The 144,179-nt window shown below is 41.2% G+C and overlaps 1 protein-coding gene across 2 annotated transcripts; it reads left to right on the top strand.

The window, feature by feature from the left end:
• Positions 1 to 78,860: 78,860 nt before the first annotated feature.
• LOC124722911 lies at positions 78,861 to 129,164 on the top strand. 2 transcript variants are annotated; one of them, XR_007006461.1, is made up of 4 exons: positions 78,861 to 79,152; positions 101,135 to 101,187; positions 112,400 to 112,541; positions 128,817 to 129,164. XR_007006461.1 is itself a non-coding variant. In XM_047248058.1 (3 exons), exons 1-3 carry the CDS (start codon positions 78,875 to 78,877, stop codon positions 128,840 to 128,842), a joined length of 357 nt encoding a protein of 118 aa, XP_047104014.1. In that variant the 5' UTR covers positions 78,861 to 78,874; the 3' UTR covers positions 128,843 to 129,164. The 2 variants fall into 2 exon arrangements, 1 of the variants encoding a protein (XP_047104014.1); XM_047248058.1 differs by lacking the exon at positions 112,400 to 112,541.
• Positions 129,165 to 144,179: the final 15,015 nt, after the last annotated feature.

Here is a 144,179-nt window from a genome sequence, read left to right as displayed (position 1 = left end):
TTTCTCTCATAGAGATTGTGAAAATAAGATTATATTAATTACATTGCACATAGTGACATTTAAGCAACAACTGATGACCTTCACACTGGTTTATGGAGTATGGATGTAGGTGTAGAAGATGTCATGTGAAGATTGAAACACATTTGCTTGGCAGAACAAGAAGTGATGGACGGACAACATTATGAAAGGCCTACAGCAGTTGGGCGTCGAATGAAACTTAATACAGACAGCACAAAAACAGTGTCTCTGAAGACAAACAGCGAGGAAAATAAATGTGGAATCAATAAGTGTTAGACATTAACTTCACTTTCTTGTGAATGGTAGTTAAAATAATTGATGTGGAAAATAATCGCGGAATCACTAAGTGCTATATATTAAGATCACTTACTTGTGAATGGTAAGTAAAATAACTGAATTGTACATCGGGAAATTGTTCAAGAACCAACTTAAATATCTGTTGGTGTGCATCAAACCCATGTCTCTGCTGTTTCACACGTCAAATGTTGTCATTCAACTCCCATTCCAGAAAGATACTCTGCACGACTGTTCTTCCAGTTGGAAACTCTGTTAGAAGATACACTTTACGGTGCTGCTATGTTTTCCCCTGCATATACTTAGTTTTCGAGCGTAGTTTTGGTAACAAACTATTCTGTATCATGTGGGAACTATAACTTGGTAAGCAGTCCTGATGGGCACTAATCAGCAGCAGTCGGGAGACTTCATGACGTAGTCATTTGCAGATGTTCATTGGCTGCTGCGCAGCTACCATTAGCTGGTCTTTAGTGCATTGTCATATGCTCATCTGCTTTGTTGCAGAGCTGTGCTGTCGCTGTTTATCTTGTAGCGCTATTTACAGTGTAATTTTTCGAAAGTGAGTGATGATGTGGTGCTGTATCAAACCGTTTTTTGCAGCCTACCATATCTGCTGTCCCCATTCGCCGTATGTCAAGTTATAGCTCGTGAGCAGTAGTTTGATTTGTTGTTACATTGCCATTCTCAAAATTTTTTATCTCTCTGAAAAAGTATTTTCGTGCTGGGAAACGAGAGTTTTACGGCAATTGTTTTATTTGCCATTTAGTTGAGTATATGTAAATACATCAGCAGACTGACAGGATGTTCATCAACTCCATCAGAGTCCTCAAGGCCGAAACTCAAATGTTTGAAGAACCTGAGTCACACTTCTAAGAGAACTGGTCAAGGTAATATAACAGAATGTGATTCCATAACTGCTGAAGTGAGAGCTTTCTGTAGGCCTCTAAAGGATGTTGCTCTGAGTGTGGTCTGTGGAAAAGGTGGTATTAAAATTGTAGAAGATATTGAAGGCAGGGAAGATGTAGCCAGTAATCTTCAATTGTTTTGTGACTTCTATGGAGTAACTAAAACTTGGCATACTTCTGGACTATAAAACGGAAGAATTTATAATTCAAATTTTAATAGCTGTTAGCAGGTCTGAAGTTATTAAGTCGCCAGGAATATATTCTGGGATCGGTATGAGACAATCATTGGTGGGAATTGATTCTGTGAGAATGTCTGAGACTGAAAAGTGGTTCCTTGAGACAATTAAAGGCGCCAGAATAACAAGGATAAACAAGGAAAGGAAGAGAGAAGGTGAGGTATATGTAAACCAAGAAGATTAGGCAGATGGAATGTTTTAGGAACAACAGATATGAAACATAGATCAAATATAACATTGAATTGAATTTTCTGACTGTTAAATTTTATGGTGTGTTTTTTATATTCCCAAAACAATCTATTTAAGGTAGTGGTCTGCAATTTTGTGGCTACTTCAGGATTCATTTGGAGGAAAGCAGGCTATAGACACTAACATACTACCAACAGCAAGGAAAATACATTGTGCTTAAATATGAAAAAGTTCCCTCAGTTTGATTGTCAGAGGTAAATATTCCTAGTATAGAAACTTGCGCCTGAAGAGATATTATGTAGTCTACTTTGTAGATGGACATGTTATTGACGTATACTTCAAGTTTCAAGTGTCTAAGTAAGATAGTTAATCACTGCATAGATATCAAATATGAACAGGCAAATAAAAATGTAATTTACCTATATCAACCAAAAATGGTAATAAAATCAATATCAGAACATATATTATATATCCAAATGTTCAGCCAGAAACACACTTACTGTCCTACAGTTTTCGTTTTTCTGAAGTTTCACGTTTCTGAGTTGAATCAAGTAAACTTTCTAAAAATTCTTAGTATTTTTCCATGAGTTGCATAGGAAAATTACCTTAAGCGCCAATATTTTTTCATATACATAACACCATAAAAACTTTATAAAAATTCTTAGTATTTTTCCATGAGTAGCACAGGAAAATTACCTTAAGCGCCAATCTTTTTTTATATACATAATACCATAAAATGTCTGTTCCATCAAAAACGTCTCGCTATGTGAAAGAATTCTTCCCAAATGCTTGCCAGCGAAGCTTGATGCGTCGATAGATTTCTGGCCTTATGTCTCCCTTCATATTTATAATCTGGCCACTGACCTCTTCTAGTAGTCTGTCCTCGACTTTCACATCTCCAGCTGGGACCCATTTGTTGGACATTACTTTTGTTTTGGAAAGGTTCATGTTCAAGCCAACCAGCTGACATTCTGATGCAAGATCTGTAACTAAGTTTTGGAGCTCTGTGAAGTCTTTGGCCAGTAAGGCAATATCATCAACAAATCTCAAGTTGGTAAGCCTTCTTCCATTAATTATAATTCCCTTATCTTCCCAGCTCAGCTTTGACATAGCCATTTCCAAAACAGCAGAGAACAGTTTCGGGGAGATGGGATCACCTTGCTTGACACCCCTCATGATTCGGAATTCTTGAGTTGATTCGCCGATGTTAACATAAGCTGAAGAATTCTCGTAGATTTTCCTGAGCACTTCAATGTATGCTGCTCCCACTCCTTGCTCACTCAAAGCTTGGAGGACAGCCACATGACTAACCGAGTCAATTGCCTTTTCAAAGTCAACAAAGGCAATGCAGAGAGGCAGTTGGTATTCATTCGCTCTGCTTATCACTTCACTAACGGTCAGAATGTGGTCAATAGTGCTAAAATTGCTTCGGAATCCTGCTTGTTCTATTGGTTGGGCTGAGTCTAGGATGGAACTAATTCGGTTTAACAAGATCTTTGTGAAAATTTTGTACAAAATTGAGAGCAAGCGGATAGGACGGTAGTTTTTAATATTGTGAATACTTCCTTTCTTGTGTATCAAAATAATCTTAGCCTTGTTCCGCGATAGTGGGATTTAAACATAGTGTAGGCAGGAAGTAAATACTTTTGCCAAGTGATTTATTGTTACCTCTCCTGCCAGTTTGAGGATGTCAACGCTGAGCTCATCATCACCCGGCACTGCTGAAGGAGCCTACTACCACTGACATATGTTTCGCATAGGGACTAAGAAGATAAAATACGAAAAATTACTGCTCATATATAGACAGTCTTTTTCTCTCGCTCTACTTGAGAGTGGAACAGGAAAGGAAACGACTGGTTGTGGTAATAGACATCCTCTGCCACGCACTGTATGTTGGCTTGCGGACTATGTATGTAGATGTAGAAATATGCGACCACATCAAGCGTTTTGTGTAGTGCTTTATTTTCGTAGACACTGTCCCTTTTTATTTATTCACCATCATCATCATCATCAGCCAATTCAATCATTAAATGATGTGGCCTCTTCGAGTCGTGGATTCAGGTAGGCTTTCAGCAGTCTTCTCCAAGACATCAAGAAGATCGCTGGTAACACCTGGCAGAGAGCTGCCGAAGACCGTCCCACTTGGAGAAGACTGCTGAAAGCTTACCTGAATCCACGACTCGAAGAGGCCACACCTTTTAATGATTGAATTGGCTGATGATGATGATGATGATGATGATGATGATGATGTAAAGAATAAATAAAAAGGGACAGTGTCTACGAAAATACAGCACTACACAAAACGCCTGATGTGGTCGCATATTTCTAAATCTACATACATAGTCCGCAAGCCAACATACAGTGCGTGGCAGAGGGTGTCTAGTACCACAACCAGTCGTTTCCTTTCCTGTTCCACACTTACAGATAGACGACGCGCTAAACGGAAGGGGCTGCGCTCTAAATTCCGAAAACCCAATCTTCACCGAGAATGTAGAGCATATATTATTACCACCAACTTTCAAATCGCGTAATGATCATCATTCAAAGATAAGGGAAATAAGAGCTCGTACTGAGGCGTTCAGACAGTCGTTTTTCCCTCGCGTGATCCGCAAGTGGAACAGAGGGTGGGAAATATGACTTTGACGCGAATTGTGCCCTCCGCCACACACCGCTTGGTGGCAAGCGGAGTATGTATGTAGATATGTAGAAGTTTGAATTTTGGCGGGGGAAGAGTGGGCACTTTCACTAACCTAGGAACTGGACATGAGTCTTTATTTAAACAACCTGAAACTGTACCACCATCAAGTGTGTTCCCCATCCTCTTGGAAAATGGGCGTTAATTTTGTTCTAAGAGCTTACTCAAGCAGCTGAGGCGAGTTAGTATGGTGTCGCCCCGACTAGAGGCTGCTCATTCAGTTCGAATATAACTTTTATAAATTTGTTTAAATTTCCTTAAATTACTTTAAATTTCTATAAATTTGTTTAAATTTGTCTAAATTTGATTAAATTTGCTTAAATTTATTGTCTACCTACATCATTAGTTTCGTCTTGCTGCCACGAGAGGCAGAGATATAGGTGGTCCGCATTTTAATAGCTGTATTACATGCACTCATCCAGTTCTAGATATAAGTCTTTATTTAAACAATTAAAGGCACTACCACCATCAAGTGCGTTCGCCATCCTCTTGGAAAATGGACGTTAATTTTGTTGAGGTGGGGTTAGTATCGTGTCGCCCCCACTACACGCTGCACATTCAATTCGAATATAATTTGTTTAAATTTGTTATCTACCATACAGCATTAATGTCGTATTACCGCCACAAGAGGCTGAGATATCGATAGCTGTATTACATGCACTCGACATAAGACTTCATTTAAACAATTAGAGCCACTACAACCATCAAGTGTGCCCGCCATCCTCTTTGAGAATATTCACGAATTTTGCTCTAACAGCTTACTTCTGCAGCTGAGGGGCGTTAGTATCGTGTTGCCTCCCCTAGAGCCTGCTCATGATGTCATTCTATTCGAATATATTTTGTTTAAATTTTATAAATTTCTTCAAATTTAATTATCTACCTACAGCAATAGCAGCTTAGTTCGTTGTTACCACCACCGCAATAGGCTTAGATATCAGTTGTCAGTGTGCAATTAGCGAGACAGACAGGGTGGATTTTAATAGCTGGTATTACATGCGCCCATTCAAGTGAGGAATGGAAGCGAGCATTAGTGCTTGAACATATGATCAGGAAGAATACGGTCCTGCAAATAAATGCTTTGCAGTAAAGATGAATTACACAATCGATTGAAACATTTTTCTTTGAATGAATTGTCTGTCATTTCTAAAAGCTATGTATAAGCTCCCACCATACAAGAGACAACTGCCTTCGATCCACCAGACCAAAGGACTGACCTAGTTCACTGCAAGTCTCCCCCAGCGGTCTGGAGGGAAAATACTGGCTGGGAATGGAATCAGCCTGTTCTGGGCTGCTGGGGAGGGGGATGATGTACTTTATTTATTTCTTTTACAATTTATTTAAGTACGGATCTCACCTAGTTTATTTATCACGCTAATACAAAACACTCACACTGCCTGCGGTCTGAAGTTGGAAAAATGATGTTAAAAAAGGAATCAGCCTGTTCTGGGATGCTGGAGAGACGAACGAGTTTACTTTATTTATTTGTTCCACAGTTTATTTAGCCATGGATTTCACCTAATTTATTTATTACACTAATGAAAAACACTCACACTTAGGTGCTTTGAGTCATAATATACGGTCTACAGACCTGGAAAGAAACGCAGACAACTCCTAAATTACCCAAATAATCCACTGCACCATACATACGTTCAAACTACTTCTAGATCGCTGGAATAATGCATACAAACACCAAAAGTAATTCAGTGCACAAACTCTCAGTGCACGTAAAGAAACGCAACTTATCAGCTAACTGAACCCTGAATCTACTGGATGGAAAGCCTAACTGCAGTCCCCTTAACACATGGAAACTATCCACATGCGGGAGAGGAAGGTTAGGTTAGGGTATTTTATTTATTTTGCTCGGCACACTGACTGAATTATCCATCCTAATTGCTTAATTAATCACAAAGATCGGTCCTAATTTCACAACTATATGCATAGCACTGCACAAGAACCGCTTAAAATCGCAAAAAATTACAACTACTCTGATCCTGATGGGGAAAAAAATTATACCACGCGAAACCAGCGACGGAAACACTCAAATTCTACCCTACACCTACAAGCTAGGGGGCAAAACAACCACCTGACTAGATCCTGTTGTTGGACAGAGATGAGTTTAAGTAAAATGTATTACCTGCAATCATATAGTGTCTACCCCTGTTTGACGTCAGAGTTCACTGCACGTGTCTACTAAAAATCACCCTAACTGACACAAATACATTCTATCACAGTTGACAGGAAAAAATACATCACAGTACTGGGGCAAATCCCCATCCTAAATGACTCTGTTCTCACTCCTGTACAATTACAAACTAGGTCATCAATCTACTACACTGACTGCCTCATGGTCCCGTGTGGCTCCATGCTAGCCAGCAAGTGAAAGCTGCACAGACCACCTCGGCCAACCACAATCTGAATAAATATGCCAATACAATAACAGTACGGCTTTTCCCCCAAGTGCATTTGCTTGTCTAAAAGCAAACCGGCCCTAATATCCACGACGCGCCCAACGCCTATCGTTCTGAGACTTTCTTTGACGTCACATAGGACACTCCGGCAGGGGACTCGTCCGCCGTTCTGCACTCGATTATTTATTTAACATCATCTCGACCCCTATAATAAAGCAACTATTACAAACATTTTACACATTAATAAATGTCCTCTCTCCACAAAAATAGACAGATACCAGTTTAATGAGCAAAATCAGTATAATTTCTTTATGTCCATTCTAGGATTTGGAATCAAGTCCTCCCATTCAAGCACATACCTGCGTAGGAGAAGTCCTTTATATATTACAACCACTAATGGATCATATTTGTAGCACTCTCATATGTCGAAATGTGTCACCTTTCTTGAGCTGATCTGTTGTTGTTGTTGATGTAGTCTTCAGTCCTGAGACTGGTTTGATGCAGCTCTCCATGCTACTCTATCCTGTGCAGTACCTACTGCGGCCTACATCCTTCTGAATCTGCTTAGTGTTTTCATCTCTTGGTCTCCCTCTACGATTTTTACCCTCCACCCTGCCCTCCAGTACTAAATTGGTGATCCCTTGATGCCCCAGAACGTGTCCTACCAACCGATCCCTTCTTCTAGTCAAGTTGTGCCGCAAACTCCTCTTCTCCCCAATTCTATTCAATACCTCCTCATTAGTTATGTGATCTACCCATCTAATCTTCAGCATTCTTCTGTAGCACCACATTTCGAAAGCTTCTATTCTCTTCTTGTCCAAACCATTAATCGTCCATGTTTCACTTCCATACATGGCTACACTACATACAAATACTTTCAGAAACGGCTTCCTGACACTTAAATCAACACTAGATGTTAACAAATTTGTCTTCTTCAGAAACGCTTTCCTTGCCATTGCCAGTCTACATTTTATATCCTCTTTACTTCGACCATCATCAGTTATTTTGTTCCCCAAATAGCAAAACTCATATACTACTTTAAGCGTCTCATTTCCTTATCTAATACCCTGAGCATCACCCAGTTTAATTTGACTACATTCCATTATCCTCGTTTTGCTTTTGTTGATGTTCATCTTATATCCTCCTTTCAAGACACTGTGCATTCCGTTCAGCTGCTCTTCCAGGTCCTTTGCTGTCTCTGACAGAATTACAATGTCATCGGCAAACCTCAAAATTTTTATTTCTTCTCCATGGATTTTAATTCCTACTCCAAATTTTTCTTTTGTTTCCTCTACTGCTTACTCAATATACGGATTGAATAACATCAGGGATAGGCTACAAACCTGTCTCACTCCCTTCCTAACCATTGCTTCCCTTTCATGTCCCTTGACTCTTATAACTGCCATCTGCTTTCTGTGCAAATTGTAAATAGCCTTTCGCTCCCTGTATTTTAGCACTGACATCTTCAGAATTTGAAAGAGAGGATTCCAGTCAACATTGTCAAAACCTTTTTCTAAGTCTACAAATGATAGAAACGTAGGTTTGCCTTTTCTTAATCCATTTTCTAAGGTAAGTCATAGGGTCAGTATTGCCTCACATGTTCCAACATTTCTACGGAATCCAAACTGATCTTCCCTGAGGTCGGCTTCTGCCAGTTTTTCCATTTGTCTGTAAAGAGTTCGTGCTAGTATTTTGCAGCCATGACTTATTAAACTGATAGTTCGATAATTTTCACATCTGTCAACACCTGCTTTCTTTGAGATTGGAATTATTATATTCTTCTTGAAGTCTGAGGGTATTTATCCTGTCTCATACATCTTGTTCACAAGATGGTAGAGTTTTGTCAGGACTGGCTCTCCCAAGGCTATCAGTAGCTCTAATGGAATGTTGTCTACTCCCGGGGCCTTATTTCGAATTAGGTCCTTAGTGCTCTGTCGAACTCTTCACGCAGTGTCGTATCTCCCATTTCATCTACATCCTCTTCCATTTCCATAATATTGTCCTCAAGAACATCGCCCCTGTATAGACCCTCTATATACTCCTTCCACCTTTCTGTTTTCCCTTCTTCGCCTAGAACTGGGTTTCCATCTGAGCTCTTGATATTCATGCAAGTGGTTCTCTATTCTCCAAAGGTCTCTTTGATTTTCCTGTAGGCAGTATCTATCTTACCCCTTGTGAGATAAGCCTCTACATCCTTACATTTGACCTCTAGCCATCCCTGCGTAGCCATTTTGCACTTCCTGTCGATCTCATTTTTGAGACGTTTGTATTCCTTCTTGCCTGCTTCATTTACTGCATTTTTGTATTTTCTCCTTTTATCAATTAAATTCAGTATCTCTTCTGTTACCCATGGAGTTCTACCAGCCCTCGTCTTTTTACCCACTTGACCGTCTGCTGCCTTCACTGTTTCATCCCTCAAAGGTCCCCATTCTTCTTCTACTGTATTTCTTTCCCCAATTCCTGTCAATTGTTCCCTTAGGCTTTCCGTGAAACTCTGTACAACTTCTGGTTCCTTCAGTTTATCCAGGTCCCATCTCCTTAAATTTCCACCTTTTTGCAGTCTCTTCAGAGATAATGGTCAGAGTCCACATCTGCCCCTGGAAATGTCTTACAATTTAAAACCTGGTTAATAAATCTCTGTCTTACCATTATATAATCTATCTCAAACCTTCTAGTATCTCCAGGCTTCTTCCATGTATACAACCTTCTTTCATGATTGTTGAACCAAGTGTTAGCTATGATTAAGTTATGCTCTGTGCAAAATTCTACCAGGTGGCTTCCTCTTTCATTTCTTAGCCTCAATCCATATTCACCTACTACGTTTCCTTCTTTTCCTTTTCCTACTGTCGCTTCCAGTCACCCATGACTATTTAATTTTCGTCTCCCTTCACTACCAGAATAATTTCTTTTATCTCATCATACATTTCATGAATTTCTTCATCATCTGCAGAGCTAGTTGGCATATAAACTTGTACTACTGTAGTAGGTATGGGCTTCGTATCTATCTTGGGCACAATAATACGCTCACTATGCTGTTTGTAGTAGCTTACCCGCACTCCTATTTTCCTATTCATTATTAAAGCCACTCCTGCATTCCGCCTATTTGATTTTGTACTTATAACCCCGTATTCACCTGACCAAAAGTCTTGTTCCTCCTACCACCGAACTTCACTAATTCCCACTATATCTAACTTTAACCTCTCCATTTCCCTTTTTAAATTTTCTAACCTATCTGCCCGATTAAGGGATCTGACATTCCATGCTCCGATCCGTAGAACGCCAGTTTTCTTTCTCCTGATAACGACGTCCTCTTGAGTAGTCCCCTCCCGGAGATCCGAATGGGTGACTATTTCACCTCCGGAATATTTTACCAAAGAGGACGTCATCATCACTTAATCATACAGTAAAGCTGCATGCCCTCAGGAAAAATTATGGCTGTAGTTTCCCCTTGCTTTCAGCCATTCGCAGTACCAGCACAGCATGGCCGTTTTGGTTAGTGTTACGAGGCCTGATCAGTCAATCATCCTGACTGTTGCCCTTGCAACTACTGAAAAGGCTGCTGCCCCTCTTCAGGAACCACACGTTTGTCTGGCCTTTCAACAGATACCCCTCCGTTGTGGTTGCACCTAAGGTACGGCTATCTGTATCGTTAAGGCACGCAAGCCTCCCCACCAATGGCATGGTCCATGGTTCATGAGCTGATCTCCTACACTAAAATTCCATCTTTGTTTTACTTAGCCCCCATCCATCTTACAACTGCTTCCATTTCTCCAGGTTTATGCATGTGATCGTTTCAATTTACGTCAGAACTGAGTAGGTGTCGGGGGAAAATATATCTACCGCCTTCTGCAACAGACCAAGCTGCAACAGGACGGTGTTTTGACCATTCGATGGAAATGGGAACTGCTAGAAGGACAATGATTTTTTCTACCGTTCTGTGGTGCACCCCCAAACTACACACAAGTACTACAAATTCACGTCCATTCACATCCATCTCCGTAATTCTCTACCATCCAACACAGAAAAATTACCAAATATACAATCTCCACTAACTTCATCCGATAGAGAAATTGATAAAATTTTCCCTGCATCTCTCTCCTACCATATATCGACAACAAAATACCGCATGCATTGCAGGCATCGAGCACATGTCGCCATCCTATTAGATATACTCGTTTTGATCAACTGCATACCCGAGTTTCATCGCCAGTACTGTAGGAGGATGACTGCATCCCGAGGACTATACTGTAAGTAGCAAGAGACGCTCCCTGTGACACTGTCTCGTTGTTTGAAACATTGTTTATTTTTCTGCTCTAACACGCTTTGTACACTGCCAAAAATTTTTTTTCCGCCACGACTTCAAGGTCTGTGTCAGGCTCTAAACTGACATTAACACACTCTTATCGACGTCCTCTCGCAGAAAACTACAGTGTGTTAACCGTAAGACGGCAGAGTTGTGAGGGAAGTGCGGGGAGAAGAGGAAGCAAGCATTGGCTGGCGAGTGGTGAGGAGCCGTTGGGGGAGGGGGGGGGGGACAAGGCACGCCTACCAGTTGCAGTGCTGGCACTACAAATTGCTCGTCATGCTTACACGAAAGCAGACGAAAGGCTTGGAAGTAAAACTCGCTTTAAATGTTGTTCATAAACGAAACTGAAATCGTCATGTACATTAAAATCTGTATATATAAAAATGAATGTATGTATGTTTGTCTACTATGCGTTCACAAACCATTTCGAAATGTACTGTAATGTGAATGTGTTTCGAAATAATACAGTAACCAGTGGTGTTTCCATACAAAGCAATACGGTTGCAAGGAAAAATGAAATATAAGGTAATTCGGACGAAATAGGGGGCTCCTTCAAAGTGATCGCGAACAAAATATCTGAAATGTAAACTCACCTTTTCTTGCCAGGCGTTTGTGGAGATACGCCAGGATGATTCTTGGAAAACTGTTTGAATCTTCCCAATGCTACGCATGCTTTGTCCTGTGTATGTAGCAGCTCTCACTGAAGATGTGTAAATGGGATGAAGCAATTTTTTCTGCTCCCTTTCCCTTTCGCAGCATTCAATCACACGCAATATAATTTTGCGAGCATCGCTACGTAATACTGGTTTCCTTCTAAGCGTAGGCCTACCGGTAGGGGTTGTTGGCGACTCCCGAGATGGGCCAGCAACTGCCTCTTCACTCATTTCAATAATGTTTAACACAACAGCACAATGAAAACACGCAGAACAGTACAGCGCAAAACAGTAACGAAGCAGACGACAATGGCTACCTTGTACAACACAGTCAGCTACGTAATGTTGGCAGCAGTCGAAACTGCGTGCCTTCCGAAGCCTCCCGAGGTTTACCGACTTCTACCGATTCAGAACTAGGGGGGAGAGGTCTGCCATCTAAAAGTTTACACACTGTAGACGTAGCACGGTGACTCGATTGACGTCAGCTGATGACGCAGGTACTGCTACCAAAGATCAAGCGTGTAGTGCCACGCCTCCCTGCCAAGCATCCCTTTGCGGGGTCAGTTGGGCTACCTCTAGACGTCGCACAGTGTAAATCAATTTGTTACTGTTGTCACCATAACACACCACACACACACTGGATGATTTTGCATAAAAATTCAGTTACAAGGTAAGGAAACTGGAAGAGTTTTCCCGCGTTGGTGTGGGTTTCCTAACTACAGTTCGAATGTGATTCACGAGATCTACGTTTAAATTCAACTCTCACGGAATAGCTGATGGCTCTGCGTTCCGTTTAGACTGATTCCTCATATTGTAGTCATGTATGCAATCATTGTTTCGGTGCTAGCATCCCCTGAAGGTGTTACCCCTCCACAAAACTCTTTCTCCAACTCAAACAAGTGTTGTCAGTCACTCATTATGTGGCAACCAACAGCGTGCCAGTGGACGGAAAAGAGACTGCCGATGTACTGAAATAATAAGCATTATGGTTGATAGTTTGAACAATTTTAGCCGGCCGCGGTGGTCAAGCGGTTCTAGGCGCGTCAGTCCGGAACCGCGCGACTGCTACGGTCGCAGGTTCGAATCCTTCCTCGGGCATGGATGTGTGTGATGTCCCTAGGTTAGTTAGGTTTAAGTAGTTCTAAGTTCTAGGGGACTGATGACCTCCGATGTTAAGTCCCATAGTGCTCAGAGCCATTTGAACCATTTGAACAATTTTACCAATTTTACAGTAATTTCAACACCAACCAATGATGTGACAGCATGTTCGCGAATTTCAGTATCATAGCTAAACCACACCTTCTCCACTTTATGAATGTGGATAGATGACTGTGCAGTACATCCATTCATTGTTAATTCTCAAACACATACATCATCAAAGAATATCAGACAGTGCTCAACTTATTTCTAACACCTAGAACATAGTGCATAATTTACGATCTATCTCTGTGTTGATGGGAGTCACAGAGCATTCTGAAGTCTTAGAGTAAAAGTAGAGACTGAAAGACAAGCCCTCACACTGTTATTGACCAACCCGCCCTGCAGCACTGTTACTGGTTTAATCTGCAACCTACCAGAAGTAGACCACGTGTCACATCTGAGATAGGGCTCACAGGTGGACCAGTCACGCGTTACATCCGAACACGTACTCTTATGTTCGAAGTGTGGTCCACCTGCAGGGGGGACTGGGTCCTGGGAGCCATCTGCCACACATGCATATACACACATACAAAAAACAGAGCAAACACTCTCCAAATGTCGAGGTGACTGGATACAATCGAGTACAGTGCTATACTAAGCACCCCAATCACTCCATTTGGGCTAGGTGTTATCAGCTGTGCTACATTTAAAAGCAATTTTAGAAAAAGATAGAGAGGTTATGTCATGATCGCATGGATACAGCTGACATAAAATAGATAGAATTGCGAAAAATGATGGCGGGATAGGTATAAATTGAGCGAATATACACCGAAATGTGGGGAAATTGAGCAAGTACTTGCGTATCTTCTGGTTGGTGAAGAACATTTTGTACATGGGAACAAGTATGTGGTAGCAAGAGGAATCTGAGAAAACGTCGATATGGAAGCGAAGTGAATCAGGGAAGCAGTCAATATTTTGTCCGTTGAGGCAGCATTATACTATATGTCTGTTGAGGTATCAATGATACACGTGAGTTGACTACTGTATTTGACACTTTTCAGGAAGACAGAGAACCATCCGCCTCTAAACTTACATGCTTTTGCAGTCGCGTGGCATAGCCCTCGTTCGACTCATATACAGCCACTTGTTCTGTATATGATTTAAAGCGCTGTATACTTGACATAGTTAACGGTAAACCTGTGGTTCATCAGAGGATTTCCATCTCGTGTGTGATGACACGTGACACATTCCTCTAAATGAACTATGATTTATGCCATGTACTCCATCCCCCTGTTGCATTTGGGTGTAAAATGGAGACTTCAGCTCCATAACTAAGTTAGCGATAGGTGCTTGTGAGGCACTGCAATCCCCGTGTATACATTTGCCTGACAGATGTGCTGTTTACAGAGATAGTAGTGGAATGACTTGTAATTTTCACATGTTGGGTGCTACTGCTATGCGTTTATCTGTTTCCCTGGAAAGCTATATTGTGTTCGTATCACGCAGAGATAATGTTTTAAGAAAATAGGTTTTTCGTTTTTCAGTTTGATAACATAGTTTATCGTAGAGAAACCAGGAAGAAGGATGTATGTCATGCGCTTGAATTATGTTTCTTGCATTGGAATACTAACAGCGCTACATTCCATATGACTGACAGGTCGGAAACTTAACCGATCTAACACTATAGCCCGTTTTAAGTGCGGAACGCTTTAGCATTAGGAGTGGATGTGTTATGTTCACTCTTACCAATACCTTCCAGGTACTGACAGTAGAATTTGGAATAATAGCTTAAAATTGATAGCTTGGTTGATTTACGTGAAAATGCTTAGAACTCCATCGCGCATAAAAATCATGCATTTCTTGTTTTTCTTAACCGTCTGCTATTACATAAAAACACTTCAAATCTGTTACTATACATCGATAAGGAGTGCTAACCTCCTCGACATGGGCGCATCTTGAGAAATCTTGTGCACTTGGATGGGTGAGTGCTCCATCCATTCACGAGACGTGAAGTGTAACGGTCTATTTCTGGTCGGTTGCAGATTACATCGTTGTAACTGAATTTTTATGCAAAATCATCCAGTGTATGTGTAGTGTGATATGGCAACAACAGTGACAAATTGCTTTACACCGTGTGACGTCTAGAGGTAGCCCAATTGACCTATCCTGCCTCCAAAATTTAAATTCCGGGTGGTTTAATTGTTTTCCCACCAAGAAGATAAGATTAGTTGTCATTTTTTTGCGATTTTAAGCAGTTCTTGTGCAGCGCTGTGCATATAGTTGTGAATTTAAGACCGATCTTTGTGATTAATTAAGTAATTGGGATAGATAATTGAGTCAGTGTGCCGAGCAAAATAAATAAAGTACACTAACCTAACCTTCCTCTCCCGCATGTGGACAGTTTACATGTTTTTTTTTTTTTTTTTTGGGGGGGGGGGGGGTGTATTTGGGCTTTCCATCCAGTAGAATCAGGATTCGGATCGCTGATTAGTTACATTTCTTTACATGCACTGAGAGTTTGTGCACTGAATTATTTTTGGGTGTTTGTATGCATTATTCCGGGAATCTAGGAGTAGTTTGAACGTATATATGGTGTGTAGTGGATTATTTGGGTAATTTAGGAGTTGTTTGCGTCTCTTTTCACGTCTGTAAACTGTATATTATGACTCAAAGCACCTAAGGGTGAGTGTTTTTCATTACTGTAATAAATAAATTAGGTGAAATCCGTGGCTAAATAACTGTGGAACAAATAAATAAAGTAAACTCGTTCGTCTCTCCAGCATCCCAGAACAGGCTGACTCCTTCTTTGACATCATTTTTCCAACTTCAGACCGCAGGCAGTGTGAGTGTTTTGTATTAGCATGATAAATAAACTAGGTGAGATCCGTACTTAAATAAATTGTAAAAGAAATAAATAAAGTACATCATCCCCCTCCCCAGCAGCCCAGAACAGGCTGATTCCATTTCCGACCAGTATTTTCCCTCCAGACTGCTGGGGGAGACTTTCAGTGAACTAGGTCAGTTCTTTGGTCTGGTGGATCGAAGGCAGTTGTCTCTTGTATGGTGGGAGCTTATACATAGCTTTTAGAAATGACAGACAACTCATGCAAAGAAAATGTTTCAATAGATTGTGTAATGCATCATTAGTGCAAAGCATTTATTTGCAGGACCGTATTCTTCCTGATCATATCTTCAGGCATTAATGCTCGTTTCCATTCCTCAGCTGAGTGGGCGCATGTAATACAGATACTAAAACCCACCCTGTCTGGTACCAACATCTCGCTAATTGCACACTGACAGCTGATATCTAAGCCTATTGTGGTGGTGGTAACGTCCAACTAAGCCGCTATTGCTGTAGGTAGATAACAAATTTAAAGAAATTTATAAAATTTAGAAATTTACACAAATTATATTCGATTTGAATGACATCATGAGCAGGCTATTGTGGGGGCAACACGATACTAACGCCCCTTAGCTGCAGGAGTAAGCTGTTAGAGCAAAATTCGTGAATATTCTCAAAGAGGATGGTGAGCACTCTTGGTGGTTGTAGTGGATCTCAAAATGTTCAAATGTGTGTGAAATATTAAGGGACTTAACTGCTAAGGTCATCAGTCCATAAGCTTACACACTACTTAACCTAAATTATCCTAAGGACAAACACACACACCCATGCCCGAGGGAGGAGTCGCACATCCGCCGGGATCAACTGCACAGTCCATGACTGCAGCACTTTAGAGTGTATGTAATGCTGCTATCGATATCTCAACCTCTTGTGGCGGTAATACGACACTAATGCTGTAGGTAGATAACAAATTTAAACAAATTGTACTCGAATTGAATGAGCAGCCTGTAGTGGGGGTGACACAATACTAATCCCCCACAGCAAAATTAACGTTCATTTTCCAAGAGGATGGCGAACGCACTTGATGGCGGTAGTGCCTTTAATTGTTTAAATAAAGACTTATATCTAGAACTGAATGAGTGCATGTAATACAGCTATTAAAATACGGACCACCTATATCTCTGCCTCTCGTGGCGGCAAGACGAAACTAATGATGTAGATAGACAATAAATTTAAGCAAATTTAATCAAATTTAGACGAATTTAAACAAATTTAGAGAAATTTAAGGTAATTTAAACAAATTTATAAAAATTATATTCGAACTGAATGAGCAGCCTCTAGTGGGGGGCGCTCAGCTGCTGGAGTAAGCTCTTAGAGCAAAATTAATGCCCATTTTCCAAGAGGATGGTGAACACATTTGATGGTGGTACTGGTTCCAATTGTTTAAATAAGGACCCATGTCCAGTTCCTAGGAAAGTGGAGGTGCCCTCTCTTCCCCTGCCAAAATTCAAACTTCCCACCAGTTCCTAGGAAGAGGTGGCTGTTGGGTGACTTAGGTTAGTGGAGATATCTCAAGTACCCTTTCTTTCCCGCCATTTTCTTAGGTTAGTAGTGGTAGCCGAATTGGCTCAAATGGCTCTGAGCACTATGGGACTCAACTGCTAACCTAAGGACATCACAAACATCCATGCCCGAGGCAGGATTCGAACCTGCGACCGTAGCGGTCTTGCGGTTCCAGACTGCAGCGCCTTTAATCGCACGGCCACTTCGGCCGGCCAGGTAGCCGAATTGAGCTATCTTCTCTCCAAAATCCAAACTTGCTGCCAGGGGGCACGTGGCACTTCTTTAGGTTAATAGATGTAGCCAAATAGTCCTATCTTCCCGCCAAAAGCCGCCATTTTGGATAATGGTACTTGCATCATCAGCTGTCCTCACAGTAGCCATTTTGGATAATGGTACTTCCATCATCAGCTGACGTCATAGTCGTCATCTAGGATAATGGTACTTTGGGGCCGTGTCCTCCCTGGTTTTGATGGCCACCATCTTGTATAATGGTACTTTGGGGCTCTGTCCTGTTGCCCCACTACTCACCATCAGCAAACAACTGCAGATTGCTGGCCACCCTGTTTGCCAAATCATTTATGTGTATAGAAAATAGCAATGGCCCTATCAGACTTCCCTGGGGCATTCCTGATGTTACCCCTGTCTCTGATGAACACTCACCTTCGAGGACAACATACTGGGTTCCATTACATAAGAATTCTTCCAGCCAGTCACCAATCTGGGAGCCTATTCTGTATGCACATAGCTCCATCAACAGTCTGCAGTGTGTTACCGTGTTGAGTGCTTCTTGGAAATCTAGAAATATTGGACCTGTCTGCTGCCCTTCATCCATAGTTCTCAGTATATCATGGTAGAAAAAAGCAATCTGGGTTTCACTCAGGAGCAGGGCAAGGGCTGCACGTCAGTAATTTTGATATAAAATTGATATTGAATTAATATGTAAATTAATTAAATTGGTCAATGAATTACCCTCACACCTCACTCACAATCACCCACACCCTCATCTCTGGCTGACATCATGTGTTTTCCTCAGCCTACACGTGGGTCCCTGTCCTCTCACTTTCCCAATCCTACCTGTCCCCATCCCCCACCTACCTGGGAATTGGCGAGGAGATAAAAATGGCGTTGAACTTTCCAGGGCATGAACCCTGGTCCTTCTGGACAGAAAGCAAATGTCCATCACCCAACTCATTTAAAATGTCCAGCTGCAGGAGAAAAGATTAGGTTAGTCTACTTCATTTATTTTGGTTGGGAAACTGAAGTAAAGATCTGTCCTAATTACGTAATTAATCACAAATACCGCTCCCAATTACACGACTATATGCATATCGCTACGCAAGGAGTGCCTAAAATCGAAATACAACTCAGAAACTGACGATACCATACAGCTCGTGTTATCCTGCTGCGAAAAAATTTCGTGATATCTCTCGAAACTAGTGACAGACGTATTCAAACTTTGCCCTTCACCTACAAGCTGAGAGGAAGAAGAATGGAGTGGAAGGCACTATTTTTATTTCTTTGGTGGGAAAGACGTTCATCTGAAGAGACGCTGGTGTTGGACAGAGACGAGTTTAATAATTGTATTACCTGTAAGCGTACGGTTCAGGACTTTCTCTATCGCTGTTTGACATCAGAGTTCACTACAGATGTCTGCTCGACAATCACACTGCAGCCAGGTAATTGAAGTCAATACATGTTACCACAACTGATGGAAAATGCTTCGCTGTTCTAATTGCACATCGAAATTGTCGTGAAAATAAATACAGCTCTCGTAAACAAGAGGTCATAACGCAACACATGTACTGGGGAAAATTGTCAAACCAAAAGATTACATCAGGAGTAAGCCGCGGCAACTGCAGCTGTGTCTTCTTTGATGGGTGTTCATGAAGTAACCATCTTAGGCGGGCCGCAAGATGAGACGCAGGTCCGTGAGGTGACGCAGGGTGACTCACAGTGAGTTTTTGTGAATCACACAACTGAATGGTCCCGCGCACGTTAGAGCACAGCGTGACGTGACGCAGTTCCTGCTCTTGGTGACCCTGCGGACCGCAGTCTCCTGTACGTAGTTTACTGCGAGGCTCACGGTGGTTCTGGCTGTTGGTAGTTAGGCTGGCCGCAGGATGAGACGCAGGTCCGTGAGGTGACGCAGGGTGACTCATGGTGAGTTTTTGCGAACCACACAACTGAATGGTCCTGCACACGTTAGAGCGCAGCGTGACTTGACGCAGTTCCTGCGCTTGGTGACCCTGCGGACCGCAGTCACCTGTACGTACTTTACTGCGAGGCTCACGGTGATTCTGGCTGTTGGTAGTTAGGCTGGCCGCAAGGCTCACGGTGGTTCTGGCTGTTGGTAGCTCTTGTCTTTTGTCTATGTGCGACTGATTTCCGGAGACTGGAGACAGTACACCAGTGCCAACAGAAGGATCTCTTTGTGGACCATCAGCGACAAGATAGAACTGGCCTCTATCCTTACCTACAGTGAGGAGAGGGAGGGATGATGGGTGGTAGGAGGGGCGGTAAGACCGCCTCTAAGGCGGGCCGCAAGATGAGACGCAGGTCCGTGAGGTGACGCAGGGTGACTCACGGTAAGTTTTTGCGAACCACACAACTGAATGGTCCTGTGCACGTTAGAGCGCAGCGTGACGTGACGCAGTTCCTGCGCTTGGTGACCCTGCGGACTGCAGTCTCCTGTACGCAGTTTACTGCGAGGCTCACGGTGGTTCTGGCTGTTGGTAGTTCGAAATGGAGGAAAAGCTAATTGAAGCCATACGTGTTCGCGAAGTTCTGTATGATACAAGCCATGAAGATTACTTAAAAACGAAGCTGAAAGCTGAGAAGTGGGAGGAAGTGGCCAAGGAAACGGACATACGAAATGGTAAGTTGAATTGTAATTCGTTTTTAACATTCTACATTGACATTGTTAAAAATCTCTAGCAAATTCCTTAGTTAAAGCGATTTCCCCATGACTTAGTCTTCTTTTCATGTACGCACTCTTTCTGCTTTTTGTTTCATCAAAGCGATGTAACACACCGTTTCGAACTCAAACTCAGAATCGGAATCCGATTCTGAACTTATATCTATTAACATAGCAGAAGTAGTCGCCATCTCTGCCAGAGCCAAAGTTCCTCAGCAAACAGTGTATTGAAACTGCTATCCAACTTGCGATGATTGTCGCCGTGACTCACGCTGCCGCGAGGAATTTGGCATGAGCACCCTGCGTCACCTCATGGGCCTGCGTCTCATCTTGCGGCCCGCCTTAGAGGCGGTCTTACCGCCCCTCCTACCACCCATCATCCCTCCCTCTCCTCACCGTAGGTAAGGATAGAGGCCAGTTCTATCTTGTCGCTGATGGTCCACAAAGAGATCCTTCTGTTGGCACTGGTGTACTGTCTCCAGTCTCCGGAAATCAGTCGCACATAGACAAAAGACAAGAACAGGATGCTTAATGCAGTTTGTTAAACGTATTTCTCGAAATGACTGGACAGCCTTGGAACAACAACGAAATTCTGGAGAACTCTGCATATCGCATTTTCAAATGTCTGCTGTTTGGGGAACAGGCAACTGCTACTGCACACCACGTAGCTGCTCTGCAGCATAGCACTTTTCCGCCATCAGACGAGCAGCACCCAGCCTGCCTTCAGGCGATAGTCCAAGCACTGGCCCTTCGCAAACACAAAAGCAAGTAAAGCCAACTAAAAAATAGGAGATAATTTAGCACCGCCAGAAGTGCACCTTGTTTGTTCGTCTAAAACAGGGCTTAACAACTGGCCGGTTTTGAGCGCGAGTACTCGCGTCTGCTCAGGCATGTGCTCGCGAGCAGGTGCAAGGTCGCTGAGTAGGGAGGGGGGGAGGGAGGGGAAATGCGCGCGCACGTTTAAATGTGATCTCGCGTTCTTAGTAGATTTAACTAGCCATCTGAACGCTTTGAACATTTCACTACAAGGTAAAGATCTGCTAATTACTCATTCCATAGATCGAATACGACCTTTTAAAATGAAATTGACACTTTGGGTGAGTCAGCTGGAAACAGGAAACCTAGCTCATTTTCCTAAATTATCATCCATGCAAGATGTTCACAAAGACTGTGAACGTTATTCACATAGTTTAGTTGCCCTTAAGGAACAATTTGATCAACGCTTTCAAGATCTGACAGCACTAGACAGTGATTCTGATCTGTTCTCCTCTCCATATTCAGCGAATATTGAAGAGATTCGTCCTGAGCTGCAGCAAGAAATTATTGGCCTGCAGTGTGACAGAGAATACAGAGACAAATTTCAGAAGAAGAAAAACATTTTGGAATTCTACAGACACTTCCCTCAGGATAGATTTCCTCGTTTGCACAAACTGGCGGCTACAATAATATCAATGTTCGGTTCCACGTATGTTTGTGAACAACTGTTCTCTGCAATGAAATGTAACAAGACGCACCTGAGAAACGCATTGTCTGATCGAAATTTAAACTGCACGCTGCGCCTAAAATGCACAAGAACAATTACTCCGACCATAGACGCAATTGTAAAGGGCAAAAAGTACAAGATAACCGAGAATCCCACACTTCAGTGACACCTTTTTTTGTGTAACAGTTCACAAATTAATGCGAATGTAGAGGCATACACTAAGCTAATAAAATTATGTGGCACGTGTACATTCTCCTTTATTTGTTTCATTTGTCGCAGTAATAATTCGTGAGTGATATCCTCGCGGGTGGCTGCGGATTTACATTGACTGGCGGCAGCTGTTGTGTGCCCCACGTGACTTTCCCCACTCTCCGCTCTGGTCCGGTAGTGGGGGTAGCGTGCTCGCTCTGCTCCGTGCTCGCGCCTTGCTGCTCACAGCTTGCTCTGCGAGCACGTATGTTGTGAAGCCCTGGTCTAAAACGTAGCGCCACCAACCTGCCCCACACGCTGCCCCATGTTCAACACACAGCTGCCTCCAGCGACCACACACACATACACACAGTAGAATGTCCCACACACTACTACTACAAGCGCCAACTGCTCTGAATGTGAAAGATATTCACTGTGACAATTGTATTTAACATCAACGCACCTCCTATGAGCGAGCATTTATTAAAATGCAAAACACAATCTCTACGATAATGAATGTTCTCTTGCGAAAACGGTATAGTTTTTACGTTTGGCTGCAGACTACACTGTGGATTTCATTAATTTGCAATATCCAATGAGGAGGAAGAAAAAATACAGCACCGCCACCTATTACAGATGACCACACTGCAGAGGCCTATACATGTACACGCTACGGTCACAGGTTCGAATCCAGCCTCGGGCATGAATGTGTGTGATGTCCTTAGGGTAGTTAGGTTTAAGTAGTTCTATGTTCTAGGGAACCGATGACCTAAGATATTAAGTCCCATAGTGCTCAGAGCCATTTGAACCTATACATGTACAACCTGTATAAAACTGGGAAAAAATCTTCCACTAATTTGCTGTGAAAACTATGGATCACCGCAAAACGTCCTCGTTATTTCGAAACCATCACCGGAGTAAAACAAGCCAAGAATTTAAACTCTGAAGAAAAAACAACTACGTTAAGCAATTTCTTTCAACTTGATAGATAAATTACACTACCTGAGAGCGCCTCTCGCTTTCAAATCAGTGCCTGTAAATAAACTGTCATGCATGTGTGTATTACAAGCTATAAAACAAGAGGACATTGCTGCTTTGTACACTATGGCAGGTCCCGTTTTACCAATTCAATGCTATATCACACTGGCGTTTAGGAAACAAATCGTGAGAGTCTGTTCTGTGATAGAAAAAATGGTTCAAATGGCACTGAGCACTATGCGACTTTACTTCTGAAGTCATCAGTCGCCTAGAACTTAGAACTAATTAAACCTAACTAACCTAAGGACATCACACACATCCATGCCCGAGGCAGGATTCGAACTTGCGACCGTAACGGTCGCTCCGCTCCAGACTGTAGCGCCTAGAACCGCACGGCCACTCCGGCCGGCTCTGTGATAGAACCCCCTATAAGATTTTACTGTGAGCTCTTCTGATACATCGCAAACCAATACTGTCAGCATGTTCACACTTGATACTTTTTTTCCAGAACTCCCCTTTAACGACCTGACTGTAAAGTTCCTATCACACGGAAGACAATCATTCACAGTAGCAGCACATTCTTGAGTTATAGTTTTGTAGGCAATTAGATCATCACAGCCTGTTTCACGCAGTCTACTCTCATGTTGAGAAAAACACTATCACTTCTAGGTTCACCAATGACTTATAATTCATGTGGTGTCTACTTTATAATTATAGGTTATGAAGTTTGGCATAACATAGGACTTGCTGTAACACTTGTTTTTAAACACGCAATCTTGATGATAATAGTAAAAATAGTGAAACTTCCTGGCAGACTAAAACTCTGAGCCGGATCGAGACTCGAACTTGGGACCTCTGCCTTTCGCAGGCAAGTGCTCTACAATTTCTTTTTTATTCATTTTGTTCGGTATTGTTTGTTGCGTTTGGTCTGGGCGGACGTCACATGGCACCCGTTACAGTTGATCGTTGATTCCTCTACTCACTTTTTTTATTACAGTTGGCAGCGCCTCTGTGACCAGACACGCTGAGCTACCGTGCCGGCGTCCATCTGCGCTACCCAAAAATGACTCACGACGGCTCCTCACAGCTTTACTTCCACCAGTATTTCGTCTCCTACCTTCCAAACTTCACATAGGCTCTCCTGCGAACCTGACGCACCTGAGAGCTTCTGTGAAGTTTGGAAGGTAGGAGACGAGGTACTGGCGGAAGTACAGCTGTGTGGAGGGGTTGTGCGTCGTGCATGGGTAGCTCAGATGGTAAGAGCACTTGCCTGCGAAAGGGAAAGGTCTCGAGTTTGAGTCTCGGTCTGGCACACAGTTTTAACCTGTCAAGAAGTTTCATAACAGCGCACGCTCCACTGCTGCGTGAAAATTTTATTTAATACAAACAGTCATTATTCCACAAGAACAGACACAGCCTATTTCTGTTAGTTTTGTGAGCAAAATCGGTATAGTTTTGAGACAATCGTCTGCATCTCAACTTTATCACTTATACCTTTCTTTGTAATAGAAACCTCTATAAAATTTTACTGTTTCTCGCTCTTCCGATATATGTAAAAACAAATACTGTCTGCATGTTGACATCAAGCGTATTAAATATATATGAATCACTCCACTTGAGCAGGTGGCCAGTGGTCGAAATCGCTTGCACAGACGTGCATAAAGTTTTGTTGACTGTACTTGAGGAAAACCATATCCAAACAATCACATGACAGGGTTCCTGCATGGTTCCTTCATCAGCAGTTAATACATTGCTTTTTTTGTTGTTGCCTGTAATGCATTTAAGCAGTGTACGAATACAGCTTTGTACACCATGACACGCTTCGTTTTTCTACCATGACTTTGAGGTCTATTTCAGGTACTAAACTGACATTAACACGTTTCAATCCACTGGCTCCCATCGAACGCTAAACATCACATGGTGGAAACTCTGCAGCTCCCGCAAGACACATGTTGGTAGAAATAAAACAAAGAGGCGGAGTTTCCATTGACAACAATGTAGAAAGCATCGCAACATGTGGAAACTGGAAAAGTTGGCATCATTGTAGAGCGCTTCCAAGGACTATCCGAAGGGATGACCTACATAGTTAATCTCATCTTCCACAGTGGCAGGGTAGCAGATATCTCGTTGTGCCATTTCGAAGAGCATTATTTCCTCATTTTGCAGTCATATAAGTGATTACTGTTCCAGTGATGACCATCGCCAGATGATGCTGTTCACAACACGTGCGATGTGGTACAAATAAAAAAGGTACCGCTATCTTATCGGTGAAATAAAAATATACGGAGGACATCGCAGCATGTGGAAGTAGGATGAGTCTGCAGCATTGAGGAACGCTTCCAAATATTTGTCTGACCTCTACATTTAACCCCATCGTTCACAGTGACAAGTAGCAGATATCCTGTGTTCCACCAAGTCTCTGTCAGTCTCAACCAAGTGTTGTCAGTGAATCATTGTGTGGTAATCAAGAGCATACCGGTGGATGGATGGAATGGGAAAGACACCGTGGATATAGGACGATGTACTGTAATATGCACTGCAGTTGATATCGTGATCAGTTTTAGCATTTTCACCAGTTGCTCTGTAATTTCAACGGCAGCCAATGACACAGCAGATTGCTTCCCAGTTTCTGTATCATCGCTCAGTCACCTCTCCAGTACTTTGTTAAGTACCATATACAAGATTTCTAAGGCAGATAGATGAGTGTGCAGTACGTCCATTTGGTCATATACACCACATGCTAGATAGCAAATGCAAATAGATGACTGTGAAGTGCGTCCATTTGATCACATACATCGATGTATAGCAATTGTTCCGTAATATCTACGCCAGCCAAAGACACTGTAGAATGCCTCCCAATTCCTATATCGTCGCTAAATCACACCTCCATTACTTTGCAGGTATTGTATACTATATTGCAAATTCACATGGATAACTGTGCAGTATATCCATTTGGCCATATGTACCAATGTATACCAGATAGCGTCGTATACCGATGCAATTTTGTTATCTACGTAATGCAACATATTGATCATACTGCAGAATTTACAATTACGACTGTCCATCTTTTCCCATGTCGCTACGGTCGCAGGTTAGAATCCTGCCTCGGGCGTGGGTGTGTGTGATGTCCTTAGGTTAGTTAGGTTTAAGTAGTTCTAAGTTCTAGGGGACTGATGACCTCAGATGTTAAGTCCCATAGTGCTCAGAGCCATTTGAACCATTTTTTTCTGCACTTACAAATGCTATATTGTTAAAGCCATATGGTTTCTGAAGTACTAGTCATGTGGAATGCAACGCACTTAACACTCTAATGTAGGATAATTAGTCCAACATCAGACGATTAACCACCCCGTAAGTTTCCTACTCCAATCACTACCGTGAAAAAAATTTAAAATGATGAAACTACTTCCTTCTGCACTATCCTGGTGTCCTAGGAAGGCATCGTCAGTGTATATCCTCTGCTTATGAACCAACTAGAACGAAGTCAGAAGACGGCTGTCTCTTAGAATATAGATGAGTTTTATACGTTTTTTTACGTCAGAAGAGTAGGTACCCTCAATCAAACTTCCTGTGTCAATCGTGCTTATTATTAGCAGAAGTATCAGTTTTGGCGGATGCGCCTATGTCTCACTACGAAATGGGGCTAGGAAAAACCGACATGAATATTTTCGATAGCTGATACACTGAGGTACCTCTCATGCCCTGATGCACGAAATGCTCATGGAGAAGCAGGAATTTCGTACGTGGGAGTAAGCAACCAATCATTAGCCGATGGTGAATTAACAGTCTTATTACTGTATACAGCGACTTCTCTATGGCTCTGATGGCATTCCTCTTACACTATGAAATCTGGTCTGATGTTAGGAAGTTTTGCTCATGCGTAGGGTGATATAGCAATTTCGTCCTAACACCACATCCCTTGAGTACACCACCTCCCCCCTCACATTATTAAGGGTGATATATGGGGCTTCAGTCCACTCTCCTACAGAACACTCTAGGGTATGGTTTAAGTCTGATAAACACACTGATTATTCTCCTCAATACTTGAGGAATAACATTGCTTATGAGAACCAACTTTAATTCGGTAATATATATATATATATATATATATATATATATATATATATATATATATACAGGATGAGTCGCTAACTATTGCACTAAGAGTAACTCCGAAAATATGACAGGAGCTGAAACGTTTGTGGGACAAAAGTTGCATGGGACAACGGGGGGCATAACATGACTTTGGTTTTTTGTTGCTAGGTGGGGTCTCTCGAGAGATATGAGGGTCCTCTTTGTTTTTTTTTTAAAATGGGATGCTATATTTTGGTGCTTATCTTCTGATAAATACAATGACGTGTAAAAGTAAGGTCTTTGAAGTTCAATGAAGGTCACAAAGGTGGCATGAACGTACATTCACAGAAGCTGTTCGAAGAGATGACTATTGGTATCAATGCAGTGCTACAATCTTCTTATCGTGGATCAAGTGGTATTCCTTATCATTTCAGCACTTATCGAAACACATGCTCTGACAATTCTCTCTCGTATATCGCGCAAATAGTAAATATTCGCCGAATACGGCGTATCCATCTAACCTGCCATTGATACGTAAACACTATTCGACGGTTTCGCAATACAACACTAATAGGAACGTCGAGTCAGGCGAATGTGAATCATGTATTCCTTCGATGAACAAATCGATATTCTTCTCATTTACAGCGAATGCCAACGAAATTCAGTGCGAGTTAGAGTCTTATATGCTGAAAGATATCCTCGACATACTCACCCTACACGTCGTACATTTAAATATGTGTACGATAAATGGAGAACAACTGGATCTTTAATGCATTGGAAACATATCCGGCAAAGGAAAGTTACTAACGAGGAAACGGAAATTGGTACTCTTGCCACCGTGGTTTGAGATCCTTGCGTTAGCTCGCATCAAATCACAAAGGACCTGGCATGAGCCAGAGTAGTGTTGTTCGTGTTCTGCATCTTACCATATCAGTCTATACCAAGAATTAACTGGTACGGACTGTATGCATCGCATTGAATTCTGCAGATGGACTCAACTTGTGATGTGCAGTACTTCAGATTCAGAGGGATGACACATTTATTAATTTGATTTTTTTACCAAAGAGGCTACATTCATGAGCCACAGAAATGTTAATTGGCGTAAATTGCATAACTAGGCAACAGAAAATCCATGGTGGCTGCGGCAAGTTGCACACCAAAAACTGTGGTTGGAGAATGTATGGTGTGGGATTCTGGAGCACAGAATTATAGGCCCCTATTTCATTGAAGTAAATCTTAATGGTAGGAAGTACACCAAATTCCTGTAAGAAACATTAGGTCTGTTATTGGAAGAAATACCTTTTGCAACAAGGAACAGAATGTGGTATTAACACGATGGGTGTCCAGCACATTTTTCGCTAATGGTTAGAAATGAGTTGCAGAGACACTTCCCCAATCGTTGCATTGGACGCGGAGGAGATGTGTCGTGGCCGGCTCGTTTGCCAAACTTGATGCCTCTGGATTTTTTCTTGTGGGAATTCGTAAAAGACATTGTTTATGAAGATGTTCCAACTACACCTGAAGATATGCGAGAGAGAATTGTCACAACATATGCTTCAGTAAGTGCCGATGTGATAAGGAATACCACTCAATCCATTGTAAGAAGATTGCAGCACTGCATTGATACCAATGGTCATCACTCCACACACCTTCTGTAAATGGACGTTCATGCAACCTTTGTGAACTTCATTGATCTTCAAATACCTTACTGTTACACATCATTGGACTCATCTCAATAGCAGCTATCAGAAGATAAGTACCAAACCATGGCATCCTACTTAAAAAAACGAAGTTGACCTTCATATCTCTGAAGCGTCCCCACCTAGCAACAAAAAACCAACATCATATTATGGCCCCCGTTGTCCAGCATACTTTCGGAGTTATTCTAGGTGGCAATAGTTAGTGACTCGCCTTGTATGCGATTGCATGTGTGAGAACTCAGTTATGGATTGTGATACATATATTTCGACTTTTGTTCATATAACGCCCTGTGTAATACTTATGTCGCCTCTGTTGAAATATGTGTTACGAAAACCCACGTAGTTTACAGGATAGGGCGGAGGGTTAAAAATGAATGCAGCCATAGCATAATTTTTAAGTTTTCCTCGGTCTTGAGTGTCTGGGTACCTCAAAAGCACCTCATTTCATGGTACTCTTTCTCTAATGTTATGTATTCTCAGTCAATATACAAGATTTTGTAATTTTTTAGTGATTTTTACATATTTCGGAGTATTTCCCTCAATTTTACGCATTCGTCAACAATATGTTGTAGTTGTACCAGGCTTTCCTCGATCTTTACCATTTTTTTATATGTTTTCGACGTGATACTTTTCTCTAATTTTATGTATTGTCATCAATTTACGTAATTATGCAAGTCTTCTACGTGATTTTACATATTTTTTCGTTTTTTCCTCAATTTTATATCTCTCGCAACAATTTGTCGAAATTATACCTGGTTTTTCTCAACTTTTACCGGTTTTACGTCATTTTATGTATTCGAGAGACATAGTGTTAGGACGAAATTGCTATATGATCCTACACATGAGCAAAACTACCTATCATCAGACCAGGAATTCTTTGTGTTACAGGAATGCTACCAGAGTCGTGATGATGCTACTGCAAAACAACAATAAGGCTGTTACATCACTTTTTTCTGCTGGTCGTGATGCTTACTCCTTCATAAGAAGTTGCTGGTTCTGCGTCTGCATTTTCGTGCAGCAGGGCGACGGTGTTACCTCAATGTATCCGCTATCGAAAATATTCATGTCGGTTTTTCCATGTTAGACAAAGACACATCAATCTAAACCGCTAATAATAACCATGACTGATGCGGTGAGGATAATTGAGGGTACACACGTTTCCGACTTAAAAAGACAGATTAAGTTCCAAAGAGGCAGAATAGCGGTCTCCTGACCTCGTTCTAGTTGGTTTATAAGCAGTCGAGGGGCGGATATACACTCCTGGAAATTGAAATAAGAACACCGTGAATTCATTGTCCCAGGAAGGGGAAACTTTATTGACACATTCCTGGGGTCAGATACATCACATGATCACACTGACAGAACCACAGGCACATAGACACAGGCAACAGAGCATGCACAATGTCGGCACTAGTACAGTGTATATCCACCTTTCGCAGCAATGCAGGCTGCTATTCTCCCATGGAGACGATCGTAGAGATGCTGGATGTAGTCCTGTGGAACGGCTTGCCATGCCATTTCCACCTGGCGCCTCAGTTGGACCAGCGTTCGTGCTGGACGTGCAGACCGCGTGAGACGACGCTTCATCCAGTCCCAAACATGCTCAATGGGGGACAGATCCGGAGATCTTGCTGGCCAGGGTAGTTGACTTACACCTTCTAGAGCACGTTGGGTGGCACGGGATACATGCGGACGTGCATTGTCCTGTTGGAACAGCAAGTTCCCTTGCCGGTCTAGGAATGGTAGAACGATGGGTTCGATGACGGTTTGGATGTACCGTGCACTATTCAGTGTCCCCTCGACGATCACCAGTGGTGTACGGCCAGTGTAGGAGATCGCTCCCCACACCATGATGCCGGGTGTTGGCCCTGTGTGCCTCGGTCGTATGCAGTCCTGATTGTGGCGCTCACCTGCACGGCGCCAAACATGCATACGACCATCATTGGCACCAAGGCAGAAGCGACTCTCATCGCTGAAGACGACACGTCTCCATTCGTCCCTCCATTCACGCCTGTCGCGACACCACTGTAGGGGGGTTGCACGATGTTGGGGCGTGAGCAGAAGACGGCCTAACGGTGTGCGGGACCGTAGCCCAGCTTCATGGAGACGGTTGCGAATGGTCCTCGCCGATACCCCAGGAGCAACAGTGTCCCTAATTTGCTGGGAAGTGGTGGGAAGTGGCGGTGCGGTCCCCTACGGCACTGCGTAGGATCCTACGGTCTTAGCGTGCATCCGTGCGTCGCTGCCGTCCGGTCCCAGGTCGACGGGCACGTGCACCTTCCGCCGACCACTGGCGACAACATCGATGTACTGTGGAGACCTCACGCCCCACGTGTTGAGCAATTCGGCGGTACGTCCACCCGGCCTCCCGCATGCCCACTATACGCCCTCGCTCAAAGTCCGTCAACTGCACATACGGTTCACGTCCACGCTGTCGCGGCATGCTACCAGTGTTAAAGACTGCGATGGAGCTCCGTATGCCACGGCAAACTGGCTGACACTGACGGCGGCGGTGCACAAATGCTGCGCAGCTAGCGCCATTCGACGGCCAACACCGCGGTTCCTGGTGTGTCCGCTGTGCCGTGCGTGTGATCATTGCTTGTACAGCCCTCTCGCAGTGTCCGGAGCAAGTATGGTGGGTCTGACACACCGGTGTCAATGTGTTCTTTTTTCCATTTCCAGGAGTGTACATTGACGATGCTTCTCAGGACACCAGGATAGTGTAGAAGGAAGTAGTTTTATCATTTTAAAGTTTGTCACCGTAGTGATTGGGGTAGGAAACTTGCAGGGTGGTTGAATGTGTGATGTTGGACAAATACTAATACTTCAGAAGCTATATAGCTTTAACAATATAGAATTTTTAGGTGTAGAACCGTGTAGCTGTAGGAGTGTGAGTTTATGCTCTACAATCATTTCTATCATGCCGGTACCTTCCTGGAACTGACTCCTGACAGTGGAATAATACTTCAGGAGTAGTAGCACAGTGATTTATCGGAAATGCTTCAAACCCCATCCATCGGGAGCTCCATCATATATAAACCACACGTTTCTTCTTAACCATGTGTTATATAACCGCAAGACTCTGATGTCAACTATACACCGTTAAGAGGTGATACCCTCCTCGAGATGCACACCTCTGGAGAGATCTTGTGCATTTGGATGGGTACCATTCATAAGATTGGTGCAGAGCAGGCTTTACTGAACAGGAGTTACGGACACAGCTCGCCCTGTTCCTTCACAAGACATAGAATGGTGAGCGTATGGAACCGCCATACTTCTGGTCAGTTGCAGATTAAATTGTCGACCACGTTGCAGCGAGTTTTGGTCAAGGACAATGTGGGAGGGATCTGTTGATCATAAACTTTATCGTGCGAATGCGGGAATACTCTGTGACGCCCAACCACATGGGGAATGATGGCCAGTCGTAATTGTAAAGTTTGCACTATGATTAATGTGCTGGAGATATGTAGATAACCCAATTGAATCGGTATAGGATTCTGGCGTTTACAGCTGAATGGACATACTGCACAGTCAGCCACCTGCATTTGCTATCTACTATATGGTGTATATGACCGAATGGATATACTGCACAGTCATTTTTATGCATTCACAGTCTAGTGTATGGTACTTGCAACGCATTGGAGAAGTGATTTAGCGTTGCTACTGAAATTGGGAAGCAATCTGCTTTGTCACTGGCTGGCGCTGCAATTACGGAACGAATGGTAAAATTCCTAAAATTTATGCACTATCAATTGTGGTTCGTATTACAGTACGTTGTCCCATATCAATGGTGTCTTTCCCATCGCATGCGTCCACTGGTACACTGTTGATTACCACATAATGAGTCACTGACAGCACTTGGCTAAGAGTGAGAGTGCCTTGCTGGGATATTGGCTGTGTGCTACCTACCACTGTCTAGCATGGCATTAATGTTCACCTTCATACAGTTGCTTGGAAGTGTTCCCTAATGCTGCAGGCTCATCCTATTTACATATGCTGCGATGCCTGCCGCCTATATTTTTTTCACGGATAAGATAACAGTACTTTTTTTATTTCTAATACCTCGCATGTGTTGTAAACAGCACCAACTGGTGATGGCCAGCACTGGAAAAGTATTCATACACATGACTGCAAAATGAGGAAACAATGCTCTTCGAAATTGAACATTTAGGCATCTGCTACCGCGTCACTGTGGAAGATGGGTTTAACTGTATATGCCATCACTTTCAGATAACTTTTGCAGACGCTCTACAATGATGCAAACTCTTCCAGTTTCCACATGTTGCGATGTTTTCCACACTGTTGTCAAATTTGTTTTATTTCTACTGACATGTGTCTTGTGGGAGCTGCATTGTAAGACGTTATGGTCTCCTGACCTTCATTGCTTACATATTCTGCTCTCACAATCATATTCCGCACATCAAGACGCTTCATGCGAACCCAAACTCGATAAGATAAAGTCAGTGTTGTATGAATTCATGTAAACGATATGCAAATAACTAATAAATCGCAAGTGCGCACCGTGGTTGAAATACTCGAGGCTGGCGTACAGACATGTATAGAAATTTCATTAGCGAATCCTATCCTTGAGAGGTAACTTCACATTCCGAAAAGAACCAGGATATAACTTGTTCAATTCATAACTAAAAGTGCCATTGTGATTTCTCAGAATTTTTGCAAAATAAATAATAATTTTCGTTAGTTTCATGTTTTTCTTACACTAACTAGCACTACTCCAGTACCCAAGTATCCCACTAGTTACGTAAGAAATTTTGTGAATTTTTGTGTCATTTCCTTACAGCTGACGACTCCAGAAGATATTTATTGCTGAAAGTTTTTCAGGTATTTCTCTTTAGAACGTTAGGAGCGTCTGACTGACTTCTGTAGTAGTGTGGGGGTGGAAATTGCAGGAGCCACAGGGTAAAGGGTACATCTCAGATTAATCTGTTGTGCAGAATAACAGAATAGCAGATCAACCCCACGCTCACAGCATAGTTTACACCATGTGATATTCAGCATTCTATGAGAGCCAATGGATCGAAACATGTTAATGTCAGTTTAGTATTTGAAACAGATCTCAAAGTCATGGTAGAAAAAGAAAGTGTCTGGTGGTGTACAAAGAAGTTGTTGTATACTGCTTTGCGTTACAGGCAAAAAAAAGAAAAAAAGAAAAGAGTATTAAACTGCTGATGAAGGAACAATATAGGAACCCTTTCTTATGACTGACAGTCTGTTGGATATGGTTTTATTTAAGTACAGTCAAAAAACCTTATGCACATCAGTGCAAGTGATCTCGACCACTGACCATCTGCTCCAGTGGAGTGATACATGTATATGTAATATGCTCAACGTCAACACGCAGACAGTATTTTTTTTTAATCTATATCAGAAGAGCGAGACGCGGAAAATCATGTAGGAGGTTCTATTAAAAGGAGTAGTATAACTGGTTAAAGTTTGGATGCAGATTACTGTTTCAAAACTACACCGATTTTGCTCATAAAATTGAAAGAAATCGCCTGTAACTCTTCTTGTGGAATGATGATTGTTTTTATTATTATTGTAAGGATTGCGTATTTAAAAATAGGTGTTACTACAAATCCTGTGTTACGTCATGCTTCATAACCTCTAATTATAAAGTAGACAGCCGGCCGAAGTGGCCGTGCGGTTAAAGGCGCTGCAGTCTGGAACCGCAAGACCGCTACGGTCGCAGGTTCGATTCCTGCCTCGGGCATGGATGTTTGTGATGTCCTTAGGTTAGTTAGGTTTAACTAGTTCTAAGTTCTAGGGGACTAATGACCTCAGCAGTTGAGTCCCATAGTGCTCAGAGCCATTTTTTATAAAGTAGACACCATTTCAATTATAAGTCATTGGTGAACCTAGAAATGATTGTGTTTTTCCTGACATTTGAGTAGACTGCGTCAAACAGGTTGTGATGATCAAATTGCTTGCAAAACTAGAACTCAAGAATGTGCTGCTATTGCCAATGATTGTCTGCCATATGATAGGAACTTTACAGACAATTCAGTGGAGGGGATTTCTGGAGCAAAAATGTCAAATGTAAGCCCACAGACAGTACTGGATTGCGATGTATCAGAAGAGCTCATAGTAGAATCTTATAGGGGATTCTATCACAAAACAGCCTCTCACGATTTGTTTCGTAAACGCCAGTGTGATATAGCATCACTACCTGCCGTAGTGTACAAAGTAGCAACGTCCTCTAGATTTATAGCTTGTTGTTGTTGGACGTAAATTGATTGTGTTTCTTCCATCATGTTATCAAATGGCGTGAAAGTCTGTATTCTGTAATGTTATTTCATCTGTCTAAAATGTTTGTAATCCACAAGTGCATGACAGTTTGTTTACTGACACTGATTTGACCGTGAGAGACATTCTCAGGTCGTGTAATTTTCCATCAAGTTGAAAGAAATTGCTTAAGATAGTTTTTTTCCTTCAGAGTGAAAATTCTCACCTTTTCTTTACTATGATGATGGTTTCGATATAACGAGGAGATTCTGCGGTGATCGGTAGTTTTCTCAGAAAATTAGTGGAAGATTTTTTTTTCCATTTTTACGTAGGGTGGACAAGTATAGGCCTCTGGAGGTGTGTTGACATTAAATACAAGTGCCAAAGTGAAGTATTTTCACATTCAGGACGACTGGTGCTTGCGGGATTAGTATGGGGGACATTCTACTGTGTGTGTGTGTGTGTGTGTGTGTGTGTGTGTGTGTGTGTGTGGTCGCTGGAGGGAGCTGTGACTCGGTCAGGGGCAGCGTATGGCACAGGTTAGTGGTACTACATTTCAGACGACCAAACAAGGTGCACTTAGGGAGGTCCTTCTTTACATCCTTTTGTGCTGGCGAAGGGCCAATGCTTGGACCGTCGCCTCAAGGCAGGCTGGGTGTCGCTCATCCGCCGGCAGGAAAGAGGTGTGCTGCAGAGAATCCGCGTGGTACGCAGTAGCAGTTGCCTGTTTTCCAAGCAACGGAGTTTGAAAAAGCGATATGGCGATTTCTCCAGAATTTCGTTGTTGTTCCAGGGGAGTCCAGTCTTTCCAAGGAATACGTTTAACAGACTGCATTGCGCATCCTGTTCTTGTCTTTTGTCTATCTGCGACTAATTTCCTCCGACTGGAGACTGTATATTATGCCACCACAATGATCTCTCTGTGGACCATCAGCGACAAGATAGGACAGGCCTCTATCCCTGCCTACAGTTAGGAGATAGAGAGGCGCAAATGGTGGTAGAGGGGGAGGGTAAGACTGCCTCTAAAATGGTTAACTCGCGAGCGCCCATCGAGGAGGACACAGCTGCAATTGCCGTCCCCCCTCTCCTGATGCAATCTTCTGGGCCGACGATTTTCCCCAGTACATGACCCACTGATTACGAGTGCTGTTTTTTTTTCCATGACAATTCCGACGTGTAATCAGAAGAGCGAAGCATTTACGATCATGTATTGATTCCGATTACCTGGGCTGCGTGGTGATTGTGGAGCAGGCGTCTGTAGTGATCTCTGACGTCAGACGTGATAGATACAGTCTTGAGCTGTAAGCTAATAGGTAATAAATACACTTACTAAACTCGTCTCTTTCCAACACCAGCATCTCTTCAGATGAACGTATTTCCCACCAAACAAATAAAGATAGTACCTTCCACTCCATCTTTTTTCCTCCCATCTTACAGTTGAAGTACAGAGTCTGAGCACGTCTACGATTAGTTTCGAGTGGTATTGTGTTTTTTTCCCAGCAATATAACATGAGCTGTGTGGTACAATGAATTCCTGAGCTGTATTGCGATTTTAGGTACTCCTTTGTAGCGCTATGAATATTGTTGTGTAAGTTGGACAGATATTTATGATTAATTACGTAATTAGGACCGATCTTTACTCCAGTTTCCCAACCAAAATAAATAAAGTACACCAACATAACTTTCCTCTCCTGCATTTGGACTGTTTCCATGTGAATGCCGGCACAGCTCTGGGACAGAGCAATTCCACCAAAATCCGATATTTCCACCAAAATTCGAAATTCCTCCCATAGGGTATGTGGGGGTGGGTGAGTTGGGGGCGGGGAGGGGGGATGGGGCGTGAACCAACGTGTAGGCAGAGGAAAACACATGGCATCGTCCAGTGGTGGGGATGGGTGAGTCTGTGGGTGGAAATGGGGATGGGGTAATTGATTGATCAATTTAATTAATTTGATATTAATTAGATATCAAAATAATGGACGTGCCACACTTATCCTACTACTTCGCTCGAGCTTCTTGGTCTCTAGGAATTCTCTAGAATTCTGCAGCAAACCAATGTTCAGGATATTGGTCGGTAATTTTTCAGGTCCGTTCTTTTACCCTTCTTATTTACAGGAGTCTCCCCCCCCCCCCCATGAACCATGGACCTTGCTGTTGGTGGGGAGGCGTCCGTGCCTCAGCGATACAGATAGCCGTACCACAGGTGCAACCACAACGGAGGGGTATCTGTTGAGAGGCCAGACAAACGTGTGGTTCCTGAAGAGGGGCAGCAGCCTTTTCAATAGTTGCAGGGGCAACAGTCTGGATGATTGACTGATCTGGCCTTGTAACACTAACCAAAACGGCCTTACTGTGCTGGTACTGCGAATGACTGAAAGCAAGGGGAAACTACAGCCGTAATTTTTACCGAGGGCATGCAGCTTTACTGTATGATTAAATGATGATGGTGTGCTCTTGGGTAAAATATTCCGGAGGTAAAATAGTCCCCCATTCGGATCTCCTGGCGTGGACTACTTAAGAGGACGTCGTTATCAGGAGCGTGGAATGTCAGATCCCTTAATCGGACAGGTAGGTTAGAAAATTTAAAAAGGGAAACGGATAGGATAAAGTTAGATATAGTGGGAATTAGTGAAGTTCGGTGGCAGGAAGAACAAGACTTCTGGTCAGGTGAATACAGGGTTATAAATACAAAATTTAATAGGGGTAATGCAGGAGTGGCTTTAATAATGAATAGGAAAACAGGAATACGGGTAAGCTACTACAAACAGCATAGTGAACGCATTATTGTGGCCAAGATAGATACGATGCCCACACCTACCACAGTAGTACAAGTTTACATGCAAACTAGCTTTCTCAGATGATGAAGAAATTGATTAAATGTATGATGAGATAAAAGAAACTATTCAGATAGTGAAAGGAGACGAAAATTTAATAGTCATGGGTGACTGGAACTCGATAGTAGGAAAAGGAAGAGAAGGAAACGTAGTAGGTGAATATGGATTGGGGGGAAGAAATAAAAGAAGAAGCCGCCTGGTAGTATTTTGCACAGAGCATAACTTAATCATAGCTAACACTTGGTTCAAGGATCATGAAAGAAGGTTGTATACATGGAAGAAGCCTGGAGATACTAGAAGGTATCAGATAGATTATATCATGGTAAGACAGAGATTCAGAAACCAGGTTTTAAATTGTAAGACATTTCCAGGGGCAGATGTGGACTCTGACCACAATCTATTGGTTATGAACTGTAGATTAAAACTGAAGAAACTGCAAAAAGCTGGGAATTTGAGGATTTGGGACCTAGATAAACTGAAAGAACCGGAGGTTGCAGAGAGCTTCAGGGGGAGCATTAGGGAACGATTGACAAGAATGGGGGAAAGAAATACAGTAGAAGAAGAATGGGTAGCTTTGAGAGATGAAATAGTGATGATAGCAGATGATCAAGTAGGTAAAAAGACGAGGGCTAATAGAAATCCTTGGGTAACAGAAGAGATATTGAATTTAATTGATGAAAGGAGAAAAAAAATGCAGTAAATGAAGCAGGCAAGAAGGAATACAAACGTCTCAAAAATTAGATCGACAGGAAGTGCAAAATGGCTAAGCAGGGATGGCTAAGGGACAAATGTAAGGATGTAGAGGCTTAAGAGGTAGAGGGGTAAGATAGATACTGCCTACAGGAAAATTAAAGAGTTTGGAGAAAAGAGGACCACTTGCAGGAATATCAAGAGCTCAGATGGAAACCCAGTTCTAAGCAAAGAAGGGAAAGCAGAAAGGTGGAAGGAGTATATAGAGAGTCTGTCTGTTCTTGAAGACAATATTATAGAAATGGAAGAGAATGTAGATGAAGATGAAATCGGAGATATGATACTGCATGAAGAGTTTGACAGAGCACTGAAAGACCTAAGTCGAAACAAGGCTCGGGGAGTTGACAACATTCCATTAGAACTACTGACAGCCTTGGGAGAGCCAGGCCTAACAAAACTCTACCATCTAGTGAGCAAGATATATGAGACAGGCGAAATACCCTCAGATTTCAAGAAGAATATGATAATTCCAATCCCAAAGAAAGCAGGTGTTGACAGATGTGAAAATTACCAAACTATCAGTTGAATAAGCCACAGCTGCAAAATACTAACACGAATTCTTTACAGACGAATGGAAAAACTGGTAGAAGCCGACCTCGGGGAAGATCAGTTTGGATTCCGTAGAAATGTTGGAACACGTGAGGCAATACTGACCCTACGACTTATCTTAGAAAATAGATTAAGAAAAGGCAAACCTACGTTTCTAGCATTTGTAGACTGATGGTAAGATACAAAATTCTTTTGCTGACTGAACAGAGTTTCTTTTCCTGTGCTTTGATCCAGTCTCTGTTCACAAAGCCAGTTCCAAATTCATGTTTGCCTTGCTCCATACATCCTCCATGACATATAATATATCCCAGAAGGCACAACATACAAAGTAATTTAGTCTAAGAAATAAGACATGAAACATATGAAGCCACTATCAGACTAAGCTACCACAGTGGTAGTTTCAGACCTACATACACACTGAGTTGATGACACTACACTGCAGAAGACAAAGTGCACTTGTGAATGGAAAAATGAGAAAACTTAATATCTAATATTTGAATGCATTCAAAATTCTGCTTTCTAGTCAACACACAAGCAGGAATTGTACATTTGTATTTTGATTTCTCTGTTTCTGAGAGAATTTTTTTTCCAAGCTGAAATATTTGTTTGATAAACGATTGCTCTTTCTGAACATATTAAAGATTTAAATTTTGGTTACTGCAGAAAAACGTTTCAAAATAGGTTTTTTCTGTTTATCCCACTTTTTGTTTGTTCTTGAAATGCATTAATGAAAGAGGGTTCTGATTGATCATTTAAAATTATTTAATCCTCAGTTCGAAGTGTGGAAAATAAGTTTGATGCTCATAAAAACAATTAGTTAAGGAAATAACCTAGTATAAATATGTCTGGGTTATGTAATGAAGAAAATAGGTAGATCTTTTTCATATATGTTAATTCCTGAAAATGACAAGATCAGAAAGATTATTTCTACATTTGAGAGTATGTTTTTTAAAAGAAGGTGTATAAAATGCCACTGAAGGTGAATGAATTGGAAGAGTGTGCTTCTTCTCTTTCAGACGCCTGAATATTTTCCCAGTAGTTGTAATCAGACATGACATCATCTTCATAGAACATTTTGTGTGAAAAATTCTTTTACTATAGAGGAATGTATCCACATAGATCTGTGAGTGTGACTCATCATCATGAACAGAAAGTTACATTGACTGATACTGTGCCATAGATGCCTTTGCTCCACTAAAAAAGTTCAGCTGTTCTATGGTACAACATTTCATAAGTCATGCATCATCTCTTGATTATAATGTCACAGTACTTCAGACATAATGTGAAGTGCAGGCCTACTGACTTACCTGCTGTTATACTGGAATCTGTGGGACTGGTCCATAACGTTGCTGGAGGGTGACTGAAACTATTACTGAACTAGTACAAATGGAGGAAGCTGGATTGCTACAAACTATCCAGGTGGAAGCATTAGAAAGGACTGGATACACACCATATCTGTAATGGTATAGCAATTAAGAATAATGACACGTGTTTGTGTGAAAAGTTGAAGCAATAACATGGCTAAATTTGTTGCAAGCTGTTGACTGATCTGACTTAACTACAAAATTGTTTACCTAAAGAATGGTAGAAATATGTATGATGTTGAAAACTAATAACTTGACATGCTCATATAGCTTCACCAATGGTGCACTGGTGTGTGAGATGATGTACTGGTGCAAAATAGTGTGTTTCAGTAATTTACTCTGCAATATTTCATATTTCTTATCTTCACATGCACTTTTAGTGACACATAAGTGAATTTAAACTGTTAATACTTCGGTTCTCTTTAAACTTCCTATTTAAACATTTATAGAGGTTTTAGATCAGCAAGGAACACAAAAGTTTGGTTAACAATATTCATAACAGCTATGAAAAGTGAGTGTTCATATTTGTTGTGTGACTGGTTACCAGTCTCCATCTTTGTGGTTGAGGAGACTGACTATTTTTAGTCACTATTGTTACTTTGCTATTGTGTCCAGGAACTATTCCTGTTGTTACAAATGTGAACAACATAGGGAACCAGGGGTGAAGACCGTGTAATTAAGCCAGGAAAATGACCTAGGTACACAATTATATTGGAGAGTTTACCAAGCCAAGGACCATTAATTGGGTTCCTGGTGCCCTGATTCAGTTGTATTTTGCCTCACCAAATCATCTCACAAGCCAGTGCATCATTGGTTAATCTTAAGAGCATGTCAGGTTATTAGTTTTCAATATCACACATATTTCAACCATTCTTTAGGTAAACAAGTTTATAGTTAAGTCAGATCAGTCAAGAGTTTTCAACAGATTTACCCATGTTATTGCTTCAACTTTTCATACACATGTTTCATTATTCTTAACTCCTATAACATTACAGATGTTGTGTGAATCAAGTCCTTTTTTGTGTTTTCACCTGGATAGTTTGCAACAATCCAGCTCCCTCCATTTGTACTAGTTCAATTATAGTTTCAGTCACCTTCCAACAACGTTATGGACAAGTCCAACAGAGCCCTGTTTAACTGCAGGACAGGCATTAGGCATGCAATTCACAATATGTCCAAAGTACTCTGACATTAAATTCAAGAAACAGTGTATGACTTATGATACGTTGTGACAAAGGACAACTGGACATTTTTACTGAATCACAGGCATCTATGATACAATCTCAGCCAATTTAAATTTTTTGCAACTACAAAAATCCTACTTTCTGCCACTTCCTTTTTGCCTCTATGTCATCAGTTTTAGTTCTCTCACTTACTAGGCTATAACAGACAATAAATGCCATGGTATCTGTAACTTTTCTACTGTAAATATAAATGAAATTACAGTACAGCTTTACATCCACTACTGATGCAAAATGAAAGCACCATAGGAGTATGTGAAGCCTCATTGCATGAGGTGCTATAGAGATACACAAAAATTTCTGGTGTAATCTTATAATTAGTTTCTTTCCCTAATAGCTTGTGTTTACCATTTGTATTTTCAACATTGTAACAAATATTGCACTATAAAAAACATTATGCCATAAACTGATCATTGTGGTAATGCCACAGTGATACAAAAAGTATTTTACAAAGAAGGCATTACATAGATGTTGTTATACAGTTACAGTTTGTGGCATGTTTTAAATCTGTAAGCCTGAATTGTTTGGTGCTCAGATAGGTTACTTACATTGTAATTATCTTTATATTGATCATTTGGTCACTTTATTGCTTGCACATTTCAAGAAAACTGCATGGCATTTGGGCAACATCATATGTACACTTACCTAACATGTTGTAGGACAACCTTTGGTATCCAAAATAGCCAGATTCACTGCTGTACTGGAAATCAGTTGTTTTTACGAGAGTGGTCATATTATTTTCTTCAACTCTGTATCTGAACACTGAAAACGGAAGTTTAGGAGGTACTGGTAAGACTGAAAGATTCTCAAAATTGTCTTATGACTCTGTCATCAATAGGACATCCTTTCTTCCGGACTTTATTTTCGTGTGTGCCGCCCTTAAATGTCTTTACAAGCTGGCTTCTCTATATCAGACATCAATAAAATTGTTTTCGGAATGTTTTGTTGTTTGCCGGCCGCGGTGGCCGTGCGGTTCTGGCGCTGCAGTCCGGAACCGCTGGACTGCTACGGTCGCAGGTTCGAATCCTGCTTCGGGCATGGGTGTGTGTGATGTCCTTAGGTCAGTTAGGTTTAAGTAGTTGTAAGTTCTAGGGGACTTATGACCTAAGATGTTGAGTCCCATAGTGCTCAGAGCCATTTGAACCATTTTTATTTTGTTGTTTGATTCAGTTTATGAGAGGCAATATGAGAATTTTTGGTCTGAGACACACATCTCAAAAATCCCTCTGATTTGTGTTTTCAGACAACATAAAACAGAATGGCAGCTTGCGGATCATATACAATGACCTATAGTGTAGAAGGACCGGCTGCACACCAGTTTTCTCATCCATGATGACTTAGTTGGCAGCAGTGGCTGATCACAGCTGTGCCCTGCCTCAGGTTGGATGCATGTCGCTGCTGAAGTCAGCAAGGTAGCAGGCTGGCCACCATCACTCAGCTTGTTGTGGTTTCATGAAAGTCAATAAACTGTCATTCTCTCTGGTTCTAGCAATATGGAAAGAATGGCGGCATGACAGAATGTGTTCTTGAACTCCAAATGTCCCACTATTTAAATGGTAGAGCCCATGGCTATGACGTTGTGGGTCTTGTTGTATGATCGTGTTTTCCTTCATTTATTGGACCTGTTACCACTTCTTGCCTCACTTTGGTACTGCTGTAATTATTTTGGGTTGCCAAGCTCGGTTCTTTCTGCCTATGTTTGATTTGCAGTGGTGCTTGGTTAGTGAAGCTACATAGCGTTATGTCACAGTGCCTTGTTATGTAGCACAGCAATATTTTTGTTTCTGTCTGCCTTACCCCAAGATTTTGTGGCAACGCTCATTCCTGTCCTGACGTCTGTTATTTTGGTGGTATGTATTGTTAATTTCCGACTGGTACTCTGGCTCAGTGCTAACCTTCTCTATTTTCAGTTCATCTGCTGGAACTTTGAAAAATTGAAACGTGTGCACTATAATTATTCTGCTGCGCAACAGTCCTTCCCTGTTTCAACAAATCTGTCCCAAATTTTTCCTTTGATTATCGTTTGCAGTAATGTCATAGACTCACAGAATTTTGCATTGTGCACAATGCACCAATTTTGTTGCTCATGAGGACTGACTTACAAGGACTGTCTCTTTGTTTCCTAGTTGTGTATCGTTTTGGTGTGCTGAAACTATTTTCCAGTTATTGTATCTTATCTTTATTTCTGTTTTTACAAGTTACAAAAATTTTACAGTTTTTCTATTCTATCAGGTGGTTTATTGACCCACTGTTTTGGTATGCCATCTGGAACTTTGTCTTTGAAGCAAAAGATTTCCCTACATTTCCTTAAAACTAAGCTTACACAACAACTACTTGCAGTATTTCCATATATAATACACTGGTTGGTAGCTCCAGTTGCCTCCCTTTTCTTACACTGGCTCACAGCTTGACTATGCTTTGCAGTGCCAGGCTTCCTTATACTTTTCCTTTCCAAAAGCAACTACCCTGTGCTGTCTGGCACTTTACTGTGTGCAGTGACTCTTAACGATACCATATGCAGTTTAGGTAATTCTTCTTTCATGGCAGTAGACACTTGCAACATTGCCTCTTTTGAGCTGAAACAGTGTCTCCCTGAATTTGACCATGCTTTTAAAAACAAAACAGTTACATGAAGTTTTCTCTTACTCCATTTAGTATAACTTCGCAAGCATGATCCAATTTACTCTCATCCTCAGGCACACATTTCTGGAAGGATTCAGTCTTGTGGGCTCCTTTTTTAGCCTTACTGAGATGTCTCCTATTTATTTTCTTCCTCCCTACTCCATTTGGTGATGGTGCTGCCACCCTAAGTGGGAACAAGTCTGTGTCCTTAGGAATAAATGCGTCTGTACCACTTCATAATCCACAATATCCTCAATATCAACAACACCACCAATAGTTTGCTGTGGGCTCTTGATAGTATCTACCTTACACCCACTGTCTGCAGTTCTACTTTGCATGACGCAAAACTTAGTGGAACATGTACTTCCCTGTACATCAGACCCATGCTCCACAGTCTCAAAACAACAACCATTATCACCCAATGGTGTACACACTACTGCACCTAAATCAATATCACCCATGTTGCTATTCACAAGCAGTAGAGTAATTTGTGTTCTAAGACAATTAGTTAGCCTTTGTTGCATACATTCTGGGGCAAACTTATTGATTTATGACCTTCTCGCCCTCCCCTTAACCTATTGTTCTGTTAACTGATTTACGACCACCTGAGGATAATCCATCTTCCTTTGAAACCACCAGCTTGGTTCTGCTGTTGTGCTTCGGGTCTCCTTCTTGCTTGTATGCATGCTACCAGTTTATTTGGAAAAATGAAGTGGGGCAATAGCAGCAGTGGCAATGCAAGTGGCAGCAAGTGCCCGAGGCAGTGGGAATTACCTGGTAAGTTAATATTCAAATCGAAAACTGAACTTTTCTTTCAGTAAGAATTTCGTAATATTAAATGCATTTCGTCTAATTGTTTCAGCACACATCCATCAAATTGTGGATGAGTTAGAGGTGGAGAGACTGCAGTGACAGCAACAGCATCGTAAGCAGTATATATATTCTTATTTGTGTACGTAATATGCTGCTGTTATTTAATGGTCAGTCAGTGAGTCTTTGATGTTTTACATGATTTCAAAAATCAAAATCGATAAGAGTAACTTTTTCACTAGGTATTTCGTAGTATTGAATACATGTCGTCTTATTGTTTCAGTATAAGTCCAACATATAATTCGTGAGCTGGCTGCTGAAAGCCAGCAACAGCAGCAGCATCAGCACTGTAAGTAGTACATATGTTTTTGTTCTTCATAGTGCTGCGTCTACATAATACGTTGCTGTCTGACAAAAAATGCATCATATATGTGCATATTCTTTGTTGTTGCTGTAGATGATTTCCTGATAGAAGGAGAGGAATAGGGAGGGGTATGCATCAAGGATAAGCAGGCGCCATCACAGATCTCCTGTAAGTGCATATTCTAAAAAATATCCTTCGTCTCATAGTGTTTTCCATATGTATTTGTTTTTATTATTAAAAAAATTAATATGCAGTTCAAATGGTTCAAATGGCTCTAAGCACTATGGGACTTAACATCTGAGGTCATCAGTCCGCTAGACTTAGAACTACTTATACCTAACTAACCTAAGGACATCACACACATCTATTTCCGAGGCAGGATTCGAACCTGCGACCATAGCAGCAGCGCGTTTCCGGACTGAAGCGCCTAGAACCACTCGGCCACAGCGGCCGGCTAATGTGCAGTTTTTAAGTGATATTGGTAAGATGGGCACATGTCTCTTCCCCAATTCAGGCGAGGACGAAATGGCACAGTGAGAGGAATACATAGAGAGAGACATTTGTCGCCGTGAGGAAGTGCTGGATGACCTGAGGGAGTTGCCAAGGAGCCACAGCAAAATAGGTAATACATGCTCACTCTGCTGACAAATAATAATAATTATTATTCTTTCTTTCCTTGTAGCAACAGCAGCAGCTGGTAATGTCTGGAACATTGTACTTAATTTTCGTTATTCTCTCTCTCTTCTACAGCAGCTGTGTCAGGGGAATATGCCGTGGTGCAGGTACTGGGCACAGCGAAGCCTGCTCCACCGAAGTGGGGCCTGGTGAGGCATGCTTCGCCTGCGAGGGCACTGCTAGTCGTTGTGCAGGAAGCTGCTGCCACCACTGCCACCCTCCGCCACCGCCCCCACTGCCGCCACCAAGCACTGCTCTGGCATCCAGAGGTCACCCTTCCTTCGGCAAGCAGGTCAGGGCTGCAGCAGCAACAGCCAGACTGCTCGCACTGGCTTGATATCACACCATCTCCTCCTCTTCCACTTTCTCATCCTTACCAATCTCGCAAGGTACAGCACATACCACTCAACATTTCACCACTAGCAGCTTCCTCACCTAGTTGTAGTTATAGTATTAGTAATAGCAACGATCTGTGGCTAGTGGCATTTCTCTCTCCCACCCTTTTAGTGAAGAGCATCAGATCAGTGACAGAATACCACAGTTAGAATATTCAGTGATTGGAGATGCTTTTGAGGAGCAAATCTCACTCACTAGACTCGAGAATCTGGCAGGAGGGTACCGCAGCTCTGTTAGGTTTCTAAAGCATGCCTTCCTGTAGTGGAAATGGAGTTCCTCGAGGTTGTTAATGATCCTTGGTATCCCGCCATTAAATGCTGTGCAGTGCTGTGCATTGAACTGTGGCATCCCTCCAAAGTTGCCTCTGCCATTGAAGAGACATGTTTTCATTACCTTTGGGGGGGGGGGGGAATAGGGTGATAATGCAGGGCACATCAATCACTGGGTGGTTATCTGAGTGCACCTTGAGATCTATACTGGCCCGGCATTCCGAGATGGGAATTGGGGGTCAGCTAAAGTACTCAGCAAATCACTACACCTGGACATACATACACAAGCCTATGATCAAATAAATGGAGGGTCTAGCTATACATAGAGCTACCTAAAGATATAGCTGACAAAAAGTCATGTTTTAATGTCCAAAATGAAATCGAGCAGGCTTGTTTTGCATGGTCAGTTCTGGCTTACGAGAGAAATTATAAGGTACATCTAGAGAGCACATCTCGATGTGGTAGCTAGCTACCTTTACGTTCTATAGATCTGATATAATTAAATTTTCCTTGAGACATTTGAATCTCATCTTTATCTAGCATAGTGGTAAAAACTGAAGAAATGAATTAAAATTTGTACTACAGCCAGGATTTGAACCTATGTCACCTTGTTTACTAGGGAGATGTACTAGGCATTACACCACCAGAGCAGCAGTTTTATCATAGTTGCATGGACCAACTTAGTCCAATTCCCTAAGAAGGGGAAAATAAGCTAAAATCGTGAATTGAAGTTTGTGTTAGGGAGGGAATTGGAGTAGGGTAATCTGTGCAACTGTGTTAGCTAAACTGCTGCAGTGGTGTAATGCCTAGGACATCCGCTTACTAAGCAAGGAGAGCTGGGTTCCATCCTGATTGTAAGGTAAGGCGGGTGCCAGGTTGAGATTCATTGGGAGAGTCCTTAGAAAATGAAGTCCATCAACAAAGGAGGTGGATTACAAAACACTCGTTCGACCTATACCTGAGTATTGCTCATCAGTGTGGGATCCGTACCAGATCGGGTTGGCAGAGGAGACAGAGAAGATCCAAAGAAGAGCGGCGCGTTTCGTCACAGGGTTATTTGGTAAGAGTGATAGCGTTACGGAGATGTTTAGCAAACTCAAGTGGCAGACTCTGCAAGAGACGCGCTCTGCATCGCGGTGTAGCTTGCTGTCCAGGTTTCGAGAGGGTGCGTTTCTGGATGAGGTATTGAATATATTGCTTCCCCCTACTTATACCTCCCGAGGAGATCACGAATGTAAAATTAGAGAGTTTCGAGCGCGCACGAAGGCTTTCCGGCAGTCGTTCTTCCCGCGAACCATACGCGACTGGAACAAGAAAGGGAGGTAATGACAGTGGCACAGACCGAAATTGCGCGATCACTTACGAGTGCATAGTACTACCTGCTGTGACGTCGAAATATATTCAAAGTGGCGAAAGCAATGTGCTTTCTGCCAACAAAGGAAGGGGGTCTAGGTGTAGTTGATGTAAGGATCAAACTTGCAGAACTTCTGTTAAAACGAACGCTCTCCATCTAGGACAAAAACCCGGACAGTGTGATAGCCACGGTGATTGCAAGATACAAGCCCGCATCAGAAGAAGCGCCGTTCGACATGAGGCACATCCCCTTCAGAATGCGACACGTCAGGCTGCACTACGTCAACAAAAGTTATGCTCTGGACACTGTGGTGAACCCCGGCCACAGAACAGCCAAGAGAATATACTGGGCCCTCAGGGGGGAAACCACCGAGAAACAAAATTCTGCAGTACAATTGGAAACAGATATGGGCTAATGTCTCGGAAAACGTGTTGCCTAAAGATGCAAAGGAGACTTGGTACAAAACAGTAAACAGAACGGTACCAACCAACCAAAGACTGGCGGAGATAAAACTCATCGCAACTGACAAGTGCGACGTATGTGCCACGACCGACACCCTCGAGCACCGCTTCACCTGTGGGAAGGCCACCAGCATCTGGAAAGTGTGCCAGCAGATGGTGGCCCACATCAACAGAATGGCGCCGGGAAGCATCACAGTGGAAGCAGTCACCGCCTCAGACTCCAACCCATTTCCACGACCCAAGCGATTGGCTACTCTCTGGATCCTCGCCATGGTGGCACACGCCATTGTAGCGAGGAGGCAGACCGACCATCTGGCCTTCCTGATGGACCTCTGGGAGGAGAACAAGATGGCCCAGCAGCACAGGCGCTACTGTGAGAACTTCAAAAACTTCCTGCAGATTCTATTGCAGGCAGCAATCAGCAGAGTCCTCCCCAGCCTGTGACCCTCAGCACCGCCACCAGCCACCCCACCGCACTCACCACAAGAAGAGAGTATGCAGTGAAAGTGAATGAGTGCTACGGAAAAGATAAAGTGTCCTCTTCTCGCCTCAAATAGTCAAGTGTAGTATTCTAAGTGTTTCTTCTCAGTGAAATCAGTGTTACAAAGTGCTTACCACTAAACATCTGTCATTCTCACATCCAAATCAGTGTCAAAAGTACGTCCAATAGTACTACCAGTCTTTCTAAATGTATGTTTGTTAAAAAAAACACCACTTTTTCCTGTCATGCGGCGTTGCATAGCATCCAAGTATACTTCATTATTTGTACTATATTGTTTAGGATACAAGCATTACTTAGTGAAAAGTGTCAATTACTCATAAAAACTGAATGTTTCTTTTACTATGTGCTTTATAAAATTTATATTGTTTACTCATACTCTCCTCTCTGCTTCTCTTATATAATATGACATTATTTTTGATTTCTTCTTCAATTTACCTTTTAGTTTATAGTATATGTAAAAGTTTTTCTTGCACTTCTGTTCCATCTGTCATGCTGATGTTTTCTCTAACAGTGCTGACTAGTGGAAGATATCAAACCAGCATGCAAAATATGCCTGTGGCACCACAAAGTGCATCAGATACACAAATCTGAACTCATAATCAATTTGTTAGCGCTAGATATAAATTATTTTGCCTGTCTTGCAATAGTTTATCCACAAAAAAGCACGACAAATGGCCATAGAAAAGGGTTCGAGGAACAACAATAAGAGAAAAATGCAAAAGAAAGGAATATACAAACGAAAACCTATGAAAACGACAGTAATGTTAACTAACTGTAGGAATATAATAGCTTAATAGAAAGAAATGTTTTAAAAATGTATCGTTGTAAATAATTTAAATAAATATATATGGTTACAAAAAAAGTCCCGGTCATGGTGCAAATTTTAATGCATTTCTTCAGCTTCTGTAATTACCTTGATGTTCGTAAGTGCTATAACTTTGATGGTATTGAGTTCCCCGACAAGATCCAGGACATATCTAAATTTGAGGCTCAGAATACTGGAATATCATTTCATTATTATGGCCTGGATAAACGCAAGTCAGATGAGCAGAAGTAGGCATATCGTCATTGACCTCCTCCATTTCTCAAAATTTTCCGGTGAGTATAAGATGTATCTAAGCATGCTCCTTATTCTCTGATGAGAAAAATAAGGAGAAAGGTAATAATCATTATGTTTGGGTCAAAGACATGTCATGAATCCTTTCCTCCCAGTTGTCAACCGATCATAGTGTAAAGCATATCTGCATAAGGTGCCTCAATTATTTTTTCTCAGAGAAGTTACTAGCCAGGCATCTAGTAGATTGCACTTCCAAGGACCCAGTATGCGTTATTATGTCTACTGAGGAAGACAAATTCATAAAGTTTAAAAATGTTTACCACCAGGAGCGATGCCTATTTGTAGTGTACACCGACTTTGAACGCCTCCTCGCTCCTGTGATCCTACAGCCTCACACACTACCTTTACAGAACAACATGTACCATATACAGCTGCATAAGAAATTGTATCATCCTGTGATTCAGTTCTTAACAGTTACAAATCTTATGTTGAGGTAATCCTGCGATTTGGCTTCTCACTGAGTTTGAAAAACTTTTGTGGAAGGTTGACACGTTTTACAGCGACAACGTTCCCATGATCAGATTGAAGGAGAATGAAGATCTGTATGAAAATGTGGGTGACTCTCGTTTTTGTGGGCTGCCAACAGATAGAAAAGCGGAAACTCCTCGTAGGGGCTACTGTCATCTGAAGAGAAAGTTCCATGGAGCAGCCCACAATACGCGCAATTTAAAGTACCAGTTATGAAGGCACATAGCCATGTTTTTTTTCATAATTTAAGTGGGTATGACGCTCACTTTTTTGTTGAGCAATTGGCCGATTCGGCTGGGAGAAAAATCAGGTCAGTGTCCTGTCTGAGAGCGTTGAGAGATATATTTCATTTTCCAAACGAATGACGGCGAGAATTACGCTTTGCTTCCTTGACTCGCTACGTTTTATGCAGGTGCCACTCCAGGAACTCGTTGAACTCTATCTATGGAGGATATGTATATGAATCGAGTTGCATTCCCCGACGAAGAAACTGGTGACTAGGAAAGGGTTTTTTCTGTATGGGTATCTTGACAGTATCGCAAAACTCAACGAAATCAAGCTACTCAACGTAACTGCATTCTCCAACAACCTTACAGTCAATGTCATAACGAACGCAGAAAATGAGCATGCCATTAACGTCTGGCAGGAATCCGACATCTCCACTTTAGGAGAGTATGCACGGCTTTACATGGATATAAACGTGGGCTTGCTTGCAGATGTTTTAGAGAAATTCCGGAGTCTATGCCTGACCACATGTTCTCTGGATCCTGCCTTTTATTACGTAGCACCTTGCTCTTCTGGGACTCGATGTTCAAGAAAACGAAGAGCAACATTTAGCTATTGACCGATCCCCACACGCTTCGTTTGTTTGAGCGAGGGATCCATGGAGGAATTTGCCAAAGTGTCCATACGCATGTGAAGGCAAATAACCCACAGAAGGGTGACAGGTTCAAGGTATCCCTTGATTCAAGTTATATCATGTAATAAGACTTAAATAATTTGTATGGGCACACCATGCAACAATCACAGCTGGTTGGCGAGTTTCAATGGGTGCATGAAGATGAATGCAAGAGATTAGGTGGAAAAATCAGTGGGGGTATGGCAGCTGATTCTGATGTAGGTTATGTGGTAGAGACAGAACTTATATATCCTATTACCAGTGAACCCATCGCTGAGAGACCTGCGAGAACAGGAATGAGGAAGGGGATAATTCCACCTGATGTCTTGGGTATCGGCAGAACCCTGGGTGCTTTAACCGGTCCTTTATGATTCAGGTTACTTCTTTCTTCATCGTTGTCTTCTTCTTCTTCTTCTTCGCCGGTCGAAGTGGCCGAGCGGTTCTAGGCGCTACAGTCTGGAACCGCGCGACCGCTGCCGTCGCAGGTTCGAATCCTGCCTCGGGCATAGATGTGTGTAATGTCCTTAGGTTAGTTAGGTTTAAGTAGTTCTAAGTTCTAGGGGACTGATGACCTCAGAAATTAAGTCCCATAGTGCTCAGAGCCATTTGAACCATTTTTCTTCTTCTTCTTCTTCAGTATACGACGTTCAGCATTCATAACTTGCTTGAAATTCACACCCAAGCCCAACTTAGTTTTACATGCATGGTTTTATCAATTACAAATGCTGCAGTGCGCTGTCCTATCCCAGTATCCTTTCTCGCACGTATTGCCTTGGCTTTATCAGCTAAAATTCAGTCTGCAACGTAACGTCCAGAGAGATCTTTATGTTTTGCATATGCAATGTTGTGTGCCAAACACGCCTCATCAAGCAGGTTAACTCCCGCATCCCCAAACGTTTTTGAAACTTTGTACAAGGTCCATAGTAATAATACCCTAGAATCTGCAGTTGAACGGGAAGTTTATCGAGAATACCACTGCCTCCTATAATGTGTCCCTAAAAAAAAAAAAAAAAAAAAAAAATGGCTCTAAGCACTATGGGACTTAACATCTGAGGTCATCAGTCCCCTAGACTTAGAACTACTTAAGCCTATCTAGCCTAAGGACATCACACACATCCATGCACGAGGCAGGATTCCAACCTGCGACCGTAGCAGCAGCGCGGTTCCAGACTGAAGCGCCTAGAACCGCTCGGCTACATCAGCCGGCGCGTCCCTATCATGTTATGCTATTGTGCTGCTTGTGCTCTGTGCACCCCATTATATAGCAATTCGTCTGTGTCAGTCCAGTGTTTCTCTGTTGTAGGAAAACCAAGCCATTTAACTAGTGCTCTATTCCCTCGACGTCTTATGAAACGTTCTATGAGATACATATGTGGTTCTGAGCTCTTCTGCATTTCCTCGGTATAAACGCATCCTGAAATTTCAGTGCCACTTCTATCCTTTAAGATTTAAGTTCTGGGATTTGTTTTCTGCACTTTGGAAAGTGGGAATATCTCACTCAACTAGTTTGGTAGGCATGACTTTTCAAATGCTATCTTGTGTTTAGAGATACATATCAAATCACCTGCATTAAATTTCTCTTTACAAGGATCGAGCATTTTAATACGTTAGTACACCGTATCCATGAGTCCATTATCATGAACATCGATTGGTCTCATTTGTATTGTGCTCTGTTCGGTTTGATTATAGTGTACAATTAGTTCTGGAATGATATCTGTCCATCTGTATGAGCTGCAAAGATTAAAATGCATCAACATTTAATCTTTTACTGTTCTGTTCAGATTTTCCATGATACTCGGCTTCAGATGAGTAAATTTGAGTAGTGATGTATTCCATACAGCACTTTCCACCGTAATCGGTTTAGAGGTTGACCGGGCATCGTTTCATACCTGTCTGCAATTAATGCTGAAACGCATCTGCGGTATCTCTCCCAGTTTTGGTTTTGACAGGCAATGCCCAGCAAACTTGGAATAGGTATCAATAACCATTAAAACATCTTTGAATCCATTATTCTCATGTGAATATTCCTTCATGTGTAAAAGATCAGCCTGCCATAAATCATCCAAACCTTTAATCATAATAGGCCTACGAGGTCATATTTTTTATGCTGGTTTGTGCAGTTCTCGAACTACTGTCTTCACACTCATTCGGTTATACCTCGCTCTCTCTAAGCTCAAAAAATATCATGACTACTACTCATTCGAATGAGTAGTATTGCCCACAGCAGCCAATGTCATGAGCAGTTATAGTTGATCTATTATATCACTGGTGTCGTCATAGTATATGTACCGACGAGGCTGACTGCTGACGCTTTCATGCCGAGTGTCAATACCATCACCACAGCTATACCGACTGTCTAATAATAATGGTTCTATAATGTCTCTGTATTTCGCACTGCGTTGGTTTCCTGCTTTCCTGTGTACACCAATCAATTGTAATATTTCAGCATACATCTGGAGATCTTTGGATGAAAATTTTGGCGTTTTTGAGGACTTAAGGAAAATGAGGTTCAGTAGACTTAGTGTTCTTTGAAATTACCTATCCGATATCTGTTCTTTTTTTTTATTTAAAGATATAGGCTGCATGCCCAACATGTATAGTTTTTCGCCGTTGACACTGAATGTTTTGTCTAATCCAGCATCACTGTAGCGGCTAATGAAACCAACAATAGCATCATCGTCGTCATTTTAAGCGTGCTGCTTCACAGGCTGCACATAATATACATTTCGCTCAGCCTTTACAGTTAAGTCATATACTTTCTTTTCAGTTACATCAACCTTTACAGCTAAGTCACCTACTTTCTTTATCAGAATATAATTCATTGATCAATCTCAGAAGGGTCTGGACATACGTCTCTAGTTCCTTAACTTTACATTCAAGAGACTGAAATTTTCCATCTATGTACAGACACATTCTCTGTCTACGCACACTTATCCTCTCAGGCTGAGTGCCTGACATACCTATGAACTTATCCATGGTGCGATGTAAATTAACATACTCACCACTTTTTTCATAGCTATATATATATATATATATATATATATATATATATATATATATATATATATATAGAGAGAGAGAGAGAGAGAGAGAGAGAGAGAGAGAGAGAAAGTTAGTTCTGGAAGTTCCATCTATACCTACCATCATTCAGTTTTCTCGATTTATCAATAACAAGAAACTCATAGTGTGTGTGATTCCAGAAATCTGCATATATCTTTACAAAATCATTTAATGACATGTCGGTTCCTACATACACCTTGTGAACATGTTTTAGATTCAAATTGTCTTGTCTGAACCCCTATGAGACCAAAACAGAAGTTGATCTTTGCTTTCCACAGTAACATTGTCAAATACGAAGACTGTGTTTGGCTTTACTTTTTCTGGTGTGGGAATTTTACTGAACTGACTGAATGTCATGTATGTTACACCACTGACACCCTGCAGTATCTTTTGCAGTAGCTGGTACTTGGGTTGAAACAGCACTTTTGAAAATAAAGATATGTGCTCAAAGCAGACTCCATCCGGGTGTGTTAGTACTGACATAAGAACATTTGTCTTGCCACAGTTGTATGGGCCTACAATTTTCGCTTGCATATTGTTGGGTAGGAGTACCCCATTCTTCTACTTCTTCTTCCAGTCTTCCTCCACACCATCACAGAGCCAATCAGTTACAACAAAGTCCTGATGCTTCAGTCACCCGGCCATGATACCAACTATGTCAGATTTTGGTGTGTAATGGGCTGTTATAGAAAAATGAATGTGTATAATAGTAATATACACTATGTAATCAAAAGTATCCAGATACCCCCAAAAACATACATGTTTCATATTAGGTGCATAGTGCTGCCACCTACTGCCAGGTACTCCATATCAGCGACCCCAGTAGTCATTAGACATCGTGAGAGAGCAGAATGGGGCGCTCTGCGGAACTCACAGACTTCAAACTTGCGTCATACGTCTGTACGCGAGATTTACACACTATTAAACATCCCTAGGTCCACTGTTTCCGATGCGATAGTGAAATGGAAACGTGAAGGGACACATACAGCCCAAAAGCGTACAGGCTGACCTCGTCTGTTGACAGATAGAGACTGCCGAAAGTTGAAGAGGGTCGTAATGTGTAATAGGCAGACATCTACCCAGACCATCACACAGGAATTTCAAACTGCATCAGGATCCACTGTAAGTACTATGACAGTTAGGTGGGAGGTGAGAAAACTTGCATTTCATGGTCGAGAGGCTGATCATAAGCCACACATAACGCTGGTAAATGCCAGACGACGCCTCGCTTGGTGTAAGGAGTGTAAACATTAGACAACTGAACGGTGGAAAAACGTTGTCACACAATGTGGCGTTCCGATGGCAAGATGTTGGTACGGCGAATGCCTGGTGAACGCCATCTACTAGCATGTGCAGTACCAACAGTAAAATTCGGAGGCGGTGGTGTTATAGTGTGGTCGTGTTATTCATGGAGGGGACATGCACACCTTGTTGTTTTGCGTGGCACTATCATAGCACAGACCTACATTCATGTTTTAAGCACCTTTGCTTCCTACTGTTGAAGAGCAATTTGGGGATGGCGACTGCATGTCTCTACACGATTGAGCACCTTTTCATAACACACGGTCTGTGGCGGAGTGGTTACAAAACAATAACATCCCTGTAATGGGCTGGCCTGGACGGAGTCCTGACCTGGATCCTAAAGAACACCTTTGGGATGTGAGGGAACGCCGCCTTCGTGCCAGGCCTCACTGACCGACAGCATTACCTTTCCTCAGTGCAGCACTCCGTGAAGAATGGGCCGCCATTCCCCAAGAAACCCTCCAGCACCTGATTCAATGTATGCCTGCGAGCCTGGAAGCTGTCATCAAAGCTAAGGGTGCGACAACATCATATTGAATTTCAGCATTACCGATGAAGGGCGCCATGAACTTGTAAGTCGTTTTCAGCCAGGTGTCCGGATACTTTTGATCACATAGTGTATGAGCCACTATAGTGCAGTCATCTTACCAACTGAGCTACAATGGCTACACCTTACATTATATATAATGAGAGGGTAGTTAAATAAGAAAAACAACAAATAATTGCGAAGTTGTTGTTGTGGTCTTCAGTCCAGAGACTGGTTTGATGCAGCTCTCCATGCTACTCTAGCCTGCGCAAGCTTCTTCATCTCCCAGTACCTACTGCAACCTACATCCTTCTGAATCTGTTTAGTGTATTCATCTCTTGGTCTTCCTCTACGATTTTTACCCTCCATATTTACATTTCAGCAAGATACATAGGCTGCATTACATCAACAGCAAAAACAACTGATTAATTTTGTACATTATTTCTCGAATAACTGTTTCTTATAAGTAGTAAATTCCACTTGTATTTCTCGCAAACTGATGAGTGTTTATTTAGCTTGTTCTTTGACACTGTACACTGTTCTAAATCATCTGCATGCACACTATATGTATGGAGATAGTTCATGATGAATTTATACACAGTTTGAACACGGTTCAATCTTTGCAGCACAAGGGATAGCACCATCTGTAGACGGAACAAGTTTGTAACGGTAGAGTGTTGCAGATAAATTGATCGTCCTCCAGATCTCACCATGAGTGTCATGCCATCATACATTGATTTTATAGATAGCGTCAGACCTGCACGGCAAATGTCTGGAGATAGAGAATACTCAGAGGTCATGTATTAGTTGATGCAAAATTCTCTACAACACAGTTCATTCTTTCAAACTCTATAAACTGCACTTTAACACTTCTCGATGTATTTTCAATCCGTACCACAACACACCAGACACAGTGCACTGATGCTTCTACACCAGTATTTAAGTGCTTTGATCTGCTAGCTGTTAAATTATAAGTCAAAGTGAAAATCAGTAGAGCAGTGGGAGAAATTGGCAGCTTCTCATCCACCGCATCAACACTCTGCCCTTGCAGTGACACTGGAATGTTCTGGGATGGTGCGTATGTCGGAGACCAGTACTGACGTGCACTGTGTGGTGTTGAGTCCCAAGCACAGTTCTTCTGAGAGTCAGGGACTCGTTGGGTGTCTTCATTAGATAAATTAATGAGCAGGATAGATAACAGCAGTTCGTTGTCCTGCTCCAACATGTTGCTCAGTTGAGCTAAAGGATCCCATGGTGCTGCTACCACTGCTGGTCCAGACATGCTGGATGTTGCTGCCACTCCAGACACACCAGAGGCCTCTGAACAAAGAAGAAGAAACAATAAACGTCCACAGACTATGACATGGAGTTAATCAAAGAAAGGGAACTTGGCAAAGAAGAGGAGTAACTCCTACATGCGGTGATAGTAGCAACGACTTGTAATGGGTACTAATTTTTGTGCTTCTTCTGTGAAGATTGATGAGTTACCATGCCAGGCCTTATAGCCCCTACATCACGATCATATGACTGGAAATTAATTAGTCAATCAACTTATTGACTTCAGCAGTCTTTCTGGATCTATTCCCAGTCAGGCATTTGCCTCGGAAGGAGTTCTCATGTGCACCAGTATCCAGTAGGCTTGGGGGTTTCTCAGGTAATCGCTACTTTGTTTGCAGTTTTGTCCAGGCACAACTTATGGCGTGTGCAGGCCCATCAGTTGCATGCAACAGGAAATGGTCCCTTGAGGCGTGCTAATATCGCGAACCTGAGTGGGTGTACTGCAGCCTTTTGGTTGGCTCAGATACTGGCGCATGGTGTAGCACAGCAAAGCGGCCGGTGTGCCAACTGAAAGTTTTTTAACAGTGTAATTACGTGCAGTGAGTTATGTTGATGTCGATTTCGTAACGACATTCCTTGAGCGATCAGACAAAAAGGCGATCTATTTAATTACTTATTTTCGATGTATTTTACAAGACCTGCATATTCCAAAATAGCAGAGAAGGATGAGCTTTTCCCACCAAATAAAAGAGAGAACCTACCCCTGTGAACTGAATTTTATAAAAAAATAGCCTGTCAGTTGCAATGTAACAGACACTGACTTGAATTTCTTGTCGTGAGATCCTTCTTCTCAAGCACAGACTGAGTCCTTTTCCCGCCAGTCTCCAAATGGGGGGAGGGGGGTGGAGGGCAAGTGGTGGGTAGTGGGCAAGGACTGTAGGATTTCCCAGAGGGGGAGGGGTTACTTAATTTTTCGATTTAGTTAATGGGTCAATTAATTTGATATCAAAGATGTGCTTGTATTGGTGAGTGGATTTCCCAGAGGGGTAGGAGAGGGAGGGGGTTAGGGGGGTTCTCAGAAGAATGGATTATCCCCAGGTGGTCATAAATTAATTAACAGAACAATAGGTTAAGGGGAAGGGGAGGGTGTCACAAATCAATCAAGTTTGCCTCCGAATGTGAGCAACCTGGACTGACAACTTGTTTCAAAACATACATTATCCTACTATTCTCACACACTCATTTGCTTCTGTATGGAACACACTTTCTTCGTTTGGCATTTCAGATACTTAAGACTTCGCATTTACACATGATATTGGAGCTGACACTACTAGATTACTCTCTGTTATTTCCACACTGCTAGTACTTTGTGAATGAAGTAAAGTTACAGGATCTTCCACAATCCTCGATTCGATTCCTGACACCTGTTCGCATTGTCTAGTCTCATACGAACGTTTTGCAACCGTAATTCCTCCTCTCTCTGTCCTCTCTATTACTTCTTCCCATCTTCTCTGTGATAATCTTGTTCTTCAAGTCCTGGGGCCCAGTTTCAATCAACCAGTCCCCACGACCTCTTTGCACCTCCTCTGCTTACTCTGGCATCTTGCAATAGGCTATTTCCTTCTGACTCTCTTCTCCCATAATTTTCCTCCCTCTAAAACTGTGCAATCTGCACCTGTATCCTTTACTTTGTTACACATATCCTAGTGCTTACGAGTTGTCCTGCAATGCAATCCTGCAGCTGCAAAATCCTCAATGTTTCCTCTCAGGTATCAACCTCCAAAATACTGGACTGCATATATGACGTCTTTGCAAATAATTCTTGAGCTTGACAATTCTACAACTCGAGTTGTAGCTTAGCTTTCAATATTACCTTCTATTTTATGCTGATTTTAAGTAGTGATGCACACAAATGGAGCTTTCTTGTGACTTAAGGTTCTCATAGATACAACATTTGCTTGAGATATTTCTCTCATATGAATGATGTTTTCTGAAAGTTTCGAATCTCATTTTCTATAGTAGATGAGATGATTCATCGTAATTTGCATTACTTAATAGTTATGGTTCTACATTTACACATATGTATTTATAGTTTTCTTTGGATCTTCTGTCTGTGACTCTCATGACATTTTGTGTGTTCTCATTTCGATCCAATGGCATCATCAATTATGAATGTAATGACCACATGGTCATTGAGATTGGACCATATATAAAATGAAATGTGTTGCCTAGTTGGATAAATCACGTTTACTGTTACACATGGTCCGTGGTTGTGTGAGGAAACACTATCGTCCAGGTGAATGGGTGCTCAAAATATGCACTGTACCACAGATATAGGACAATGGGGTAAGTATTATGATATGGGGATCATCACCGGGGCTACCATGTGATATGTGGAAGTAAGCTAAGGCACAAGACAACTGTGGACTACATGAGCATTATTGTGGATAACCTGTATCATTCATGCTCGATGTCTTCCCTGTCAGAGAAGGCATCTTCCAGTAGGATAACTGTTTGTCTCACAAGGCCATAACTGTTGTACAGTGATTTAGGAACATAATAGTGAACTGATATTGATAACTGGGCCACTAAATTGGCCCGATCTGAATCCAATGGAACACATATGGGACACAATATGGACACTAGCTCTATGCTCACGATCCATCGGCCCGTAATTTACGGCAACTGCGTAGCCTGTGCATAGGAATCTAGTGCTATGTACATCTGGAAACCTATCAAGAACTTGTCTAATTCACACCACGTAGGATCGCTACTGTATAGTGTTTCAAAGGTGCACCAATACGGCATTAAGCAGGTGATCACAGTGTTCTGGCTCACGAATGAGTATGGTGTAACAGAAAGATACCGACGAAGTTCGGGAGGTTGTAGAGGGTGGCTTCAGGAATAAATTTAGGACGAGAACCTACTTCCAGAAACCTCATCCGCACGACGCTCAAGATCAGAGAAGTTATATGGGCCGTTGCCTACCTCTAGGCCACCCTTCTGATAGTAATTGTGAGCCTGTATGCTCTAAAGAATTTTAGAGAGAGGATTGGACACATTCGTTGCTGTCTAACTTAATACTGTTAGGCTCACTGCGAGGAGCTGTGCTTGTTGTCTACCAGTGTACAAACTCATGTTATCTACCACTGTGGTAGCCCAGTGGCAACTGTTGACCCGTATAACCATGAAACTTTGTAGTGTTGTCAGATGATGTTTCTGGTTATTAATTTATTCCTCAAGACCCCTCAAAGTTTGCCATTAATGTTTTGTTACAACCTGTATATTTAGAATTAACTGTGATTGGTATACTGTTGGATGTTCCACAGTATCTGTCTCGTTACAGTAATCATTTTCTACACACGAATCCAATACATTCCTACCGCTTCACTCAGTTTAGAGACAGTGTTGTGGCACTGTAATCTGGTTATATGTTCTTTAGCAGAAAATCAAATGTTCTATTTTTATTTTATTTCTTTATTTATTTATTCATCCTTAGATTATTCAGTACAATAGTTTCAGACATGTCAGATATATTAGAGAAATAATCTACACATCCATCAAACATGAACAAAGTAAGAGTGGATTAGCTGAGGAGTGGGCAGGAAGTCAGCCATGGCCTAGTCAAAGGTATCATCCTACCATTCACCTTAGCAATTTGGAAAACCATGGAAACCCGAAGTCAGGACGGCCAGACAGGGAACAAACCCCATTCCTCCCAAATGCTCGTCCAGTGCATTAAGACTGACAAAGTCACCTCACTCGGTACATGAGTGGAAGAGGAGTCACAAATACATAGACTACATTGCAACTGCCACATGCGATAGAAGTAAATCAATTATATAACTAGAACATAAAATTTTCAAATAACAGCAAACTAGTTGCAAAATACAGGTTTATTAAACCTTAACCATGATTTCAACAGTTTATTATAGTACCTATTAAAAAGATTACGACATTTATATTTATTTTTAGGGTGTTTTTATTCTACCGACAACATCGTGATTTTGAGGCATTTACACTGATTAGCGAGGCTCAGTTTACTATTGTACTAGTTATTTAATAACACACACCCCATCCTAGTATATTTGTTCATATAGCATGCTTTATCAGTATGAACACTCCCCTTACTATGATGCTTTATGAGTGATCTGTCCCATTACTTCCACACCAGTTCGCTCCCTAATTTGCATTTCTCTATCAATATTTACAGTTTCTATGTCATAGTGTGTCCTTTTATAGTAGTCCTGTGGGGCAGGGCTCAATTGGATATGTGTAATGTTGGGCCCCTTATACAGTGATAATGCTCCTTGAAGCAGTTTTGCTTAGATACACATGCTTGTGTTGGTTACATATTCACACACAAATGCTTCTTGTGTGGTTTGCAGAGTCTGTAAAGAATCTGCTATGTTAACCTGAACCTGTGGGCTCTTTATAAGCTATTCAACTGAAATGGCACTCTCTTTACCACCTACTCTCCCTCTTTTCCACTATTTGGTTGAGATATTAATTCTGTTAATAGTATGTAGTAGTGAAATCACACATGCTGCTCATTGAAGCTACATGCATATAGGACACACAGGAATGTCACCAACCAGAGGTGGCATAAAGCTAATGCCTCTACTCTTTAGCCAGTTGCTGCACGTCAATAGCTCTGAACATGACATATTTACGCTCTGTAGGATCTGATGCCACGTTTTATATTTAAATGTCAGTTTTATACAAATCTTTCAAGTAGCATATTATATGCTGTTGTATCTGGCGTAAAATTCGTGATATTTAGAAAAAAAAATTACGAAAGTTTTAAGACGAATCCATTCAGTGGACGGTGACTACTTCATGTAACGTATTCTAAATGGTGATAAAGTGGATGACATGTACTAGACAGAGTCAATGACTCCCACATTGACTATAGATAATGTGATATTATATGAGTAAACATTTCCTCTAATTTCGTTTATTGTGATGTTCCTATATTTGTTCCATACACAATGCTGTAATCTTGTTAATAGGTACTACATCTTCAGAAGAAGACGGTTTTAAAACTGTTGAAACCTGGCCAAGGTACAGTAAATCTGTATTTTGTAACTGGTCGGCTGTTATTTCTAATCCACTGAAGCTCTTGCATGCATAGTAGCTGAACCACGGCCATATTCAAAATCTTGACATGACTTTTGATAAACGCCACTGAAAAATGATAACACATGAATACATTATATAACACTGCTGGAAAGTACAATATGCATGATAAGTAGATCAATTATATAACTAGAATGTGAAACTTTGATATCAAACACATCTGAAAAAATAAAAACACACTAACATATTATATAACACCGCTGAACAGTGTAACACACGAATACATGATACCTGCAGACACTATATCCATCACAACTAATGTAGCACCAGATCCCTTCTCATAAGAGGGTATCGCACTGCATCTGAATCAGTGGAGAAAGAAAACCAGCAGCAGGAACATTCTTTTGCAAAAACAAACGTAACATAGATGGTGCATCAGTTAACAGGATCAAAAATATACAATTGATGAGGGCCTAGTATTACTGCAAGCTAACTCATTCACTTACACTATAGAAACAGTATTCAACAAGAAATGATTTTGACTCTTCCTTAAAATCCTTTTCCTTCTCCAACCTCTTTATGTAAGTTAACATTGCATTATGCACTTAACATTGCATTATAAAAAATTACATCAAAGTGTCTCGCAGGTCTTTGAGTATGGGTTGTTCTAACTTGTTCCATATGAAGGGTCCCACAGCTGTGAGTATTATAACTGTGGTAATCACAGTTGGTTTTCAGGTCACCAAATCTAGCTCTCCTCATCAACTCACATTTGTATATTAACAGGGAGGGTACAGTAAGCAAACAGAACTTTTTAAGCAGGGGCTTCCAGTGAGCACTAGCAGAGCTATGTGACAAGATTCGAAAAGCCCTTTTCTATAACGCAAAAATTTCATTTAATTGACTATTAATTTTACCCCAAAAACTATTCCATAAGCTACAAGGCGCTGGAAGTAACCAAACTATGTCATTCTAGCAATGTATCAGGAGTAAATTTAAGAAATAATTCTCAGGGAAAAACGTAGAACTGACTCTCTGGGAGAGTTTAGTTACATGGTCTTCCCAGTTTACGTCTTGATCAACATATATCGCTAACAGTTTTGTGCATTGTACCCTTTCTAACTCATTTACATACAGCACCAGTTACAGATCTTGGTTTTGATTCATCTTTCCAATTTGAATATAATTAGTTTTCTTCATGTTAAGGGCCAGCCTGTTAACACTGAACAATGAATACAAGGATGTGAGGACTTGATCAGTTGTTGTGGACAGAAATTCTTTAACATCACTCATTATTACACTAGTGGCAGTTGCAAACAACATGAACTTGATGTAATTCTTCATGCTTTCCCGGCTTTCAATACCGTTAGTCATGATGTTCGTTTAGAGAAGTTGGAAGCATTGGGAATAAAAGGGATAGAAAACAAGTGGTTACAATCACATTTGAAAAACAGTTCACAGTTTGTGGAACTCATGTCAACTCATTCTGATCATACAATCAGATTAGTATCTGATGAAAAGAAAGTCAAAACACAGTGTAGAATGTCAAGTCCTCTTCTGTTCCTTATTTATGTAAATGATATACACATGTCAGAAACTCCAACCAAGTTCATGTTGACATCTTGGATATTCGGAAACCCAAGGCTCTGTTGAAGGAGACGGGCCTGCCTGAACAAGTCGTCAAGAAGCTGCATCCCCAAGTGCGGGCACCACCTAGACTGTATGGACTCCCCAAGATTCGCAAGGAAGGGGTTCCTCTGCGACCTATTGTCGGCAATATTGGTGCAGCAACTTACCCTACTGTGAAATACCTGAAGAAGATGTTGACACCACATGTAGGTAAAAGTGCACATCACATCCGGAACTCAGAGGATTTCCTGCAATGGCTGAGCCAGCAACACATCACAGACTCAGACATCATGGTTAGTTTCGATGTGGTGTGTCTCTTCACACGGGTACCACTGAAGGAGTGACTTGAGCTAATTGGAGGGAAGTTCAATGGGGCTCTCCTTGACCTATTCAGGCATGTACTGACCTTGACGTACTTCCAATATGGGTGTCAATTTTACGAACAAACAGAAGTGGTGGTGATGGGTAGCCCTCTTTCACCAGTGGTGGCCAACCTATTTATGGAAAGGTTTGTAGAGGAGGCACTCTCTTCAGACACATATCAACCCAAGTGCTTTTTTTAGGTATGTGGATGATACCTTTGTCATCTGGCCCCATGGTAGGGAGAAGTTAGATGAATTCCTGCTACATCTGAACTCTTGCCATCCGAACATTCAGTTCACAATGTAAATGGAGAAGGATGGACTACTTCCGTTCTTGGATGTTCTAGTGAAGAGAAGGGCAGTTAGCACATTTGGACACAGTGTGTACCGCAAATCTACGCACACTGACTTATACCTACAAGCCAGCAGTTGCCACCATCCGGCACAGAAGAATGGAGTGCTGAAAACACTGTTCCACAGAGCACAAGCTCTGTCAGATCCTGATAGTCTGGCCACAGAAATAGAACACTTACGATCAGTGTTCAGCAGGGATGGTTACTCCTCTAGAGATATCCAGAAGGCTCTTCAACCTGCCAGTCAGCCAAAGAATCCAGAAGAAGAACCAGAAGAGCCAAGGAGATGGCATACCCGCCATACGCCAGACCTATCTCTGCCAAAATCAGCAGGATTCTCCAGAAATATGACATCAAGAGCTTATTTTTCCCACCCACCATAATTGTGGCTGTGCTGGGGAATGTAAAAGATGTCCTGGGGCTATGCAAGTCAGGTATTTACAACATACCATGCCAGTGCAGGATGTCATACATTGGCCAGACCACCAGAACTGTGGACATCAGGTGTAAAGAACACCAGAGGCACACCAGAGTCAGACAGACAACTAAATCAGCCATAGCAGAGCATTGTCTGGAACTTGTCATTCAATGGATTACCATTGTGACACGGACCTCAAGATTTTGGGATAGTGTCATTAAAGAAGCCATTGAGATGAAGTTCACAGACAATATAATCAACCGTGACTCGGGATACCAAATCAGCACTGCCTGGAATACAGCGCTTGAGCTTGTGAAAACTCAACACAGGACACACCGGGATTCTACAAGAAATACAAGTGGAGACCGAGAGAACAGCCGTGAGAAAAGGTGTCGGACATTAGAGACCAGATTTGACACATCCCAGATCATGAACTCCATTTCAGAAGACGGCCAGGCCGGGCGTGGACGGCGGTCGGAACACCGGCGACCATAGAGGGCCAATGTAGCCGCGTCTGGCGGGCGCGGACCGCAGACGGAACACACGACGCGGCGCGGACCGATTGGGGAACGCCCAGCTCCTTCCAGGCATAAATAATGGACTCGATCGACCCAAGGTCCAGTCTTAGGTAGCACCTGAAGAAGACAGCAAGGCATGCTGTTGAAATATCGTGCGAGAACGACGCGAACATCTGGCTGGATTCCCGAATATCCAAGATGTCAACATGAACTTGGTTGGACTTTCTGACATGTGTATATCATTTACATAAATAAGGAACAGAAGAGGACCTGACATACTACACTGTGTTTTGACTTTCTTTGTATCAGATACTAATCTGATAGTATGATTAGAATGAGCTGACATGAGTTCCACAAACTGTGATCTGTTTTGCAAATGTGATTGTAACCACTTGTTTTCTATCCCTTTTATTCTCAATGCTTCCAACTTCTCTAAACGAATATCATGACTAACAGTATTGATAGCTTTAGAAAGTAATCTTGATGACTTCAAAGAAAGCTTTAGAAAGATCTAAATTAACTCCTAAAATACAATTGTTGTTATCAAAGTTTCTAACTATTTCATCTATGTAAGCAGTTACCACTCTTTCTATACTTCTACCTGTTTTAAAGCTGTGCTGATTATTATTCGGGAGACTGTGGTCGTTTCAGTTACTTTAGGAGTGCTGAAAGGAGTGAAATGGATCGTTAATTTTCTATTTTATGTTACCAATCTTGCATAAAAGTATCCCTTTCTATATTTTTGAACAAATGACTTTGCAATTTGTGGAGAAATACCGATTTTAAGTGATACTAGTAAATCATCTACATCTGCTGACATTTTGTGTTTGAGTATTTTAACCACATTCACTACTCCATTCATGTTCATTAGTTAACTAACCTCATGCTGTATGCTTGTGTATGATAGCTAAGTTTAACCAGATTTGGGAAATTAAGCTAACTGTTTGGAAAGGATTTATAAAGTAATCATTTATATAATTTGACAGTTCTTTTTTGCCAATATTTATATTATCAAAATGTGTAGGTTTTATTTTGTACTCTTCATCCATCTTACCTGTTTTACTTTCTAAAATATCCCATTGATTTATTGCCTGGCATTATTATTACACTATTGTTAATAAGTAGTTTTGGCTTTACAATTGCCTGTCGATATATTTTCTTATAAGACTTTACATAATCTATAAAATGGAGACATGCTGATCTTTTCATCTCAGAAATCAGCATTTTTAAAGTCCTACAGAAAATTTTAATTCTCGATGTAATACAGGAGCTATATTTAGTAATCCAACATGAATCGTCTCTGGTCAGTTTCTTCAGAAAATATGTTTCTAAATTGGACATGAATATTGAAGCAAAACATCACAAGGTTGTTAGTACTGCATCGTGAAAGCAAGTTTAAACAGGATTCATTACTTAGACTACCAACAAAACTAACACAGTTTTGTGCAGAAAAAGCTCTTCCATACGAAAGAAGTGCATCCCTTTCTTTCACTAGTTATGTCTGGAATTGCAAGGATGAGGGCGTTATGATCATATAGACCCAAGTCAGTATTAATAATTTGTATCTGCAGGGTGTCTGCCTTTGAATGTGTTGGCTATAAGACTTTCCATTCTATTTGTTATTCTTGTGGGGCTATTTATAAGAGAAGACTTGTTGAAGCTTTGTAGTACAGTGAGGAACAGCTTCCTTGATGCAGAATCGTTCACAATGTCTATATTAAAGTTCCCACAGACAAATATAGTGGCTCTTTCAGTAAACAGTATGTCTACCTAAGACTCCAGTTTACTAATGGAGGTGTTTATGTGCCCACTAGGTGATCTATATATTGCTATATTTATTACTTTAGCCAGCTCTGCATGTGACTGAACAGCAGCAGCTTCCAACTGCTTTTTAATACTCAGTGCTTTGGCCTCACACCTCATTTTATATTCTACATTGGATTTAAGAAAAATACGAACTCCACCACTTTTGTCATCCTTCCTACAAATGTGACTAGGCAAATTATAATGATTAATGTTAACAATGCCTAGTTCAAAATCCCTGCATCAGTGCTCCATGTTACAAATACAGTTATTATTAGCATCGCTAACTGTTAAACTTCATGTTCAAAAGATTTATTTCTCAGAAAACCTCCAGAACAGAGACTGGTAACAGCTGTTTTCACACTTCTCTGTGTCATATAGCTAATCCTGTTTAGAGGAAGGGTACCAAAAATCCGTGAACACTGTGGGTTTTCTGTGTCTTGAAGGTCTTCCCTTTGGCTGCATTGTAATGCTCTCTGCAGCAGCTACTGGTGAGGCTGGATCAACTTCTGCCAGCGAAGGGTCTCCTTCTACTACTGCTGGTGTCTGATTTCCAGCTGCCTGTGCAAGTCCTCTGGTGGAAGTGAAGGGTCTCTCACTGCCAGTAATGTGTCCTCTGCTACAAGTGAAAAGTCATCCACTAACAATGCAGGGTCCTCTGCTGCCAATGCAGGGTCCTCCAATGTCGATGCAGGGTCCTCCGTTGCCAGTGTAAGATCTTCTGCTGGAGGTATCCCAACCTCTTCTGTAGGTGACCTGGCCTCTGTTGTGGATGATCTGACTTTTTCTGCCAGTGACCTGACCTCAGCTTGTGTCACCTGACTTCAGCTGCAACAGTACATGATTTCTAGCCTCTTAGAATTTCATCTTCCATAGCTTCCTTCCCCTTTACATTCCAGTGAAAACATGTTAACCGAAATGGGAAATGTGCTGCACGATACTCATCAGATATAATGGCACCATTACTAAAATATTTATCTCTTTCTTTAATTAGCATTTTTGAAGTATCAGTATGTATGAACGCACTGATTCTAGTTGTTTCTATCACATTTGTGTATAGCCATCTGGGTTTATTATTGTTTTGGTGCCTTAGATTCCTGTGCCCTGTAGTTATATAATACAATGCTATAGACAGTGAGAGTTTCCTAGTAATTCAGTTAATATTTCGTGAGCAGCTACTTGAAGTAGCTTATTAAAGATCTGTTTTCTTTTTTTTCCAATTTAAATACACCAGTGTTACATTTCAGTCTTTGAATCTTCTGCCATTCATCTTTTTTTGTTTCTTTGTCACCTCGTTCCTATTTTTTTTTTAATTTTTACCTTCCATCTTCTCACTATTGCATAAATAAGTATCGGAGTAACAGATTGGACTGATAATATAGTTCTCATAAAGAGGACACATGAAGACTGAAACCGTCTCGTGAAAAGTTTCTTTAATTTCGATAGGATAATTACCTACTCCTTGCTGTAAGGGATTCTGAAACGCTCCTCAAAACAAGGTATTACCATAGAGTATGTACTGCATATCTACAGAGTGAGCATAGCCTACTGCACATGTTCTCACCCTGCACGTGGCCTTGTCACGTGATTATTTTTGGGACGACACTGCTTGTCTACAATTCGCGGCAATATTACACGTACTCACCTTGTTTTATATATGTTTCTGCACATTTGAGCTTTACTAACAGCTATGGTGTAGTACTGTCATTGCTAGAGATATTAAGGGAAGTGTGTGACAGGAGGACCAGTGACTTTTCATAGGTATGTACAACAAACATATAATTGTGAATGCTGTACTGATTTGAGGCACTTTATATGACGAAAAATATCGAGACATGGTACTATAAAGTCTTTTATTGTAGAGATAATTTGTGCGATTTTATGGCCAGGTGTTTATGAGACAGATGCTAGATGAATTTGAAAGTGTGTCTGAGTAAACATCCAGTCAGTACATACAGACCAGTGCTATGTTCATATGCAAATAAAGTTTATACATGACAGTTTGATTAATTTCATCTTTATGCAGGTTCTTAAAGTCTTATATGTATCTGAGTATTTCTACATGAGACAGTTTCCTATACAGTGTTATTGTAATGTAATTAATTGGAACAAATTCGACAATATGAATCAGTGCAATAGAAAACGTAAAAAAGTATTTTTGGCTGTCACTTCTGTCATTACTCCAAAGTTCGATCCCTGATTTCGTATTTGTTTATTGTTTAGTGTGTAGGGTATGGTTTTACTTTTCTGATGAGATGGCGAAAAAATGTTATAGGTGTTTTACTTGTCTATAAAAAGCAGAGAGGTAAATCAAGAAAAATTGAAAAAATAACGGACAAGCAGGTGGCGCAAATGACTTGCTGTGTTTACTGTAACAGTTTTATAGTTCCAAACGAGTTGTTTCTTCATGACCCTTTGGCACCGTCTACAGTGTCATTGAAATATTGTTAATTAGAACAGAGATTCGACAGTATTAATAAATGCAATAGAAAACGTAAAAAAATATTGTTGGCTGTCACTTCTTACCCAGTTACCAGAAAAACGTAAATAAAGTGGAATCTGCGCTATGATACTGTGGCAAAAAATCATATCATTACTCTTTACATCTTTAAGCCAACGTCAGTTCTTGATACCAAATTGTTACGATGTCTATAAAACATGTATACGAAGTTTCACTGTACTTCTGAAGGTTATCTATCAGTAGCAGCTAAGAAATAACACTCAAATACGCTAAGCGCTATATGGCCTACAATGCGCTGTACCAAAATCACGTGACTTGAGCAGTAGCAGATGTTGCAGAAAGAATTCTCTTTCTGGGTATATGAACGCTCAGTCTATAGATATTTAAGTAGGGATCACACACAAGACAAAAATGTCGCCACAGTAAGTGGCATATTGCAGATACATGTGTGGACTCCCAGTTTTTAGTGGCGCAGTTCGATTTTGTTGAACTTTGTTGCCCCACTTTCCTTCCACCACTCCTCCCTGGTACAGTATTTCGGAACACGAGTATTCTGTTGCAGTTACCGTGAATTAATTGTTGCTGCACTCCATTCAGTTTCAGAGGAACTACAGGATTTTCTGCGTCAATATATGTATGTGTGTGTGTGTGTGTGTGTGTGTGTGTGTGTGCGTGTGTGTTTGTGTGTGTGTGTGTGAGAGAGAGAGAGAGAGAGAGAGAGAGAGAGAGGGAGGGAGAGAGAGCAATATTTGCAAACCAATAACATATCTCAAATTCCAAAAGATTTTTGAGTGAATAAATAAATAAACATAATATACATACCTAAAAAGTGAGTTGTATAAACTTTGTGATTTTTAAGACAAAACATAGTATAAATTGTTGATTATATGTAGGAGAAAGCTGATGTGATGTGGCAGCTGTTAACTGAAAGCTGGTTATAAGAAGTGCCTATATCAGCGAATACAATAAGATCTAAAGTCTTGGAAGAGCGGTGTGTCTGTAGATGGTATTTGCATGTCAGGATCCAAGATTTGGGTTTTGTCTTCCTTGAATTTAACTCTTGTCACAGCTCTAGTGCCATGACCTTCACTATAACGTTCACACCCGCCCACGCGATTTCAGTTGAAACAAAACTGAAAGCTATGCAACTACATAGAATCTATGGCGTGAACGTAGCTCAAGATGTCATTACAAGAAACCACAAACCGTGGTGCCACATTAGCTGCATTTGTGAACCCAGCTTTATGGGCATTATTTGCTAGGAGTATCTTGCACTAATGAAGTGCCTGGCCACATAGATGTCTCGGACCAGAAACCAGCATCACATGACTAGCTGCTAGGACAGGTGGACAGCGGATGTAGAACTCTATGTCTGAATTGAATATGATTGTATATTCATAGCTATAAAATTTGTGCAAGTTTCTTTGAACAATACTGTGTATGTATTAACATTCAAGGGTTAACAGATAAATTTGGTATGTGCTGGTTTCATAAAAGCACCTAGTTATTATGGGTATAGCTCAACACTGAATGAACTCTAATCTCATTAATTTAACTTGTATCCCAAATTTTAAAGTACATTCTTAGTTTTGCTGCACAAATGAAAAGAGAGACTACTCTGTCATTTTAGTTAAGAATCATCTCAAGCCGGCCGGTGTGGCCGTGCGGTTCTAGGCGCTTCAGTCTGGAACCGCGTGACCGCTACGGTCGCAGGTTCGAATCCTGCCTCGGGCATGGATGTGTGTGATGTCCTTAGGTTAGTTAGGTTTAATTAGTTCTAAGTTCTAGGCGACTGATGACCTCAGAAGTTAAGTCACATAGTGCTCAGAGCCACCAATCATCTCACATCTGAACCATGCCTATTATAAATAATTCAGCTACCAAAGAATTTTTTGTAGTGTCTGCCCGCTACATTTAACTTATAAAACAGCAATTATTTGTATTTACAAAACCCCAAGATTACACAATAAGAAAAAATTTCTCAAAATATTTGAGACACTCTTAAATACATTATTTGTAGTGAAAGTGAATATAATTATAATGGCTGATTTTAATATTGATTTCAACCTGAGTAATTCAGATAATTTAGAACTAAATAACCTAATAAAAAACTATGGTTTAAACAGTATGCTGAAAAACGGTGTAACTAGGCCTAGCCACATAAACAGTGGAACTTGTGTACATAATATTATTACTACTTTTCATCCCTCAAAATATTGCACAAACATTATTCACACACTGTATTCCAACCATTATGCAAGCATTATGAATGTAAATACAGAAACAGTTGTTAGCAATAATTCCAAGTCATCTATGGTGTATAAGGTCAGCAAAGTATTAGTGACTACGATTTATCTGTAATATTAGGCCATCCCAGGCAAATGAACTGGCTATCTGTGTATGGTAATGATGAGACAGATGAGCATTTCAATAGGTTCCTTGAAAATGTTAAGTGGGCAGATAATTTAGTTTTGCGACTAAAGAACAAATTTGTTACAACAAATAGTGCATCAGTTACTAAAAATATGCATAGGCGGTACACACCAGGATTACAAAAAACTTAAAGACCAGTGTGTCAAATAGTACTCCTTAGCAAAGAACTCTTGTTTGCTTGCCTCAGCAAAGTATCAACAACTGAAACTGAAATACAGAGTGGGCATCATAGGATGTAAATTAGAATATAATTGCCAACTGGTTGCACAGGCTATCAGTAAACCTAGACAAATATGGAAGATAATGACAATTTAAAGTAAAGTAGCAGAGATCCTGATTATGTCCAAGATTAGTGCAAGTACTATTATTAATCAATTTCTAAATAGTGTAACCAATGTTATAAGTAATATATCCAATAGCAAATTTGAAACTAGCTATTATTCAGGTGTGGCCTATAAAATGAAAAATGTTATGCAAAATATGTTTCGTTTTGAAGATGTGCACTCAGCCATTCTTTCAATTAGTAACAGTCATATTAATTCGTAGATACTGAAACTTAGTAGTTGTATTATGGCAGAGGTCTTTGTCACATAATTAATAAGTGCTTTGATGAATGCCATTTTCCAAAAAACTTAAAGTTGTAAAAGTAATTCCAATCCACAAACACGTGACAAAAATATGGCTATCACCTTCAGCCACTTGCACCCATTTTCTCTAAAGCAATTGAAAAGTTCATGTGTGCTAAAATAATAAGATTTTTGAAAAATAATCAATTACTCCCGAAACCATTTCAGATTTAGGAAAAATTTATCAACCAGTAATACTGTTGTGAACTGCATAGCTAATTGTCTTAAGGCAAAGGAAGTAAAATTTGATGTAAATAGTAAGTTTTTTGATTTAACAAACTTTGTTCACAATGCTTCCAAGAAGATTCTACTATTCAAACCAAAAAATGCTGTTATGAACTACATAGCTAATTGCCTTGAGGCAAAGGAAAGAAAATTTAATGTAAATAAAAAAGTTTTTTTGATTTAACAAACTCCATTCACTTGGTGTCCCAGAATACCATATTGCTCAAACTAAAAACTGACCCTGCTGCTGAAATTATCAAGTTACGCTTATGGAATGGAACTCAAACTCATTTCTTCAGCAACTTCCTGTTTCTTCTGTGTCAGTCATGGTGTACCACAAGAGTCAGTCCTGGGCCCCTCCTCTTCTTATTGTACATGAATGACCTTCCAAGCAATATGACAGATGATTTTTCAAACTGCTGTTTATGTGCAGATGATATCTGTTTAAGTGTGACATCCAGTACTCTCAACAACAGCACTGATGACACTGCCTTACTTAAAACAAATATACTGTCTGACTGGTTCAATTCCAATAAACTATATATGAATAGAAAAATGCAGGAATTAAATATTTCCTACAAAAAAAGAACAACAGAGAATGCAGAGCTGTCCATTAAGTTCCTTGGGATAGTGTTACAGAATAACCTCAGGTGGCAGGAACATATTAATTATTTGATGTCAACAATTTCTAAGTCCATTTTTATGATTATAATATTGCAGAAGACAGTAGATGAAAAAGCCCTGCTTTCTGTATACTATATCTGCATTCATTCCCACCTGACCAATGGGACTACCCTGTGGTGTAACAACTGTTACTCCAAATGACTCTTTATAGCACAAAAAAGCAGTCAGACTAATTTGCAAAGTACATCAGCATTTTTTATACATCAAGAAAAACTCGTCCAATTTTACTGTAAATTCTGATGTATACAGCTATAACACAAGGCAATGTAATGATATTAAAAAGAACACAGTTTTTATTCAAAAATATAACACAGTTTTAAGATCACATCAGTTTTTCTGTTCAACAAGCTACCACACTTAATTAAGAGCTGACGAAATTTAAGGACTCTGTCAAGAATTTGTTGATTCAAAATCGTTTTTATACTCTGTAGGAATTGAATGGCCATAAATTCTAAATGTACCTATTTATAATTTTATCATGATTTAAATTGTATACTGTTGCATACATTTATACCTTGACATTGCTTATGCAATTTGTACATGCATGTATTGTTCATTGGAAATAAAATAAATAAATAAATAAATAATAACAACAAATTTGCTCATTTCGATCCCTAAGTTATCTATAGGCACTAAAGAAATTAGCGAGCATACTAAAATGGCTGACTGCTACTGAAGGGAAAAATATTCTGTGAATTATGTTTCAGTTGTGCATAAGACCGTTCACTTGGCTGAAAGAAACCGTGTGTTCATCACTTCTGTAACACTTGTGTAACCTTGTTGTAGAAGTAGACCAGAGATCAAATGAAGGGCTTATTTCAATAGTGGTCCAAGCCCCATTTTTGTTGATTGTGAGACACAGAGTCCTAAAGTTAAATGAGCGCTGAAAAATCTGGAGTTGAGATACCAGAAATATTCGAGCATATGGCTTCTTGCTAGAGATGAACCTTTCTTTCTGTTTGTTTGGATCATTAATTTCAGAAGCATTATAGGAAGATAAGTGGAGGTAATGGACTTGTACCACTATTGAAATAAGCCCTTCAAATGGTAGTCAACATCTGTTGTAACATACATAGTCAAGTTAATTGTCTGCATATTAACTACTGAGAAATGTATTATGGCATTGGAGATATTCACACAAAATTAAAACAAGACCATACAATATGCTGCTGGCACATTGAGAATTACTTTAAATACATTTGATGGATATTTGAAATGTAATTCTAACTCTATACCAAGAAATTACTTTAACATTGTCTAACTGAGTGTCTAAACCAAGTAAAAAATCTTCAAATCTCACAAACACGTCTCTGTTAGCGTTTGGTGCCTGTCATATGTAGAGTAGTGTCTATGTACACTACGTTTTTGTGATAATCACTCACCTAATTTTGTTGCTTTTGGAATTAGGCATTTTTTAGAGTACAGTGGTAATATAATTAATGTTGTAAATCACTGAAAAGAGTGTTCTATATGATTCAGTCACGTATTTAATATTTCTTAGATAGCTCTGGTTGTTTCCTTTTGCCACAGGAGTAACTGTTACTGCTCAACATACACTGAAGAGACAAACAAACTAGTACACTGCCTAATATGGTGTAAAGCACCCACAAGCACGCAGAGGTGCCACAACACAATGTGGTATGGACTCTACTAATGTCTGAAGTAGTGATGGAGGGAATTGACACCATGAATCCTGCAGGGCTGTCAATAAATCCGTAAGAGTACGAGGTGGTGGAGATCGCTTCTGAACAGCACGTTGCAACACATCCCAGATGTGCTCGATAATAGTCATCTCTGGGGAGTTCGGTGGCCAGCAGAAGTGTTTAAACTCTGTAGTAATTCTGGACGTGTGGGGTGTCCCATTGTCCTGCTGGAATTGCACAAGTCCATCGGATGCACAATTGACATGAATGGATACAGGAGATCAGACCAGATGCTTATGCATGTGTCACCTGTCAGAGTCGTATCTAGATGTATCAGGGGTCCCATATCACTCCAACTGTACACATCCCATACCATTACAGAGCCTCCACCAGCTTGAACAGTCCCCTGCTGACATGCAGCGCCCATGAATTCATGAGCTTGTCTCCATACCCAGACACGTCCATCCACTTAACACAATTTGAAATGAGACTCGTCTGTCCAGGCAACATGTTTCCAGTCATCAGCAGCCCCATGTCAGTGTTGACGGGCACAAGCGAGGCGTAAAGCTTTGTGCTGTGCAGTCATCAAGGGTACACAAGTGGGCCTTTAGTTCCGAAAGCCCATATTGATAATGTTTCATCGAATGATTCACATGCTGACACTTGCTGATGGCCCAGGATTCAAATCTGCAGCAATTTGCAGAAGTGTTGCACTTCAGTCCCGTTGAACGATTCTCTTTAGTCGTCAATGGTCCCGGTCTTGCAAGGATCTTTTTCCGGTCGCAGCGATGTCGGAGGTTTGATGTTTTATGAGAGTCATGATATTCACGATACACTCGCGAAATAGTCGTACGGGAAAATCCCCGTTTCATCCCTACCTTGGAGATGCCGTGTCCCATCACTCGTGCGCTGATATAACATCATGTTCAGACTCAAATGTTGATAACCTGCCACTGTAGCAGCTGTACAGATGCAGACGCACATAACTGAGGCTGTTGGTGAAGTGCTAGTGCCCTAGGACGCTTCTCCTTCTCACTTGATGTGGTGTGGGGGAAATTACATGGTGGTGCTGAGTTGGAATTGGCTTTGAGCTGTTTTTTTAAGATGAAAGAATAGTTAGAGGGATAGCAGAAGAAGGAGGAAAACGAATGGCCCAATTGGCTGGCCATCGTAATATTTAAAAATGACAGTAGAAGGAACAGTAGAAGTAACAGTAGGAAAGTGAGGAAAACGGATGGCCCATTGGCTAGCTGGTAGCTTGCAAGTAGATGACAGATTAAAGGAAAGGAGGAGGGACAGTAAGAGTTGAATGAAAACGAAAAGGCCATTATCCTGGCCTCATCTTCATGGCGGCGTCGGTGACGGCAGTGGCAGACAGTCATGAGGAGACAAAGTCGGGGAGGGGGGGGGGGGAGAGAAAGAAGTCGGAGAGTGATAGGTGGAGAAGTGAAAAGGGAAGGGCATTTAAGGATTACGCCGACATTGGGGGACGGGGGCGTGAGGGATAGTGGGGGTGGCGTGAGGGGGGGCTGGATGTTATGTCGTGGTGATGAGATGGAGCGATGATATGAGAAAGATAAGGTGACATGAAATGAAAGTGCCTAGTGAATAGGGAGTCATGAGGAGCGGAAGAGAAGGTCAGGCCAGCGGGTGGTGGCCAGACGGTGGACACGGGTGCCCAGGGAAAGGATTAAAGGATTGGGAGAGTGGCAGGTTTATTGGTAGAAGGAAGCGGCTGCGGAATGGATGTGGGAGTGAAGGAGTGGCACCTCGGCCAGGATGTGGAGTTCTTGGGTAGGGAAGTCGAAAGGGAGGTGGAGTGCACGCCGGAGAGCCCGATTTTGGACGGTTTGGAGTCGGCGGATGTGGGTGGGGGCAGCATTGCCCCATACCACCAAGGGAGGAGTACAATCTGACAGCAAGGTGTGTAGGGAGTGAAGAGGTAGGATTGATGAGGGGGTAGAGCAGGCATAGCCGCCGGACACTCGCTGTCTTATATAGGCGTTGCCGATCGCGGCGCCATATTTTGCTGTTTACATATCTCTGTATTTGACTATGCATGCCTATAGCAATTCCTTTGGCGCTTCAGTCTAGGTTCCACAGAGACTAATACAAAGGAGAAAATGTTATCAGAAGAAAATGTAACATGTAAGCAACTGTTTTTCACTTACAATGGTTCCTAATTTGTGAAGGATGAAACCACTTTTAATAGCTTGCTATATACATTTTGAGTGTGCGCCTACCATATCAAATTGAGATGTATGTGAATGACTAGCCGTCTAAATGACCGTATTTATTGTCTATCACAGTTTGTGATGGCAAACGTAAACGTCAGCTTCAATGTTATTTAAAACATGGATGTCATGTGAAAAAAAAAAATTAAGAGTATCTATTGTGTCTGCTGTGTTTCCCATCTTGAATATTCCCATCTTGAATACTGGGTGGCAGCGAAATTAATTTTCAGAATAAAAAAAGGCCATTAGGATCATAAAGGATGTAAATCTAGAAACTCCTGTAACCCCCTTTTTAAGTTTCCAGGTATTCTACCTTTACCATGTTTTTACAGTATGAAAACACTCGTTTCTTAAAACCAACGTAATGGACAAGGAATAGTAGACTATTTAAACAGTGACGATCATCTCCATAACAATGTTGTTGTTACCTTCCGTCCTAAGACTGATTTGATGCAGCTCTTCACGCTGCTCTATACCGTGCACACCTCTTTATCTCCGAATAACTACTGCAACCTAGATAATTTTCAACCTGTTTACTGTATTCATCTCTTTAATAGCATAACGTATATAAAAATCAGTAAATTCCGGCAGCAAATATAAAACAGAAACAAAAAATAATAAAGAAAGCGAGCGAAATGAGAATAAGCAAACGACATGGGAGTAGGCAAGCGTAGCACACGTCTAGAAGATACTTTTAGAATGGTAGACCGCGCGCAGCCAGCTGTTTTGTGAAGCCATGTCAGTGTGGTCACGTTATGTCAGTTTTTGGTCTAAAACGTCAGCGCAGCCAGACGTTTCACTGGCGCGAGAGAATCCCAGTATTCGAGGGACTACCTCATGTTTTTTGTCTCTGTTGATACGGCAAAGTTCTTGTCGAAGGCAGGCGTCGTTTATGTTGGAGACTGGATCAATAGTGATTAGTGAGTTAGTGAGTCAACTTCGACGTCCGACGAGCTATCATGTGCATGAAGTAGTGGACAGAGATTCGTCGCAGTTGCTTCGAGAAAGACAGAAGTAAGGAAAGCTTAAATTTTAAATTTTGTTTTGCATTGTTTTTGTAGTAATGCTTTTGAAGATATAGTGGTTTTGTGGGAATAGATTGCTGAGTAATTTCATAAAATGTTAAATGAGAGTAGGAAAAACTGTACTGTTTTTGAGTAGAGGTTGTGTACGGACGCATTTAAAGAATATTTCAAGGTTGTGTTTGTTCATACGTGAGTACATTTTGTAATTGTCATTGTAACTGCAAAGTTATGTTGTATTGCTGCTGTGATTGAGAATGAGACAAAATCATAACATTTTTATTATTGTTTGAGGTACTTGTGGACAACAGTTTGCTTCAAAATAGTTCCATTGTTAACACTGAAAAATTCTTGTCAGTTAGTGTGCGATGTTTTGTGTTGTAGAATTATTTATTTCGCAACCGCCTCATTGTACATACGATATTGGAAATGTCGTACATAGAAATTAAAAACATGGAATGAATTAAATGAAGCTGCCAACGATACTAGTAAATTTACAATTTCATTGCATATGAATAATCTGTAATAATTTGTTTCCCAGTAATAACTACATGTCGAATAAATAGTAATATAGATATCATGGCAGTACATTGTGAACTGAGATATATGCACACAGAAACTTCTCACAGGATTTATAACATACGTTACATATATCCGAGATTAATTTATAAAATGAGTTTGTTATTCGTAAAGGATATGAGGCAACAGAATGAAAATATCCAAAGTAAGCCATTCTGATGCCTTCTAAGATGTAAACATTTGTGATAATTCTCAGTGCAGAGCAGACAAGAATTAATTCTGTGTGTAAGGAATCTTACATGGTGTTTTCAATTTGTAACTTCATATATATGCATTGCTAACAGGTTTACAAACTGCACACTCTCCATTAGTCTGCTGTCCAGCTCTGCATTAATGTCTTCATCCTGGATCATTTTACCAAGTTGTTTTCTTTGCATTCAGCATAAGTGTATTTGCACTGAATGAAGTCCCAATACTTGTTGGATTTTATCAGTAGTGAATGTAATGCATTTTCAAAACTGCTCACTATTAGACTTCTCAATTGTAGAGAATACAGTTTTGGCTGTATTGTACTGCAACTTTAAATCATTGACAAATATGAGAAAAAGTAGTGGCCCAAAGATGCTGCCCTGGAGTACTCCTAAAGAATTTTTTTGCCTCTGAAACTAAGCGTATTTTTTGATTTGAATTAACAGTGGTAAGCTGTACAATCTGAAGTTTGTTTGTGACGTTTGACTGAAACCACATTTTAGCCCATCGTCTAATACCTGTTGTTTTCAGCTTACCAAGGAGGATTTCACGGCAGATGGTACTGAAGGCTTTAGACACATCTAAATTGATTCCTGGTACATTTTTGTTTTTCTCCAAATTTTTAATTATTTCCTGGGTGTAGTCTAAGACTGCCATTTGTATGCTGTTTTTTGCATGAAAATAGTGTTGATAACAAGTTCATTATTGTGTAGGTAAATAGTGACTCTAAAGTTTACCAGTTTCTCTAATATTTTTGCGAAAACAGATATGGGACAGTAGTTTTATATTATGTCTGTCTCCAGATTTAAGCAGTGGTCTCACTTTTGAGACCTTTTAGCAGGTAACTTTTTAGCAGCATCCTTCACTAAAGGATAAATTTTGAATATGTGCTAAAGGTTTTGCAATCAGCACAGAATTTTTTTTATTACGGTTGAAACTAGTACCTCATCTAAAACTGCTGCCATTTTTGCTTTTAAGCTCCTAGTCACCCTAATTACTTCCTGTTCATTTGTTGAAGGAATGTTCATGCTACAGGCAACCCTAGGAGCCTATATTATTTTTTGTTTTGTTTTGAAAATTTTAAGTTAACATTTAGAATATAGTTATTAATGTAGTATGCCCTTTTCTTCTTTTCTGTATTACAATTTTCACAATTGTAGGATGTTATTTGTTCCTCTTCTCCAATGATATTAGTTCATTTCTTATAGTTTCCCATATAGTTTTTGATTTGTTGTCAGAGTTTTCCATAAAATTGTCAATTTATAGCAACTCTCTTCACTGTTGTCTTTTGGTTTATTTCTGTATAATGTTTTTACATATTTCACAAACTGTGGATCTGTGTATATTTTGATTTCTTTGTTCAGTATTCTCATGGTTATACTGGAAATCCTAATACCTGTAGTTATCCAAAGTTTATGTATTTTATTATTATTATTATTATTATTATTATTATTATTATTATTATTATTTTGTTCTGAACAATTGGCCCTCACTGATTTCTTAGGGAATCACATTTCAAATTGTGACATGAACCTAGAAGAAAATATATTGTATGAATTTCTCATATGTATCACATTGCACTGACTGTCACTGGATTTTCGGCATTTTGTGTAAGCTTTACTAAATACTTAGTATAGCTGCTTTAAAGACAATTCTTGGTGGTCTTGTATCAAAGCTGTAACTTTAATAGCTTGTTTCCTTTATGTGTGATCTTCGGTCTATGTAAAACTATGAAGAAATTAATAAAAAGTGAGAGTATTGGCACTGTTACAAATTTGTGTATCATCATAGTATCTAATCTAAATGAGATGATCGAAATATTCTGTGTTTGTTGTGCCCATGAAATTAAACCTGGACCTGGGTCAATGTATTTATGCTTTGTTTCTCTTGTTTGCAAGAAGTTAATTATCTTCTCTATCTTATGTCTTTCATACTCACGAAAATGACATTGGACGTGAGTTAATCATTCTATAATACCACAAAACACTAAAATTTCGGGTCTAGTGCAGCAGGGGATACAACCCGTCGGCTTTGGACAATGACGTCACAAGTCGCCAGATAGTAGTTTACCATTTTCGCTTTTGCTGTTATGTTTCAGTTTCGTTTTTTTTACTGATTGCTTAATAAAGTGGATCTGTTTATTCTATCTCGTGAGATTTTTTTTTTAAAAGCCAAAAAACACTTATCAGCCACTGAAGGGAGCTACAACACTAAGAAGAATCGCTTCGCGATTGGCGACTTGTGACGTCAATGTCCAAAGCCGACGGGTTGTATCCCCTGCTGCACTAGTCCCAAAATTTCTTCTACATCATTTCTTATTTTCAGCAGAGCAGTCAACACTTAGCTACAAAGCTCTGTAACATATACCTGCTTTGAAATAGTTGGACACCACTTGTGAAGGCAATGAACATGAGTTTGTGACAGCAACAACAGTAATGAAGGAAACTAAAAATGCATGACCACTACAGAATTAAATCAATACCTATAGCTTATAGAATTATAGGAATCATTTTGCAGCTAACTTTTCAGTAACTTTCTTCGTATGTTATGTAATTTAACTGTAGATTACTAAACCCTTGTCAAATTTGATTGCAGTGGCGTAAAAAAAAAGCCATTTTGTACTTATTTTGGTATGTAACATACCATTGGAGATATACTAGTTGTAACTAACTAATGTATAATCTACAAATTATGACTTGAGTTGACTAAATTTATAGTAGTGCAATTTATGATGATAGTTTAGTGGCAGTGCAACATTTTCTCCTCATTAGTGTTCTAGGTTTAATGTGGCCTGGTTGTACTTGAGGCTTTACATTTATAAAACAAAATAAATTACAAAATATTTGTTAAATTATGAGAAATAAGCCTCTAAGACATGGAATTCAAATATTCTATGGATTATTATGCATTCTATCAGTAAATATGCTACCATTTGAAATGATTGTTTCTCAACATATTTATGGAAGTGTTCCTTCGAAGAACCTAGCTGAGATAAACATGTTGGACCATTTTTTGACTCGTTCTGATGATTTAACTGTCAATGTTGGTGCTGTAAGATGCATCATTTGTTTATGATGCTATGCGTAGAAACTGCCAAAATTGTTGTTGTTGTTGTCTTCATCATTATCGATTTCCTTCACCACTATTACACATAGCCCTCGTACTATCTTTCTGATGTTTCCTAGTTTCTGATTATCTGATAGCAGGATTGCCATTTCAGTTATTCTGGAAAATAGTTTCGTTGCATGTTACCTCTTATTTACCGATGATGTGTGTAAGACCAGACGTAACTTGATATGTAATTTTCCACCTATGGTCACTAGTCTTATGAATTTAAAAAGTTTATGCGTCTTAACTCTTACTGCAACTAAGATTGAAGTTGGTAAGTCTCTCCTTTAAACTAACATTTTGTCACAAGGATATCTCACTTCATGGTTAAAAGCATTTTTTGCCTCCAAATATCTTACGAATGAGTGGAGGCCAGAGAGGCTAGCCCTTGCTGCTTTGTACTGTATCCGGAGGGTGAACTGTCCAATGAACGCATATTTACACAAGTTGGCTTGGTTGTTGGCTAGTTTAGGAACCAGGTATAGTAAAAGTGCTGTAACAGTGTCTGATAGAATGCACAAGTTAAAATATTGTCTCAAAGTTTATCCTACATACTCTAATTTAATGGTTCTCAGCAATTTTTCAATTCTTAGTGATGTGCGAGATATATCGAGAATTTAACAGAGGATCCCTTCTGAATGACAAAATTATGGGTAAAAGTTATGTACTGGACCCCTTCCCCTCCTTCCCTTTTTCATGGCGCAGATGTAAATCTTAAGCTTTGTTACCGGTTAATTTGTTCCCACAACCAGATTTTCTACTTTAAGATTTATTGGCTTCACCAAATTAAAACGATATTGTCACCTTCCAACCTAACTTAGACCTCAGGATACACTACAAATAAGTCTCCAACAACAACCCTATATTTCAGGGTGGGTCCAGTTTGTAACTTTAGCCGGGTACTGAGCTCTAAAATGGTCATTAAGATGAGAGCTCAGCTGTGGTTCTTATTAGGTAGTCCATGCTGCCAGAATTATGCTTAAAACAAAAGGTATGTACTTCCCATACCCTTCTACTTCAGAGCCGTTTCATCAAAGGCACATTATACATGCCATAAGATTAACGTTACTGTTGATTCACCAATGAATATTCACCCTGTCGGCCATCATTGATCTCACTATTCATGATGCCTTCATTCAGAGTTTGAAGATTCCTTTATGGGATGCTGGACTCATATTCAGGAGGACTCCATTTTTAATTCGTGTTCGTCCATCCTGATAAGTTTTCTGTGGTTTCTCTAGCTTGCCTACAACAAATGCCACTTAAAAAGGAGTCAACTGTTTCCTTTCCTAGGTCCAAACTTTTTGCTCCATATCTAACATCCTTGTTATCAACGAGATTATAAACTCTAATCATCCTTTCTTCTGCAAAGATTCATTGGGGAAAAGTTTCCTGTCTTTGTCATTGATAGCTCCACTGTTGTCTGAATAGTTGTCTTGGTGAAAATTTAAGAAGTGTAACTTAAAGAACTGTCATAGCACTCCAGAAGGTATTTTTGTTAGATATTTACAGTTTTCTGTTTTTGTGCTTTTCCAGGCTAATTTCTGATCACCTGTGAGATATTGGGAAGTTCATCCTTGAACATCTTATATATCTACAGATCAATGGAAAAATCCATTCTTTATTTTGGACTCGCTAAAGTTTTAATTTCTACTACAGTTACAGTCTTGTCTCGTCCATTGTTTGGGGAAAGAAAATAAAATTAAAACCCACTTTTCATGAAGAACAGTATAAATTTGCTTCCCCACAGGTATAGGTTGTTAAGACATTTCCATTACAAACTTCTAGTACTTGTAGAAAAGCATGAGTACATAATAATTTCAGTAGAAATCCATCACCAGAAATATACCATTTCTGTTCTATAATGGTTTCAGTTCAAATGTTTAACTCATCCACTTCTGCTTGAGGAACTGATTTAGGCATGACACAGTAAAATTATTAGATAACATTCAAAAGGAAACATAACAAAACATCCATTTATGATTCTAGAATGCTTGTTTGTATTAACACTTAAACATTACATTCTGTGTGTACAGTGTGTTGTGTTCCTTTTTGTTTTGCAATAATGTAAACACACTATGTGGAAGTGTTAATACAAATAAATGTGCTTAAGTGATAAATGGATGTATAAAATGCATGTTCGACAATCAGCTGCTTTTATTTTAAACTCAAATATCAGCTGGGTTCAGTCATGGACTATCCTTAAGGATAAGGGTTAAAATGGTTTAAGCAACCACGTTACATTTGCCATTACTTAAATAATGTGTAGAGCATGACATGAATATCAATAAATGACACAGGACTTAAGCAAACATACCAAGTGTACACAGAGCAGTGCTGAAGAGAGTTGCATAGGTACAATGTAATATCTATAGTTCTGATCATATCTTCAGAACTGGTATGTTTGCTTAAGTCCTGTGTCATTTATTTATGTTCATGACATGCTCTACACATTATTTAAGTAATGAACAATATAATGTGGTGGCTTACACTGGACTCGCATTCGGAAGGACGACGGTTCAATCCCGCGTCCGGCCATCCTGATTTAGGTTTTCCGTGATTTCCCTAAATCACTCCAGGCAAATGCCGGGATGGTTCCTCTGAAAGGGCACGGCCGACTTCCTTCCCCATCCTTCCCTAATCCGATGAGACCGATGACCACGCTGTCTGGTCTCCTTCCCCAAAACCAACCAACCAACCAATGTGGTGGCTTAAACCATTTTAACCCTTATCTGTGAAGATAGTCAATGACTGAAACCGGTTTATATTTGGGTTTAAAATAAAAGCAGCTGATGGTCAAACATGCATTTTATACATAACTTGACTGCTGTTGATAGTCACCTTCCAAAAATAATACATGGATCTTTCATTAAGTTTCCTTTATAATTGTTTGCTAATAATCATACTGTGTCAGGCCTAATGCAGTTCCTGAGATAGAAGTGGATGAGGTAAACATCTGAATTGAAGCAGTCGTAGAATAGAACTGGTATGTTTACAAACATGGGTTCTTATTCAAAATATTATATACACCCTGTATAAAAAGTAAAATAGTGTTGTGAAAATCTGTCCCTTTACCATATCATATCCCACTGTGCATAACAGTTGCCTTATGTTGCATGTTGTGACGATTTTACAGTTTACACTAATAGAAATTCTTCTGTGGAGAAACTTATTCAATTTTTTTTTCCTAATTTTACTTTGCTGTCTGTCAGACATTTTATATTACTGGGTAAGTGACCAAAAATTTTAGTTTCAACATTATGTACCCTTTTTTTTGCTAAAGACAAACTTAATGTTTTATACACACACACACACACACACACACACACACACACACACACACACACACACACACACACACACAGCTCAGCAGCCACACTGTGTGTGCTTTGTGCTTCTGTTGATGTGTGTATGTTTTCTAATTCAAAAGACCTGCTGAAAGCTTAAATGGATAGATTCAGTGTCTGTTGGCAATTCAACTTCACCTCTATATGGCAAGTAGTAATCTACCCTTTTCATAATATATTTGTTATTCTATCCTAGACTTTCCATTGTTTCTTAAAGATGAGTTATCTAAGAACATTATTCTATATGACATTATTGATTGAATGGGCCTAATCCAAAATGTCAACTTACTGGTTTCTCTTCCCATTTTTGCAATGATTCCAAGTGCAAATACGATTAATCTATGTTGTTTTAGAGTCCCAAAATGTGCTTTTCCCAGTTTAAAATCTTATTAATATGGATACCTAAGAATTTTGAAGTTTTTACCCTGTTTATTATTTCCTTACTGTTGGTGTAATACATCTAGATGAACTGAAAAGATTGTGCTGGGTCATTTTAAAACTGAGGGTGAGATCATTCGCAGGAAACCAGTCACTGATACTTTTGAGAATATTGTTTACCATTTCTCTTGTTTCTTTACACATACTTGGATTGATTACAATAGTAGTGTCATCGGCAGAAAAAACTAATTCTGCTAATTAGTGTTGCAGATAGTCATATATAAAAGTACATTGCATTGTCCTAGCTTTCAGAAATATTAGTGGAATAGATTGGGAGAAGGTTGAAAGGGAAGGGCAAGTAACTGTTGCCAACAGGTGGGCTGCTCTCATCCTGGGGTTTGAGTGACCAACCCTTCCTAAATATTTTGGAGATGGAGTATAGCTGTCGCATAAGTCACAGCTACAGTTCAACTTTACTTCTACACAATTTGAGACATTTACCTCATCATTCAGTTTACACTACATTGTTTTATGTTGTTGTGTAAGCTACTCATCTGACCCCGATACATTTCTATCCATAACCACACAGTATCTTGAAAACTAGAATGGACTGGTGATTTTCATAATAGTTTCTGTGATTGAGCCCACCTTGATGCGGAACAACTGATATTTTATGGGTATTGCTCCACTCTGGTTAAGATAAATAAATAAATAACGATACAAGAGGAAAACATAAGTTACATATACGATTATGGAACACTTTCATGATTGCAGAATGAGATTTTCACTCTGCAGCGGAGTGTGCGCTGATATGAAACTTCCTGGCAGATTAAAACTGTATGCCCGACCGAGACTCGAACTCGGGACCTTTGCCTTTCGCGGGCAAGTGCTCTACCATCTGACCTACCGAAGCACGACTCACGCCCGGTCCTCACAGCTTTACTTCTGCCAGTATCTCGTCTCCTACCTTCCAAACTTTACAGAAGCTCTCCTGCGAACCTTGCAGAACTAGCACTCCTGAAAGAAAGGATACTGTGGAGACATGGCTTAGCCACAGCCTGGGGGATGTTTCCAGAATGAGATTTTCACTCTGCAGTGGAGTGTGCGCTGATATGAAACTGGCAGAAGTAAAGCTGTGAGGACCGGGTGTGTGTCGTGCTTCAGTAGCTCAGATGGTAGAGCACTTACCCGCAAAAGGCAAAGGTCCCAAGTTCGAGTCTCGGTCGGGCACACAGTTTTAATCTGCCAGGAAGTTTCACTTTCATGATTCATCAAAAAACTGGTTTTGCTTGCTGTTTCAAATAAAATGGTATGCAGTTAACTTTAAGAAGGAACAGAAGATAATAAATCATTTCATGTGATGGAATTCCCTTTGTGATTTTGACCATGCAAATTCTTGATGGTGTCAATCTGCAGATTATAGAGTATAAAAAAGCTTTTTACACACTATGTTTCATGTTTGTTTGGAAGACAATATATTGCATGAAGCAAATATTTCACTTGTTTTGTGATCAATGTAGGGATAAATGATGCTCTTGCTATAAATATATTTAGTGAAATATTGACCTCCAGCTCCTGCATTCTACACTGCTGCTGAAAACCACTACACAGTGTGTTAGAAACCTTTTCACTCAAATTGAAATGGGTGATAGTGGATCTACAACTGATAACACTAAGATACAGAAAAAATTGTGAGAAATGTGTATTTATTGTGTTATGAACATCCACAATGTACACCACATAATAACAACAAAGCTCATAATAATAGTTCAGAATGATTACCGCCAGTCTCAGTGCAAGCTTGTCAATGGCGCATGAAGTCCTGCTGCATTCTCCCAAAGATCCCTGGTGTCCATTCTACCAGGAGGCAGGCAACTTGGACGTTAGCAAGCAGATTTTCATCCATTTCTACAGGGTTTTCATACAGCCAACATCTTGACATAGTCCCAGAGGAAAAAGTATAGAGGTTTTAGATGTGATGATTGTGCTGGCCGTGGGACAGGACCTCCCCTTCCAGTCCAGCGATGAGGGTACAGTTTGAAATTTCCTGGCAGATTAAAACTGTGCGGGACCGAGCACGGGTCGTGAGTCGTGCGTGGGTAGCTCAGTTGTTCGAGCAATTGCCCACAAAAGGCAAAAGTCCTGAGTTCGAGTCTCAGTCTGGCACACAGTTTTAATTTGCCAGGAAGTTTCATATCAGCACGCACTTTGCTGCAGAGTGAAAATCTCATCCAAGGTACATGTTGTTTGGGTGTTCACAGATGTTAACATCAAAGTGGACTGGTGCACCATCTTGTTAAAGCCACATCCTTTCATTGACAAAAAGTTGTATAGTCTCCAAGAACTGTGACAGTACATCTTGTAGGAACACCAGCTAAAATGGGCCAGTGGAATTGAGAGGCAGAAAATAAAGTCCTGTTAGGTGCTCTTGGACAATGTGCGCCCATACATTGACAGAGAATTGGTGCTGGTGGCCACCAATGTGGATGGCATGGGGATTGTCCTCATTCCAGATATGACTGTTGTAGCTGTTGAAAACACCATCTTGGGTGAATGAGGCCTCTTCGTACTAAAAACAGTACGAAATTCAGCACTGCAGTGGATAGTCCATTGACAGGAGTGAATGGGGTGGTCAAAATCCATTGGTCCCAGTGGTTGCACTCACTCTTTATTATAGTGGTGTTATACCTGTTCCACCAGTACTCTCCTTACTGTATCCTTCAAATCATGCATTTCACGGGTAAGTTGATGGCTCCTTATTGCTGGGTGGTCAACCACATGATCCAATGCCAGTCTGGTGTTCGGACATGTCCTTGGTGGGAAACTTATCCGGCTCTCTATGGTGTGAATGACCCCCTCTCTCGTAAGATCCAGGGAGATACACTTCTTCCAGTTAGGATGACACATTGGGGAAAGTGTTCTATGTACATTCTTGCTACTTTGTGGGCACCACATCCTGCCCCAAGGTACATTAAATGCATGTCTGCCAAGTCTCATGATGAGTAATGTTCCATCTTTAACTATGTGTCATGCACAGCGCGTGCACGCCCACACACACACACACACACACACACACACACACACACACACACACACACACACATGCACCTTCGTGGGTGCATCACAAGGTGTCTGACATGATGGGCAACTGACACCAGCAATAGTGGCGTGCTCGTGGCACAGGTTAACATGTTGATGGAATGCATGCAATTGTCGCATGACATACATGCTGCGCGCTAAGGTGTGTACAGTATGCCTGCTGTGATCAGTGGTGTATAATGTTTATCGCTTGCTGCCTGACCTAGCAAGGTGGCACAGTGGTTAGCAAATGCTGGAGTGGTTCCTCTGAAAGGGCATGGCGGAATTCCTTCCATATGCTTTCCTAATCTGCTGGGAGCGATGACCTCACTGTCTGGTGCCCTCGTGCAAATCAACCAACCAACCTTTAGTGATGATCCTCCTGTGATGTACAAACAAACTCGCTGCGTGTTACAGTGTACAACAGACACCTGGGGTCTTAGTGAGATTGTGGCAGAACTGCATGCACCATTAAAGTGATGGTAGTTGTGATAGTTGTCATATTAGATGGCACCTTCTTGCAGGTGTAATCTTACTAGTTTGTTGAGATGAAAGTTTGGTTGTCTCTGTGACAGTTTTTGTATTCAATTTGCATTGTTCTCGATTTAAAATTCCATTTTGTTGGAAACATGAGACTTCCCTACTCACTCTATCGTGTAGTGTCATAGTTCATATGGAAGAGGTGGGTAAGGGGAAGCTAGAAATCTTACTGGTGCCAGCAAAGGGGGAGGGGGGAGAGGAGGGGAACTGTTGTTGGTGTTATGTTTATGAGCACAACTCCTAAAATAACAAGCATGTCTAAAACGCTTTTTAAGAAGAGTCTGTACACCTAAAGGATGACTGTTTGTGAGAGATGCACTATTGTAACTCTGAGAAATAAAGTTACATAAAATATCCACATCAGCTGGCTAAAATCTTTGCATTACACTCATAAGAACGAGAGAGGGTGAAAATCTTCCAGTTGATTTGCACTTGGGCAAAATATAGCTTATAAATATAATAAATAATAAATTTGGATTAGTACCAGCAAGAATATGCAATGGCAGCATTTACATGGACAGGAACAAAATCTACATCTGGGGGGCTTGCTGTTTCACCAGCTGGGATGATGCCGTATGAATGGATTATAGATGTTCATGTAGATAAGTTTGATTGATTGCATGGTACCATTTTCCTCCTAAAGTCAGAGATACATACAATTAAAAGGACACTGATGACACTAGGAAACTGTTCTGTGCATCCAGCAGAAACTGGTGTGTCTTAAGTTTCAAAGTTACTATTGAATGTCTTACTAGCATCCGCTGAAGTGTCCAGAGCATATTCATTTGATCGGTAATGGTTGCTGTGAAGAGTCTTTTATATTTGGGGATGCATAAAGGCAGCAATTTACTTTCCATTATGTGTCCTATCAGTGTGGCTTTTCTCCAGTTACAAAGTGGGATGATCCTTTGCAGGAGGATTGGACACACAGTTGGGAGGTATATGCTCAAATTCCAATCAAACTGACCTGTTGTAGGATGTCTGTGTTTTTTCTTGCCAGTAAAGGTTAATTCTGGGACTATGGGTCAGAAAGTGAGCTATATGGTTAGTAGTGTGGCCCAGGCTCTTTTTAAATTTGAGAAAGTATGGCACAAGAAATCTTGTGCACCAGATTTTATTTTAAATGAGCTATTTATGAATTCTTAGATGAGCACTAAAATTTGACAGTTATTTACATTAATAAGTGTAAACAGAGACAAACTGTTCGCCACTCAGTATTTTCCCCTGGTAGTGGCATTATGATTAGACTTCCAGATGTGTACAGTCTTAAGGAGCAGATGAAGTGCAATTGATGGAATAATGCTCTCACTTCCTCTGATGCCCTAAGTGTGATATAGGCCATTCAGCAAATGTACCCAGTAAACAAAGCAGTTCAAAACATACAAGACACCTGTCACTTAGTACAATAGCAAAGGAAGGCAGTATCATTCTTCTGGGTGTCAAACCATGCAGGAATCCAGGGAAATGAGCAAGCTAACAGGGCAGCAAGGGGTGATTGCAACCAAATTAGTGTACTATCCCATGCTGTCCCCTTGGCTGTTGCTACTTGTTTAGGAGAAGAGTTAGCTGTCAGTGGGAGATGAGTGGCTGGCAGTACAAAGTAAAAAATTAAGGCTGCTGAAGCCAACAATTTTCCATGATGGGTATCATTGCAGTCACAGGTAGAAATTAGTGGCTTTAACATGTCAGAGAAAAGGGCATTGTACTCTAACACAAAGGCAACTCCTCCAGCAGGATGACCCACCAAGGTACATAGCTAGTTGTGTACCAGTGCTGCTGTGCCACATTTTCCTTGATTACATTTAATATTCTGACAAAAGGCAGCAGTTTGTCTTGATAATGATTTGTCCACTGTTTTAAATACAATGAGATGAGTGTGGAAAAGGGTTTAAAGTCTTTTGTGTTCTGCAGATTCTGTACAAATTACTGAGTAGATTATTTTGATGTATCTTAGTGACTGATTTACCCTTTTAGAGTGAGTGTTGAAACAAGCTACAATTATTTTATAATAGTTTTACAACTTTGACTGTGTGTCCATTTCGTGCTGCGCTGTCCATGTGTATGATCAGGCTAATCTCAGGAACTCCATTCACAGAAGTCTCAATAGTACCAACTGACCAGTGTGTTATCCTCAGCTGATAGGTGTCATTGGATGTGGATATGGAGAGCATTTTGTCAGCACACTGCTCTCACAGCCATTGTCGGGTTTTGTGACCAGAAATCTCAGGAATCACTGTAGGGATTTTGATCTAATTTTCACTGATAGGTAGACTGATTCACAAGGAAGGTCTGTGTGTATATTTTATAAATACTTTATGGAAACTGGCTGAATTATCATGATGTAAAGTCATCTGCCCTTGTCAAATCAATACCATTGCCACTTAGCAGTACAGCTGCCTTAACTCTTGAGAGCATTGAAGCCTGTAGCTGTAGTGTGTGCCCGGAAACTGAAAGGCCACCTGATCAGATTCCAGCTGGACAACCAGTTTTTAACTCTACCTTTTGACCTTGCATTCACCTCCGTATGATGTGGAGATTCACCAGAAATGAAACATGATTTGGACTCCTTTCCATGGTAAGAGAACTGGTTAGGGACATTTAGGTCCTCAAAGTGACATCCAATTGAATGACTTGCACCAGTCCATTGAGCCACATGGAATTATTATTATTATTACCAGTATTATAAATTAATAATGTTTCAGAGTTACTATTGAATGTCTTACTTGCATCTGCTGAAGTGTCCATAGCATATTTATGATGGTTAATGGGTGCTGAGAAGTCTTCTATATTTGGGGCTTATAAAGACAGCAATTTAAAACTGTGCAGCTATAAATTAAAGCCCTTCTTCATCCTTCTTGGCCTGTACATGAAGGCTAATCTTGGGAATTAGTATAAGGATTTTGATACTAGCACCAGAGTGCCATTGGAGCCTGCAAGTTCTTAGAAGACACAAATGTTCTCTATGCAATAAGTATTTCATTGGTGTTTGCAGTGACATCTTTTAGCAATGATTGGAGCTGCAAGTTACCATGCCATCTGCAGCAGCCATGGTGGTGTGGTGCCTTTGATGCCCACACACTTGCATGTGAAGAAAATTACTGCTGTGCCCAGACGAGTCATTTGGGGTATCACTCCTAATAGTCGCCAGACACATTTTCTCTGGTGTTTGAGGAGATATTTGCAGTTTTGTTTTTGTGATGTTTAGCTAGAGTCAGCCCAAACAAATCCTGTTCATGACATTGACAGATAGGGTCAGTTTGTTTCCCAGCACAAACTAAATTCTTTGAAGTGTAATTTTACATGCATGTTCAACAGAGCCATCTCAAATAAGTGTTGTGTGATATTTGTTTTATCGATCTGTACTAACAGAAGCTGAACAATTCTGATGCATGGGTGGTAGCTGTCAATGCTGGCCATGACAGCACACACAATGCAGTTTTCCTTAATTTCTTTGCTTTCATTTATGATGACATCTAAAGAATCTTCTACAACAGACTGTGCACTTTGCACAGTCTGAAAGGAGGCTGTGTGATGGCGTTAAGCACAATTTCATTGTATTCCTTTGGTACTGTTACTATTTTTCTAGGACTAATTATGGTTAAGAATAATGTGGACAATTTTAATGGATAAATACAGGGTGTACATACCAGGTGAACAGGTATGAAATGATCGTTTTTTTGTGAAAATGAAACACTAATTTTGAATTGAAAAGTAAAAACATTTTATTCAAAGTACTGACCATTGCTTTCTATAGATTTAGACCACCTTTCTGGCGATTTGTGGACACCACGCCAATAGAAATGTTCATCTTTTGAAGCAAACCAATCAGACACCCAATTTTCAACTTCTTCGTAGGAATCAAAGTGTTCCTCAGCCGATGCGTGTCCCATTGATGAAAACAAATTGTAGTCTGAAGGGGCCAAGTCTAGTGAATACGGCAGGTGGGGTAGCAGCTCCCAGCCAAGTGTTTTGATTGCATCCTGAACCAGTTTTGCTTTGTGTGCAGGTGCATTGTCGTGTAAAAAAAATTACTTTGCCATGTCTTCTGGCCCATTCTGGTCTTTTTTCGATCAATGCATAGTTCAGATTGATCATTTATTGTCTGTAGCGATTAGTATTCACAGTTTCACTGGGTTTTAGAAGCTCATGATACACCACACCTTTCTGATCCCACCAAATGCAGAGCATTGTCTTCTTGCCGAATCGATCTGGTTTTGCAGTTGATGTTGATGGTTGTCCCGGATTAACCCGTGATTTTCCCCATTTAAGATTCTTAAAATAAATCCATTTTTCATCACCAGTAACAATTCGATGCAAAATTGATTTTCTTTCATGTCTTTGAAGCAAAATTTGATAAATGGTTTTTCGGTTTTCCATCTGTCTTTCATTCAATTCATGTGGCACCCATTTTCCACACTTTTGGATCTATCCCATAGCTTTCAAACGGTGAGAAATTGTTTGTTGTGCAACATTTAGCATTGCTGCCATTTACTTCTGACTCAAAGTAGCATCTTCATCCAATATTGCTTGCAATTTGGTGTCTTCGAACTTTTTTGGTGGTCTTCCACGTTCTTCATTTCTTACATCAAAATCATTATTTCTGAACTGTTGAAACCATCTTTTGCATGTTGCTTCTGACAGCATGATCACCATATGCCTCGACAAGCATTCGATGCGACTCTGCAGCACTTTTTTTCAAATGAAAACAAAAAATTAATGCTTTCCGCAAATCATCACTTTCTGGTACAAAATTCGACACTGTTAACACGATGAAAACATATGATGTTGTTTGTTCCATGACTTGATGTACACTAAATATCTTTGACAGATGTCATACCAACCAAACAAAAATATTAAGGCTCGTTCACAACAAATGTTCCTTATTGACACGTTTGTATCTTAACACTCATTTCATACCAGTACACCTGGTAAAGTCTGGCAACACTTTCAATTATTTATTGCACAAAAACCGAACATTGTAAAGATATCATACAGATGTCATTTTGAAGAGAAACCCTGAAAGTTTTTTTGTTTTTGTTTTACTCTGTGTATACCAACACAGCGTAGTTTGTAATTTGCCAGTAGTCAGCACTATTCGCCAACATGGCGAGTTCAGGTGCAGAGCAAGCTTTCTGTGTGTTGGAGTTCGACAAAAACAAGTGTGCTACAGCTGTTCAACGGTTTTTAGAACAAAGTACAGTAAGAAGCCACCAAGAAGGAAGGCCATTTTCCACTGGAACAACAAATTTGTTACAATGGGTTGCTTGTGCCCGGCAAGGAGAAGCGAACGTCCCAGTGTGAGTGAAGTGAATGTGCAGCACATGCGAGACGTGCTGGGATGGGTATGGCAAGAATTAGATTACCATATTGACATCTGCCAGGTCACACATGTTTTGCATACTGAATGTTTATAAGAAAAACTTTCGGAGCATTTTCTTCAAAATGCAATATGTATGACATCTGTACAATGTTTAGTTCTTTCCCGGACTTTATGTACACCCTGTACTTCTATGGCATGTATGGAGAAAGCTCACTTCTAAGATGATACATCCTTAATGTTCTGTTAGCTTTGCTCAGACATGGTTTGGTAAACATGCATATAATCTTGAACAGTTCTACTGGCTCACCCTGTAACTTTACTTCATGGGGCATATTTGAATGATTATACAGGAGATAACCAAGTGTGTCGTTCCTCTCCCACCACCTCTACGTACTATACTGCATGATAAATAATATGAAGTTCAACTGAAAGTTTCAGGTTTGCATTCTTTCTGTTTCAAATTACAGTTATTGAGAAACTGTTAATTATAATCATTCCAGTATTTTCCTTATGTAGAGGTCCAAAGATGTAACTGGTGTGTGGTTCAGTGGCTAAGTGTCAGATTACATATCCAAAAGTCCAGGGTTTAATCCACAGTTGGTTTTTTTCTGTCAGATATCAGTTCTTTCACATCTGGCAATGATTAGCTGGTTTGAAAAATGTCAAGATTCACTGTGACTTGGAGTCTACAATGAACTGTGGACTCTCATGTGACTAGAAAAGTCAGGTCAATGTTGGAGGAAGCAAAGGAATAACACCTCCATTTGGACCATGCTAAATAAAGCACTTCAGTGTTCGAAACAACGTTTGGGTTGACAGCTTTACTATGTGAAAGTGTCAAAGTGACCTACTCTCCACATCTACATACATTCTCCGCAAGCTGCCATACAGTGTGAGGGTACCCTGTACCACTGCTTGACATTTCCTTTCCTGTTCCACTCACAAATAGAGCAAGGGAAAAACAGCTATCTATATGCCATCATATGAGCCCTAATTTCTAGTATCTTATCTTCGTGCTACTTACGCCCAATGTATGTTGGTGGCAGTAGAATCATTAAGCAGTCAGCTTCAAATGCTGGTTCTCTAAATTTTCTCATTAGTGTTTCTCAAAAAGGTCATCTTCCCACCAGGGATTCCCATTTGAGTTCCCAAAACATCTCCGTGAAACTTATATGTTGTTCGTACCTACCAGTAACAAATCTAGCAGCCCGCCTTCAATGCAATGTGATACAAATCCCAGACACTTTAGCAGTACTCAAGAATAGGTCGCACCAGTGTCATATATGTGGTCTCCTTTACAGGTGGACCAATCTTTCCTAAAATTCTGCCAATAAAGCAAAGCCGACCATTCGCCTTCCCTACCACACTTCTCACATGCACATTCCATCTCGTATTGCTTTACAATGCTAAGCCCGTATATTTAAATGACTTGACACTGTCAAGCAGGACACTAATAATACTGTATCCAAATGTTACAGCTTTGATCTTCCTACCCATCTGCATTAACTAAAATTTTTCCACATTTAGGGCTAGCTGCCATTCATCACACCAACTGGAAATTTTGTCAGAGTCCTCCTATATCTTCCTGCAGTTACTAAACGTCACTACCTTATTGTACACCAAGGCATCAGAAAACAGCCGTACATTGCTGCCAACCCTGTCCGCCAAATAATATATGTATATAGACAACATCAGCAGTTCTATTACACTTCCCTAAGGCACTCTTGATGAAACCCATATCTCTGGTGAACACATGCCACTGGCAAGGACAACATACTGGGTTCTATTACTTAAGAAGTCTTTGAGCCACTCGCATATCTGTGCACATCTTGTCATCATCTGACAACCTAACCAAAGCAAAAACTTGAGGGACTGAAGATAATATACATACGCGCGCGCGCGCGCACACACACACACACACACACACACACACACACACACACACACACACACACACACACCTTTCTCAGTATAGTAATAAAGAACCAGATGCCGGCCGCGGTGGCTGTGCGGTTCTAGGCGCTCCAGTCCGGAGCCACGCTGCTGCTATGGTCGCAGGTTCGAATGCTGCTTCGGGCATGGGTGTGTGTGATGTCCTTAGGTTAGTTAGGTTTAAGTAGTTCTAAGTTCTAGGTGACTGATGACCACAGCAGTTGAGTCCCATAGTGCTCAGAGCCAACCATTTTTGAACCAGATGTATAACGTAGAACTTTCATTAAAATGAAAGTACTTTACTACCTACCATTGTCTGGCACCGGTAGAGTAATGTCACTGTGTTATCGTAAGAATGACACATACATATTTCCTTTATGCATGCTAAGAGGGTCATCACATATTATATCTGAATGACATAGAGTTTATTTCACAGATATTTACTTATCATTCTATTTTCACAACTGTTGTAGGTATCCCTTCTACTTTGATGCACTTTTCACAACACTTCTGTAAGTCCTTGAATACATAGCACAATCCATTATTCTTCAGGTCCTTTAGATTCAAATGCTGTCTTGAACACTGTTGCAAACTTATCAAATAAATGCCCCTAAAAAGTGTTTTTCCAAGATTAGCGTTATGAGATGGATGTGGTACTGTGCATTGTGTCAAGTCTTCCTTCCTTCATTCATTCATTCATTATATAGGATGAAAACAGGGTGTGGGACATAGTGTGTTACTGCCAACCAAATTATATGGCATGTTGCTACCAACTAATACTATACATAAAACATTCCACTATCAAACTATGAGGTTTAAGACATGTAACTATCAAGAAAATATTGTAAAAACAACTTTGATCCCCCAATCCCCTCCCAACGTCCATGAATTTCATCTTTGACAGCCATAGTTAGTTTTACATTGTGTTGTGCAGATATAACTTTCCTCTGTCATGGACTACTACTTTTACAAGTATATTTGTACCCCACAACCCACCTTAAAGTTTGCAGCAGAGGGTACAAAGTGTGCTTTAATCATTTCCTTCCTTTCTATTCCATATGTAGATGGCATGGTTGATGGCCAGTTGTCAATACCCCTCTGTTTAAGATCTCATTTCTGTAACATTCCTGTAGTGGTCTTTATGCAAGTGTTAGAGAAGGAAATATGTTTATTGGTTGACATCATAATGTGGTCTCTCAGAATTTTGAGACTAAGGCAGTCTGTGTTGCACAATAACATAGCACCTACTGTAGTTTATTGAGTATTAAAATTGTTTTCACACTGATTAAACAAACCTCTGATGGATTGAGTACATCTTATTTCAGTCTTCATCACCTACAGTAATGCAACTCGGTGAGGCTGATGAACAGCACCCAAGGATTGATGACTCCTTCATGAGTGAAATGCTGTTCTGTGAGATTCTTCCAGGAAATCTCCGTTTGGTATCTGGACTTCCCATGCCAAAATCAGTATGATAATTACACATTAAATTCATCCAGCATCTTATTGGTGATCACATTGTCAAGTGGTGTTACATTTTTTCAAATTATCTGAACAGTTAACAGCAAATATTTAACTCTGGGAACATGAATGTGAAGAATTTAGTAGTAGTAGTAGTAGTAGTAGTAGTTAGTAGTTTATTTGTCCAGAAACAATATACACTGCATAGATTTTGTCAGAAAATACTACACACACACACACACACACACACACACACACACACACACACACACAAATTTGCAAGGGTGCATAGTGCCCTGCACAATATCGCATTCAAAATTGCACATACAACTTTAATTAATTACAGAAATGTATGCAAAATTTGATATGTAGCATATGGATGACATTTACATGCAAATATGATCAGAGTTATAACACTTTTATTTAAAATACCCATTCACATAAAAGCAAACCCTTGATTAGAGATACTGTTGACATACATTACATGAGAAGTTGCTTGCTACAAGTTTATTGCAGGTATTCATTTACAATATGATAGCAATTGGTCATAAAAAAATTGAATACTGCTTCTTAAAATGAAGACACTTTTTTAATTTATTTTATTTGTGACAGAAATTTGATGTACAATTAAGTGCTCTGAATGTCGGTCTGTTTGGTTCTGTGCTAAAGTCTTGTTTAACTGTTTTGTATGGATGACATTGCACATTCTTGATGAAGATTTGAGTTAATTTTGAAACTGCCATAGTACCTTTTTTATATTAATTACACTGTTTTGTATATATAGACATGGCATGGGTGAAATATTTGGCTGTTGAAATAATTGTTTGGAGGGTGTTAACCTTGAACTACTGGTAATTATTATCATTTTTTGTATAGTGAAGATGGTTTTTCAGGTTTGTTCTATTGTGACCCCCAGAAAGTGAGGCCATAGGATATAGCAAAATGGATGTAAGCAAAGTAGACAATTCTGCTATATTGTCAACTACACACAGTACTAACTACTATGCAATGCAAGCAAAGCTTAGCTCATCTACATCGAATGTACAGTAAGATGTTGGAAATCATTTAACACATTGTTTCTATCATTATAATACATCCTTTATTACTTACATTTATAATACAGATTACCGGTATGTTATTTTTAGTATTCGTTCAGTTGTTACAATGTTACTATGGTGATAATGCCTAATACTGATACATTATTGTTGGTAATGGTACATTATTATTTACCAAAAATATCTTTCAGGATACAGAATTGGTCAGTTAGATATGCCCTCACTGCAACTTGAATCCTGTAACATTATTGATTGACTATATGTTATTTGATAACTTTCTAAATATCTTTTTTGAAGATGCACATCTTCATTTTGGCAGAGCTCAGTTTTTGCACAGTTCATATGGAGACCCATTGTTTGTCTTTTATTGTGGATATGTGACCTCCATTTTTGAGGACGAGTGAGATTTTCGGTTGTCCACTGCTTCAGTAGAAGGATTTGCAGTTTTTTTTAAAGAGTAGTTTGCAAGATTTTGTGGTTGTGATACCTCTGTTATTCATATGATTCTTTTTGTATTCTGAATAGCTTAATACTGTTTGGGAAAGCTCTCCAGAAAATGACTCCATCATAAGAAGTGACTGAGCATTTTCATAGTACATGGTCTTTACTGCAGCAGCTTTCAAGGATCCTCATCATGTAACAGGATGTGCTCATTTTTTTTTTTTTTTTTTTTTGTGAGGTTGTCAATATGTGTTCGCACCTGACATTATACTGGCTCCTGATTCCAAGAAACGTTGACAGGTCAGCTGTTTACAGCTTTGTTTGACAACTGGATATTTATAGTTTATGGGACATTTTCCATGACATTAAGGAAATAGAGTTACAGTTTTTCCGTCATTTGTGATCAGTTAGTTTGATGTGAACCATTCTGCTATGTTATCCATTGTCTTTGTTTTTGTATAGTAAGTTCTCTATCTTTGCACTGATGAGAAAGCTTGTAGCATCAGCAAACTGATCAATATTTTGACAATATATGTTTGTTTGCAGGCCATTTGCACATAGGAGGAACAGCACTGCTCCCAGTACTTATCCTTATCTTGGTAAGCTGAGTAACGGTTTGTAATTTTGTTGCATGCAATATGTTGTATTTCCGTGTTTATTAATGTCTGCAAAGGTGTGTCTGATGCCTAGTTGATTTTTATTATCGTAGTAATGCCTCATGATCTATAATACTGAATGCTTTTAACAAACCCAGGCATACACCAATAATACAAGGTTATTCTAAATGATGGACCCATTTTCAAAAGTTCGTATTTATTCAAGTACAAATCCAAAATGAACACGCCTTATACCAATGAAAAGAGGAAGTGTCAAAGTTTTTTTTTCCATAATGTTTTATGTCAATTTAATAAATGTAATAATTAATAAATATTTGCAATTAATTAGTTTTTAATAATTATTTAATAATTAGAAATGTGATATATGTTATAAATGTTCAATGTGGCCTCCGTTGGCTGCACGGTGAACATACACGCTGTAGTCGAACTTGTCCCACACGTGTGAAAGCGTATCTGCTCTTACTGAATGTGCGGCAGCAGTGGTCCAGTTCCACAGATCATTCAGAGTGGTTGGTAAGTAGCTTCCTTCACATAACCCCACAAGAGATAGTTGCAGGGTGTGAGATCAGGAGATCTCGGTGCCCAGAAGTGCAGAGCCATGTTCCAAAGTCCCCTGTGACCGATAAAGCACTGAGGAAGGGAGCAATTCAAAGCCTCATACAACAATGTGCCAATGGGGCACAGCTCCATCCTGTTGGAAAATGAAGTCATGAGAATCTTGTCCCACATGTGTGAAAGCGTATCTGCTCTTACTGAATGTGCGGCAGCAGTGGTCCAGTTCCACAGATCATTCAGAGTGGTTGGTAAGTAGCTTCCTTCACATAACCCCACAAGAGATAGTTGCAGGGTGTGAGATCAGGAGATCTCGGTGCCCAGAAGTGCAGAGCCATGTTCCAAAGTCCCCTGTGACCGATAGAGCACTGAGGAAGGGAGCAATTCAAAGCCTCATACAACAATGTGCCAATGGGGCACAGCTCCATCCTGTTGGAAAATGAAGTCATGAGAATCTTTCATAACTTGAGGAAACGGCCATTGTTCCAACATGTCCAGGTATGTGATACCCATTACAGTTCTTTCTACAAAGGAAAATGGTCTATAAAACTTTGTATGGGATACAGCACAGATCTTCAATAAGTCTCTTTGTGTTGCAATGGTGAATGTGGATTTTACAAACCCCATATATGAACATTGTGTCTGCTGACTTTTCGATGAAGGCGGAACGTCGCTTCATCACTAAAAATTACACACTGTAGAAATGCTTCATTCTCAATCTTTGATAGCACATAACCACAAAATGCAAGACGCTTCCCATTGTAATTGGTTTTGAGATCCTGCACAAGTTGTAATCAGTAGGGCCTGCACAGCAAACGCCATCTCAGAACTTTCCATACAGTTCATTGGAGTATTCAAAATTCTTGTCTGGCTTTATTGGTAGACTTACTTGGACTGCGCACAAAACTTTCTTCACTCCGTCGGACAACATCCTCTGACACACACAGTCAACCTGTGCTTCATCCTTTGCTTATGCTCCCGGTTTGTTTAAATTGCTTAAACCAGTGGCTAATGCTTTTGCCAGTTGGTGGTTGAACACCAAATTTAGTACCCCTGCCGCCACCAGACAGACAGATCCCCAGGATGGGGATTCTGCACAGCTAATTGGCGTTTACATATGTCTGTTGTGCACTTGGGCACCTTTCTCTGAAGCATTGATGTGGCTGTGCAAGACATTGACACTCTGCTGGCGCTGCTATCCCCCTATCAACAGATCCCCCTCATTGTTGATCAGTACTGTGGTCAACCAAGGATGTAGCAGTCACTGTCCAGGACTGCAATGATCAAAAAGATACCCTTCAAAGACCAACCTTATCACTTATAAGCGTCGCCATGCTAAGACCCACTATCTTTTTAAGCAGAGTAAAAAAGAATGCTGGGAGTGCTATGTTTCCTCCTTTGGTACATACCCTTCTTCCTCGCAGGACAGACAGATCCCCAGGATGGGGATTCTGCACAGCTAATTGGCGTTTACATATGTCTGTTGTGCACTTGGGCACCTTTCTCTGAAGCATTGATGTGGCTGTGCAAGACATTGACACTCTGCTGGCGCTGCTATCCCCCTATCAACAGATCCCCCTCATTGTTGATCAGTACTGTGGTCAACCAAGGATGTAGCAGTCACTGTCCAGGACTGCAACGATCAAAAAGATACCCTTCAAAGACCAACCTTATCACTTATAAGCGTCGCCATGCTAAGACCCACTATCTTTTTAAGCAGAGTAAAAAAGAATGCTGGGAGTGCTATGTTTCCTCCTTTGGTACATACCCTTCTTCCTCGCAGGTTTGGTCCAAGCAACATAGCCTTCTGGGCTGCCAGTGACAATCAACTGTCCAGTGTCTTATCCTACTGGATGCTCTGTGTACTGATTCATCAGTCCGTGCAGAACACCTCGCGACACACTTTGCGATAACATTGACATTGTGTTCCTATCCTCCAACCTCTCTCTGACGGAAATGACAAGTTGAAGAAACACCCCCCCCCCCCCCCCCCCTCTGTTTCAACCCCCACCTAGCTGAAGCCTATAATGAACCCTTCACTGAACTGAAATTTGTGCAGGCTCTTACCTCTTCACATGACACGGCCCCAGGCCCGGATTCCATCCACAACCAGATGATCCATCACTTGGACCTTACCTAGAAGCAACATCTACTCAGTCTTCAACCACATTTGGCTCACAGGTGCCTTCCCCCTTGCAGTGGTGAGGCAGCATAGTTATCTCCTTCCTTACTCCCAGGAAGAACCCAACACCTCTCAACAGCTTCTGACCTATTAACCTGACATACTTTGTAAACTGCTTGAGAGGATGGTCAGTTTACAATTATGTTGGGTACTTGAATCTCGGGACATTTTGTCCCTGTATCAGTGTTGGTTCCAGGAAGGATGATCTCCAACTGACCATTTACTCAAATTGGAAACAGCAATCTGACAGGCTTTTACTAACTACAGACACCTTCTTTGACCTATGTAAGGCATACAACATAGCACATCGCCATCACATTTTAGGTATCCTCCATGACTGGGGCTTTCGCGGCCTGCTTCCAGTTTTTATCCATGAGGTTTTATCCCACCGGCTCTTCCGGGTTGAAGTCAGCACCTCACTCAGCACCCCTCGGACCCAGGAGAATGGTATCCCACAGGGTTCTGTGTTAGAAGTCACACTTTCCCTCATCGCTATTAATTGGCTTGTACCTTTTGTTGAGCCACTAGTACCTGGCGTTGTATGTCGACGATTTTTGCATCTGGTGCAGCTCCCACTCAGTAGCATTTGCTGAATGCCAGGTCCAAGGCACCATCCGATGGACCTTTGTGTAGGCCCTTTCCCATGGCTTCCAGTTTTCTCCCTCCAAAACACGGGTTATGCATTTTTGCCGTAGACCTACAGTACACCCTGATCCGGAGCTTTATTTAGGCAACCAGCCCCTAGATGTTGTAGCAAAGTTCCATTTCTTGGGCCTTATTTCTGATAAAAACTGATGTCTGCCCCATATTCGCCACCTGAAGACTACAGGCATCAGGAAACCTATGCTCTCCAACTCCTGGCACACACATCTTGGATTGCTGACCATGCTACTCTTCTCCATCCTTACCATACTCTGGTTTTGTCCATACTTGATTACAATTGTCAGGTTTATGGCTCAGCTGCTTCTTCGCGTCTGAAACTGCTTGACCCTGTTCATAATTATTGGGTGTGTACGGTTGTCAGAGCCTCCTGCACTAGTCCCGTCCAATAGCCTCCTCACAGAAGTGGGGCTTCCCCCTCTACAAATAAGACAGAGCAAACCCCTGGTTTCTTACACAATCGCCATTCAGATTCCCTGATCATCCCCTGTACCCCATCCTCTTTGCAGATGGGGGGGATGTCTCCCTCCTGATACCTACTCTCGGATGGGATTGCCATAGACTAACACAAAGTATTTACAGAGAATCTAAAAACTGGTAGAAGCAAATATTGGGGAAGACCAGTTTGGACTATGGAGAAATGTAGGAACACACGAGGCAATACTGACCCTGCGACTTGCCTTATAAGATAGTTGAAGGAAAGGCAAACTTGTGTTTACAGCATGTCGACTTAGAGAAAGCTTTGGACAATGTTGACTGGAATACTCTGTCAAATTCTGACAGTGGCAGGGGTAAAATATAGGGAGCAAAGGCTGTTTATAATTTGTACAGAAAGCAGACAGCAGTTATAAGACTCAAGGGGCACAAAATGGAAGCAGTGGTTGAGAAGGGAGTGAGACATGGTTGAGTCTATCCCCAGTGTTATTCAATCTGTATTGAGCAAGCAGTAAAAGAAAGAACAAACCCCATACAGTTAGTATCTGCCAATGTCCCCTATCAGTCATTGGAATCTTTGTGCTCTGAATTTCAGGATATTTTTGTGGAAGGCCTAGAATGCACCACAAACTTTAAAGCCCACATAACCTTGAAGCAGTCAGCTCAGCCTAGATTTTTTCATGCTCAGCCAGTTCAGATAGCCCTCCACTTCCAAGTCAAGGTGGAGTTAGACTGGCTTGCACCTCTCGGGATTGTGCTTCAGAATTTACAATCTGCGGTCAACACATACCCATTGCCACATTCAGAGGAGCTGTTCCCATGCTTAGCAGGGGGTCAGTTTTTCTGTAAACTTGATCTTTCTGAAGTGTATCATCAGTTACCCCTCGATGATGAGTCCATGGTGTAACAGTTCTTAATATACCTTTCGGCCTGTATGAACACCAATGTTTAGCGTTTGGTGTGGCAAGTACCCCTACAATTTTTAGTGCCACCTGAAGCAGGTCATATAGACTATTCTGCAATGTTTCAACTACCAGTATGACATTATCATTACCAGACATACTAGGAGTGACCACCTGCACGATCTCCAGGCTCTTTTTGAAAACTTCGGGCCATGGGTCTGTGATGCATTCTACAGAAGTCTAAATTTTTCCAATCGTATCTTGAGTATCTGGGCCACATCACGGCAGGGTGTCTAACCCCTGGTGAGTCTGGTTACGGCCATTACAGACTTGCTGCATCCCTCACCTTGCAAGAACTGCAGGCTTTCTTGGGTAAAATTGCCTGTCATCACCAGTTATCTACCGTCTTCGCTGCTAGGGTGCTGGTCTCCCACGTGTGACCAGGCCTTTCTTACAATGAAGGATTGCCTCAGGTTGGCACCGTGTCTAGCTACTTTTGATCCTAGCAAAACATTGATTTTGGCTATGGACACCTCACAATATGGCGTGGGGCTAGTCCTCGTCAATCAGAATACAGGTGGCTCAGAACAGCCACTGACGTTTGAATCCAAAACTCTCAGTCCAGCACAGGTCCATTGCTCTATAGTGAAGAAGGAAGCTCTGGCCATTGTGTATGTAGTCATCAAATTTCACGTGTTCTTGTATGGCACCAAATTCCAACTCATTACAGAACACAAGCCATTAGTTTCATTATTCAGTCTGTCTGCATGGGTCTGCGATAAGGCAGTCCACAGGTTGGCATTGTTCCTCTCCAAATACTGCTACGACATCCATTTTCACCACACAGGACACCATGCCAAGGTGGACACCTTACCCAGGCTGCCCGTCAGTCTGGACCCTGAGTTTGATAGAGAGGAGCTTATGTGTTTCCATTTGGATGTTGTCTCCCTCCAGGTGGTAGACAGCTTTTTGATCACTAGTACCAGCATCGCCAGGCCATAGTGTCTGACCCCATTCTCAAGCGTGTCATCCACCTCATCCAACACCGTTCGTTGTCTTGACTTCTGGACTGCACTTCCGATCAACTTTGTAACTATTTTGTCTTGTACCATAGTCTCTGTCTTAGCCAAAATCCTTCTGCTGTCCACGGGATGATGCTGCTCCCAGGGTGGTCATTTCCAGGAGCTTGTGTGGGAGCTCTTACAACTGTTGCATCGGGGTCACTGGGGGGTTTCCCACACCAAAGCCTTGGCTCACATACACGTGCACTGGTCTGGCATTGACTGGTAGCTGGAGCATTTGATGGCTGCATTTCCCCAGTGTGCTAGTCAGAAGGTGGCTCCCAAGGCTTTGTTTTCCCCATGGCCTCCAGCAACCAGCCCTGGGAATGCCTCCATGAGGATTTTACGGCTCAGTTTCTGAATGTGTTTTGGCTGATAGTCACTGATGTGTGTTCACGTTTTCCATATGTGGTCCGGTGTTTCTTGGCCACTACTGGGATTGCTGTTCAGGTTTTTAAAAGGCCCTGTCAAGCTTCTCCACAGGTGCCAGCTGCAGACACACTGCTCCATGTCATCCACTGTTCCATGCTTTCCACCAGGGATAACAGTCTGAGCATGTGGTTTTGATTGGTTACTGGCAAACATCATGTGTTGGAATGGCCTCCATGTCTAAACTATCTGGATGGGAAACCGGGTGGTCACCCATCAACCCCACCTGGCTGCACCACTACCTTTGCTCCTTCGCTGGTGCCCCCCCCCCCCCCCCCCCCCCCGTCACTTGATGCTTCCTATATACCAAGTTCTAGCCTCACTTTCTGCCTGAGTCAGTGCCATCCAGTGGGCCTTAAACATCACAGGCTCTGGCAGGGGATATGGTGCTGACGCCCCCCCCCCCCCTCCCAGCTGACACTCACACCCCTCACTTGTTCAATGTCTGCTATGTGGCCTCAGTCTGCAGCAAAGTCACCTCCACCTTCCCCACCACAGTCGGACGTTGTCTCATATCCTGGTTTTGATTGCCCATCACCAGTCCTGTCATCTCGTGCTCCTACAAGGGAGCATTGGGGCACTCTTCATGCTGGCCACTTTCGTTCATATTCTAAGGTCTCTGCCAACCAGAAGTTGCTCTCCCCTCTCCCATCTTGGCTCACAGATGTCCATGAATGTGGGATCCATCTCCACAACTTGGCCTCGGGAATCAGTGATGCTTCATTCTCAGCAGGTGTAGTGACCCGCATAATGTTCCACACCTGCAATCCTGGTGTGCAGCTGTATGGCACACGACAGAGGTTGCACAATGCCAGCACCAATAGGTGATTCCACTCTTGGATGCACATACAGTGTTTCTGTAGTGCACCCTACCAGGTGGCCGATAGCTTATAGAGTTGGGCACAGCCAGCCTTGCTCTGTCTGATGTTTACTTCAGCCAGTGTAAGTAGGGCTATACTGTGTTTATCATAAGAATGACCAGTACAGTCAAGTATGATCACAAGGATATGTTTTATGCTGTGTTACAGGCACATAGACTGAGCAATAAAATGGGACAACAGCTTTACCATCACATTAAACTTGGGACAGCGGTCCAACTAACATGTAATGATGTGAGCAGTTGCAGTTCAAGTGTAAAAAGGGACAAGCAAAGAAACAATATAGCATTGAATGTCATTTAATTTTTTTAAAGAGAATGAAATAATATTCAGCAAAACTCCAGCACTGCCGCGCGCTTCTTAGGTGACCAGACGGAAAGCATAAAACGGTCTCTTTCTTACCTGACATGGTATTCTAATTACAAACAAGAGTGATGAAAATTTCTAACTTAAGCACAGGGTAATTTTTCTGAGTGTGCTGCAAAAGCATACTCCAGGGATGTCACCGTACTGTTGAATACTGAAGCCACTGGAGGTATTAATGACAGCCAGTCATCTCGTAATGTAGCTCCTTCGTTACCCAAATCGGAGAAATACATTTCAGTTTTGAAAGTTTCACCTGCTACATTGATAATAAGCCTATCAACAACAGAATCCACAAAGATGAGCCATTCTATATTGCACCAGCATTTGGCAATGAGACTGAAAAACCTGCATTTTTTAGTTCCAGTGCGTCTGGCAGCTAAAAAGTCTTGTTACTTCTCAGCTCAAATCTTGTAACTTGGCTCCAGACCAGTTCTGTTTGATTCATATTGTAATGGTACAATGGAAAACATAAAAATGCATATTAAGTATTTCGTAAAATATCGATAATTAAGAATTTATATTTGAAATGAAAACAGTAATTTCATGTACAATATGTAATTAGAAGCAAGATGATGTGCATTGTTCATTAAAAAAAATCACAATGAATTGTATAGTTATGAAATGTAGGTATTTCAAATTGAAAGAGAAGAAACAATGACTCTGACAAGATTTGAACTAGCAAACCACGAACTGTAATACTTTTTACAGTCTATTACGCTGCCGACTCTGCTATAGAATCAGTATGTGTTTGTGTCTCAATGGTATCTAATACAGCCCCTTCGTAAACTTCAAAGCCAACTATCTCTGTAAATTTATGAAAAACATTAAGAACAACCTATTTCTTGGCATTTTTAACCGTGCTCGAGATGCATGTTTCACTACAGAACAGGTACCAATCTCAACCATTTCCATACTGTGCAATAACAGCATGACAATCTGAGCACAACAGTGTGTACACAATTTTTTAAATATAAACTACATAACTAAAGCATGATTAAGAAAAACGTTGATGGCTGTTAATACATTTGAATATCATAGTTTCATTTAATATAACTTAGTAATAATATATCTAATACATAAGTAGAATCTACTTCAAAGAGCGCAACACCAGTGTACATGCACTACGGTTTCTGAGCAATCATTGCGTTTGTGTTTGTTTACATCAGGTTTATTCTTATGATGACTGAAGTATAGTTGCGCAGCCACTCTGTGGCAAGTGTTTTTTTCTGTACCAAAATACTTGAAGTAATAAAGTATTGTTCACTATTATCTGTGTGTTCTTGTAGCTTGAACAGTTTTTTATATTTTACATTCTTTGTTTTTTATTTTTAGTTTGCCATTTTACATAGATGTATTTCGTTTATAATAAATAACTCATTGTTATGATAGAAAATAATTACCATGATGATAATATGTAAGGAAATGCTTAAAACATAATGTTTTTTGTGCCATCCACATAAGATGTATGAAATTTCTTCATGTAATATACATGATGGAGAAGACAATATGAAACAAAATTCAGCGGGATTTCAAATTGTCATCGGTGATCATCTAAGTATCCCGATTTGTATCGAGCATATTTCAGTATATTGGTAAGTCTTCATGAGGACAATTGATTACATACTAGTGACTGCAGCTTGATTCTGTTGTTTGTCAAGTGGAGATTGGCATCGTAATCAATCAACAGAAATAGGTCTGAAAATCTTCTCACAAAGTTTTTCCAATATTAGAAGCCACATGTGGTCCACAGCTGTACCAGTGCCATTGATCCCTTAGGCATCACCAGATGTTTCTTGTTCTCAGGTGTGTTACTCAACAGTTTGTCACACTGGCCACTCATCTTTTCTTAGTTAAAAACTAATGATGAGTTTGAATTGAGAATCCGAGAATCTCTATTTGAAGTCCCAAATGACATTGTGCCACTGTCAAAATGTGGTAAACAAATGGTGTTTGGGCAGGTCCTAAGATGTTTGCAAGATATTTTCTTTCCAGCTGAGGGAGAAAAAACTGTATTATTGTTAGATTCTTGTAGTGGTCATTGTGAAAGAACTGTTCTGAGTATCACAACCCAGGACAAAACACTTCTTCATCTGGTGATTCCAAAGACTTGGTGTCACAGGTATAGCTGTGGGACGTATGCAGCTTTCAATGTTTCTAGACTTTCGGATCTCTGTTGACTGATTATGATGTTAATCTCCACTTGAGAAACAATATTATAAATCTGCAGTCATTAGTATGTAACCAATTCTCTTTGCCAAGGCTAACTAGTGTACTGAAATATGCCGCAACACAAATCAGGATATTTAGGGTATTCAAGTGACAATTTTGAAATCCTGTTTAATTTTGTTTTATATTGTCTTCTCCACCGTGTTTATTACATGAAGAAATTTCATTCATTTTGTGTGTATAGTGTAAAAAAAAGTTCTGTGTTTTAAGTTTTCTACACAGGTTGTTATTATTGTAATTATTTTCTACCATAATAATAAGTTACTCATGATTTTCAGCTAACAACAACACGTATGTAAAATGGAAAAAAAAGAAAACAAAAGAAGGAACGTAAAACATAAAATAACAATTTAGAACATAAAACACATACAAGTAAAATAAATAATTAGAATAGTAATGAACATTTAGATATTTGAATTAGGTATGTTGAAAATACTGAGATAGTCATTATGTACAGCTTATTTTCCAAAAACAGTATTTCAGAAACTGGCTTTTTCATAGGGTTATATGTGGTTTGAAAACTTCTTTAATTTATGTTTGCAACAAAAGTTTCCTGTTTTCACCATTAATTAATTAATGGTGGTGGGGTATTTTGCAGAATTTCACAATATTCCAAAAGCTAATTATACAGTTTTGGAGAACATTAATTACATATAAACTTGTATATGAAGACACTGTTTTTTGTATATCATTATTCTGAAGATATTTCCCCTAAACCTAAAATGCCAACTTAACCTTTCTGCGTGTGTTTTACTCTTTAAAAGTGACCCTGTGTACAAACAAAAGCGTTCATATTGTACAATTTTGTTTCGAAAATGCATTTTCCCACGTGTCTTTTGCTAATATTTTAATAAACATAGTCACCTTTTCTATGTTGTAGTGCTTTTCATATTCCCCCAGGTTTTTTAATATCTTTGGTGTAGAACAATTTATGTGTGTTACTAATGTGTTGTGATCTGGAAGACCTAAATGTACATTTATAGCCTCAGTGACACAATACTCAATATTTGTGAAGATGTTTTCTAATGGGGAGGATGACAACTGTTATTCTATTAACGTCTGAAAAGAGTGGTTTCATGTGAAAATTGCTTATAGTGTTCAAAAATTTCCTTTTTTCTTTATTTTCAGTGAACGAGTAACATTAAAATCATCACATAATAATAATTTCACTTCATTATTATAGAAAGTGTTTAATTCTGCTTCCATGTTTTTAAAAAAATGTTTTTATCACCCAGTGGTGATCTATATATCGATAAGGACATTTAGTTTGTTTCTTTTCTCCTCCCTTTTTCTGTTTATAGCATGATTCAAAATGGCTTTTCAATATTCAAATTGTCTTCTTCTGTTTTTACTTTGAATTCTAATACAACTCTTGTGTAAATGCATATACTCCACCATTTTTAAACTCATTGTGGCACTAATGAGATGCTAATTTAAAATTGCTTGTATGCTGTCCAGACACATTAATGTGAAGACAAAAGCCTGAGTAACCACCTTTTTCAGTGCAGATGGCTGTAAGACATGCAGGAAGAGTGTCAGTAAGGTTCTGGAAGTTACCAACAGGGATGTGGAGCCATGTCAACTCCGAGGCCAGCTGCACTAGGTTTCTTGGTTAAGGATACATGGTGTGAACATGCTGATCAAGGTGGTACCACATATTCTTGATTCGGTTTAAATCTGGGCAGTTTTTAGTGTAGGCGAGTGCAGTGAACTCCCTCTGGTGCTTTTTGAGCAATGCGCACACACTGCCAGCCCCCCCCAGGGGATCCACAACTCTTTTGTGGATACGTGTGTAGCGAGCACGGGACCCCGAGCTAATGTGGCCTTCCTTCTTTTCCGGGCTGCATACCCCCCCTTTCCGTATCCTTCCCCATCCCCCATCTTCGCCCCCCCCCCCCCCCCCCCTCACCTCTGGCTCTTTCCTTCCCTTTCTCCCCCTCTGGGAGTATGGTTTGTGCCTACGTCCGGAGACGGACGCTTGTAAATGTACCGCACTCTTCGCCTTCCTTGCTTGTATGTCTTCATCTTTCTTCGTCCTTCTCTTTTCCTTACCTCTTCTCTTTACCTCTTCTTTACCCTTTTCTCCGCTGCGGCGTTTGAGACCTCTCTTCTTTCCTTTCCCTGTCTCTTTCTTCCTCCCTGTGCGTGTCTGAAGGCCGACCCACGCACTTCCATGCGTAGCCGGTGACGGGGTAACGCGTAATTCCCCGCCCCGGGTAGACAGGTAGGACACGTACGTACCCCCTGGTAACGGCCAGGCCCAGGGAGGGGTGATTACCCGAGCTGATACCTTCCGAAAGTGCCGAATGGTCCCTCCGTCCGTTTGTCGGGAGGTGTGACCTGAGGTGTGAACAATCACCTAAGGCGGGTGTGCCCTCGGTGAGGGCCCCCACAAGGAAGGAGCGCGCCATCGGAGACGCCGGTAATCATGGGGGATTCTTCCGCAATGGTTTCCTCACCTTCCACTATGTCTGCTCACAAACGTAAGTTCACTGAGTCTCAGCCACAGACGGTTCTTCCATCGTTGCCACAGTTCCTTGTTGTTTCTCGGTCTGACGAAGGTTACGACTTTTCCACGGTCAACCCTTTCATCATTCAGAAAGGTGTCGACGCAATTGCGGGTCCTGTAAAGTCTTGTTCCAGATTACGGAATGGCACCCTGTTGTTGGAAACACACAGTGCCCTCCAGGCTCAAAAATTGCTGCGTACTTCTCTGCTCCACACCTTCCCTGTCCGGGTGGAACCGCACCGTACCTTAAATTCCTCACGTGGAGTCGTTTATACACGCTCCCTCGATGGATTGTCTGACGAAGAAATTCAGCACTACCTGTCTGACCAGGGCGTCACAGCTGTTCATCGGGTTATGAAAAGGGTTGACTCGAACATCATTCCAACCCGCACTGTCTTCTTGACATTTGACAAAGTTCAACTCCCATCAAAAATCAAAGCAGGCTATGGGATAATTTCCGTTCGCCCTTATGTCCCAAACCCCACGCGTTGCTATCGATGTCAGCGGTTCAATCACACCAGCCAGTCCTGTTCCAATCCGGCCAAATGTGTTACATGTGGCAAGGATGCCCATGAGGGTGCTTGTCCACCTCCATCCCCTCGCTGCATCAACTGTATGGGTGACCACGCTGCTTCCTCTCGAGATTGCCCCGTTTTTAACGACGGAAAACTCATCCAGGAAATAAGAGTGAAGGAAAAGGTGTCGACCTTTGCTGCTCGAAAGTTACTCGCCAGTCGACAGCCCACTGTGCCTCAGAAAGGAAAATACAGCGCTGTCCTTGCTTCTCCTCGGCCAACAAAGGAGGCGGCCACGCAGACTTGCGACCTCACCTTTAGTACCACGGTCGTCAGATCGGCCAGCGCAAAGATCGCCCGTTCAACCTCACCACTTTCGCCTGCCCACTCAATGGCTCACCCTTCGTCGGGTTCTGCTAAATCTCGAGCCCAAAAGTCAGACGCCAAGTCTTCGAAAAAAGAGCATTCTCGTGAAGAGTTTTTACGTATCGCAACTTCACAACCATCGCTTCCTCCTTCATCTAAACATCATACTTCCAAGAAGGCTACGAAGAAACACAGTTCCTCTCCTTCTCCGCCAAGGCGTGTCCCATCTACAGCACCACCTGGCGGAAATCGCCCTCGGCCGTCTTCTGTGTCGCCGAGGCGCACTGCTGGTGGCCGGTCAACTGGCCGATCGTTGGTGGCTGGAGCTGCTCCTGACCAACCTATGGATCAGGATCTTCTGCCTTCGACTGAATGCCATTCCATGCTGTCGGTCGCAAGCTCTGAGCAGTCGTTGAGTTGACAGCACCCTTGGTCACGTTCCTCCATTTTCTGTTCACCCTATGTCCATTATCCACTGGAATATCCGCGGCATTCGAGCCAATCGGGATGAATTGTCGATCCTCTTACGATCCTACTCGCCAGTCATCTTCTGTCTTCAGGAAACAAAGCTGCGTCCCCATGACCGCTTTGTTCTCCCTCATTTTCAGTCCATCCGATATGACCTCCCCTCTGTTGAAGGCACTCCAGCCCATGGAGGACTCATGATTCTGCTCCACGATACTCTCCATTATCACCAAATCCCCTTTAACAGTTCCTTCCAAGCTGTTGCCGTCCGTCTTTCCCTTTCTGGATATACGTTCTCTCTTTGTACGGTATACATTCCATCGTCCACACCAATGGCACGAGCTGATCTCCTTCATCTTCTTGGTCAGCTTCCACCCCCCTATATGCTGGTTGGGGACTTCAATGCCCACCACCCGCTTTGGGGATCTCCACATCCTTGTCCACGTGGCTCACTATTGCTAGACGTCTTCCACCAAGCGGATCTAGTCTGCCTCAACACTGGGGTCCCCACATTTTTGTCTGCCTCCACGACAAATTTATCTCATTTGGACCTTGCGGTCGGTACTGTTCCGCTAGCTCGGCGCTTCGAATGGTTCGCCCTTGATGATACACACTCGAGTGACCACTTTCCATGTGTTCTTCGACTGCAGCCTCAACTGCCATATATGCGCTCGCGACGCTGGAAGTTTGCCCAAGCCGATTGGACACTTTTTTCGTCTCTAGCGACATTCGATGACCGTCGCTTTCCCAGCGTCGACGATGAGGTCACACATATTACCGACGTTATTCTCACAGCTGCGGAACGTTCAATACCACACACCTCCGAATTTCCCCGGCGCCTCCCAGTTCCTTGGTGGAACGAGGCATGCCGTGACGCAATACGTGAGCGGCGACGTGCTCTTCGCATTTTCCGTCACCATCCAACTTTGGCAAACTGTATCCGATATAAGCAGCTCCGTGCGCGATGCCGTCGCGTCATCCGCAATAGCAAGAGGGCAAGCTGGAAATTCTTTATTAGCTCATTTAACACCTTCACTCCCTCCTCGGAAGTTTGGAGTCGGCTTCGACGGTTCTCCGGCGCGCCTAGTTTCTCCCCGGTCTCTGGGCTCACTGTCGCGCATGATACCTTAGTGGACCCCGTCGCAATTTCTAACTCATTGGGTCAGCGCTTTGCTGAGATTTCGAGCTCTTCAAATTACCCGCCAGCGTTTCTCCCGAAGAAACGTGCAGCGGAAGTGCGACATCTTGCTTTCTCCTCTCAAAATCGCGAAAGCTACAATACTGTTTTCTCCATGCGGGAACTCCAACATGCCCTCTCTTCTTCTCGCTCCTCCGCCCCAGGACCGGATGGTATCCATGTCCAAATGTTGCTGCATTTATCAACCCATAGCCTGCGTTACCTCCTTCACCTTTACAATCGAATTTGGACCGACAGTACCTTTCCCAGGCAATGGCGGGAAGCTATTGTCGTTCCCGTTCCGAAACCTGGAAAGGACAAACATCTCCCCTCTAGCTATCGCCCCATTTCTCTCACGAGTAGTGTCTGTAAGGTTTTGGAGCGTATGGTGAATTACCGTTTAGCTTGGTGGCTGGAATCCCGCAGTCTTTTAACACCAGCCCAATGCGGATTCCGAAAGCATCGTTCTGCCGTTGACCATCTTGTTGCTCTCTCCACTTATATCATGAACAATTTTCTCCGGAAACGCCAAACGGTAGCAATATTTTTTGATCTGGAGAGAGCATACGATACCTGTTGGAGGACAGGCATCCTCCGCACACTGTTCTCTTGGGGCTTTCGTGGCTGGCTGCCCCTTTTTCTTCGCGAATTTATGGCAGAGCGCACATTTAGGGTGCGGGTGAACACTACTCTCTCCCGTACTTTCTCCCAAGAAAACGGGGTACCCCAGGGCTCCGTGCTGAGTGTTGTACTGTTTGCCATCGCCATTAATCCAATTATGGATTGTCTCCTTCCTGATGTCTCGGGCTCCCTCTTTGTGGACGATTTTGCGATCTACTACAGCTCTCAACGGACCAGCCTGCTTGAAAGACGTCTTCAAGGATGTCTCGATCGCCTCCACTCGTGGAGCATCGAAACCGGCTTCCGTTTCTCACCCAGTAAGACCGTTTGTGTTAATTTTTGGCGACATAAGGAGTTTCTTCCGCCCTCCTTACATCTAGGTCCTGTCAACCTTCCGTTTTCCGACGTCGCTAAATTCTTGGGTCTTATGTTTGACAGAAAACTGTGCTGGTCCTCCCACGTTTCCTATCTTTCGGCTCGCTGTCTGCGTTCCCTTAACACCCTCCGTGTCCTGAATGGTACCTCCTGGGGAGCGGACCGAGTGGTCCTTCTCCGCCTCTATCGCGCCTTAGTGCGCTCGAAATTGGATTATGGAAGCATCGTCTACTCCTCTGCTCGGCCGTCTATTCTTCGGCGTCTCGACTCTATCCACCACCGTGGATTACGTTTAGTGTCTGGAGCTTTTTACACCAGTCCTGTGGAAAGCCTTTATGCTGAGACTGCTGAACCTCCGCTGTCCAATCGGCGGGCAGTCCTTCTGAGTCGTTATGCTAGCCATCTGTCTTCCATGCCTGCTAATCCAGCCCATGACCTTTTTTTCGACGCCTCCTTTGATGTCGGGTATGCAGGCCGCTCCTCCTCCCTACTACCCCCGGGAGTCCGCTTCCGTCAACTGCTCCATTCTCTCTCCTTCCGCTTTCCTAAAACCTTCTTGACAACTTGGGGTACAGCACCGCCTTGGCTCCGTCCCCGGATCGACTTGCTCAGAGACCTATGTCAATTTCCCAAGGATGGTACCCCTACACTTGTCTACCGTCGGGCATTTGCTGCCCTATGTGCACAAATGACGGACGCCACAATTATTTACACCGACGGCTCGAAAACATCGTTAGGTGTAGGGAGTGCCTATATTGTTGGCGACACCCCAAATCACTTTCGGCTTCCCGACCAGTGTTCGGTTTATACTGCGGAGCTTTACGCTGTTCTCCAGGCTGTCCACTACATCCGCCGCCATCAGCGGATACAGTACGTAATCTGCTCAGATTCTCTCAGCTCTCTCCTAAGTCTCCAAGCTCTTTACCCTGTGCACCCTCTGGTCCACCAGATTCAGGACTGTCTGCGCTTGCTCCACCTGGGGCGCGTCTCAGTGGCGTTCCTCTGGCTCCCGGGACACACTGGTATCTGTGGGAATGAGGCGGCCGATATAGCGGCCAAGGCTGCAGTCTCTCTTCCTCGGCCAGCTATTCAGTCTCTTCCGTTTACCGATCTACGGAGCGGTTTATGTCGCCAAGTTGCTCATTTATGGCATGCGCATTGGTCAACACTTCCCCATAATAAATTGCGGGAAGTGAAAGCCCTTCCTTGCGCTTGGACCTCTTCCTCACGAACGCGTCGTCGGGAGGAGGTAATTTTAGCTAGACTCGGGATAGGGCACTGTCTTTTTAGCCATCGACATCTTTTAAGCGGTGATCCTCCCCCACTCTGTCCCCACTGCTCTCAGCTGTGGACGGTCAGACACCTTTTAATTGAATGCCCCTATTTTAATCCGTTACGCTCCTGTCTACAGCTATCGCCTGATCTATCGTTGATTTTAGCAGATGACACGCGCTCAGCTGACCGCGTTCTACAGTTTATTAGTGACAGTGAAATGATGTCAGTCATTTGATTTTTTTTTTTTTTTTTTTTTAGTTTCTCAAATTTTATGACTTTGTTCCCCTTGCTGCTGATTTTAAATTTCGTTTTTTTCCTGTTTCCTACGTCACGGGCTGGGCGCTAATGACCATAGAAGTTTTGCGCCCTAAAACCACAAAAAAAAAAAAAAAAAAAACTGCCAGCTGTGTTACACAATGCATTGTTCTGCTACTAGATACCATCATGCTGAGGCAAAACACAACTGCAATTAAGAGTGGACATGGTCCCCAAGGATAAATGAATACTTGTATTGAGACATTGTGCCTTCCAGAAAGATGAGGGGATGCCGCTAAAACATTCCTCAGACCATAACACTCTTTCCTCCAGCCAAGACCATACTGACAATTGTTACAGGGCTGAACACATCAACGGCCATCTGTCCAGTGGAGAAGGGAATGTGATTCATCTGAAAAGGCCACTTGTTGCCACTCAGTGGAAGGAGAGTTGCGACACAGGCATGCAAATTCCAGCCTTCATAATTGACAACCAGCAGTCAGTGTGGGTGTATGAACCAGAAGGCCTGTACGTAGCAATGTTCACTGAGTTGTTATTGAGGAGACACTGTTGGTAGCCCCTTAGTTCATCTGAGCTGTCAGTTGCTGAACAGTAGCACTTTTATTCATCCATACACATCTCTGTAGCCATCATTCACCCTTTCATCTATAGCATGTGATGCACTACAGTTACATCAAAGCTGGTTTTGGGCAGTGCCATTTTGCCATACTCAGTATACTTTAACCACTGTGACATGCAAACAGTTTACACACATAGCTGTTTTGAAAATGCTTACACCCTTGTCCCAAAAGCCAATGATCATGCTTTTTGGACTTCAGATGTGCATTATGATTGCAGTTTTGCGCTCTCCCCCTCTCAACATGCTTTATATACCCTCCATTACTAATGCTGCCATCTGAGAATGGTTATTGCATGCTGATATCAAACAAAGGTGGTGGTTACATTAATGTGACTGGATAGTGAGTGTGTGTGTGTGTGTGTGTGTGTGTGTGTGTGTGTGTGTGTGTGTGTGTGTGTCTTGGTTCATAAACCTGGTATCAGTGTTCACATAAACAATTGAGAGAGAGAGAGAGAGAGAGAGAGAGAGAGAGAACTGCAAAGTTATTCATAGCTACTTCTAAATCTAACACTTTGTTCTTGAGGCACTAAATATTCTGAGGCATTATCCAGTTTTGCAAGTATTTTTACTTTTGCCATTAGCTGATAATGTATTGCTTTTTCCTGGTTCCTGTCACTTATTTGTAAATTTGCAGGCTGCCTTGTCATACTCCCCCCACCCTTGGTTTGAAGCCATAAGAATCTTAGAATGTTTTTTTAAGGGAAGTTGATATACTTGGCCTTTGGCTCCTTGTTCAGTAATTTTATGCTGCTGCTGCAACTGTTGTTGGTGGTTCTGCTGCTGCTGTTATTTTTGCCGTTGTTGGGGCTGCTACTTTTGGTTATTTGCCAAATTGTCAAAAATCTCTTAAAAAGCAAAGAGCTTATTTAAAACCAATTAGTGGACCAAAATGAACTGTCTGCATTAGTGTTGATTATGAGTGCAATGAAACAAACATGACAGATTGATCTGAGATGACAAGAATGCAAAAATGACAGATATGGAACTATTAGATTCTGTATCAGGTAGGTGGAGTGTCATTTCAAATCGAAAGAAAGGCCACAGGTCATATGTGCAGAATCACATAGCTATCTTTTTTTTTTTTTTTACAGAAACTGTAGCACTGAGAATGTAAAATACTGTTTGTTTCATTTGGTCGTGATCTAGATCCGGAAGCATGTAGGTGATGGACCCCACACTAGTGCTGAATTTCTTAACTTCTTGAAAGCATTCAGTATAGTTCTTCACTGTCACACAGGACACATGTGAATAGAATATCAGAACAAATATGGCATCTAGAGTTTCTTAATAGTGTAAAATTATTTTTGCTGTTGACAATATTTATAAATTGTGTGGCAGACCACTAGCTGGTTACAAACTCATAGACTGGAAAAAGAATAATTTAAATTAGAAATGAAATGGGTGTGCAAAGATTACTCAGACAATAAAGTAACACTGAAAGAAATGGCACAAATACATTCGAAGGATGGCAGATGAGTGGATATCTAAACTAATATGTAAGTATACACCTTAAGGGGAAAGAAATTTTGGGTGTCATAAGAAGAGATTGAAAGATCAGTTGCATTATACTTGAAATTGGAACATGCAATGATGCCTAAACCAGAACTGCATATAACGGTGGTGGTGGTGGTAAATCATTTGTATATGAGAAGCACACATCATTAAAAATTGTTATGGGAAGTGGGAGGGGGGGGGGGGGAAGAGAGAGAGAGAGAGAGAGAGAGAGGGGGAGGGAGGTGAACAATTTGTGACAGAGCAGAACAGAAATTCTTAACAAGTTCCAGTGAGAGCCATTACGAGATAGGAATTGTGTGTTGTGATGAACATTAACCTTAAAATCCCGAGAGCCAGTTTTCAGTATGAGTCAGGAAATGTATACTTTCTCCAGTGTACATTTCGTGCAATCACCATGAGAGTAAAATCAGAGGATCTCTCTTCATACAGAGGAGTGACTACAATTATTCACCTGTTCCATCTGCCAGTGAATGAGAATGATTCTGGTATACTCCATATCCTCTGCCACATATACAGTGGATTGAAGATAGCTGCAGCCAGAGCATTAATAGATGAGGTAATTGTGCTACTTGCAAAATCAAATACAAAATTCTTTTTCAGAGCTGACTTACCCAACTTTCATGTTCTTTGCTTAGGCAGTGCTGACTCACTGTCATGTTGCAAAGGAGATGTGACAAATACAAGTGGTTTGATTCATGTGTATACTATTACCTGGACCAGTAAGTTAGATGGCAGAGTATTCGGAAAAAAATATTGTGTTGTCTAAAATTATAAGGTCACTGACTATAATTGCCACCTGTGTGCAGGTATATTACAGACACTAAGAATTTTATATTACATAGCAAGCAGTGATGGTAAAATTGAATCTGAACACTTTTTAATATGGTTCAGAAATTGGCTAAAATCAATGTTGGGAACATATGTGGTGTTTCTTGCCTCATAGCCTGTACATTGGCTAGCCGCACGGGACTCGTATGCAGGAAGTTGACAATTCAAACCCACGTCCAGTTGTCCTGATTCAGGTTTTCCATGCAATTATAAAGCGGTTACTGCATTGATGATTTCAGCCGTAAATAGAAATATTAAAAAAGGTAGGAAGATTTTTCTGTTTAGCAAAAGTGACAAAAAGCAGATTTCAGAGTACCTGATGGCTCAACACAAAAGTTTTGTCTCAAGTACAGATAGTGTTAAGGATCAGTGGACAAAGTTCAAAACCGTCATACAATATGTGTTAGATGAGTATGTGCTGAGCAAGATCGTAAGAGATGGAAAAGAGCCACTGTGGTACAACAGCCGAGTTAGAAAACTGCTGCGGAAGCAAAGGGAATTTCACAGCAAACATAAACATAGCCAAAGCCTTGCAGACCAAAAAAAAAATTACGTGAAGTGAAATGTAGTGTGAGGAGGGCTATGCGAGAGGCTTTCAATGAATTCGAAAGTAAAGTTCTATGTACTGACTTGGCAGAAAATCCTAAGAAATTTTCATCTTATGTCAAAGCGGTAGGTGGATCAAAACAAAATGTCCAGACACTCTGTAACCAAAATGGTACTGAAACAGAGGATGACAGACTAAAGGCCGAAATACTAAATGTCTTTTTCCAAAGCTGTTTCACAGTGGAAGACTGCACTGTAGTTCCTTCTCTAGATTGTCGCACAGATGACAAAATGGTAGATATCGAAATAGACAACAGAGGGATAGAGAAACAATTAAATTCGCTCAAAAGAGGAAAGGCCGCTGGACCTGATGGGATACCAGTTCGATTTTAGACAGAGTACGCGAAGGAACTTGCTCCCCTTCTAGCAGCGGTGTGCCGTAGGTCTCTAGAACAGCGAAGCGTTCCAAAGGATTGGAAAAGGGCACAGGTCATCCCCGTTTTCAAGAAGGGACGTCGAACAGATGTGCAGAACTATAGACCTATATCTCTAACATCGGTCAGTTGTAGAATCTTGGAACACGTATTATGTTAGAGTATAATGACTTTTCTGGAGACTAGAAATCTACTCTGTAGGAATCAGCATGGGTTTCGAAAAAGACGGTCGTGTGAAACCCAGCTCGCACTATTCATCCACGAGACTCGGAGGGCCATAGACACGGGTTCCCAGGTAGATGCAGTGTTTCTTGACTTCCGCAAGGCGTTCGATACAGTTCCCCACAGTCGTTTAATAAACAAAGTAAGAGCATATGGACTATCAGACCAATTGTGTGATTGGATTGAAGAGTTCCTAGATAACAGAACGCAGCATGTCGTTCTCAATGGAGAGAAGTCTTCCAAAGTAAGAGTGATTTCAGGTGTGCTGCAGGGGAGTGTCGTAGGACCGTTGCTATTCACATTATACATAAATGACCTTGTGGATGACCGGAAGTTCACTGAGGCTTTTTTTGGATGATGCTGTGGTATATCGAGAGGTTGCAACAATGGAAAATTGTACTGAAATGCAGGAGGATCTGCAGCGAATTGACGCATGGTGCAGGGAATGGCAATTGAATCTCAATGTAGACAAGTGTAATGTGCTGTGACAGGACCACACCTGCGGTGTTAAGAACAATCTTGAGATTGATGATTGCTTTAATTACTTATCCCTTCCATTATAGGTTGTCTCATTCTGCAAGTTGCCACATTCCCGTAGCTGGTGTCATCATGTAATGTGAATCGGACTCTTGGTGTGCTTTATACAGGGTGTTACAAAAAGGTACGGTCAAACTTTCAGGAAACATTCCTCACACACAAAGAAAGAAAATATGTTACGGGGACATGTGTCCGGAAACGCTTACTTTCCATGTTAGAGCTCATTTTATTACTTCTCTTCAAATCACATTAATCATGGAATGGAAACACATAGCAAGAGAACGTACCAGCACGACTTCAAACATTTTGTTACAGGAAATGTTCAAAATGTCCTCCATTAGCGAGGATACGTGCATCCACCCTCCGTCGCATGGAACCCCTGATGTGCTGATGCAGCCCTGGAGAATGGCGTATTGTATCACAGCTGTCCACAATACGAGCACGAAGAGTCTCTACATTTGGTACCAGGGTTGCGTTGACAAGAGCTTTCAAATGCCCCCATAAATGAAAGTCAAGAGTGTTGAGGTCAGGAGAGCGTGGAGGCCATGGAATTGGTCCGCCTCTACCAATCCATCGGTCACCAAATCTGTTGTTGAGAAGCGTACGAACGCTTAGACTGAAATGTGCAGGAGCTCTATCGTGCATGAACCACATGTTGTGTCGTACTTGTAAAGGCACATGTTCTATCAGCACAGGTAGAGTATCCCGTATGAAATCATGACGGTGAATTGAGGAAGTACAGTACATACTGACGAAACTAAAGTGAGCTCTAACATGGAAATTAAGCGTTTCCGGACACATATCCACATAACATCTTTTCTTTATTTGTGTGTGAGGAATGTTTCCTGAAAGTTTGGCTGTACGTTTTTGTAACACATCGCTCAAAGGATTTTTTTTTTTAGTCCTTTGTTACTCAGGACTCTTGGTGAGGCACTTTAAAGGTGTGTTTGCATCACCTTCTTACAGTCTCTTTCGTACAGTATAGTACATGCATTCAGTAGAATTTTGACTCCAAACTCTTTGACCAAATTGCTGTTCAGTTCTTTACTGGAAGCATCATTTAGTTCAGAAATATGCATGTGTTTGTGAAATTGCTCATTTTGTTACATATGAGTTACATAATCTGTTTCATCATACTATAGATGATACATGTATATGTCAAAAACAAATGCAACCGTGTGATCAGTCATGTTCTTTTGACACCTCTGTGTGGCATATTTTCCTGCTAGCTTCATATATTGTTACACAACATATGAAGTATTGCCGTACCCAGATAGGTGAAAATAATATCGGGTATGAAAGGCACGCACAATACTTACAATTACTAGCCACATACCTCTTTGTATAAAATATATTATGTCTTCTCGTCACATCAAATTTGGGTAGAAAATCAGGCATTTAATTGGGAAGAGCAGCAGTAAGCTTATGGTTAGTTTATACTGAGTTAGAAGACTGAGAATGTTCTACTCAAGGCTAGTGTAATAAAAGAACTTGACTCTCACTCATCTAAATCTTCATAGGTACTCTGCAAGCCATCATACAGGACATGACTGAGGTTACCGTGTGCCACTAATAATAATTTCCTTTCCTGTTCCACTTGCAAATAGAAGAGGAAAAAGTGACTATGTGTCTGCCTTTATATGGTCCCTAATTTCTCACATCATATCTTCATGGTCCTTACACACTGTGTATATTGGCGGCAGTAGTCGTTCAGCAGTCAGCTTCAGGTGCTAGTTATCTAAATTTTCTCAATAGTGTTTCTCAAAAAGAACATTGCCTTCCCTCCAGGGATTTCTATTTGAGTTCCCGTAGTGTCTCTGTAACGTTTACATGTTGTTCAAACCTACAGGTAACAAATCTGGGAGCCTGCCTCTGAATTGAATTGCTTCGATGTCTTGCTTTAATCCAGCCTGGTATGGATCCCAAACACCCAAGCAGTACTCAAGAATAAGTTGCACCCATGTCCTATTTGAGGTCTCCTTTATAGAGGACCACACTTTTCTAAAATGCCTCCCAATACACCAAACTTGGCTATTCGCCATCCCTACCACAGTCCTCACACGCTGTTCCATTTCATATCATTTCACAGTGTTACACCCAGATGTTTAAATGACGTGACTGTCCAGAAGGACAATACAAATGCTGTATCTGAAGATTTTGGGTTTGTTTTTCTTACTCATCCACATTAGCTTACATTTTTCCACATTTAAAGCTAGCTGCCATTCATCACATCAACCAGAAATTTTCTCCAACTCATCTTGTATCCTCCTACAGTCACTGAACTTTGACACCTTTCCGTACACCATTGTGACACCAGCAAACAACCACAGACTACTGCCCACTCTGTCTGCCAAATCATTTATGTATATAGAGAACAACAGTGGCCCTATCACACTTCCCCAGGCCACTCCTGATGACACACTTGCCATCGAGAACAACATATTTGGTTCTATTATTTAAGAAGTCTTGGAGCCACTCACATATCTGTGATATTATTCCATATGCTCGTACCTTTAACAGCCTGCAGTGGGACACTGTGTCAGATGATTTCTGGAAATCTAGAAGTATGGAATCTGCCTGTGGCCCTTCGTTCATAGTTTGCAGTATATCATGTAAGAAGAGGAGAAGCAGAGTTTTGCATGAGCAATTTTTTCTAAAGCTATGCTCATTCATGGAAATAAGCTGCTTTGTCTCAAGAAAATGTATTATATTTGAACTGAGAATATGTTAAAGGATTCTGCAGCAAAGTGAAGTTACAGATATTGGTCTGTAATTTTGCAGATCCATTCTTTTACCCTTTCTATATACAAGAGTCATCTGTGCTTTTTTCCAGCCATTTGGGACTTTGCACTGGGTGAGAGATTCGTGATACATGCAAGCTAGGTAAGGGGCCAGTGTGAAACTGAATTCTGATTCCATCCATACCTGCTGACTTTTCTCAGATATTTGTTCCTATTGACATCTAAAGTATATACCATATGTTATATTAAAGTTAGATTCGTCATTCCCAAATCTCTGTTTGTAGAACAACCACTTATGTATAAATGGAACTACGCCCTGATTTTTGTCACATGACTCTACAGCTCTGCCACATTTGCCATCAGCTGCTGTGTGGCTCTGTGGGACACAGATGGCATGGTTTATGTAGTGATGTTTCTTGTGGTAGTCATCATGTTACAAAATGTGGAACTGATAACAAAGGTGGAGGGTACAGCATTCTCAAGTATCAGAGGTGGTAGAATTATTCTTTTGCGTGCTGCCACATGACAAAGCTTTATTCCCAGCTCTCTACTATTTTTCAGATTATGGCAGACCCATGAAGACCATGAAGAACTGACTCATCACACATTTTCAAATTGATTTGAAAAGCTATTGCATCCAAATTCAGAAAATTTTGTCAGTAGTTATTCTTGATAACACTCAGTATCACATCATCATAAAAAATGAGGCCCTAATCCTTTGGCTTTGAAAGGAAGTCTTTTTTTCAGTTTTTGTGACAGTATGAGGTAACTGTTGATGACAAACTGATGTTGTATTGCTAGAACTAGTCATTTCACAAGTGACAATTCCTAACATACATGTTTCTCTACTTACTCCTCCAGGTGGGTACCGCAAACATTGTTCTGGGGAATGACCCACCTGGAGGTGGATGTAGAGAAATGCGTTAACAATAATATATGTTGGGAATTGTCACTTCTGAAATGACTCCATTTTTGGTAACACCCCTTTTTTTCAGTTAAATGTCATCAACAATAACTCTGCACTGCCATAAAAACTGAAAAATGACTTCCTTTCAAGAGCACAGGTTTAGAGCTTTATTTTTATAATGATGTAATATTGAATGATACCAAGAAAAACTACTGGCAGGATTTTCTGAATTTGGAAGCAAAGGATTTTCAAATAAATTTCAAAATATGCCATGAATCAGTTCTTCATGGCATTGTTTGCTATAATCTGAAAAGTAGTTTACACCTGGGACTAAAGCCCTAACAATGTGCCAGCAAGTAAAAGAACAATTCTACAACCTCTGACAGTTGAGACTGCCACATCATCCTTTGTGACCAGTTCAGCATTTTGTAGTGTTATCATCAGATTTACTCTTGTAAAACTTTGGCTTTTAAATTTGCGTCTTTCACTTTGTTGAAAGATATGTCTCCCAAGAAACATCGACCTCGCCCCAGTGAGGTGGCTTGCGTACCTCAACAGTATAGATAGCTTTACTGTAGGCACAATTACATTGTACGGGTTTCAGAGTGGCAGCAGCACTTGGCGTGACAATTTAGCCTCTGTTAGTTCTGAAATTTTCAGACCAAAAGAGGAAACTACAGCACTTATTCTGCCTAAAGACATGCAGCTCTACTATATGGCATCCTAGTGGTTAAAATATCCCATAGATAAAATAGCCCTCTATTTGGAATTTTGGGCGGGAACTCCTCAGGACAATTCCATGATCTGAGAAAACAAAACTGGCAGTCTACAGAGAGAAGTATGGAATGTTAGATCACTTTATCAGGTTGTTAAGTTAAGGAATTTAAAAAGAGAAGTTAATATATCTGTTTATTAGTGAAGTGTCATTTTAGCAAGAACAGAACTTCTGGTCACGTGATACAGTGTTACTAATACCAAGTTAAATAGGGGTAACACAGGGGTAAGCCTACTAATGAATAAGAAAACTGGAATGTAAGTAATCATTGGCAAGACAGATACAAAACCAATACCCACCTCACTAGTAAATGTTTGTCTGCTTAATAGCTCCACAGAAGGGGTAGAAATTGGAAGAAGTTATGACGAGATAAAATAATTTATGCAGATTATGAATAATGATGAAAATTTGTGATGCAGAACTGGAATTCAATAGCAGGAAAAGGAAGAGAGGAAAAACTAGTAGGAGATTGCTCAGCAGTGGTGGGTACGAAAGTGTAGGTCGCCTGGTAGAATTTTACACAGAAAAAAATTTAATCATTCCTTAGTCTCAGTTTAGGAATAATGGGAAAATACTGTATATGTGGAAGAGACATGGAAGCTCTAGGTTTCATGTAGATTATGTAATTGTAAGGCAGAGATCTCAAAACAAGAGTTCAAATTTAAAAAATTTCTGGAGCAGGTGTGGACTCTAATCATAAATTATATTGGTTACAAACTGCAAATTGAAATTGAAGGAATTTCAGAAAAGTAAAAAAATTAAGGAGATGGGCTTGGATAAATTGAAAGAATTCTGGGCAACATCACAGTGAGTGACTAACATAGTGACACAAAACCTGGCCGGCAGCCAGGCACCTCAGAGTCTGTCTGCACTGATCGCAAAAGGGGACAAATAACATGTTTAGGCCAATAATACAGTTAGTCTGGCTACCTGCACAATCTGGCAACACTGTAGGCTGCAGCAGTTCGTGGAGGAAGTCTTGTCTTCCTTGTCTTCTGTTAGAGTTGTTATGCTATATTTATGCCCATGGTCTAGTAGTAAACAGCACATTGTCTTAATGCAAAATCTTGCAGTTGAAACTGTCATTGCTAAATTTTTATAGCACCTATTGCTCAAATGCTTGAAGTCCTTAGTGTAAGAATAGCACATTTACAACGTATTTCACTTTCTGATACACTGGTAATAATTCTGTCCAATAACACTTTTTTTTTCAAAAGATTTCTCACAGACTGTCTACCTGTGAATACCACGTGCGTCAGAGCTCTACAGTCCCCACTTGCTGCCAGCCAGCAGTGGCTCCGTGGCGGCACTCCACTCCCTCGCATTTCGTCGAAGACATCAGCTGCCGCTAATCACTTTGGAGAGTATAAAATGTTTGCTATTGTTGAATGATGCTCCACAAAAAAGTCTATGATTTGTATTTCATGCTCAATAGCATCAAAAGCAGACATGCACATACATCTCAAAATTGTTATAGTTTGTGATCCCATCTGACTACCTTACTACATTGTTTAGTTTTATCCTTAGTGATTTATATCTATTTTTTCCGTTTTATGAGGGATTCATCATGCAGTTTTTCTTCAGAAATTTGTAGGTTTTTGTCAAGCCACACTTAGTAATTTGTGTATACAGTTTTTCTGTCATAGTTTGATTTCTTATTGTAAATATATGTGATAAACTATGTGAATGTCTTGCAGTGCATACTCTATAGCAACACAGGAACACTGCATATTTTGAGGTTGACATATGGATTCATAAAGAAGTTAACACTGACCCAAAGTGATATTTAAGGTGTTGAATTAGATTTAAATCAACAAAACTGCCCATTTTTTTGTGTCATTCAGAATGGAAGGAATCTGCTAAACGTCAGTGTCAGCAAATGTTTACCGGGTGCCTGACCGCTATCTCACAGATTCAGCCCAAAATATGGGTCTTATATGATGAACAAAACTCTAATTAGTGTGGTTGATGAAGTTCTTCAGGGACGTTTATATAATGAAGAAGCTTGCTATTCACAATGTAGACATCTATGACTTTTAGCACAGTTTACAGAGTCGATCCTGCGGGAAGACTTACTGATTAAAGGTTTCCTTTAGATTTGGTTAAAGAATTTCTTCTAGCAATTTGCAGCTGCATTAAATGAAATGGAAAATAATACAGAAAGTGCACTGGTCTGCACCATGATCAGAAATAATTCACGCCGCAGTTTCATCACAAGACAGGTGTGTGACAACTTCTTTTTTTTCCCAGTGGAACCTTCCTGGCACCTTAAGGGAGGGGCGTGGGCATTGTGGACCAGGGTCCCAACCCAAGGCCTGGTCACCATGCCCTGTTCCTTCCCCCAGGGACCAAGGAAAGCATAGTGAATACCTTGCAGTGCATAAGGTACAAAGCACATCAATCAGACCAGATTTCTGATTTTTTTTTTTTTTTTTTTTCTTTTTAACATCACCAAGCATAGCAGGAGACTGACATCGTGAGGAAGGGGTAGTGTCAGTTCACCACTGTCGGTGAGGCTATTGATGCATAGTTTTCCAGAGAATAATATTCCAATGATCAGACAAGTCAGTGCTAAGAGTGGAGAATGTATGGATTAACTTCTTATTACAGTAACGCCCAAAGTCTATGGTAGGTTAAGAAAAATGCTACAAAGAAAATTAGAGAAAATTTGTCGATGTTTGGGATTGCGGACAGCTGCACAATATCATTCATTAAGGACGAGTCAAAATTAAGGACATTTTCTCGCCATCGGCAAACAAGTGTAATTAACTGTGGGTCCACAAACCCACTTCAGAGTTCATTTCCATTCGTGGGAAGTGTCCAGTGTCCGGAAAGAGGAGCGGTTGAGGTGGTTTCTAATGAGCAGTTGTACGGGGAATAAAGGCCAGCATCTCTTACACCAAGAACCAGACCCAATAGTTGATCCCCGCACTAGACAATGCTCGTTTGTGTCCAGAACATCACAGGTGACACACAATGGGGTGTCTGCAATGTGAATCTTGTGAAACCATGACAGGCATACTCCCTTCCCATTGACCATAAGGTACCATGCAGATTGGACATCAGTGGCAAAACAAGGAGTGCATACTAGTTGCCATACAGCACGCCAGTCGACTTGGGGATGCTTCCCCCCAACTAAATTTGGTATCCTGTTCTGCTGGAGAAAGCAGTAGATTGCCTTTGTGGATGTCAAGCGTGTCGGCAATAGCACAGTATGGACATAATTCAGTTCAAGGAGAAAAATGGCGGAAGTAAAAGAAGGGCCACAGGATGTGTGAAAGTAGGATAGGAGCTGAGAGAGCCTGGTGTAAGGGTCTCCAGCAAGAGGCTGGTGGGGCATGTTGAACAGCAGCACTACACCACCGTTTGAGAGCTAACAGAAAGGGCTGTCACTCTGTCAAGGAGGCAGTATAGGCCTAATCCACCCCTACACCGTGGGAAGGTGAGGAACTCTTATTGTATTTTGAACAGCAAACTGTGGCAAATATACGAACCCAGTGCCACTAGCATGTGGCAGGCAGTGGATGGTGGAATAGGGAGTGTCAGTGCCATGTGGGGGATACATAATGCCAAATATACATTAAAATACTGTGTCTGTTGAAGGTGAGAGTTATCATAAATGATGATCTCTGAGCCCAGCTCATAATTGGAACAGTTGGCACTGGCTGTTTAAAGGGCAATTGTGCCCCACAGATCACCTGTGAAGTAGTCATAGTTATCAAATAGTAACAGTTACACACAATGCAGCAGCCTGGTCCTCAATAAGCCCCACACCTATAGCCATAGCACTTGATTTGTGGATGTTAAGGCAGCTACTAGAAGAGTCTCCGAAGGTGGTGACTCATGCCAAGGACTCTGACCTCAGCACTGTTATGAATATATGAGGACAGCACTGTTATGAAGATATGAGGATGAGATCATCCACACAAGCAGTGCAGCAAGAGACATGGCCACCGAAACACATGCCAGACAGGCATTAACAGAGGCTGCTGAATAGTGGTTCTCTGGTGAAGATAGCAGGCAGCCCTGACACACTAGTGATGGATCAGGATGTGTATTCATGAGGCTCATGGATGGGAATGAGGAGACCATCAGGGATTTGCATGGTTGTTGACATAAGCTCACGACAAATTTCCATCCAAGCTGGCCCCAGTAGAGGACAAAATGTCCAATAAAACTCCAGTGGGAGGCTGTCAAGGCTGGGTCACTTCTTTGTAGAGCCTGCCTTGGCAGCATCATGGACTTGCTCCTCTGTGACATCAACAAGCAGGTCCAGCATTGCATTCTGAGGAACTGTGGCAAATGAGTGTCAATGTTGGCAGGGTTATCACACTGTGCAGAGTACAGTGTAATGTAATTAGGTATCCAAGCACTGTCCATCATCAGTCATAAGAACATTAAAGTCCTCTGACAGTGGTGCCATTCTGCTGTCACATGGTACATTGAGGGACACTCATCTAACCCGTCATGTGTGCACGTCCTGACCATAGCTCCCTGAGGCTGGGACTGAGAAAGGGCAGTGAGCTGTTGCTTGGCACAATTCACTATCGCCTCATGATCTGGAAAATACAGTTTCGTAGTGCATTCCTGGAGAATAGTGAACTAGAAATCCTGTGTTCGTTGCTGCTACACCGCAACCTCCCTTCCGTAACCAATCAAGGCCTTATAAAGGGCAGACATTGCGCAGAGGACCCACCATGACGGGGCAGGGTGATGCGCATCGTGGTGTTGACAACAGGCTGTCCACATGTTCTTCATGACCTGCCAGCAGTTGGATGAAGTAAGATGGATAGATCGATCATATCCAGTTTCATGCCACACCCTTCAGCAGCAGGGATTGATGGCACAGATATAGGCATGGGTGGTGGTCATAAAATGCAAAGGCCTGACTTCAGTATTTTGTGCACCACCAACAATATCGCAGAAGATATAAACACGATACAGATCACAGGAAGAATGACTAGTGGAATGCACAAACTTGCAAACCCCGGATGATTGCACCATGAAGATGCTCCAAGAGTCCACAAGGTTGAAGTGCTGGACAATGGCTGCTAACACAATGCATGTAGAGTGATGCAGCATTTGGTCGGCATCCTCCCAGCCTAGGAAGAGGGGTGTGAGCGTCTCTGAGAATAAAGTGGAATATTTGCAGCAGCAACCCCAGCCAAATGGTGCATAGGTGTTGATGCCACCGAATTTTCATCCCGGAGATAGGCAACTGCATCAATGAGGATACCATCATGTAAGACGATTGCCACCCCACTACAAGAAGGGGAAGCATGAGAGACTTGTGCTGTAAAACCATGGGGGGCACAAAAAGCTGCAACATGCACCTCTAGGATAGCAACATAAACATTCACAGCATGCAGCATTTCATGCAGTAATACCAGTTTCTGGCGTGCACAAATGTTATTGACATTGACTGTGGCTATGCAATAAGTTTGGAAAGCTGGTATGCCCCATGGAAAGGTGCATCAACGTGATGGGGAGGGAGTCAACCCCACTGAGGGGATTTCATCACCCTGTTCACATCCAGAAAGTTCATTCTCAGCATCAGTGTACAGGGACAGACATCTAACCATGCCAGTTCTGTGGAGCACCTTGAGGTGCACCCACAGGTAACATTAGACACAGAAAGGGACACAACCACATCATGTGCAGGTGGAGGAAGTTGGTGTCGATAGCTGGATGCTGACCAGAGATGGCGGCAGGGAGTGATATGTCATCCAAACCTGGGGCATCGGAGGACGCAGCGAATCATGTAGTTTCTTCCATTTCCTCGATGACTCTTGATTACTAATATGCTGCTGTGTTGAATGGTAGACAGCTGTTTTCAGACACATGGAAGAAAAGGGGAAGTCTGTACAGCTACATGAACACCAACCATCGGGTTAGGACAAACATCTTGCAGCTGCTTACGGCCATTGTCCTTTGGTACTGCCACCAGTGGCAGTGTAAACAAAGACAGGCAAAACATCCATCTCGTCATTGAGAGCATTTGACACCGGAACCAGCTGATTCAGAATGGGTGCAGCAGGTAGTCAGTCACACCATGGATGTGTAAGTGGGCACTGCAGAGTGAGCAGTGACTCTGATCGGTGTCTGAACCATTCTACATGGGAGACATTCCGAACAGATATGACCAAAAGTATGTGGCTCGCCATCGCACATGGGAACAGCCCTGCAACTGGCGATGACCAAGTAAGAAGGCCCATGTTCTCTCACTTAAATTATGGTCCGACAGACACCTTTGGAAACACAGAAGGGTTCGAACGTGTTCCACATTTTAACAAAGTGACTGATAAGGTTGCTGTAAGGGTTAAAGGTGGCCACCACAACAGCTGACAGTACCTCCAACTTGAGTTTGGAGGGCAAAACGTGCGGTCAACCACAGCAGCCCTTATATAGCTGTCAGAGTATCGGAACCTGAGATGGTTAGCATGGTGGTGCGCAATGTCAGCCCACATATCTTCATTTGCCCCATGTGCTCGCTCGCAAGCAGCACAGCAGGGGAGACGCAAACACAACAGGCTCGCCTCACCACTGCTGAAGGCAGACTGAATTTCTTCTTGCAGTTTGCAGCTGCATTAAATTAATTGGAAAATAATAACCAAGGATGCACTGGTCTGCACTGCAATTAGAACTGAAAACTCCCAACAGTATTGCATCACAAGATACATGTGCAACAACTGAGCTAATGAGACGCTACTGGAAGCAGGCCTCACACATTGCAGTATTGGTCACTGAGCCCAATAACACAACATTTACCTCCTCAGATCTCGTGTGTCGTATACGACACACCAAATTAGTAAACTTTGTATAGAAACAGCTCCTGTGTAGTGCCAGAGATACAACAGTAAGTAGTTTCCCAGGCATCTGCTACTTGTCTACATGGAGTCCTGTGAGTCTCAACTGTCTGGTGCATAAACTGACAAGTCTAATCATTGTTTCCTGACTGTATGCAACAAGAGGAGAACAAAGTGACATTGAGATGCTGTAAGTATATATTTGTGTATTTATTTAAATTGTATAATACAATAACTTGCATAATCTTTGAGACAAATAGTTGTCATTAATATGTGATCCCTGTAGTACCATGAAATAAAATCTTGCACTGTGTTACAAAAGAATTTGTAAATGTGAGATAGGACACAATGGAACTGTAGACGTATTACTATGTACATAAGAATATGTCACAAAAATTATTTAGTGATATTCAGTCAATATCTGTAGTTTTATTTCATACAGGTGGTATTTATCTCTCGATGTAATAATTACATTGTGAATTTGTTTTGGGTAAAACAATTAAACAATTTTTCCTCTTCAGTGTTACATGCACAGGTTTTTGAAGAGCTGGACAGACCTCTAGAGTTCGATGGAGATGTCGAAGAAATCCAAGGCATATCCAGTGACAAAGAATACAAGGCAGATATCATTTTAGCACTAGAAATGGAAATTGATGGTGATTCATGTGATACTGTTTCTGATACTGTGGTAAACAGAAAGAAAGAAAGAAGCATCCCTGCTTGGCGCCATGCATATACAATGTGTGATCAAAATTATCCGCACACCTTGCTGAAAATGACTTAAAACTACATGGTGCCCTCCATCAGTAATGCTGGAATTAAAAATGGTGTAGGCCCACCCGTAGCCTTGGTGGCAGCTTCTACTCCCACAGGCATATGTTCAATCGGGTGCTGAAAAGTTTCTTGGGGAATGGCAGCCCATTCTTCTTGGAGTGCTGCACTGAGGAGAGGTATCGATGTCAGTCAGTGAGGCCTGGCATGAAGTCGGCGTTCGAAAACATCCCAAAGGTGTTCTGTAGGATTCAGGTCAAGAGTCTGTGCAGGCCAGTCCATTACAAGGACATTACCGACGTGTAACAACTCCGACACAGGTTATGCATTATGAACAGGTACTCAATCATGTTGAAAGATGCAATCGCCATCCCCGAATTGTTCTTAAACAGTGGGAAGCAAAAAGGTGCTTGAAACATCAATGTAGGCCTGTGTTGTGATAGTGCCCTACAAATAACAAGGGGTGCAAGGCCTGTCCCCCTCCATGAAAAACATGACCACACAACACAACACCACACCACACCACAACACAACACCACCACCTCCAAATTTTACTGTTGGCACTACACACGCTGGCAGAAGGTGTTCACCGAGCGTTCGCCATACCCACAACGTGCCATCGGGTCACCACATTGTGCACCATGATTCGTCACTCCACACAACGTATTTCCACTGTTCTGTTGTCCAGTGTTTATGCTCCTTACTCCAAGCTTGGTGTCGTTTGGCATTTACTGGCGTGATGTGTGGCTTATGAGCAGCGACGAGACCATGAAATGAAAGATTTCGCACCTCCCGGCTAACTGTCGTAGTACTTGCGGTGGATCCTGATGTTGTTTGGAATTCCTGTTTGATGGTCTGGATAGATGTCTGCCTGCTACACATTACAACTCTCTTAAACTGTCGGCAGTCCCGGACAATCAACAGACGAGGTCGGCCTGTATGCTTTTGTGCTGTATGTGTCCATTCATGTTTCCACTTCACTATCACATAGGAAACAGTGTCCCTAGGGATGTTTAGTGTGTGGAAATTTTGTGTACAGACGTATGACACAAGTGACACCCAATCACCTGACAACATTCGAAGTCTGTGAGTTCTGTAGAGCACCCCATTCTGCTCTCTCAGGATGTCTTATGACTACTGAGGTCGCTGATATGGAGTACCTGGCAGTAGGTGGCAGCACAATGCACTTAATATGAAAAATGTATATTTTTGGAGATGTCCGGATACTTTTGATCACATAGTGTATGCTTGAGCCATTACCACCTGCACCAGCATTGTAACAAACTATTTGGCAGGGGAAAGACAGTGACATGAGATTATTTTCTTAAATATATAGATCGTGTCCTCCAGAAGCAGTCGGTAATCTTCCGCACACACAGAGAAATCACTGAATACAACTCTTCAAGAAATTATTATCTTTTTGGTATGTCAGTAAAGATGTCTTATGTTGGATAGCCCAGATTATACATGTAATGGGCTTTCGGAAAAAGAGTAACTGATGTATCGGAGGAAATGTCAAGAGGATTTTTGCAATCTGAGGTATACCAAAACCAGTTACACACAGTGATGTAACAAGTGATAAGAGATTGAAGGATAAGTACTGGAAAATTCGTGCTCTCTGAAACAGTCAGATTCGATTGTTTACTAATTCCTAGGAGACAGAAGGTGTTCATTGATGAACAGATAATTCTTTTCTGGTGTATGACGATGATGATGATGATGATGATGATGATGATGATGATGCAGCAGCAATACATTTGTTGAAAGCCCAATTGATGTGACCTTAGAAATTTCATTTGCACGTCTCCAAACTCATTACTACTTGGCTTCAGGTATGAAGGGAAAGGTGACACTATAATGGAGGGCTACAATCACTTGGACATTGGTGGAAATGTAGTAGTGAGACAGACAAGTAGACTACCTGCATGGTAATTTATATGGTCCAATTCATCACATCAGTTGAGCTCCTAGATTGTCTCAACTCAAATGGGCTGTCAGCATACAGGAACAAAACTGTCTTGTAAAATTCCAAGCAAGAGCCATCTCTAATAAGATCTAGAAATGGAAAAAAAGCAGGTTGGGGCTCAGTTGATCAGTGTGTTCATGATGGTGGACTGGTTGCCATTATTAAATGGCATGACAATAAATCTCTTGTTGTTGCTTCATCCGCAGAACGAAAATTGCCTCTGGGCCGGTGCAGGCATTGGTCAAAGCAAGACAAAAAATATATAAATATCAGTGGGCCTCTTTTTTTTTAAAAAAAAAAATATAATGGAAAAAAAGGGGAGGGGATGAATTAGTGGATCATATCATTGCTGTGTACAAAGTCCAAAAACAAGAAGCTGGACAGTGCAGATGATACTGCATTTGTTTGATTTTGCATGTACTGCAGCATGGATAGAGTACAGGAGAGATTGTACTGCACCAAAGAAAAGAAAGAAAAAATATGAAGGACTATCTGCAGTTTCACATTGAGGTATCAGAGCGGCTCTTCCAATCAGGAAGAGCCACACAGTCAACATTAAGCATGAATCTGTAGATGAAAATATAGAAATGGATACTGTTTGTACCTCCTTTAAAAGAAATGTGCTCCAATGACAATTCCTAGTTATTCTAAATGAAAGGACAGTGCTATTCACATATCAGAGGCTGCAAATGATGAAAAGACTCATCACTGTAGATGGCCTGGATGTAAAAGTGTAATAGCATGAATTTTCTGCAAAGAGTGCAAGATTCAGTTCAGCTTGATGAAAGGAAGAAATTGTTTTCGTTATTTTCACATAGACAGAACTCAATGAAAAAAATTAATGTAAAAATGATGTATTTCTAAAATGTTTATGCTTTGATATTGTACAATTAAATCTGTTTCTGAATCAAAGTTGGTAAATAAATAAATATTACAAATTATGGAGTCACATACATTCATTCCACAATTGTCTGCCTTCAGTACCAATGTGCTGTCGATGACATATTAATTTCTCAAAAAACCCATCAAAATTTTTTGAAAAGTGCCTTGTTTCTTTACTAATGTAGACCATGATGTCAAATAACTCAGATTTTTTTAAGAAAAGTAAATTATGTGGTGGTGAAGCTGAGGACATTAAAGATAAGAACGGCTGTTACTCGCATGAAGTACAGCATTCCTGGAGTCCGGAAATTAAGTTTTCTGTCCTGGGGTCTCATCTTAGATGAGGATTATGTAGCATAAGTCATCAAAGTGGAAGGGAGTTTCAAAGTGATTTTAGTGGAATGATTCAGGACCACATACGGAAGTTAAGTGTATTATCACAACGCTGCCAAATATTTGCAATGATGTTGCCAATTCTTAACTGTGCTAGGGACAGGTACGTAGTGAAATGAAATGTTTGTCATGCTCATCTTGCATGGACAGTCACAGAGGAGGATTGAGTGCCATTGGCTTTTGTGCACAGTTATCTCTTAATACTTTCTAATGTCAAGTATTCTGTGTTGCAAAACATCCAACTTTCCCAAGTCTCTGGTTATGTGCATTGGCACCAAATAGGAATAGAAAAGCTGTTTTGAGTGAACAGATAACAGTAATAAAGTAGCTATAACCAATTAATAATGAATGAAGATTAAGGCTTTAGAAAAAGATGTTGTTGATGGAAAAATAAAAATAATTAAAAATAGGCTGGTGTTCAGTTGGTGCAATGCAAACGTTTTCTTAGCATTCTACTGAAGTGGTACACATTGGTAGTCAGAGATTTGAACCAGGAACCAATCTTGCCTTAAATCACAAGATGAGTAAGGCACCACGGGGCAAACAAGATGCTACTTTGTTTAGCTCTGCCATAGCTCTGGTGGTAGTTAATGCAGTCAGTTCACAATGTGAAATATAAAACCTGCTGAAATATAAGCATGGAGTTACCTGTGTAGGGTTGAAAAATTAAATTTGCTATATTGATCTCATAAACATAACTATTCAGATGACATCAATATGAAAAGAGAATATTATGAGAATTTAGCAGGTTCATTCAGCACTGCCGGCCTGTGTGTCCGAGCGGTTCTAGGCACTTCAGTTTGGAACCGCGTGACTGCTACGGTCACAGGTTCGAATCCTGCCTCGGGCATGGATGTGTGTGATGTCCTTAGGTTGGTTAGGTTTAAGTAGTACTAAGTTCTAGGGGACTGATGACCTCAGATGTTAAGTCCCATAGTGCTCAGAGCCATTTGAGCCATTCAGCACCATTCCTAAAAGTGAGCTAATAATCATGAGGTGCCGAACATCGTCAGCAATGTTGCCAAGGTTCAATTGCACTAGCAATACGAAAAACTTCAGGGACAGCTCACAATGTCCTCACTATCCACAGCATATTCCAACCAGCCCTCAGCGGAAGTGTGCTACCAAACGCCGATCTAAGGGACAGCCTCTAACCAACAGTGGATTACACCACTGAAAAATACAAATGAGTTGAACACTTATCCTGTTTGGCTTGCAGTAAAAAATTACTGTAACAAAATTGAGCAAAACGATCTTGTCCAAAATGTAAATAAGCAGTAAGATACTGCACATTGTTGACCTCAAATGGAGTTTGTGTACCACCAGTATTGTGTCATACACAAATAGACCATCAGGAACATCACCAAAATGTGCAGATATTATGGGTAATACAGTAACAAGTTGATTCCATGGAGCAGTAAAACAAATTGTGGATTCACAGAGAAAAATGGAACATAAAACTACTGATGTAGGAACAAAACAGGCAAATATGCAGTTGTAAACTTTCATAGGTTTTTCACCTCCAGATAAACCGTATATAATGCATACTAAGAAGCTTGTTCATTGCTTCCATTATTTATACCATCTTGTTTGATACTGTGATGGTGAACAATATACAGGTTCAAAGCGACTGTCAGTCACATGAATCTGCTGAGTCACTTTATCTCGTTTCACTGGTAATGTAACATGGTATTGCGGTACAGACTGTGGCTACTCTTGTGCGGCTGCCAGGGGACGTATGACACAGTGTTCACATTTGTTACTTAACTTTGTCAGTTATCACTTCCATTTGCCACCACTTTAATTGAGCTGCTAGGATACAGCTTTTGCAGAAAAAAGTGGAAATGATTTCGAAAGCAGCTACAGTATTAGAAAGGGAGCACTTAACTACTATGCATACAAGGCATTGTTGTAGTGAACTCTACTGTAACTGAGATAGAATAGCTCATGAGGTGAAAGATGAGAGTAGGGATAGCTTACGCATGAATAGTCTAGTAAATTGGGAGGAAACTACCAACTTCAAAGCACCATGTAAGCCTTGTTCCAGTTCAATCTGGTAAACATATTGTGCTTATTACGAGGTCTGTTCACAAAATTCCGGAACATTTGTAGTTTAGGGCCAGTGGTGTGTTGGAGAGAAGCACGGTTGGTATCACTACACACACCTGTGTTTATTGTGTAACTAACGGAAGTTTCATTGTTGTATGTGTGTTACTTATTGTTCTTTGCTGTATTGAGTAGAACATTCTGTTGCACAGTTCGCGAATTTCGAGATGGCAGAGTTAGAGGACCAATGTGTCTGCATTACTGTACATTTTGTGTAAAACTAAAGAAAAGCTTCAGAAACACAGCAAATGATTCAGGAAGCCTATGGTGATGAGTGCTTAAGGAGTTCAGTGTTATGAATGGTTCACAGGGCTTAAAAATGGCTGGACGGATGTTAAAGGTGACCCTCGTTCAGGATGCCCTTAGACAACTAAAGACGATGATAATGTCAGGAACATCAACGAAATTTTGCCTGCCAACGTGCCAATTGAAGACTGAGTGTCAGAGAGATTGCAAAAGGCTGTAACATTTCAGTTGCGTTATGTCATGAAATCTATGAGAAGGAAATGGCCTGAAATGTGGCGAGACAATTCAAGGTTCTTGCATCATGATAACGCATCCATACATTCATCCCTGTTAGTGTGTGACTGTCGCACAAAAATCCAAAATCACTGAATTCCTCATCCTTTGTACTCTCCAGACAGGCCACTACAGGCTTTTTCTTATTTTCAAAGTTGAAAGGAGGAAGATTTTGCAACGATGGACGAGACAAAAGAAAATGCTCAGACGGCGCTTCACGCAATCCAGCAAGAGGTGTACCAAGACAGTTTATGGAAGTGGAAATGGCATTGGGAGCGGAATATCAGTTATAGAGGAGAGTATTTCGAAGGAGACCATGCACAGTAAGTAAAAGGTAAGTGTAGAAAAATGTTGTGGACAAAGTTATGGAATATTTTGAACAGACCTTGTATGTTAGTACTTTCAGTCAGAAGTGTACTGCAAATTGAAAAGCTCATTCACTAGATGCTGTTTGCATGTACTGGACAAGCTTCCTGAATGACCACGCAGTAAGCATTATATGTAGATGACACTGTTCTTTTGACGTACAGGTGTAAAAAGAAGGGCAATAAGCTATAGTCAAATTCAGTCAGGGGATACAGATGGAGTTTTGCTATGCAGGCAGTAAAATACCTGACTGTTGCAGCAGTAAAACGGATATAAAAAGTAGACTAACAAAAGCAAGAACAGATTTTCGCAGAAGTCAAACATGCTACCATCAAAGATGCATTTAAATGTTAGGAAGTCTTTACTGAAAGTGTTTGTTAGCCTTCCTACTGTTATTTAATGGTGTTTATCAGTACCCATAAACATTATTTCCGACAGTCGTTGGGGTGTTATTCACTTTTCTACCCTTTTTTTTTTTTACAGCTAAAATCTGGAGAGCACAGTGTCTCATGCTAGACTGGACAGCGTTACTGTCCATTAACACAGCATAACATGCAAGGAGACGAAGTGCTACGAACATTTTGTTTATAGACGTAAAGCTGAAAAACTATCAGAACACTGTCAGACTGTTTTAGGTTATCTGGGATAATATACTGTTGCTGATTTATCACTTACGCTGCCGCGCGGGATTAGCCGAGCAGTCTAAGACGCTGCCGTCATGGACTGTGCGGCTGGTCCTGGCGGAGGTTGAGTCTTCCCTCGGGCGTGTGTGTGTGTGTGTGTGTGTGTCCTTAGGATAATTTAGGTTAAGTAGTGTGTAACCTTAGGGACTGGAGACCTTAGCAGTTGAGTCCCATAAGATTTCACACACATTAATCAATCACTCCTCCCCCCCCCCCCATGCCCCCATGAACCATGGACCTTGCCATTGGTGGGGAGGCTTGCATGCCTCAGCGATACAGATAGCTGTACTGTAGGTGCAACCACAATGGAGGGGTATGTGTTGAGAGGCCAGACAAACGTGGTTCCTGAAGAGGGGCAGCAGCCTTTTCAGTAGTTGCAAGGGCAACAGTCTGGATGATTGACTGATCTCGTCTTGTAACACTAACCAAAACGGCCTTGCTGTGCTGGTACTGCGAATGGCTGAAAGCAAGGGGAAACTACGGCCATAATTTTTCCCGAGGACATGCAGCTTTACTGTATGGCTAAATGATGATGGCGTCTTGGGTAAAATGTTCCGGAGGTAAAATAGTCCCCCATTCGGATCTCCACGCGGGGACTGCTCAAGAGGATGTTGTTATCAGGAGAAAGAAAACTGGCGTTCTACGGATTGGAGTGTGGAATGTCAGATCCCTTAATCGGGCAGGTAGGTTAGAAAATTTAAAAAGGGAAATGGATAGGTTAAAGTTAGATATAGTGGGAATTAGTGAAGTTCGGTGGCAGGAGGAACAAGACTTTTGGTCAGGTGACTACAGGGTTATAAACACAAAATCAGATACGGGTAATGCAGGAGTAGGTTTAATAATGAATAGGAATGCGGGTAAGCTACTACAAACAGCATAGTGAACGCATTATTGTGGCAAAGATAGATACGAAGCCCACGCCTACTACAGTAGTACAAGTTTATATGCCAACTAGCTCTGCAGATGACGAAGAAATTGAAGAAATGTATGATGAAATAAAAGAAATTATTCAAGTAGTGAAGGGTGACGAAAATTTAATAGTCATGGGGGACTGGAATTCGGTAGTAGGAAAAGAGAGAGAAGGAAACGTAGTAGGTGAATATGGATTGGGGCTAAGAAATGAAAGAGGAAGCCGCCTGGTAGAATTTTCACAGAGCATAACTTAACCATAGTTAACACTTGGTTCAAGAATCATGAAAGAAGGTTGTATACATGGAAGAACCCTGGAGGTACCAAAAGGTTTCAGATAGGTTATATAATGGTAAGACAGAGATTTAGGAACCAAGTTTTAAATTGTAAGACATTTCCAGGGGCAGATGTGGACTCTGACCACAATCTATTGGTTATGAACTGTAGATTAAAACTGAAAAAACTGCTAAAAGGTGGGAATTTAAGGAGATGGGACCTGGATAAACTGACTAAACCAGAGGTTGCACAGAGTTTCAGGGAGAGCATAAGCGAACAATTGACAGGAATGGGGGAAAGAAATACAGTAGAAGAAACATGGGTGGCTTTGAGGGATGAAATAGTGAAGGCAGCAGACGATCAAGTAGGTAAAAAGACGACGGCTGGTAGAAATCCATGGGTAACAGAAGAGATACTGAATTTAATTGATGAAAGGAGAAAATACAAAAATGCAGTAAATGAAGCAGGCAAAAAGGAATACAAACATCTCAAAAATGAGATCAACAGGTAGAGAAAAATGGCTAAGCAGGGATGGCTAGAGGACAAGCGTAAGGATGTAGAGGCTTACCTCACTAGGGGTAAGATAGATACTGCCTACAGGAAAATTAGAGAGACCTTTGGAGATAAGAGAACCACTTGCATGAACATCAAGAGCTCAGATGGAAACCCAGTTCTAAGGAAAGAAGGGAAAGCAGAAAGGTGGAAGGATTATATAGAGGGTCTATACAAGGGTGATGTACTTGAGGACAATATTATGGAAATGGAAGAGGATGTAGATGAAGACGAAATAGGAGATACAATACTGCGTGAAGAGTTTGACAGAGCACTGAAAGACCTGAGTCGAAACAAGGCCCCAGGAGTAGACAACATTCCATTAGAACTACTGACGGCCTTGGGAGAGCC

Source organism: Schistocerca piceifrons, chromosome X (genome assembly GCF_021461385.2).
Source record: "Schistocerca piceifrons isolate TAMUIC-IGC-003096 chromosome X, iqSchPice1.1, whole genome shotgun sequence".
In the NCBI taxonomy this organism is placed as follows: domain Eukaryota; kingdom Metazoa; phylum Arthropoda; class Insecta; order Orthoptera; family Acrididae; genus Schistocerca; species Schistocerca piceifrons.
The sequence above is the reverse complement of the archived record's forward strand: the minus strand, read 5'-3'. Positions and strand labels throughout refer to the sequence as shown.

Excerpts from the sequence above, each read along its gene's own strand:
- LOC124722911 (XM_047248058.1), top strand. The coding sequence starts at position 78,875 with ATGTCAGTGTGGTCACGTTATGTCAGTTTTTGGTCTAAAACGTCAGCG. Across the intron at positions 79,153-101,134 it reads TTGCTTCGAGAAAGACAGAA|GCCATTTGCACATAGGAGGA; the intron begins GTAAGGAAAGCT and ends GTTTGTTTGCAG. Across the intron at positions 101,188-128,816 it reads CAGTACTTATCCTTATCTTG|ATTTCTCACAGACTGTCTAC; the intron begins GTAAGCTGAGTA and ends TTTTTTCAAAAG.